The sequence below is a fragment of the Haliotis cracherodii genome, unplaced genomic scaffold (genome assembly GCF_022045235.1).
Source record: "Haliotis cracherodii isolate W230 unplaced genomic scaffold, xgHalCrac1.p SCAF_15, whole genome shotgun sequence".
NCBI classification, from domain to species: Eukaryota; Metazoa; Mollusca; class Gastropoda; order Lepetellida; family Haliotidae; genus Haliotis; species Haliotis cracherodii.
Window position 1 is genome coordinate 26,726,757 of NW_027266270.1, and position 103,254 is coordinate 26,830,010.

The following is a 103,254-nucleotide window of genomic DNA, read 5'->3' on the forward strand; positions in this document are numbered from 1 at the left end:
ACAGTCCATCCATACCATTACCAGTCCATCCATACCACTAACAGTCCATCCATACCACTTACAGTCCATCCATATCACTAACAGTCCATCCACACCACTAACAGTCCATCCATACCACTTACAGTCCATCCATACCACTAACAGTCCATCCATACCATTACCAGTCCATCCATACCACTAACAGTCCATCCATACTACTAACAGTCCATCCATACCACTAACAGTCCATCCATACCATTACCAGTCCATCCATACCACTTACAGTCCATCCATATCACTAACAGTTCATCCATACCACTAACACTCCATCCACACCACTAACAGTCCATCCATACTACTAACAGTCCATCCATACCATTAACAGTCCATCCATATCACTAACAGTCCATCCATACCACTAACAATCCATCCATACCACTAACAAGCCATCCATACCACTAACAGTCCATCCATACCACTTACAGTCCATCCATATCACTAACAGTCCATCCATACCACTAACAGTCCATCCATAGCACTTACAGTCCATCCATATCACTAACAGTCCATCCATATCACTTACAGTCCATCCATACCACTAACAGTCCATCCATATCACTAACAGTCCATTCATACCACTAACAGTCCATCCATACCACTAACAGTCCATCCATACCATTAACACTGCAACATATGGCTGCCCAGAACCATTGAGTCAGCTTTTGTGTCTGTGTATGTATCTGGATCTTGGCCTAAGTGCAGACTACCAGTCACCTCGACGTCAGTGCAGATATCACTGCTCGACCCACTGCCTTATCGGACAACATTGGCAACAGACAAGCCAGGTATCACTAAAAGTGGAACACGGAAGATAAAGAGCTAAAACGAAATATGCTCACACCAAAAAACACGTAGGTAAATAATGGAACGTTTTCTTTAATTTAGTTACTTTCCTTAATGATAAAGAGGACAAGGGGTTAAAGTTCGTTTACACTTACAGAGATCAGGGACAATCTGTACAATATATCTTGTCGTTTGGCTTGGTTCGTTTTAGTTTAAATCTTAATGATAATTTTTTGGAGAGTCATGAGGTTTGTAAGACATAATCTAATATATTATAGCGTCGTTTCAAGAAAAACTTTGAGACACATACGGTAGTTAGTGAAATCAAATTTATATATTTATCACAAATGAAGTAAGGGTCAGCAGCCAGTTGTTTTCATTTTGGTAAAGACGAATCTCATCCGGAGAAGTGATTCGGAGTAAAAGAGGTCCCCCTATTATGATACTAAGGGGAAAAAACAAGAACTGTTCGACTCGGAGTCACTATACTGTTTCTGAGTGTGGTATCCTCGTTAAACTAGCACTGCGGCATGGTATCCCAGTCCACTTGCACCGTAAACACGGAAAAGTATAATCACCTACATGTACACATGCAGGTGCATGCACGGAACGTACCGGAAGTACTGGAACATAACCAGTTTTGGGTCAGGTTTACAAAATATATTGCTGTGCTTCTTCTTCCCAGGATACAATTATATGGAACTATAGTCAGATTAAACCCCAAGCTATATCTAGAGTGGAATTGGTGCCGATACTGTGGAGTACAGACCATCTCGATGGTGACATTTCAATTGCTATGAGGACATTCCTGAAAATCTTGAAATGGAAATATGGTTCAGTAAATGTTTTGTTTGTTTGTTTGTTTGTTTGTTTGTTGTTAAACGCCGCAATATTCCAGCTATATGGCGGTGGTCTGTAAATAATCGAAGCTGGGCCAGACACTCCAGTGATTGACACCATGAGCATCGATCTATGCAATTGGCATACGATGACATGCATCAACCAAGTCAGCGAGACTGACCACCTTATCCCGTTAGTGGCCTCTTACGGCAAGCATGAGTTGCTGGAAAACCTACTCTTACCCGGATGTTCACGGGTATCAATATATGAAATGACACGTGTAAAATGTATATCCCCGGCAGCTTATGTAAACTGTTTAGTTCAAAACATGTCAATCATATCCGTCAATGAACACGCGGAATCTCACGCAGAAATGATAGTACATTTTGTAATCATCTGCGTATCAATTCCCCGATGCTTGTCGATAGCAATGACTCCGAGTACAAGCGAGCGCTGTCAAACAGAAATGTAGGCTAGATGCTGTGCATGTTTCCAATATGAATTCAATAATAATTTAAAACACCCGTGATATGTTTTCGCCGTCCCTAGTGTGTTCAGCTCAGAACTCTCTTCCATATTTCTATTACAATGGTAACATTTTATTTGTTTGCATGTTTAATGTAATTTGAAACAGAAAGCTCCTGTCTAACATATTTTACTAATGATAGGTGATGGCTGATAATAAACCTTTAAATTGATAGAGAAAACCTTTGTACTTTGTCACGAAATGGACAGTTTCGTCTGATCATGTCGGGTCTCCGCTCGGATCAAGGTTCTTATTCGTGAAACCAAAAACACTATTGTTAAGTTGTGAACGGAATAATTATCCCAGAGAATTGAATGTTTTAAGAACAAGTTAACAATTATGTTTTGTTTGAATGCGTTTTACTATGGGACAGCCCGCAGCTCTGTGTATCAAAGTCATTCAGCACAGAGATACGATTACTGCGGCTAGCCTTTTACGCACTGTTTGACTTTCCCCATTCTCATATGATTTAGGTGAATCTGACATCATATTGCATTAAGACTTTATATTCGGAGCAATTTAAATATAAAAATAAAGGCTTTGATCTTTTTCAACCCTGTTAATTATCCTAATCTTTATATCTTGTAAACATATCTGACCATGTTCGAACAAAAGTGTTTTACAAAGGGATATGTGTTTTGACATTATGTTTTCATGCAGATTTTTTTACTGAATGGGTTGTGTAAATGTTAATACAACTTGGAAAAATCTTTATCAGGACAGAAATGCTTCCAGTGAAAATAGAATACATATTAAAATACAAAAATCCTCATTCTAAACCTGTATTGTGTTAAAAAGTCAGAATGGTAAGATCAAATCAAGCGTAGAACGTTCAAACTGACATTTTAAATTTTTTTTAAATTTTTCTCATTATTATGAATTTCATATTAAATTCCACTTATTGGCATTCTAGAAGTTGGTAAGTAAGTAAGAAAAATTACATCTGGATAACAACTTCTGGTTTATTGCATTTATCAACGTTTCGAAGTAGATTCTTCTTCAACCTAGACATAATATACCAAAGGTATTATATACACTGGATATTGTACTTACTCCAGCTTGATACCGGTGTAAGAATCTACAGCGAAACATCGCTCGTTGCGCTATGCTCATGATATTAATCACTGGATTGTCTGGTCAAGACTCGATTATTTACAGACCGCCGTCATATAGCTGGAATATTGCTGAGTGCGGCGTTAAACATCAAACCAACCAACCAATCTAAGCCAGAAGTTTGTATCCATAAAGTAGTATGTTTTCTTGTTGAAATTGAAACCCACGCATTGTTCAACTTCAAGTAGAATATTACTTAAATGAGAATACATAATATAAGTTTAAGTTAAATTACATGACTTCACAACTTTTGGGCTTGAAATTAGTGAACAAGAAGATGTGATTTGGGATTCGAATTCCGGTTCACACTGACCAGGTTTCCAGGTTTGTCAGCGCCATATCCGGACCAGGTTTCGCCAGAATGATAACGCTAAAACTTGCATCACTGACTGACTGATTTATGATTGAGCTTTTCAACTGTTGCATTCAGAAGGATCCGATATAATTGTATCTGTTATAAATATGTGCTTGAGCACTTCTGATGTTTGATCTGAATGCGTTTACCTCCCTGCTAGGAAAATGAGTTTTATGATATAAGTAAACAGCCGGGCAAAAGAAAGTAAACACTTATGTTTGATTGTGGCTAAAAATGAACAAACAAGAAGTGGTTTTTCGATGGAGATGTATTTGATATGGGTATCATAGTTATGTCTTGGACCATCAGTTAGTGTTTCGGCGACTGTTTCCACAAAGTAACGTTTTGAGAACGTTTGTAATGTTTTTGGTCCGATCCAATTTCCATGTGTATACTTTTTTATCCGACAGTTTATATTCCAAGGGATGTGGGTGAGTGAACGTTGATTAACGCGCAGTCACAATACTTCTTTAAAAGTCCAGTTTCCACCCTTGCCAAACTAGGCCGGAAACTCTACACATGACGTACGAATCATGTTCACGGGCAGGTAATCTGGACGCATTTAGTTTCAAGGACGAAATTTTGCAGCAAGGCCCTCTACCATTGACGTCCAACGTGAGATCTGCAACATGATAACGCCAGGCCGCACACGGGTCACGTCATGGGAGCCTTTTTAGGCAATAACAAAGCGTGTTTCCTTGGCCATCCAGATCGCCAGATTTGAACCCAGATGAGAATCTTTGAGATGAACTTGGCCGACGTCTACGACGTCAATCATACCCTCCAAACTTCGTAAACCGGCCGACCACTGCATGATGAATTGTGAATGATTCCCCCGGCAAGAATTCAGAGACATATACAGTCAATGCCTAGACGTTGCCCTGCGGTTATGCAAGCACGTGGTGGTCATAATAGATATTGAACTTCACGTCACCACTGACCATCTGCACGACATGCCTGTGTTATAAAATCAGGAACATTATTTAGAAAAACTTTGTTGCTCCAATTGTGTGAAATTTCATGTTTTACAGAACAGTTGTTCATTCCCTATCAAGATTTGAATTAAACTCTTTAACGGTTTAAGTTTATTATGAAGCGCACATTTTATTGTGTCGTGCGCTTACGGTATTCCTATTATACCGTTACTAAATAGTGTATGCTTTGATTGCAACGTCAATGGACAAGCAACATCAGACCAGTACCGTGGCTGGAGCTTCTAGATGCTGCTGGCCCGTGAAGATCCGGGGTAGAATAGGTCTTCAGCAACTCATGCTTGCCGTAAAAGGCGACTATGCTTGTCGTAAGAGGCGACTGACGGGATCGGGTGGTCAGACTCGCTGACTTGGTTGATGCATGTCATCGATCCCAATTGCGTGGATCGATGCACATGTTGTCGATCACTGGATTGTCTGGCCAAGACGCGATTATTTACAGACCGCCGTCAAATAGCTTGAATACTGCTGAGTGCGGCGTTAAACAACAAACCAAAACAAACAAAGATGCTGCTATATTTCGTGTAATATCGCTGTAATACGAGCCCTGTAAAGAACACGAACAGGGATATTCTTATCATTAGAGAAAACTAGTATTATCAGTACAGCACACGATATTATATAGTGCGCTCACATTAAATCAATTTGAAATAAACCAAATCAGCGCACAAAAGAATACATTCTGTCCACAGGACAAAAATCATTTCGAGTGTCCCTTACGGGTCTCAGCTGAGAGTTTGTTGACGTTTTGTTGACCGATATTCTATGCGAACAAGATCAGAGGACGTTGATATATTGCCAGTGCTGCAATTGGCGTCGTGGTGTCATTACCACTCGCCTGTTTTCGTAACTTACAACAAGCCCCGCCCAAGAACTGATCGATGTAATTGCAAACACGACAAACTCAGTATGCGTATAGTTCTTCCATCAGAGCAAACCGGCGTTATGCCAAACTCACTCACTCACTCTATCAAAGAACCAATACTTCGTATATTAGATTTCATTTTTAGAGATACTTTGGTCTAAATTATACCATAGCAGCCGTTACAAGTCTTATACCTCACAGAATATTACCGGAAATACATACTTGTTGTAAAAAGAAAAAAAGTGCCACTTGACAAAGCATGTCCACGAATCAGTTCACTGTGTATTTCCGTACGCCCGCTTGCACTGATACGGAGCTAAAATTGCAGCATCGTCATTCGGCTAGTCTCGGAAAGCAACGAGTGGTCAGGAATGACACAATTGGGTTAAAACTGACTTAAAATATTACAAGTGATTCCGTGATATTTGATTGTCTAACAAAGCATTTTTTGCGTTTTTGTTTCCATAAACCGAAAAATGGTCAAACTCACTGACGCACTACTGTTTGTTGATTGGCTGATAATATAATGGAATGAATGGGGTCTGTGATGCCATATTGTGCTGAAGTATGTCAGCGAATTCGTACTGTTTTCTACGTTTCTTGTGTGTTTTTGATCATACAAGCACTCCGTGAAGTTATTATTGTGGACCTATTTATTTTTAAGAGTTGACTACAAAATGTTCTTGCGTCTATGGAGTCACAACGTAATAACCGATCAGACCACTTAAATCCGCGTAAATCCGCGTATGCACCGGTATTTACATTGTATGCACACCTTCATAATCGCAAAAAACATATTGCAGTCAATTCTTAACCAATATGGTGCACTACACCATATATGCTGAATTTCCACAAAATATAGGGGTTGTGTACAGCCACCTGACGAGGGGTCTTATAATTCGAATTCAAGACATTCACACATTCAAAGAAGACGCATTTGATATCCTTTATTATCTTGACTCGCCGTTTAACACAAAGTCACATCACGAGAAACGGTCCAAGCAGGGGTTGATTATAGCTGTATAACGTAAATTGGCTCGATGTCATTATCTCGACTAACACAGCAACTCATTCCCTTACCCGAAACAACCACTTGCAATATTTAGACCACTTCCTTTCCCAAACCGAGTAGCGGTTACCATGGCAACGACGGTACAGACTGATATTTAACTTCAAACTTTCTTGTATCATCGTTTGCATATAGAACCCCAACCTTCGTGCTTGTCGAGATAAAAACATAAAATTGGTTTGGGAGTTCGATACGGATATTTGTCCTCTGTTCGAGTAAAATAAAAACATTTGACAAGTTTGGTATTTTACTCGCACGAAGGCTGCAATTACGTACCCAACTGACCCACGCATGGTTACTTATATAATTAGCTACTCTTTTCCGACCTCTTTCACATTCCGAGGCAGACGTCGTTGTCATGAGTTACCTCCCTTAACTATCTGCACAAAGGGAGACAACTCTCACACACACCAAAATATTAGTCACTTGAATAGTTGTAGCCCAACACAAAGTCCATGCTTCCAGCAACAGTAGGGCCATCTCGGGGAATGTTGCGTCGTACACCACCAAGGGTCACGTGGAAATGATAAAGAAGCCGACGACTGCTCGGCGACGTCATGTGACGTCATGCACGTGCCGGCAGTCAACTGGACGGGAATGTGCACCAAGAAGACGTCACACGGAGTCATGTGACAAGAGCCATTATGCATGATAACATTTGAGTTAATCATAGTATCTAAGTACCAATCTTCACCAGCTGTATATTCCATTCGGGTACTCCCAAGTTTGTGAACATCTGATCTCGTGAATTCTCACGTCGCCTCGGCGTACGCGTGGAACACCGTAGTCGTCACTGCGCAAACTCCAACTGACCGGAAGTCCTTTCTGGTAGAGCACACATAGGGGCAGGATTGGGGCGACAGTAGTCTGCGGTCAGCCGGACCCCCATTGCGGCGGTTCGTACGTGTCGGGGATGACTCCCATCATGAGCAGGACATTCTTGAACTCCGCAAATTCTATCACATGGTTTTCTGAAATGAAGATATCGTAAATTGAGTCAGTGAATATGGATATGGACGGTGTTTTCAATGAAGAGTTAACTGTCCACGGTACTTAATATGCAGGCACACATAAACTGCAATCTCATTAAAATCAGATCTTAGTTCTCGCTACAGCTAAACAAAGCTCTAAGGACATCCCATGAGGGGTCACGTCAGAACGACCTTTCATCCAACCAATCTGTGCGTCGCTTACCAGATTATGAAAGTGACAGTCGGAATGTGATTTCTAATCATGCAATCTCGAAAACTTTAACATGGGGTTTTCCGAACGATGGTTACGGGTTTAACGACTGAATCCTTACAATCTAGACCATCTATTAGCCATTCCAGAATGTTTTTTTGTTCAGGTTTCAAATTTGTAATCGAAAATTTGTCAAAATATGTTTCGAAGCGTTGTCGCCAATTTGACATTTGTGCCGTAAAGCATGAGAGAGCTGCCTTCTGATGGGTCATTCCATTGGTCGGTCAAAGTTCGCGCAAGGTCGGTCTGACGTGACCCGCAATGAGATGTCCTCAGATCTTTGTTTAGCGGCAGCGAGAATTAAGATCTGATTTTAATATGATTGACATAAACTGCCGAGACCAAAAGAAAATATACATCCATGGTTAAAAATTTAATAAACAAGAAAAGGATCTTTGATGGTGATGTATTTGATACAAGTATCATATTTGTGTTTTGGACCTTTAGTTTGTTGTGTTTCGGCGATTTTTTTCAGCCTAGTGAGGTTTTCATAACGTTTGTAATTTATTGGTCAAATCCAACTGTCCAGTGTATACTTTCCTTTGCCTGGCTGCTTACTTTGAATAGTCGAGAAAAATCATTATTTTGTAACCGACACATGCTTGTAGCGTAAGTTGAAAGTTCTGACCAGGACTGAGAAAGAAGTGCACTATTTATATTTGCTCTTTGCTCTGTGTGCGAAAGCAAATCTGATGTTTTAATCAGAAACATGTTATTGGTATTTGAAACCTCTGATTGCCTTATCAGACAGGAACATTAGCCAAATTCACAGTGGAATGTTGCAACCTATCTTATTCATATTAATGAGTCTATGGTAAACATGGTGGAAACAATCACCAAATCATGTCGAAAGTTTGTCTCGCTCATTCAGGAAAAAAGCCATTATCGATTATCCTGTGTATTTATTTCAAGGAGGATCAACCCACGGAACTCATTCTCTACCAAAGCTTCGTTTGAGAAGTGAAGACTTTATCCAGTCTTGTTGCCATTGTGAAATGTTTACTTTTTTGAGATTTATTTTGAGCGGGTATAGCGGGAAACCGAAGTTGTAGTTTGATTCGTCGGTTATTTTTAGCCTCGTGTCAGTCGAATATGAATAGAAAAAAGAAGCCATGCTAGCCATTGTGTTCAGGTAACTGATAAAAATTGATAATTAATTCACCGGATAATCGAGGATTGCATAATGAAGTTAAATGGAAATGCACTTTTTCAGTCGACGAGATAAACACACAAGTAAACAACAAACACAGAAGCAGCCAATGGGTAAACAACAAGACCATAAATTCCACTTCTTGATCGGTAGTGCTGTCAGGTAGGATTATTTTTCAAAGCCAATAAACATTAAAACCTGTGTGATGTTTTATTTTCGTTACACGCGTGTAAAACATATTGAAAACAATAAACCTTAACAGCCACAAATCGACATGAGTATAAATAAGATCGGACATAATGAGTTTATATAGTTTAATGTTGATGTTATACAATAAATGAACTCAGAAGAACACTACAAACACAGTGTGAAATTATAAGGGATAAGCTTTAGTGCTCAGCACCGAATCCCTCCAGGAACGCAGATAATGTCCCACCTCACTGGCCTGTACAACATAGGCAATAAAGGAACATTACGTCATCTAGTTTTTCACATTAACACAAGTCCCTAAGGCATTGATTATTGCTTTAAATCATTATTTCTAGATTACATAAATAATAAGTTGTCCCAATGAAAGACTGGCGTTCTTAGACTGTCCTCTTATCTAGACTTTGCTATTACAAGGATGAACTTACTCAACACCCATGGACGTGTCATTCAGTACAGACTTGGAGCAAGGCTAACAAAGACACAAATCTGGCTATGGGTGAAACACATCCGTTCCACAAACGCCAGGCAATAATGTTCACAAAGAAGCCTGCAAGCAACGAGATCTTGTCTCGTGTGTGAGAGTTGTCTCCCTTTGTGCAGATAGGTAAGGGAGGTAACTCATGACAACGACGTCTGCCTCGGAATGTGAAAGAGGTCGGAAAAGAGTAGCTAATTATATAAGTAACGACGTATCCCTCATGGAAAATCGTTCACTCATGGCGTGCCCTTGAAGTGTACTTCTAGCAATATGTCGTGTATTGATAGGGCGAAGACAAGGGCTGACTTGTACCAGGATTATTATCATTACAACCGGGATCACTGCCACCATCACTGCATCCATCATTACCACCGTCACTACCAACCAGTGAAGATCCGGGTTAGGACCCATGCTCATCACAATGTGGCGGACCCGTCAAGAACCCATGGTTCCCGTAAAAGGCGACTATGCTTGTCGTAAGAGGCGACTGACGGGATCGGGTGGTCAGGCTCACTGACTTGGTTGATGCATGTTATCGTATCGATGCTCATGGTGTTAGTCACCGGATTGTCTGGTCCATATTCGATTATTTACAGACCGCCGTCATAAGCTGGAATACTGCTGAGTGCGGCGTAAAACAACAAATAAACACACTAAGCAGTACCAAACCGCACCGTAGACGTCTACGAGATGCATCACTTCCGGTATTCCTCCAACAAACTGACACAATTGAAATACGGCTCTAGTCTCACACACTCGGTAGGGTAGCCTGGTTGTCAAATATAAAACGTCAAAACCAGAGAAAAATCAGTCTCGATTATCTGCCGTAATCCCATTCATTGGGCGCGTTGGAGGGAAAATAGTGGTGAAATGTATATGAAAGGATCCCTGAAAATCAGTGATGACATCAGGAGTTCGCGAAAAGAAATCGCTTGTCACACCGAAGGCCCAGGTTCGAATCCTCACATGGGTACAGTGTGTGAATCATATTTATGGTGTCTCTCAGCCATGAAATTGCCATCTTCCCGAGGCAAAGGAGTTAACTGACTATGAAAGTCGAGTTTTCACCCTTGCCGAACTAGGCTGGTATTATGGAGTTATATACGTTTTGTCTGGACTAACGAGTCTATGCATAGTCCAATCAAAATCGCGCACCGAAATCAAAATCCGGTTCGTAAACTGTCGTGCAGATTTCGATCGATTGCAGGGTTTGCAAAGCACGCGCATCGCCAATTCGTTGTCAGCAGCTATTTTCCAAATCCTTTCATGTTTTTAATCAAGGTGCTCACGTGATTTGATGCATTTCGCGATGTAAGATCCGTTTTATCACAATATAGATCTTGATTATCGATCAGATCGTCCTGACTTGGGCGCCACCATTTTGTGTGAAGCAAACGCAAGTGATACGAGAGGTGGAATCTGATTGGTCCGTAGGAGAGGCTTAGAAGGGACATACTTGGTAATAGCCACTGGTGGCGCAACGATCGAGTCCAGTAATTCCAGCCTAGTTCGGCAAGGGTGGAAAATGGACTTTTAAAGTCAGTTAACTCCCTTGCATCGGGAAGATGTGAAATTGCTGGAATATGGGTAAAAGCGGCGTTTAACCATGGTCACTCACAGACACAGATCAGGGCCCCGTTCCTCAAAGCCATCCTGGAGTTACGACTGTCGTAAGTCTATGTTAAAGTATAGCAGTTACGATCATCTTAGCGCTAAGATCGCTTTGTTAAGCGGGGCCCAGACTACAGACGAGCAGATAAATCCTGTCACCTCGTTTACCCAACAGTCCCCCAAATTCAACAATGATATGACGACGAACTGACTAATTCGTCTCAAAACAACCATGGGTGAATCTTCACTGAATATTGTATTGATGCAAGCGGTGTTGAACAGTCTGTAAAATGGCATGTAAACATAACCTCACGTCCGAAGCGACATAGTGAGAGAGACTACGAGCGAGGACGTACCCTTAGCACAGTTATCAGACTATTTCAGGAAACTATAATCTAATCTCATATTACTTAACATACTTAGCCTCGCACATCGTCCACGTGTTGCGTTTTCTTACGACGGTAATTTTTTACAAGTCAATTCTTGCCGAGACAATGTTTTTTGAATGCTTGACTGACATAGCGTTTTGAATAGTGCGTAAAACTATATCCATACTTAAACACCCTGGAGGTGCAATAGAAACACGTTTCGACTATCGAATATGATATTGCACCCCTGAGCGACTTGATTTGTTATTTGTGTATTTTCAGCGCTATAAAAGTTCGACTGTTTTTGCTGTAGCGCGTTATACACGTTGTAGATTCGCACACGTGTCACTGACTATACATATGACCAATGACGACGCGATAGTGGTCACTTTCATATCAGTTTCCTATCCTGAACCAAGACATAGAAACACGACTGCGAAGAGAAGAAATGTGTTTACAAACTGTGTCCATGCGTAGAACTCTGGACGTCTGGACAACACAATACATTTAAGTTCGTTTGTTTAACGCCTCAATATTTCAGCTATATGGCTGGGGTGGACAATCCGGTGATTGATATTGTTAACAACGATCCATGTTGATAGGGTACGATGACATGCAAACAACCATGTAACCGAGCATGACCACACGGTCCCTTTGATGACCTCTTACGAGTAGAGTAGGTAATTGGCATCATCCCGATTCAAGGGCATTAACTTACCCACTGGGAACTGGACTTTTCAGTATAGTCAGTCAACGTCCTTGCCTTGAGGAGATGGCTATTGGGAACCTATGTTTTTCCCTACGTGTATGCATTTAAGTGAGTGAGTTGGGTTTAACGCCGCTTTTAACAGTATTCCAGTTATATCGCGGAGTGTCAGCTTAATGTGGAAGGAAGAGATGCAGGTCTCAGACGTTTACCACTTTGGTGAAACCCACGAGCACGGGTATGGTGCTGACAAACCTAGAAACATAATCGGGGCGAACCAGGATTCGAACCCACAATCATAGGTTTCTGGCGTGCCCAAGGTACGCAACTCTGCACAGCTAATCGCGGCGCCTTAGACGACTCGGGCACCCGTGCACTCATGTGCATTTAAGAGTTCAGGAGGTTGGATGTGGTGGGTGTAGGAGAGGATAGAGTCTCTGCTTGCGTAGTGAGTGAGTAAGTGAGTGAGTGAGTAAAACACTTACAACCATTCATAACATATGTTAACATCGCATAACAGATATATCCACTGTCCAACAGATTAGATCACCCCAATAAAGATATAAACACCTTCGTAACAGCTACACACACCCTCGTAACAGACATAAACACCTTCGTAACAGGCATAAACACCTTCGTAACAGATATAAACACCTTCGTAACGGATAAAAACACCTTCGTAAGAGACATGAACACCCTTATCAACAGATCTAAACACCCTTCTCCACCGATAAAAAACTTCCTTCGTAACAGATATAAACACCTTCGTAACAGATATAAACACCTTTCGTAACAAACATCCTATATCAGACACCAAACAAAAACCATCAGCTGTGACCCTCCTATAACAGAATTTGACACCCTCCACAACAGATATAACAATCCTTCAAAACGAATATTTTGTTTAAAAACAAGATAAAACACCTTCGATAACAGATATAAACGCACGCACGCACGCACGCACGCACGCACGCACGCACGCACGCACGCACACTAACGAGTTCAATAGTTGGGCTTTTGTATTATCCGTATTTTTTAACCAAGAAGAGGTAATTTTAGCCTGCTTTCTCAAAAATGAAGTGCAAACTGCACGCCGCACGATCCTTTGTGAAGCGTGCGTGCGTGCGTGCGAGCGTGCGTGCGAGCGTGCGTGCGTGCGTATGTGTTTGTGTGTGTGGAGAAAATAAAACATATACTTTTTTTGTTTGATGTGTTTGTTAATGAATTGTAAAGAAATAAATTGCACAACCTGGTCTATAAAGGAACTTAGTCTTTAAAGGAATGAATTCTTCGAAATAAATGTAGTGCGGCAAGCGAGTGATTTACTAGAGCTTTAAAGTAAATCAACATGTCTATAGGCTATGTGCGGCTGTTAAGACCAAAAACATATTTGGGCAGGCGTGACAGTTGTTTAAGAGAAGGAACGAGAAACTGTAAAATCGACGAGCAAATCACAAGTCCGCAAATGATACGTTGCAGAATCGAGCCCTAGTGGCGACATATGTTTCCCGACAAAGTTTGAAATCATTCTCTTGAGTGTTAAAATAAATAAAAATAATGCCAATACTACAAAAATTGAAATGAGGGTTCAAGATCGTATAGGCATGACGAAATGACAACCAAACTGTTCACTTGTGTAAAATAAAGGATCGTTTAAACAGTAGTGCAACGTCACAGACGTGACTTAATCCTAAATAACATAGTATTATTTGACAGAATAGAATTATCAGTTCAAATAAGTCCAGGTTTTCTGGTAGCAACAAGATTTATACGTGTGCAGATATGTTGCAGATTATCGATTTTCCATTTTTTTCATGTTTAGTGTCAGCGTGTATCGACGTACTGAACAACCCCGCTGAAATCACGCCACGAGCGTTTAATCGCAACGCCACCGTACCAGGCCTACCAAACAGAAACAATAACGTGTATTCAAAAACAGAAATGTGTACAATATTTGTCTATTTTGCACAATAAAATATCGGCTGGCAGAAATAGGAGTAGAGTTTGCACACTGAAACTATTGGATGGGTTGAGTCGGATTGATGATGTATTGAGAAAACGAATTTTATTTTTCTTTGGTAGGCCTGCGTTGCGCTACGACTGTCGTAAACCGTTACTACGTCTTTGCGAACCGATGGCATTTACTCTGTGACGTCATGTCACCTCAATTTGTATGTGGTCTGGTGGTACAGCATCTGCCAGGAGAGCGGAAGGTCAAGGATTCCTGGCCGCGTCATACCAAAAGACGTTAAAAGATGGTACTTTTTGTTACCCTGTCTGGCGCTTGGCATTGAAGGGACTAAAACAAGGACTGGTCGGCTCGGAGTTAGTATACTGTGTCTGAGTGGGGTATTCATGTTAAACTGCGGTATGGTCTAGCACACACACACACACACACACGCACGCACGCACGCACGCACGCATGCACGCACGCACGCACGCACGCACGCACGCGCACACACACACGTGCATACACGTAGCTATATAAATGCAAAGCGACGTAAATTGAAATTTATCTGAGTTTCCTTAGTTGCTGTGCAACAACTACATCATGAACTGCGCACGATTGAGTAATGAATTAAAAAATGCTCTTGAAATTCTGTAGGTGGTTAGTGGTGTTCATGAAGTGTACCTTTAATTTAATTGGTTTTTAATTTTTGTAAATACCTACCTCAAATTTATGACACATAAGCGAGAGACAGGCCATTATTTACCTAATATCCTCATCAGATGGCAACAACACCTTATGCAATCTCTGTTGTGGAAACAAACGGGTGAAAGTGCACTCTCATCAAATAAAATCAGGAGTCCCTGGTGCACTAGTGTTATCGGTGCCTGTTGACGTGGGAGATACTCACGGGACTGGGCTCCGACTTTAAGTGTCGGCAACAGGTTAGTCATATCAGTTGCGGGGGTTAATTAATGAATGCGATGAAAGGTTTTAACAGGCACGACTCAGCTAGGTTCGTGAACCTGCGTGTATGACTGTATGCTGCAACCAACGTCATCATTCTCGAACTACACTTCTTCTACGACAATACATCGCTCCCCACTGCTTAGCCCCGCTACAATTCAGGTCGCCATCGAGCCTCGATTTCATAAACTTCGTTGATGCCACTACCACCCGTGCTACGTCTGCTGCTGCCACTATCCCTGCTACTACTACTGCTGATGCTACTACTCTCCCTTCTACTACTGCTACTACCATCCCTGCTATTACTACTACTGATGCTACTACTAGTGTTGATGACCTACTACCCCTGGTAACAGTGCTACTACTACCAACATTTCTCCTTCTATAACAACTTTTACTCCTACCACAACGATAACAACTACGGCAGCGGTTACGACTAATGCTGCCACTGCAGTTGCTGCTACTACTAGTCCTACTGTTCTAACCTCTACCTCCACGAGTTCTCTCCCTGAATGAAACATGACACATTATTATTATTATTATTATTATTATTATTATTATTAATATTATCATACGTACCATTGACGTCAAGGCTTTGAAACATTCCTTTCACAAACGCCTGTCCGTCGTGGTGGGAATTCTTCTGTCGACACATCAGCAGTGTCAGTACGCAGTACTCAGCTTCATGGCGTTTGCATTTAAGGAAGGAGCGATCCCCTGAAACAGAGGATACAGATATAGTCAGTCAGTGAGTGAGTGAGTGTGGTTTTACGCCACTTTTAGCAATATTCCAGCAATATCACGGCGGGGGACACCAGAAATGGGCTTTGCAGTTTGTACCCATGTCGGGAATCGAACCTGGGTCTTCGGCGTGACGAGCGAACGCTTTAACCACTAGGCTACCCGACCGACCCGATACAAATAGAAGAAGAAGCATACAAAAAGCACTGATCGAGCAAACCGAACGTTGATTCAAGGCGCCGCTATCTCATAAAAGGGTTATACAATCGTGCTATTTGTGTTTGTTTGTTTTCTAAGTAGAAAGGTAATTTTATTGTATTTATGTCACGTGTTAGTTTAGGTCTTCCAGCCTTTGTGTATCCCTCGTTGGCTTCCTGAAAATTGTTTTTCAACTACGGACATATCGAAGTCGGATATGACAAACAGTCGGTTAAAACCCATGGGAGGAATTAGTTTTAATGTTTACGGGGAGAACGAATATCTGATATAACAAATATTATTTGAGAGCCCTTACACCTGGTGTTGTTTCTTATTTCAGTGAGTGAGTGAGTGAGTGAGTGAGTGAGTGGGTGGGTGGGTGGGTGAGTGAGTGAGTGAGTGAGTGAGTGAGTGAGTGGGGTTTATCGATGCTTTGAACAGTAGTTTAGCTTGATTGTCAGCTCGATTTGTTTTGTATGCATTCCGCAGATTCCAGATGTATGACAGCGGACTGTAAATAATCGAATCTGGATCATGCAATCCATTGATCGATACTCAATAGGATATAGGTGAATGGAACAAGCAGCTATGCTGATCGTAAGAGGTGACTAAGAAGCCAGGCGTAATACAACAACAAAAACTTAAACGTTTCAGGATGGTTGGCGTTCCGCTCCTTCGGCGTTGTTGCACGTGGAATTTATACTTAGCTTACCGGAACCACGGGCGACCCTGCCTCCCTACCGTTGTTATCGATTAAACAGATTGGTGGCTTCAAATGTCATGTCGTGATTTTTTTGTTGTTGCAGGAGAAGTTTCTTTTTAGGAAAATGGCCCTGTTGACTGGAAGAAGTCTCCCCTCACTGCACTGACGGTGTCAGGAAAAACACTGCCTGCTACCTATGTGTTCCGCAGAAGTGTCTGTACACTACAAGGCAACGCTGTCTGTTTCACTGGCTATATTTACAAAAGTCAGTTAAGGACGTTGACGATAATAACAACGTTATCGAGCTATGCATGAATCCATCAGTCTTATCTGGAGCGTAGCGCCAACCAGCAGACTGACGGGCAGTTTAGTACTAGCGAAAGTCTTGGAACCTTTCACAACCTACCTGCCAAGACTTGGGTGAAAGCGTATTCACAGATGGTGAGCCCTATTTCCTTGACCTGCTTAGTAGATTTGTTTAATAAACTGTAGGCTCGGTGGTTGAAATGAAATTAGATTTCCATAAAATATTGAAATTCATCTTTTTTCAAATCTGTCAGATGAAAATTAAATAAAAGAAATGTGCTGTCTACTATTCATGCCTACTATCACGCTTACTGATTGCGAAGTCATAGTAACACCTTTGTATTTTTCTTAAATATTCTATATATGTACGAGAATAATAATAACAAGAGTTTGCCACTAACGTGGCTATATCCCCCGCCCCTGTTGCAGAATTTATGACATAATTAAATCTAAACAAACTTTAACCTTTTTTAACCGAGGTGGAACTTGTCATGGAAATTGTAAATAGAGAAGAGTTTGGAACCTAAGTCCATCTTGTTGCCATGGAAACGTAAAATAAACTTTTTTTTCTAAAATTTCTAAATAGCAAAAGGCACCAGTTTAGCATGTACCTGACAAACCTGCAAAGTTTGATGAAAAATATTGAACGGTTTATGAGTTATGCTCCGGAAACGAACCCTACCCTCGCAGAACCTAAGTCCATCTTGTTGCCATGGAAACGTAAAAAATACAAAAAATAAAAATTTCTAAATAGCAAAAGGCACCAGTTCAGCATGTACCTGACAGACCTGCAAAGTTTGATGAAAAAATATTGAAAGGTTTATGAGTTATACTCCGGAAACGAACCCTACCCTCACAGAACCTAAGCCCATCTTGTTGCCATTGAAACGCAAAATATAAAAATTTCAAAACTTTCTAAATAGCTAAAGACACCAGTTCAGCATGTACGTGACAGACCTGCAAAGTTTGATGAAAAAATATTGAACAGTTTATGAGTTATGCTCCGGAAACGAAACGTGGCGGACGGACGGACGGACGGACGGACGGATGGAGCCAGTTACTATATCCCCCGCCAACTTTGTTGGGCGGGGGATAAAAATGATAATAATAATAATAATAAGAAGAAGATTGTAAGAAGGGCTGTATTCAACCACCGACGCCGAAGACCCGAGTTCGATTCCCCACAAGGGTACAATGTGTGAAGCCCATTACTGGTGCCCCCACCGAGATATTGCTGGAATAAGCTAAAACGCGCTGTAAAACCACACCCTTTCACTCACTGTGTCAAAGTATTGAAATTACGATCGCCATGGCGCCCAGATCATCAGGAAGAGAGAGGCCATATTTCACGGTGTATCATCGTACCATGACGAGGTGGGTCATGGCTGATGCCGTCCACTAACACGGGGCTGAACATGACATCCCTCCAAGCTATAACCACCCTTCATCCCTGGACAGGTCCCCCCTCCCCATCTTCCCCCTGGCGTTGATTGGGATTAATTGGTTTGTTGACCCAGGTTATATCCGGCAAGTAGCCAGTAGGCCTTCCTCCCACCGCGTCCCAGTCGACTCCCTTCTCTATAGAAGGGGCTGGCCGTGAACTTTGCCGTGTAGCTGTAGGACTTTGCAGACCTTGGCGGTCGGTAACTCTTCAATTTTGGCCGTGTGATGATGATTTGCAATCCTTTGAAGCGAACTGACAGAATATATGACAACCACCAATAACAAAATGTTTCATTCCTCCGAGCTAGTCTGGATTGTCACGTTTGCTGATGATGTGTGTGTGGTACCTACGTTACGTGTTACGGGGGAGTTAGATTGGGGATTTCGGGCTCTATGACATTTGTTTGTTTGTGTCACTTAACCGAATTCTGGGATTACGCTGCGACCTTGCACGAAATACATAATACAAATGAACCTTGTGAAATTTATCCATATGTGGAACTGAACACGGATTTCGTCCGCAAAGCAACGAACTCTCCATACATTGTGTTACTCCATGTCTGGTCACTAAATTAACGGATATTCACCCCATGATTTATCGCCATGACAGTTATAGAGAGTATACAGCAGCTGTCCGTGACAGTTTTTTTATTTGAACGCTGGTATGACCATATTTGTCACAGGCGATTCAGGCCGCCTCCTGCGAAAGATGACCTTCTTCCATCTGACATCAATGGTATAAATTGCTGCTACAGCTGTTTGAAGTCGCCTGTTTCCGGGAATTCATAAGTTAGATGAACTTGAGATGAGAGACTTGTGTAATGTTGGAAATGTATGATATATATTAGTGATATGGATTAGGTCACAACTACTTTATTATTTGTGTAATGTTTGAAATAAACGGTTGTACTTGCGATGTGCATTATGTATGTGTGTTTACTTTCATTATTTGAATTGTCTTTGTCTTGTGTGTGTGTGTGTGTGTGTGTGTGTGTGTGTGTGTGTGTGTGTGTGTGTGTGTGTGTGTGTGTGTGTGTGTGTGTGTGGCTTCTTGTAAAAGTCCGGACTATTTTATGCTAGCCCACTGAGTTACCATGCCGCAGTTTAAAATGAATATCCCACTCAAACACAGTATACTGAATCCAAGCTGACGAGTCCTTGTTTTAGCCCCTTATGCCGAGCACCAGACAGGGTAACAAAAAGTACCATATTTTAACGTCTTTTGGTATGACGCGATCGGGGATAGAATCGACAACCTTGCGCGCTCCGGGAAGACGCTCTATCCACTAAGCCACGGAGGCGGTCGTGCATAAATATGGCTTAAGGTAGTGAAAAGGATTAGGACCCGTGAAGATCCGGGTTAGAACTGGTCTCCATCAACCCATGCTTGTCGTAAGAGGCGACTAACGGGATCGGGTGGTCAGGCTCGCCGACTTGTTTGATGCATGTCATCGTTTCCTATTTGCGTGGATCGATGCACATGCCAATCACTGGGTTGTCAGGTCCAGACTCCAGACTTTTTACAGACCACCGGCATATTGCTGGAATATTGCGAAAACGAAACGGCTAGATGTTTTCGGATTGTAGATAGAGATAGAGAAATCCTAGGAACAAGTCCGTGACCATGAAGTTTTTAACATACTCGTGTACTGTCTTCATCTACATCTGCTAAGGAATTCAACTTCATCAAGGACATGCTCATTATGGAACAGTGAAAAAAGCTTCCCGAAAACCTCAAATCAGCCGTACTGACTATACACATGTTAGCCTTACCCCTTACCTCTGTGATAGGTTTAAAACATTCAAGTGTGAAAAGGGTCAAATTCTCACACACACGAGATAACTTTGATAAGGCGCTCTCAAACGGTTGCACAGTTCTTAAATAATGCAGATCCCTTCGGGATAAAAGGGTCCTCTTGGACATGTGAAGAGTCTTTTGAAGACATTGAGGCTGCTGACAGATTATACGGGAGTGTCTGGATTAATGAGGTTGCACTGTTGAAATATTTTCTGACCAATTCTTCGTAAAGATAGAAATCGGGGTAGAAAATACAAATACTTCCCGAAACCTCCCAACTCGTAGTGCTAGACACATGTTCACCTTATCACATCATCTGATTTTGTTGTGAACCCAAAACATGCATATGGTAAGAAGAAAAATGGATAATTATCATTCATTTGAACATGGTCATAACTTCGACAACGATTTCTAAAAGTGGACACATTTCTTAAAAAATGCAGATGAACGGTAAAAAAATGCCTCATCCCACGCCGTTGTTTATGACAAAAGGGGAAGCGGTTCCAGTGGACTATTACTCACTTTGTTGTGGCCTCAGTAAGAGAAGAATGTATCCCGTCTGATCACCGAGACAAAAGACGGGGAAATCTCGGAGAGGGAGAGATAGAGAGACTGATAAAAGGAGGAAGTTATGAACGAGAGAGGGAGGTGCTGTGGAAAGTGTTGAACTAAACAGCTTGTCGCTAAAGCCGGAAGTGCTGAGGGAGAATGCAACTGTGAAATGTAGTTCCCAAAAGTTCTAATTTCCGAGAATACTTGACGTGAATGCAGGTGTGTAATTTGTAATAAAAACCTCAGCATGAATATATATCTCAAGTAGCCTTGGTGAGTCTGGTTTTTACAAGGACTAAGAATAGAATTAAAACATTATACGTCTTTCATATCATTATTTTCCTGACTGACAGACATGAGGTTGGTAATTATATTTAAATGGCGTGTATAAAATCGATTATAATTAATGTATTTCGAAATCAAAAAGGTAGACCCACGATGTGTTCTTTTCGAACACATACCTAGGGCTCATCGCCGATACAACTAAACCGGACGTATGCCATGCGCATGCGCCCGAACATTTTCAACTTTCAAGATGTATGTCAACCGAGCGCAGGTCATATCTGTCACGTGACAATGCTATGCCACGAGAAGGAACGCCCCTTTAAATCTCAGTCTGTTGGAAGCACACGGTTCTTCTTCAACATTATCTGATGTCTGGCGAGACGCGGGAGAAGTGTGAAGATGTTTGTTCCCCATCTATTAATTTGCTGCAAATAAACAACCAAGTCTCTGACATGAAATATATTTTTTTGCAGCGAATGCACTAATCTTTTTTTCTCAAATGTATGCAGAGAGATGGAGGCTCCCGCTTACGTCCTGCCAATGCAACATGTACACAAAACGAAACCTCCTCGACTGCTTCTATAGTTAAGCTGTCGCTGAAGAGAGCAAGGAAATGACGTTTAGTATAAAAAACTTGGTAGCCGAGAATAATTGTTGATGTTTAAACAGCCACGGATTTCTTTTTAAGTTCCGGCTCATTATGAACAGGTGTGCATGTAGCTGTGTGTATTGCTTTTCCCCCAAGCGAAGAACCCCCTACCTTATGTATCCCATCCTCTATGCAGTATGTACCCCTACATACCCCTACGTACCCCACACACCCCACACCCCACACCCCACACCCGACACCCCACACCCCAAGTCTATTGGAAGAGGGGAGATGAGAGGTGACGTGAGGTGAAATGGGGTTTAACGTCGCGTCCAAGATTATTGCACTTATATAGCGACGTGCATGCACGTGTGTGTGTGTGGCTGCTTGTAGTAGTCCGGACTGATGCCGATTTATAGTGCTAGCACACTGAGATACCATGCCGCAGTTTAACATGAATACCCCACTCAGACAGTGTATTGACTCCGAGCCGACCAGTCCTTGTTTTAGCCCCTTAATGCCGAGTGCCAGACAGGGTAACACTTTTTAACGTCTTTTGGTATGACGCGGCTGGGCATCGAACCCCGGACCTTCCGCTCTCTGGGCGGACGCTCTACCACTAGACCACGGAGGCGGTCAGGGGAGATGAGACATTGTAGTGGCATCCTCTAGTCCCTGTGTATAGTACTTCAACCACCAAACCATCTGATCCCATCGCTACCCCACACCAACCCAACCACCAACACCCGCACGGGCCATTCCCTTTCCGTGAATGATACCCTGGTCATTGTTTGGATGTAGTTATTAAAAGTCATTCAGTGAGTGAGTATGTGAGTATTCTCTTTTAGCATTAGTCCAACAATATCATGACGGGGGACGCCAGGAACGGGATTTTTACATTGTACTCATGTGGGGAATCGAACCCGGGTATTCGGCATGACGAGCTAACGCTTAAACCACCGCCCTCATTAGGTTACATAAAAGCATGTCGGATTGGCTGGCACAGATACATATAAAAGTGTCTGAATCAGTGTGAACTGTGCAACCCCACCCCGAAAACAACCCCCACCCCCATCCCAGACCTATTCGTTCTCAAGATTCTTACATGCATGAACATTTTATAACTTTCACGTCTACCCACAATTCCACTTGGCCTCAATTATTTTACAAATGTCAAAAACTGCAAACAACCCCCTTCCCCATTCCCCCCTCACTGCGGGGGTGTGATTATATTAGCAGTCTGTCAGTAGGGAGTAGCTCACAACCTCCTCCGTGCTATCAGCAGAACTGTACGATCAGTCTGATGACTGAGTAGGTTACGAGGCTGTTGTGCGCATATCCATGCAATTTCGGCTCTTTTGGACAACCAACGCGCAGGTCCGGGACGAGTCCGGCAGGGGGCGTTTTAGTTCAAAAGTGGTGTTGACGGATAACGACGTGCTGAGACAGGTGGGCCTACTTCGGAGAACGTCGACGCCTCTCAATCAAATGTCTCAAGCTGCAGGCAAATTATCTCATTTTTTTCACAGTATGGTCGTAGGTTGATTATTGTTTACTTTTTTGTATTTATGTAAAAACATGAAAAATGTTTTTTTGCTTGATGCAAAAAAGCATCTGAACAAAGAGTCAAATGACTCCGAGAACAGACGTCGACATTATTGGTTCAAGGTAACTATCAACGGTTCACCTTTGTCATTGGCATCACCGGTAAAGATATTCCTTTGGAGATATGGATTATTTTATTTTTTAGATATAAAAAACAAAACTTGTAGATTTTTTTAACAGCAGCAACTGCAGAGGAGAATGAGTTATTGTTAAGGTAGTGTATGCTGTGAAAGGTGGATGACGAAAATTACACAATGAGCTTTTTTCGATGTGTATATGCACATGATCTCTGGTATATGATATGATCTCTGTGAAGTGTTTGTTTGTTTGTTGTTTAACACCGCACTCAGCAATATTACAGCTATATGACGGTGAATCTGGACAATTCAATCCAGTGATTGACATCATGTGCGTCGATCCAAGCATTTTGGATACCATGACATGCATCAACCGAGTCAGCGAGTGGGACCACCCGATCCCGTTAGTCGCCTCTTACGACCTGCATAGTCCCCTTTTATGACAAGCATAGGTTGCTGAAGACCTATTCTACCCCGGGTCTTCAGGGGACACTCTGTAAATTGGTGGTGACGTAGCTCTAACCGCCACAATTCGCTGTGCTAAGTTACCAAACGGTGGGTCGTGGGTCGAATCCCAGATTCTTCCAAATTATTATCCTTGGTTTGTCCGCGTCATCCCCGTGAATACCCGTGTTAGAATTGGCGTACGAAGCGACTGACGGGATCGGGGTGAGGGATGGGGGGTGGGGTGTCAGACTCGGTGACTTGGTTGATGCATGTCATCGTATCCCAATTGCGTAGATAGATGCTCATGATGTCAATCACTGGATTATCTGTTTTGGGTTCGATTATGTACAGGTCGCCACCATATACATAAATAAACAAACATAACCGTTTTCGTATCTAATCTCGGATGTGCAATACTTCAGACTTTCCGCCCACAATTAGCTTACATGAACTGTAACTATAGAAAGGATCAGAAAGTGGCGTTTTATCCAAGAAGAGAGTGTAAGCAATTTGCAACGAGCGACACAATGTATACGACGCTACACAATCTGCAAACTCCCCATGATCAATAAATACGTTCATCAGGTTGCTTATTCATAAAAAAACATACTTCCACACGTATCCATGTTGAAGCAAATTCATACTGTTATTACAAATATTACTATTCAAATGAAAAATAAAGATGGTTAATTTAACTGGAGTTTTGGTGTAGCGGCAAACTGTTCTCTCGTTAAAGACCAGGATTCGAATCCCAACGCGGGTACGATGTGTAAAGCGCATCCTTGCTGTGATATGGTTGGAATATTGCCCCCAAAACGGCTAAACATTCTTTTCCCTAACACCGCCTCCATGGTCTAGTGGATAGAGCGTCTGCCCGGAGAGCGGAAAGTCGAGGGTTCGATCCCCGGTCGCGTCATAACAAAAGAGGTTAAATATGGTACTTGTTACCCTGCTTGATGCTCGGCATTAAGGACATAAATCATGGACTGGTCGGTTTGGAGTCAGTATACTATGTCTAAGTGGGGTATTCACATTCATGTAACGGCGGCATGGTATCTCAGTGGGCTAGCACTATAAAATCGGCATTAGTCTGGACTAGTACAAGCAGCCTCATAAACACACACGCACGCACGCACGCACACACACACACACAAACACACGTCGCTATGTAAGTGCAATAATCTTGAACGCGACGTTTCACCTCACCACCTAATCTTTAACTATTCAAACTTCACCATGTTCACTCATGTGATCCCAGTACATTCAGGGGTGACAGTAGGCATTTCGTTGACTGAAAAAAGGGTTTAAAATCGGCCTTTTGATTCTCTACGTATCTGCATGATAATATGTATCGGCCGAATGGCCCAAATTATCAAGAAGTGTATGTCTCAGGAAATAAAACTGTTGGCAGTACAAAGTTCAGACGTCTTGGTGCGCTTGCACGTGGAGCACGTGCACTCAGAGACTTTTCACGCTGGCCCTTTCTCAAGAGCTCTCGTCAACAAACTTTTGTTTATCCACCGCTATATTTTAACGCCGTTACATTATTATTACCAAAATATCTCGGGTTATGAACTTTGATAACTTTCAGGTTATTATTATCAGTTTCGCGACAAGGATAGAAGTTTCAGCCCGTTGTGAAGTGATATACGCATGGATACGCTACCTTTATATTCAAAGGGTATACTTGGATTTCAACTATAAGAGGTGTTTAGGAGAGGGGCTCTGTAGCGATAGCGCTTTTGGGCAATTGAAAGAGAACGCATAAGGAGACAATGCGCGCTCGTAAGTTTTGGATGTGACCCCTCGCTGGTTTGTGTGTGAATTATTACGGTAATTTGATTAGTATGTTGTACAAGAAAGTTCCTTGCTACTTTGAAATATCTGCCACCTCTGCGGTACGTCTTGGAGGTCACGTGATGTAATTATTAATGCTAAGAAGACTCGTGGGGATTCCGGGTAAGAATATAGGTCCCCTGCAACCTCTGCCTGTTTAAGAGGTGACTGGATGATTTGGTTTATCGCATGGCATCGTTTCCCAATTGTGTGGATCGATGTTCGCTTATTTACAGACCGACCTCATGCAGCGGGAATACTGTGCGGCGTTAAAGATTTTCTTTGTTTTGTTTGTTTGTTGTTTAACGCCGCACTCAGTAATATTCCAGCTATATGACGGCGTTCTGTAAATAATCGAGTCTGAACCAGACAATCCAGTGATTGACATCATGAGCATCGATCCACGCAATTGGGAAACGATGACATGCATCAACCAAGTCAGCGAGCCTGACAGCAAGATACCGCTGGTCGCCTTTCACAAGAATGAGACCTATTCTAACCCGGATCTTCAATGGTAGCGTGGTTAAACAACAAACACACAAACATAAATATACAAACGTGGATGCCCTTGTGTGGACTTTTGGTTACGGTGGGTTGTTTTAATATTTAAAACAAATAAAATCAAACACATGTGGAAAGGTGCTGCATACAGTTTTTGTGGGTTAAGTCTGATATAGGGCGCGGGGGGTGGGGTGGGGTAGGGTGGGGGTGGGGTTATAAATGTGTCTGTGACTATGGGAATGCGTTGTTGGTATAGATGTGGCTGCGACTATAGGAATGCGTTGTTGGTATAAATGTGGCTGTGACTATAGGAATGCGTTGTTGGTATAGATAAGGCTGCGACTATAGGAATGCGTTGTTGGTATAGATGTGGCTGCGACTATAGGAATGCGTTGTTGGTATAGATGTGGCTGCGACTATAGGAATGCGTTGTTGGTATAGATGTGGCTGCGACTATAGGTATGCGTTGTTGGTATAGATGTGGCTGCGACTATAGGAATGCGTTGTTGGTATAGATGTGGCTGCGACTATAGGAATGCGTTGTTGGTATAGATGTGGCTGCGACTATAGGAATGCGTTGTTGGTATAGATGTGGCTGCGACTATAGGAATGCGTTGTTGGTATAGATGTGGCTGCGACTATAGGAATGCGTTGTTGGTATAGATGTGGCTGCGACTATAGGAATGCGTTGTTGGTATAGATGTGGCTGCGACTATAGGAATGCGTTGTTGGTATAGATGTGGCTGCGACTATAGGAATGCGTTGTTGGTATAGATGTGGCTGCGACTATAGGAATGCGTTGTTGGTATAGATGTGGCTGCGACTATAGGAATACGTTGTTGGTATAGATGTGGCTGCGACTATAGGAATACGTTGTTGGTATAGATGTGGCTGCGACTTTAGGAATACGTTGTTGGTATAGATGTGGCTGCGACTATAGGAATGCGTTGTTGGTATAGATGTGGCTGTGTCTGTGGCATTTGGGAATGCGTTGTGGTTATAAATGTGGCTGTGGTTGTGGCAACGGAAATGAGTTGAGGATATAAATGTGGCTGTGGCTGAGGTATTTGGAATGAGTTGAGTATATAAATGTGGCTGTGGCTGAGGCATTTGGAATGAGTTGTGGATATAAATGTGGCTGTGGCAATGGAAATGAGTTGAGGATATAAATGTGGCTGTGGCTGAGGCATTTGGAATGAGTTGAGTATATAAATGTGGCTGTGGCTGAGGCATTTGGAATGAGTTGTGGATATAAATGTGGCTGTGGCAATGGGAATGAGTTGTGGATATAAATGTGGCTGTGGTATTGGGAATGAGTTGTCGTTATAAATGTGTCTGTGGCAATGGAATTGAGTTGTGGATATAAATGTGTCTGTGGCAATGGGAATGAGTTGTGGATATAAATGTGTCTGTGTCTGTGGCCATGTCAAGCATGTGGCATGTGGCATGTGGCTATGACTGGGTGTCCACTGAGGATGTAGACTTTTGGTTCCACCTGTGTGTACAGTCGTCATTCGGGGGCACTATTACAGCCTTAATATCATTTCATGAAATGACACAATAAAGACAATTTAGACAACATATATATGAGGTTTTGAGTCGTTTTACGTATGATAAATTGTGTTTGAAAGGGCAAATAAGATGCACTGCGATGTCGTCTTAATATTCCTCTCGTTAATGCCAAGGGGCCGCACGTTTGAAATAAGACACAAATGTTGAATTAGTCTGTTTGACAAATAGTATCGATCTGCCCCGGACAAGGGAGAGCACTCGATGACATGCGCTGAAGTCAGACATCAGAATCAGATACTTTACGCTGTATATCATCCTTTCTCAGTCAGTTGAGACTGCTGTACCTCAAATACTCCATTCATACGATGCGATAAACAAGAAGCTTTAAATGTACGTGGACTCTGTTAATATGTATTGAAGGATAGTGTTATAGATGAGTTATGAAACTTGAAATTGAAAATGATAAACCTTAGAACATCCTAAGTCAAAAGGTGATAACACAAGTGTCATACACGACTAATAAAATACAAACTTATGTGAAAGGAAAAAATCAATGTCATAAAAAAGAATGAGTAGACACACACAGTAAACTTAATAAATAAAACGTTTAACAGAAATAATCCTAGATGATGTAACAGATGTGTCTACGACTGAATCGTTTTTTAGGTAAAAAGAAAAATGCAGTCAGTCATCATTAGGAATACCATCACTTTGGGCCATATATAACGATCTATTGCGTCATATTTTTTGCAAATAAGTAGTCCTCAGCGTTGTGACGTCAGACCGTCTGTCTGACGTCACTTTTACACCTTGTTCATTTAGAATGATCTTAGGTATCTTTTAAAAGGCGTAAACGTAAAAAGAGAAAATTTTCGAATCCTATTAGTTATTTTAAGATGCGATGTGGAGTTGTGTCATCAATGCGAAGGGTGAACAAAGCCTCCATTCACGTCATGTGTACGTTGACAAGACTGAGATGGTGGTGAGCGCACATAGGGGCATGTTATGTTTTCCCTATACTTGAGAATCAATCGAAGTGAAAGTCGAGAGCCGATGACGTGATCCGATGCTCAAGTACTTCCGGGAAAAAGCTACTGCGGCGACAGCGACTGTACTCACGACACCAAACTGATGGAGCCAGAGAATTCGAGGATGTTTACACAGGCATGATCGTGTGTCCGCGTCTTGAAAACATTACAGCATTGTTTTCTTATTGCCTTGGGTTTTACGCTACTTGGAGCCGTATTTTAGTAATAACACGGCACGTGTGTTAATATGAGAGAAATCTGAATCCTTGTTGGGCTAAGGGACGCAACTATACACAGCAAATGTCGGCTCCTCAGAGACTGATCATTTGATATTCTATAAGGGGCCTGGATTTTATCGGTAAAATTAAATTGTCCATGAAAATGCTCGAAAAAAAATTTATGCTTCAACTGTTTTCTCGTGTTAATTCAAAAGAATATCTATTTTTACAGCTGCAACTGAAAAAAATATTTAGTCTCCATAAAACCTCCCAGCCCCTTAAACGACTGGGTCACCGGTGTCTCAGGCCTACACCCGCTTCCCATCACACGCAACACAACTGCCTTTGAGTGAGTGAGTGAGTGAGTGAGTGAGTGAGTGAGTGAGTTGGGTTTAACGCCTCTTTTAACAGTATTACAGTCATATCACAGCGTGTCAGCTTAATGTGGGAGGAAAGCCCGAAGTGATGCAGGTCTCAGACGTTTACCACTTCGGTGAAACCCACGAGCACGGGTATGGTCCTGACAAACCTAGAAACATAATCGAGGCGAACCGGGATTCGAACCCACAAACAAAGGTTTCTGGCGTGTCCAGGGACGCAACTCTGCACAGCGAATGGCGGCGCCTTAGACGACTGAACCCCTGTGGCCCCTCAACTGCCTCGCAAGTGGTATGCATGACCGTATGTCAGCTACCTTAATGAAAACAAATAGATACTATTGTTGAACTACATCAAACCAAGACTATGAAACAATAGTATCTGGCAACAGTCAGAATTATCATAAGACCGTCGTCTTTTTCAACAGGGAGGTGTCATTGGAGGCAGACACATATAAACACCTATGTATAAGTATTATACAAATAGTTCTCTTGACGAGGTCAATAACAATCTCATTTAAATCAGATCTTAATGACCCTTGAAGATCCGGGGTAGTATAGGTCTTCAGCAACCCATGCTTGCCGTAAGAGGCGACTTTGCTTGTCGTAAGAGGCGACATACGGGATCGGGTGGTCAGGCTCGCTGACTTGGTTGATGCATGTCATCGTATCCCACTTGCTTGGATCGATGTTCGTGGATTGTCTGGTTCAGACTCGATTATTTACAGACCGCCGTCATATAGCTGGAATATTGCTGAGTGCGGCGTTAAACAACAAAGAAACAAACAAATCAGATCTTAGTTCTCGCTGCGACCAAACAAAGATCTGAGGACAACTTACCACGGGTCATGTCAGAACGACCTTTTGTAATTTTGGGGTCTAATACAATTTTCAAGTGTATACTTTCTTTTGCCCGGCAGTTTATATTGTCAGGGATGTTCGGTAGTGTGTGACAAGTTTATAATGTCAGGGATGTTCAGTAGTGTGTGACAAGTTTATATTGTCAGGGATGTTCGGTAGTGTGTGACAAGTTTATATTGTCAGGGATGTTCAGTAGTGTGTGACAAGTTTATATTGTCAGGGATGTTCAGCAGTGTGTGACAAGTTTATATTGTCAGGGATGTTCGGTAGTGTGTGACAAGTTTATATTGTCAGGGATGTTCAGCAGTGTGTGACAAGTTTATATTGTCAGGGATGTTCAGCAGTGTGTGACAAGTTTATATTGTCAGGGATGTTCGGTAGTGTGTGACAGTGAACGTTGTTTTACCTGCAGTCGACACTGCTACAAGAATGCCTTTGAACAATCCAATATGGAACAGAAATAGCCTAACATTGAGTCCCAGAAATAAAGTCATATCATTTAAAAATATATCCTCAAAATATATAGTAAAATTCAAATGGAGCCCTGAACAAATGCTTAATTTAGAGCTGAGGCATTAGAGACTTGTCAAATCATTGTACCCTACCCCCCAGGAGGGGAGCCAATGTAAGTCGAAGTAACACGCTGTTAATTCTTCTGCAGTTTTGTTTTACAAAGATACAATGTCTTTAAAAGCAGATCTTTACGATACGATACCTCTTTATGTGAAAATCAAACATCCCTTCCATAGAACATCAGTTGTATCTTGAGCCAACATTGAAGGATGCGTGTGTTTTGAGCCAATCAGATGTCCGCTTTCAAATATGATACGTCTTCATTCCTTCACTACCTCGGTTAGGAAATTTCGATTTTAACACCAAAAAAAACCCACAGCTAATTTAAATATTCCTGGTGGTACTCTCTTTTGGGTGTAGATACATTCGGAACTGGCCGTGAAAATCGTTTTCGAGAAAAAGAAATCAAATATGCTTGACTGAATGCCTTCATCACTGTACCGAGAATTTAGGAGCTTCGACGAAGGCTGATTAGAGGTCATCTGACATTGCCTTCTAAGTAGCGGTTGTCACATCTTCACTCAGATGGGTAGGTTCTGATTTGAAGGGGATTGGCAAAGATATTCTGTAAGTAGCAGCTAATGGAAGCTATCTTGACCGAGACATGGATTAAAATTCACAGTCATTGAAGAAAAATGTATGATTCAAAATTCCTGCTTGAAGTGACCCAAGCATGCGGTGGAAATCAGACGAGTTATACTTAATGTTATTGTGTCGAAGCAACGTTGAGAGAAGATGTATGGGCGACCGTGTTCGCCAGCTTGAGTTCTGAGAGGTCCTAGACTAGAGGTGAGGTGAGGTGAAACGGGGTTTAACGTCGCGTCCAAGATTATTGCACGGTCCTAGCGAGGTGCATGTAGGTGTGTGTGTTTGTGTGGCTGCTTGTACTAGTCCGGACTGATGCCGATTTAAAGTGCTAGCTCACTCAGATACCATGCCACAGTTTAACATGAATACCCCACTCAGACACAGTATACTGACTCCGAGCCGACCAGTCCTTGTTTTAGCCCCTTCATGCCGAGCGCCAGACAGGGTAACAACAAGTACCATCTTTTAACGTCTTTTGGTATGACGCGGTCGGGGATCGAACCCCGGACCTTCCGCTCTCCGAGCGGACGCTCTACCATTAGACCACGGAGGCGGTCCCTAGACTAGGGGTTCTACTTAATGTTATTGAGGCGAAGCAACGTTGGGAGAAGATGTATGCGTGACCGTGTTCGCCAGTTTGAGTCCTGAGAGGTTCTAGACTAGAGGTTAGAGTCCTGAGAGATTCACCCTGGGTCTCGTGTTTGCATGTGGTGTCTCCTGAGGCAAGACACTCGACACGTTCGTAATATACCTCTGTTCACCCAGTAGTGAATGGCTACCCGACAGGATAGGATGGTAAATTTGTGATCGGGGTGGTGGGGAACACCACGTGGTTAAAGTGTGTGAAGCCAATCTCTGGTTCCCCTACCCTGACATTGCTGTAATGTTGGAATAATTTGACCCAGAGTTAAAACCGATCCCCAGTAACCAATGTTTGTGTTCTATCCTACCCCGACCTCATCGTGCGTTATGTGAGCCGTTATATACCTGGCATAATGCTGAGTATAGTGTTAAACAACATATATTTCACATAAAGGTTTGGAAGGAGAGGCTTAATGTATATATAGATCGGCACAATTTCTACAAACCATGTCGCTCAGTACAGGACAATGTGTATCGCCTTTCTGAAATAGTATTCATAAGCAGCTAACTATAGCCGATGGGTGCCCCATGGTAAGCATATTTTTCAGTTAATGACGTTGTTCCCGGAGAAACGACCAGAGGCACTCTATCTGTACTATATATACAGGGAATCCAATTCATTTGTTTATGGGCACTACGCGAAAGTCGTATTGACAGTTCACGGTGTAGATGGGTCAGTGAGAGGGCGGTGGCCTACTATATCGGAGGGTTATGGTAATTCCGACCGTACGTTCGGCTTACACAAGTAGTGGATGTGGCTAAAAATGGACCAAATGACAGTAAACAGGTTTCCGATCTCGAACCATCAATGAACGTAGAGACGAAAGTAGTAGCGGTGGATGGATATAGCATCCGAGTCAGCGCCGAGCCTGAGCGTGTGGCTTCTCGTACCTTGCCGCCGTGTCGCCTTCACTAAAACCCCCTACTGTGCTTCGTGGTGCCGTTATACGATTAACCGTTATCTGCCGTCGCCGTCATAAAGTCACATCATTTACGCTACATCAACGAGCCTCTTCAAATATTTACAAATCCTGTTCACTAACCACATTCGTTGGTCATGTTCGGCAGTGATGAAACTGGCGTTGCTGGAAAATCAATTTAGGATTGTCGAAAACGTCAGCAATCAACACCACAGTGAAACTTCGTTTGTACAGACGGTATCGTTGTCAGTGTTCGTAACACATGTCCGGATTAACGACAAGGGGCACGGAGCAACACCAAGGTGTTCTTGCATAGATTTCCAAACAGTGACCAAGACGGCGTTGAACGGCGCTCAATCACTGGTCCAGAATATATCAATATTATTATTACGTACAGATTAAAAATTTAAAAAATGCAAAGAGGGTTTTGTTGATCCTGGCACAGTCAGGCTGGTTAGGCTCATCAGCTCAGGGCCCTTGCCCCCTTTACACTCAGCCCAGACAGTGAATGGGACTTCTCCCAGGAACCGCTGCCTTGTCAAACCCACCCAGAACTCTTCGGAGAAGGTGAAGACTCCCCAACACTGAAGCCTTTATTATTTTTATTATTATTATTATCGTCATATAGGTAGAATATAGATTACTGCGGCCTGAAACGACATTCACTTACCCACTACGGGGCCTTCGCAATGCGGTATGGTATTACATACATCCCACGTGGCACCGTCACCATCCCTTACCCAACCCCGATTACACACCCCACCGTCGTCCCCACATTACTGTACATCATCTTCCTCCCAGGGGCTTGCGCATCTGGTTTTGGTGAGAAGTATTAGAAATGATAGAGGATTAGATTACTTGAAGGTTGTGTGGCTTTGCTGAGTAATCCAGATTAGGACGTCGCCGACGGTGATGTGTGGTCGTCACACACACCGACCGTACACGTGGGTGCTGAATGCGTTGCATGCCTTCTTTATACACAATGCCGTTAAGGGATGGACCATTAAGATAATATTTCACCAGGCTAACTGTCGCATCCGTCTTCGTTGCAAAGGGTTGGGCACTTTGTTTATTCATCGTGTATTGATTCATGAATATATATATATTCACGCAAAGAAAAAAGTTAAGCACACCCTAATATATTTCATTATTGTTTGGTCCCAATATTTGTAACAGTCATGAAAAATATAATTACGGGAAGAATCATGTTTTCTCGAGGTGATTTAACCAGTCATGCGTGACGAAAGCTCACGTCACTTCACGTCATGCATGGTATACCCGTGCAGCATGCTACCATCGAGTATCTCCGAAAGCAGTATATCCAAGCGTTAAATTGCTTTCTTAAGCTCGGTTTTAAACAGTAATTCCATAACATTGTGTGACCATGGCACGAAGGCGATTATCAAACGTCACAAGATGGCAAATAATCGGCATGCATTACGCAGGAATGTCTTGCAATGCCATTGGTCGGAATTTGGGGTATCATCACACTGTCGTAAGCCGTTTAGTCGAGAAACATGCCCAGACCGGTGATGTACAGGACCGTCCCAGATCCGGAAGACCTGATGTGACGACATATCGCGAAGACAGGGACCTTCTTAGTCTCAAAAGCCGAGAACCCTTTTTGACAAGTACTTGTCTGAAACAGCAATCGTCGTTTCAGCACCAAAACAGCCAGGAACCGACTGAAAGCATGCAGCAGGACTGGGGGCTAGACGAGTCATAAAGCGTCTGTTCGTTTCGCATTGCGACATTTGTGTTATTTGACCAGCGTGTATTCTTTCGCTCCGAACAGCGGTCTCATAGTTTTCAAGAATATTTTTTACCCTAAATATTATTTGATACTTTTGTTAATATTTTTTAAGATTTTCCAAACTCGAAACTACATTTTAGGTCGCAAATACAAGGGGTGGTGAACAGTCTTAAATTAATTAGGATGTTCCATGTGTCGAGTGAAATATCATGTTTCTCTCATCTCGTGAAGGGGGAAAAGGATATGCAAAAATAAAGTCCACGTTAGTCCAACATCTTCTTTATATCAGTTTCAGACATAGTACTTTCACTGTCTCATTACAGCTCTTCAACAGACAATGATATATGAATGACGTCATATTTATGATGATGTCATAAATAACAACTGTGACGTCATATTGTATTTACACACTCCAGCGACGACACGCGGCTCAAAAATGATTCCACACATGAAACCCCAAACGATTCCACACATGAATCCCCCACATGAATCCCAACATGATTCCCACATGACTCACAAATGATTCTACACCTGGAATCTCCAAATGAATCCCAACTTGATTCCACACATGAATCCAAAAATGAATCCCCAAATGTGTCCACACATGCAACCCAACATGATTCCACACATGAATTCCCAATGATTCCCACTTGAATCCCCAAATGGTCCTACACGTGAATCCTACAGGCCTCCCCCGCCATGTTATGGCTGAAATAGTGCCGTGACGTCAACCAATTCTCACACCGGAGACAACATTTCAAACCACACCATGGCGTTATCATTAACCTCGTTAATGATGGAATATTTTGTGTCACAAACAAATATATTTCTTCATTCGAATTTGCCTGGTGAAAGAACAATGAAATTGGCTTCTGGGATGTGGGTATTGATGCATAGTATAAACGAAGAAAACTGACCTCGACTTCTTTTGTCGAACTGCGTAGCAATGTTCCCCTTTACACATTCTTAGGGAGCATCCATATGCTTTCGGGGTGTGTGTGGTGGTGGGGTGATGGTGTGTTTAAAATGATAAGTTTGTTCAGAAAGATGCCCAAAATGAATTTAAATTTGTTGGCAGTGGTGTAAAATTAAATAGTTTGTTTGTGGAAAATACCCAAAAGTAATTTTGCGTGTGTCGATAGTGAATATGAAGAGATTGTTGGATAGTGCTCAGGGAATATATACGTTGCTGGATACAGCAGGGGAAAAGTAGGTTGTCCAACCCTTTCAAATAAAATGGATGCTCCCTTATTGCTTTCGAACCTCTTTCGGTGTCAGTATGTTTCTATTGTAGACAACTCCATTAAGTATGGCTAATTGTTTTCGGATGGGATGATCTAGAGATCAATGATAAGAGTGCATAATTGTTAAACTAAAAGCCTCCTATGACGAGTGAGAAAACGTGAATAATTTCATTTGTGTAATGGGTTTATGTCGATAACCTGGTTTACATATCGCTGTTGTCCGTTATTCACCAAACGTCTCGTATACGCTACTGCTCATGACGGCGGGGTGTCTCTTTGTGCACTTTTACCATGTCCGTAGATGCCTTTTAGGATGTCTTTCTGTGTCTATTTATGTGTCCATCTATGAATGTTTACGATGTCTTTCTCTGTCTATTTACTGGGTCCTGTATGCCTATTCTCTTGACGACGTCCACCGATGCCTGTTTACGATGTTTGCCGACGCATGTTTACGATGTTTGTGTACTACTTTCTTAGTATTTTTCGATATTGCCTGCGTCTGTTTACTATGCCTGTTTACGGTGCCCAAGATTGTTAACAATGTCGCTCTCTGCCCGTTTAACATGTCTGTCTTTTCCTGTTGATAATGTGCCTCTATGTCTGTTTACAATGTCTGTCTTTTCCTGTTGACAATGTCCCTCTATGCCTGTTTACGATGTCTGTCTTTTCCTGTTTACAATGTCCGTCTATGCCTGTTTACAATGTCTGTCTTTTCATGTTTACAATGTCCGTCTATGTCTGTTTACAATGTCCGTCTATGTCTGTTTACAATGTCCGTCTATGCCTGTTTACAATGTCCGTCTATGTATGTTTAACGATGTCCGTCTATGCCTATTTACAATGTCCGTCTATGCCTGTTTACAATGTCCGTCTATGTATGTTTAACGATGTCCGTCTATGCCTATTTACAATGTCCGTCTATGTCTGTTTACAATGTCCGTCTATGTCTGTTTACAATGTCCGTCTATGCCTGTTTACAATGTCCGTCTATGTATGTTTAACGATGTCCGTCTATGCCTATTTACAATGTCCGTCTATGTCTGTTTACAATGTCCCTCTATGACTGTTTACAATGTCTGTCTTTTCCTGCTGACAATGTCCGTCTATGCCTGTTTACGATGTCCGTCTATGTCTGTTTACAATGTCCGTCTATGCCTGTTGACAATGTCCGTCTATGCCTGTTTACGATGTCCGTCTATGCCTGTTTACAATGTCCGACTATGATTGTTTACGATGTCCGTCTATGCCTGTTGACAATGTCCTTCTATGTCTGTTTAACGATGTCCGTCTATGCCTATTTACAATGTCCGTCTATGCCTGTTTACAATGTCCGTTTATGCATGTTTACGATGTCCGTCTATGCCTGTTACAATGTCCGTCTATGCATGTTCACAATGTCCTTCTACGTCTCTTTACAATGTTCGTCTATGTATGTTTACGATGTCCGTTTACAATGTCCGTCTATGCCTGTTTACAATGTACGTCTATGTCTGTTTACTATGTCTGTCTTTTCCTGCTGACAATGTGCCTCCATGCCTGTTTACGATGTCTGTACTTTCCTGTTTACAATATCTGTCATTGCCTGTTTACGATGTCTGTCTGTTCATGTTGATAATGTCCGTCTATGTCTGTTTACAATGTCCGTCTATGCCTGTTTACGATGTCCGTCTATGCCCGTTGACAGTGTCCTTCTATGTCTGTTTACGATGTCCGTCTATGCCTGTTTACAATGTCCGTCTATGTCTGTTTACAATGTCCCTCTATGCCTGTTGACAATGTCCGTCTATGCCTGTTTACGATGTCCGTCTATGCCTGTTTACAATGTCCGACTATGATTGTTTACGATGTCCGTCTATGCCTGTTGACAATGTCCTTCTATGTCTGTTTAACGATGTCCGTCTATGCCTATTTACAATGTCCGTCTATGCCTGTTTACAATGTCCGTTTATGCATGTTTACGATGTCCGTCTATGCCTGTTACAATGTCCGTCTATGCATGTTCACAATGTCCTTCTACGTCTCTTTACAATGTTCGTCTATGTATGTTTACGATGTCCGTTTACAATGTCCGTCTATGCCTGTTTACAATGTACGTCTATGTCTGTTTACTATGTCTGTCTTTTCCTGCTGACAATGTGCCTCCATGCCTGTTTACGATGTCTGTACTTTCCTGTTTACAATATCTGTCATTGCCTGTTTACGATGTCTGTCTGTTCATGTTGATAATGTCCGTCTATGCCTGTTTACGATGTCCGTCTATGTCTGTTTACAATGTCCGTCTATGCCTGTTGACAATGTCCCTCTATGACTGTTTACAATGTCTGTCTTTTCCTGCTGACAATGTCCGTCTATGCCTGTTTACGATGTCCGTCTATGTCTGTTTACAATGTCCGTCTATGCCTGTTGACAATGTCCGTCTATGCCTGTTTACGATGTCCGTCTATGCCTGTTTACAATGTCCGACTATGATTGTTTACGATGTCCGTCTATGCCTGTTGACAATGTCCTTCTATGTCTGTTTAACGATGTCCGTCTATGCCTATTTACAATGTCCGTCTATGCCTGTTTACAATGTCCGTTTATGCATGTTTACGATGTCCGTCTATGCCTGTTACAATGTCCGTCTATGCATGTTCACAATGTCCTTCTACGTCTCTTTACAATGTTCGTCTATGTATGTTTACGATGTCCGTTTACAATGTCCGTCTATGCCTGTTTACAATGTACGTCTATGTCTGTTTACTATGTCTGTCTTTTCCTGCTGACAATGTGCCTCCATGCCTGTTTACGATGTCTGTACTTTCCTGTTTACAATATCTGTCATTGCCTGTTTACGATGTCTGTCTGTTCATGTTGATAATGTCCGTCTATGTCTGTTTACAATGTCCGTCTATGCCTGTTTACGATGTCCGTCTATGCCCGTTGACAGTGTCCTTCTATGTCTGTTTACGATGTCCGTCTATGCCTGTTTACAATGTCCGTCTATGTCTGTTTACAATGTCCCTCTATGCCTGTTGACAATGTCCGTCTATGCCTGTTTACGATGTCCGTCTATGCCTGTTTACAATGTCCGACTATGATTGTTTACGATGTCCGTCTATGCCTGTTGACAATGTCCTTCTATGTCTGTTTAACGATGTCCGTCTATGCCTATTTACAATGTCCGTCTATGCCTGTTTACAATGTCCGTTTATGCATGTTTACGATGTCCGTCTATGCCTGTTACAATGTCCGTCTATGCATGTTCACAATGTCCTTCTACGTCTCTTTACAATGTTCGTCTATGTATGTTTACGATGTCCGTTTACAATGTCCGTCTATGCCTGTTTACAATGTACGTCTATGTCTGTTTACTATGTCTGTCTTTTCCTGCTGACAATGTGCCTCCATGCCTGTTTACGATGTCTGTACTTTCCTGTTTACAATATCTGTCATTGCCTGTTTACGATGTCTGTCTGTTCATGTTGATAATGTCCGTCTATGTCTGTTTACAATGTCCGTCTATGCCTGTTTACGATGTCCGTCTATGCCCGTTGACAGTGTCCGTCTATGTCTGTTTACGATGTCCGTCTATGCCTGTTTACAATGTCCGTTTATGTATGTTTACGATGTCCTTCTATGCCTGTTACAATATCCGTCCATGTCTATTGACAATGTCTGTCTATGCCTGTTTACGATATCTGTCTTTTCATGTTTACAATGTCCGACTATGATTGTTTACGATGTCCGTCTATGCCTGTTGACAATGTCCTTCTATGTCTTTTTACGATGTCTGTCTCTGCCTGTTTACAATGTCCTTCTATGTCTGTTTACGATGTCCGTCTATGTCTGTTTACAATGTCCCTCTATGTCTGTTTACGATGTCCCTCTATGCCTGTTGACAATGTCCCTCTATGCCTGTTTACAATGTCTGTCTATGCCTGTTTACAATGTCCGTCTATGTCTGTTTACAATGTCCCTCTATGCCTGTTGACAATGTCCTTCTATGTCTGTTTACGATGTCCGTCTATGCCTGTTTACAATGTCCGACCATGATTGTTTACGATGTCCCTCTATGCCTGTTGACAATGTCCTTCTATGTCTGTTTACGATGTCCGTCTATGCCTATTTATAATGTCCGTCTATGCCTGTTTACAATGTCCGTCTATGCATGTTCACAATGTCCTTCTACGTCTCTTTACAATGTTCGTCTATGTATGTTTACGATGTCCGTTTACAATGTCCGTCTATGCCTGTTTACAATGTCCGTCTATGTCTGTTTACTATGTCTGTCTTTTCCTGCTGACAATGTGCCTCCATGCCTGTTTCCGATGTCTGTCTTTTCCTGTTTACAATATCCGTCTATGCCTGTTTACAATGTCCGTTTATGTATGTTTACGATGTACGTCTATGCCTGTTTACAATGTCCGTCTATGCCTGTTCACAAAGTCCTTCTACATCTGTTTACAATGTTCGTCTATGTATGTTTACGATGTCCGTTTACAATGTCCGTCTATGCCTGTTTACAATGTCCGTCTATGTCTGTTTACAATGTCCGTCTATACCTGTCTGTTCCTGTTGATAATGTCCGTCTATGCCTGTTTACAATGTCCGTCTGTGTCTGTTTTCAATGTCCGTCTATGCCTGTTTACGATGTCCGTCTATGTCTGTTGACAATGTCCGTCTATGCCTGTTTACGATGTCCGTCTATACCTGTTGACAATGTCCGTCTATGCCTGTTAACGATGTCTTTCCATGTCTGTTTACGAGGCCTGTCGGTGAATGTTTATGTCCACTATAGCTCGATGTCTTTTCGTTTTATAACAGTGCAGCTTGATGTCTGTCTCTGGCTCTTCAGACGCCATAAAATAAGGTTGTTCCTCCACGGCACTTCAACCTGCCCCCTCTCGGCAGTCAAGGGGGTCTCAGTACTGTAGCTTTGGATTGAAATCTACTCTCTGGCTGCTAATTCCGGTGCAATTAATGGCAGTACGAGAGGAATCATCTGATTTGGTCTTATCGCCGCTTAATTGGAATGTTTAATGAAAACGTTTTAAAATAGCACCAATGTGCTTTTCATGACATTCCATCTTGTGCAAGATGGGTTTTTTTCCACACACCTCACCTCGTATCCAATAGAAGAGAAGGCTCGTTTAACACGGAGGCCTCAAGTGATTTTGTCAGACCCTTATATAACCAGAAGGGCATATCTTGACTCCTACGTCGCAAACAAAGCCCTTGTCAGCCTCATAAACAATTTATTTTCACAGTCACCATTTGTTCCGACAGTGCCAAATTGACATAAGCAAAGCTGTTGATTATAGACGAAGGGTTCAATAAATGAGGTTGTTGTGCTATGGACACTGATGGGGGTGGGGGTGGAGGTGGGGGTGGAGGTGGGGGTGGGGGTGGGGGTGGTTGGACCCGGGGGTGGCTCAGGGTGGGGGGAGCTGCGGATTGGTTGGTCTTATAAAAACACAACAAGACCGGAAACTAATATCTGATATCCTTTCAGCACCATGATGAATTACGTATGTGCGCTGCGGATTGTGATATGAAGGAAATTGTATATACAGGTGTTCTCAAGAATGTTCAGTGTTGTCAAGAAATACGTACCAAAATACTTTTAATTATGATGTGTCAAGGAAAAACAACTTAGTGACGGTACTTGCAGTATTTTGTTTAAATAAGTTGCTGAGGTACTCGGAAAATAACCTTGAATGCATGGAAAATCGCAATTTTGGCGTGATGACGCACGCATATATTGATAATGCACAATAAGCACATAACAGAAGAGCCTTGAGATCGGTCAAATATAGCTTCATTGTTGTCTATGGCAAATTGTTCCTTGAGATATGGCATATTTCAGATGACATTACGTGTCTACAGCGCGTACATTTGAGAAGGTTTTCAATACGATCGTCTTGGGCCATAATGTCTTGTTATAGCCACAAGTTAATGCCACAGTTGAAAACGTTATTATACAGACAGCAATGACATTAATGTTTATTTAACCGAAATATAAAAATGGAATCGGATTATCTTCAGCTGTCAACAATGAATAAAAATATCAAAGAAACGCAAATCTCCCCAGGTGACCTGGAGGGGCGGTGGGTTCCCTAGTGGTTAAAGCGATCGCTCGTCACGTCGAAGACCCGGGTTCGATTCCCAGCATGGGTACAAAGTATTAAGCCCATTCCTGGTGTCCCATGCCGTAATATTGTGGAAATATTGTTAAAAACGGCGTAAAACAATACTCCCTTACTCAAGTGACCTGGATATAACCCCCCAAACAACAAAATACACTGCCGTGCAAAAACAGTATACACCCATGTTTGATAGTTATGAAATAGGAGCTCGATGGTGATGTATGTGATGCGAGAATCATAGGCGATGCTATATGCATCGCACCAATGACTATCTCGCAACAAGTGACGTGCAAATGACGTCTCAAGGAACATAGGGATCGCAATTTCACAGTTCGCAGTAATGAGCAGAGTGAAGCAGGTATTTTCAAGTGTATATTCTTTTGTCCGGCAGTGTATGAGACCCGTATTTATGATTACCATCAAATCGCATATTGAACAACTAAACCAAGCTACACCGTGATGCCGCTTCAACCTTTGTACACGGTAACAATAACTGCAGACAGTCGTATGAAAGTAGTACCAGGTCTAAGCTGTAGTTGTACCATTATTCAAAGCAAGCGACATTTAAAACGTATTCCTGGAATTGAAGAAACTTGCACGAAGGCCCTCGGGGCTGTGGACAATTTAATCTCTACAGTCAGTAAACAATGACTATAAAGTATCTATTAATGTCTGGCTACCTCGATAAATATCACAACAGATGAGCTGAGTGAGTACGCGCAAGGGTTTTGTACGTAAAATATTGTAACCTTTTCCAGTCAACTTATCAAGTGTAAAGGGGGCGTCAGACGAAATGAACACCTGGTTAGGCTACATGTATTTCTGAAGGACTTCTAGGTGGCATGAATGGTGAACAAATATACTCACACATTATCAGCGATTTTCAAAACCTCTTATGAAAGTTAATCCTTAAAGTGAATATTGAAAGCAGAACGGTCTATCATGAGTGAGTGCGTGTTTGGTTTAAGGGCGCCGTGAACAGTACAGTAAACTACGGTTATAACGAACTCAAAGGGACCACTAATTTTAGTAGGTAAAAACCGTAGTTCGTTATAAGCATATATACAACATAACTACCATAAATAGTCGGGACAATAAAGTAAGTTATATCCGTCAGTTCGTTATAAGCGTGTTCGTTATAAACGTAGTTTACTGTACTTCAGTTAATGCGTGTTAGGATGATATTGGAGGTAATCCAGAAGTGTTGCATGTCTCAAACGTTTACCGCTGAGATACTATAGTACGAAATGAGAGTACGTGCTAACAAACTTGCATCTGGGATTCGAACCCTCGCTCATGGGTGTCTAGCACGAATGGTGAACATAACTCTACAAGGCGAATTGCGGTGCTTTAATCGAATTCCTTACCCGTGCCCCTTCATAGCTTTCAGTACAATTCGAAATGTGTAACAAATGTTATATTTGGGATAACACATTCTTAGTAAAGTACAGATTCTCGTAATTTTCTTGGTTGAGTCCCGTCCGGGATTCGAACCCACTCTCTCAGAGTTAGGCACCTAAATGTCAATACACAAAGCCAGCGATCTAAGCCCCATTCAGCCATGGAGGCTTCCACAAAATGGCCATGGTAGCCGTGCCAATTTACACTTGTCAGAGGGTTACACAAAGAACGTGATCTGGACGACTAGTTCAGGAAGATCTGGAAGTCTCGTTGCCTGAGTGGGTTAGATCGCTGACTTTATGTGGTGGCGATTAGGTGCCTCACTCTGGCAGTGGGGGTTCGAACCCCAGACGGAACTTAACCAAAAAAAGTACGAGAATCTGTATTTTACTAAGAATGTGTTATCACATTTGTTCCATTTGAACTTTTTTCTAAATGGCATTGTGTGTTCAATTCGAATATACCAAGCTACAATCAGCCGTCCAATCACTTTTACGAGCAAATAAATATTGTGATGACAGATATGGAGTTATGATGGCAGGTTCAGAGCATGTGTAGAAATATAATGTGTGTTTGTTTGTTTGTTGTTTATCGCAAAACTCAGCTTTGTACCATCTATATGACGACGGTCTGTAAATAATCGAGTCTGGACAAGGCAATCCAGTGACTGACATCGATCAACGCAATTGGAATACGATGACATGCATCAACCAAGTCAGCAAGCCTGACCAGCCGATCCCGTTAGTCGCCTCTTATGACAAGCATGGGTTGCTAAAGACCAATTCTACCCCGGATCTTCACGGTCCTAGTAATAGAATGGCGATATGATACACTGGATAATCGATGATGAACTAGGATTTAATTACTTGACGGAGTATTACTGCTGAGGAGAAATCGAAAAAAACCCATTTCTTTAATGTTAAAACAGCAAAACTATAAGCAGTTTATGCATTTCATAATTGTATGGGTTTATTTAATAGTTCGGATTATCCGGTGAATTGTTGAGATGAAGTATTTATTTAAACACATTTTGGTTTATGTAGAAAGGATTCTGGTTCCGTCGCCCTATACTGTCCAGCGCCACCACAATAACTAGACGATGGCACAAGACGGTAAAGTCACTGCCAGGTCATCAGTCACTCCACCGCTCTCTGACGGAAGCCCTCCGAGTGAAATGACTGGTAATAGCGGAAGCTTCATACCGGCCTGTTGACTTTAACCCGCAGCCTCGACGCCCGCCATTCTCTTCTGGGTCATGGTTCGTTCCGTGTGACCGCGTCACCACTACCACCCCCTCCAGTGACATGGTGACGATGCACGTGATTAAAAAACCATGTTGGTGGTGTACCTGACGATGCTGCCGCAAATACCATCAGCTGTGTGACGTGCGACCTCGCAGACAGAGCATGCTCTGTATCTTATCACTTTTTATCGAGGTCTATCAAGTACTTGCATAATCACAATTTATAATCTCTTTCAAACTGCATTAATTTTGCCTTCAACCGGAAGTGTATCCCGGTCATCACGTCACTCCGCGTTATTGACGAGAAAACGCGATATTTCGGGACGCTGACGTTGAATGAAATTGTAAAATAACTTTTAGCACTAAAGAAGTGTCCTCGTTACTATAATACAGGGCAATCCGAGCTTTGTGGTACCTACTTGTGTAACAATATAACAATATTTCTCGGCATGTCGAACCGTGGGGGGTAGCTCTATAAACGGGCGAATTTGTACAAATCGGCGGGGGGTTGTCGGACTATACATAGAGCAAGGCGTAGGAGGAAGCTGGAGTGGGTGAAAAAGAACGTTTGTTGTAAGTCGCAGAGAGCGCAGTCCGGAAGACGGCTAATGGTTGCTGGTGTGGAGATCGTATTGATGGTGAGTGAGAGGAGGATGGCGGCGGCGGCGGGGAGGGGACAATGTGGAACGGGAGGGATTAAGCAGTGAATAGATGGGGTGGGGATAAAAGTGTCGTCAGGGTAGGGTCGTATGCATTGGTACGACAGGGTATGATGGCGTGACATGGCTTTGGTCAGTTTCTTGTTAAACGCTGTGTTACGCAATATTCCAGCAGTACGACGACTGCGGCCTGTAAACAATCGACTCTGGACCAGACAACCCAGTGATTGATGTCATGAGCAACTTCTATCAGCCATCACCAAAAGTAAATTTTAGAGGTGCACTCCATATTAATTTACCCTCGAAATTAAGGTTACTACGCATGCGCACATACAACCGGATATGGTACAGACTTGTACGGCCCGTGAAGATCCGGGGTAGAACAGGTCTTCAGCAACTCATGCTTGCCGTAAAAAGCGACTATGCTTGTCGTAAGAGGCGACTAACGGGATCGGGTAGTCAGGCTAGCTGACTTGGTTGATGCCTGTTATCGATCCCAAATGCGTGGATCGATGCTCATCATGTTGTCAATCACTGGATTGTCTGGACGAGAGTCGATCTGTACCTCATTTACCTTTTCTTACTTTTTGGCGTGTGGGTGTGTGTGTGTGTGTGTGTGGGGGGGGGGGGGGGTGCTAAGCCTTCTGCTCGGGCCAACAGTGGGTGCAGTTTATGACAAGCATGAAGTACTGGGAAGTTGTTCTGACCCGTATTCCCCTCTGGGTAACAAGTACAAACAGGGTGTTGAGTATGGGACTATGGTGAAGGAACAGTTGGATAAGGAGCATCCGCGTTTGTTTGTTCCTCGCGATCAGATAGCAAAAAGTCGATTTCTACACAGCAATTTGCCTTCAGATCATCATCTCCAGCAGGCAATAACGTGGCACTACATCATTTAACCGCCGACTGTCAAGTTACATTGTCGAGAGATGCTGAACATATACTCGGCCATTTTCGGCTTGCCCATTTTATAATTTTGGGGGTTGACTTTGCTAATTCTTTTGTCCCTGCTTTAATTCCTCTCTTTAAAAGGGGGGCAAACAGGTAAAGCCTGAGTTTGAAAATATCAGTCCAGTATTTCGGGAACAAATTATTGTTTCAGAAAAATACAGGCAACCCAAGAATACTTAATATCTAATCCCTTCTTTTCGTCCAAAAGGTATGTCTATCCTAACAAGGTCGTGGTGTAGCGTAACGTAATACTATAGTATGTCACATACACAGTTTGAAATAGAGCTATGTTTCTGTATGTAAAATGATCACAAATACTAACTCAATAACCAGATATCGATTAACCCTTTAGTGTTTTTTATCTTGTTACGTTAGAAGGTTCCTTCACACGAACAGCTGTATTGTAACCAAAGGGCTGTGAAAAGAGCCCCAGTGTATCTCCAGTATCTATACCCTATCGATACATTGAGTGACTATTTCAGGATGTTTATTAATGATGCGCTGACATTTCCTTTCATCGATTGAAAAAATACTCGTTAGGAGAGCTCTGTGGCCAAACGTGTCGCAGAGACGATATTAAATAAGCGATGACAATGCCGCCATCAGCCATTTTCACACCGTCGGCTTTCACAAGTGAGCTGGGTTTAACGCCGCTTTTAACAGTATTCCAGTTATATCGCATCGTGTCAGCTTAATGTGGGAGGAAAGCCCGAAGTGATGCAGGTCTCAGACATTTACCACTTCGGTGAAACCCACGAGCACGGGTATTGTGCTGACAAACCTAGAAACATAATCAGGGGGAACCGGGATTCGAACCCACAATCATAGGTTTCTAGCGTGCCCAAGGGACGCAACTCTGCACAGCGAATCGCGGCGCCTCCGACGACTGGGCCACCCGTGCCCCCCTTTCACAAGGGAGATTCTGTTGAGGAACATGTCAAGCTGCCCGCGATGGGACCAGCAACCAATGTGGTGATCGGGGGAATACAATGGCTTCTGGAAATGGATATATGTGCTCATGCTACTGACCACTAGGCTGGCCCCCACACGATAACACCTTGCATCAATATATTTCTAAAACAAATTGTTCATTAAACAAAAATAAGCGAAGTTTTCCTTAAAATCGTTTTGTTTAGTGGGAATTACGGACATATATAGTTACAACTGTGTCACGGCGTTAGGTTCTTTATATAATGTATCCTCATCAGGATTCGAACCCGGATCTTACCTTAATGATGAGCGAACACACTGTCTATTTGGCCACTAGGGGATGCATTACTTAGGGTTTACCTCAGACAGCGGTCGGGTAGCCTCGTGGTTAAAGCGTTCGCTCGTCACGCCGAAGACCCGGGTTCGATACCCGATATGGGTAAAATGTGTGAAGCCCATTTCTGGTGTTCCCCGCCGTGATATTGCTGGAATATTGCTAAAAGCGGCGTAAAACCTCACTCACTCACTCACACATCGAGCTAACATGCCGTGATACAACTTGAATACTGTACAAAGCGGCGCTAAACCCAACAGACTGACTGACTGACTGACTGATTCACTGACTCACTCACTCGCTCACTCACTCACTCACTCACTCACTCAGGGATGTAGGTGAAAAAAGCATAAGAGAACGTGAATTTGTGATGGATTTGGCATTCTGGATTGGTGTCTTGTTTCAGGGGGAAGTGGGCGGGAAAATTTGTATTACCTGCGATATTCACTTCCGGTGTTTAAGGGTGAATGCCAAAGTGTGGCCGCATTGAATCATTGCTCTAGTTTTATGTTGAGGCGGATGTCTTAAAGAGCTTCGTCAGGAAATTATGACCGAGAACATTTTTTTAGGCCGTTGTTAAACTGGTGTTTTAATGGGACACCTAATGAAATCTTCTTCAATCTATGGTTACTTGGCGATTAAGTCTAGTGCGCGTGGTGGGTGTTCGCTCAAGTAACGCGGCATGGTAACACTATGGTAACTAGCGAGGCATTGTCCACCAATATGGTTACATGTTAAAGGTAGCCTTCGAGCAGCAGTTTCAAAAAACGTCTAGGCCTGTGAAAAAATGCACGGGGCACTTCAATGTTTACTCAGTCCGTTGTTTGTTTTGTGAGATAGGTTCAATCAAGATGTTGCGTTGCTGACTTCTTTAAAATAGCATAAGTTGACATGGATTCCGCGCTCCGTCGCTGTGGAGAGTTTCCACAGTAAAAACAAACATTTTACATATTTTACTTATATTTGATCCAAATTGAAGCGACAAAGCCGAGTTGTACGATTCCGACAATATCAGAAGCATGTGTGTTTTGATCACTATCGATTAGTGATGATACAAGTTGTTCGCGAGAAGGTGAACGTAACCTGCCCTGCCGGTGGCACGCGTGATAAATACAAGCAAAGGCAAGTCAATTGTTAAAAAAAAGAAAATACATCGGACGTAATTTTTGTCAGGGATGCTGCAAATTTGAAATGTCCTTCACTTTTTGAAAGCCTCACCAAAGCACATACTGATGTAACCCTTTTGACCTTGAGTCGCAAAACGCTCTTTAAAATATCGATTGTATCTCAAAAGTTGTGAAATGTAGAGATAGCAAAGGCTGAGCTGCTGGAAACAAGACAGCAAGGGGAGTACAATTGTGACCATGGTGGGATGCCTCTATTACTTGCCTAAATGTCTTATCCCCGAATTTCACATTTATATATATTTATACCCTATTTATATATAATCAAGCATTTTAAACGTTAAGTTCCTTGTACACTTACTGATGACATTTGCTTTCGTTTTGGCCAAATTGTCCTGAACCTCAGAAGATTTTGACAACATTGAAGTTCGTGGTTTTCTGACATTGTAAAACTTCTAGCAAACCCTTTGATTTTTTTTTTTAGAATCATCATGGTAATACTCCCACTTGTCTCCAAAAACATTCTCTTTATACGTCGATTACATATCTGTGGAATCCGATACAAAACTGGAATGGAGATGTCTTCAGGTTTTAGAGTCAAGCCAAATGTTGATAGTACTGATGCCTGGTTTTGACATATTTCTTTCTCATTTTGGATACTGACCTTATATTTAGCATTAATTTGCATTATTTGATATTTCACTTATTCCAAGTTCTTTGATCAAAATGCATTCTGTTTCAAGGGGGTGCTTTAAGTTTATTGCCGACACAAATCAGAGTTGTTTCTCCAAATCCCTCACAGAATTCCTCACATCTACTGTAATTGAGCCGGAGGTTTTATGTCTTGAAGTAATAACATGTCCATTTACAATGCGCCAGATCCAATTCACGAAGTGGATGCTGAAGACGCTACGTTATTATCATTCCAGTTGTTGGATCAGGGTGCACTAACATATCATTCTCATCTCCCTGGGGAGTATACATTCCAAGCTGCCGTTTGAGGTGCTAGAATAAATCCGGGAAACACCATAGTTGGTCTTGGTATCCACCATATCGTCATGAACTCATTCTATTGTAAATGCGTCATGAACTCATTCTATTGTAAATGCGTCAAACATCAAAACTATAGCTCCAGCATCAAGCCCGCGTTATCCGTGAAGATCCGGATTCAGCAACCCATGCATGCCGAAAGAGGCGACTAACGGGATCGCGTGGTCAGCGAATCCCGATTGCGTGGATCGATGTTCATGTTATCAATCACTGGATTGTCTGGTTTAGACTCGATTATTTACAGAACGTCGTCATATAGATGGATTATTGCTGAGTGTGGCGTTAAACAACAAACAAAATAAAGATATATATTTGGAATATCAAAAGTATTCGTTCGTCATGCCGAAGCCCGATTCGATTCCAAACATTGGTCCATTGAACCTCATTTATGGTGACCCCTATCGTGATATTGATGGAATACTGGTTATTGCGGCGTAAAACAATTCTCACTCACCCACTGAATCTAGGCTGTGCTAGATATGTGAACGGTACGAACTTCGAATGTGATTGAATACGTATGCCAAGAGGAAACCCCAAGTAAGCTTCATCAAGGCGGTACGCAGTAGATTAAACTATGTCCGAAAACGAGGTGTCAGTATTTGTATTATTCGACAAATTCCTCATAAAGATAATACAAAAGTCGACCCAAACAGTATTCTTCCGAAAAGCGGTTCCCGACACACTTGACTTGCCTTTGCATGTGTTTGTGAGGTGCCGAGGTGCCGAGGTGGCACGCAAACCTTTTTGCGAACACCAGTTTCCATCACTATTTGATGGTGATTAATAAACACATCTTCATGATATAGTCGGAATCGTAAATGTAAAAGTCGGTTTTCGTATTGTAACGGATTTCTGTTTTGTCGATTTTATAAACAGAACTACAGAGAACAGTCAGCCATCGTTGCCTTCCATGTATGGAACTCGCCGATAGCTGGGTATCAACTCGTTCCGACTTCGCGAACACTACGGTTAAGAGTCAGCAAAAGAAACGAAAGCAAAATTACAGATGTATCATTCGAAACCGGCGGCTGACATAGTCTTTGACAGTGCTCCCAGTTGGTTCCTATATAATTTCAGATAATGTCTCGAGGCTCTCTGGTCAATCACATAAAGATTAGTTGGACAAACATGTGAGCTGGATGCGGGGTTAATGTGAGGGTAATGCTGTCACCAAACATTCGCTTACCGTAAACAGGCCGCCTGGAGTAGCGGGGAAAGGGAACGTAAAACCCGTAGACAGTGGTCAGAACAGCAAACAGGACACACAGCCAACGCTGTATGCTCACCAGCATATCTGAAACACAGCAGCGAGAATAGTGGTAATGACTGCATAGGCTCACCTGCATATCTGAAACTCTGAATCAAAGCGATAGGTGAGAATAGTGGCGCAGATGCTTATCTGACCCCCCCCCCCCCCCCCCCTCCCCCCCCCGCAAAAAAAAAAACCAACACACACACACACACACACACACAAACAAAATTAAAAAAGGGTATGAGTGAGAATAGCGGATATGACGCTCGACTGAAAGACAAAACATATAAACGGCTAGGCAAATGAATGAATACACTTGGAAATTGGATTTGACAAAAAAAATTACAAACGTTTTAAAAAAATTACTAAGCTGAAAACACTCGCCGACTCGCTGCAAACTTAAGGTTTTGTGGCTCCCGCGTCATATACATCACCATCGAATAGCCATATTTGTTTGTTTTATTTTTAGCCACCATCACACATGTGCCTATACTTTCTTTTGCCAGACACTTCATATGAGGGCAGTGAATAGATCGTGATGTTGTAGTGCTTATCTAAAACCCATGGTATATGGTTAGAACATGGATATAAATGAATATGGTGCACTGCGTGTAAGCATTTTTTAAAACAATGGATATAATGTTCACAAACATAGAACATCGAATCTAAAACTGGATGTAAAGATCTTCAAAATATCCTGAACAATGATCTCGGAGCAAGATATAATACATGTGTTTCGAAATGGTCGTCTAGTGGTGTTACAAGAAGAGATGATGACCTTCATAATTGACCTTGGAAACATAGAGGAGTTCACAAGCATGAGTAACTTGGGTTCCGTGATGTGTAGCGGCCAAATCACGACCACATCACCACCACATCGTAACACCACGACACCATGGCCTGCAAGGCGACGAGAACACTGTTTTTAGTGTGAACTTTAACAACTCCATTGACACATTCGGGCACAGATCAACAATACTATCGCTGTGACCACACACTACACAATCAGAACCATGGTCGAATCGGATATTCTTATGGACAAAGATCACCTAAGATCTATCCTTATTGAACAGCCATTGTAGCCACACGATACACAATCAGAAGCATGCCCAGGGGCGTAATGTAATTATATACTATCGTGCGACATGTACATCCAGCCTAGTTTATTTTCAGACATTTTCTGACCGCCTCCGTGGTCTAGTGGTACAGCGTCCGATCCCCGGCCGCGTCATACAAAAAGATGGTACTTGTTGTTACCCTGTCTGGCGCTCGGCATGAAGGGGCTAAAAAAGGACTGGTCGGCTCGGAGTCAGTATACTGTGTCTGAGTAAGGGTTTTCATGTTAAACTGCGGCATGGTATCTCAGTGTGCTAGAACTATAAATCGGCATCATTCCGGACTAGTACAAGCAGCCACACACACACACGTGCATGCCCGTCGCTATATAAGTGCAATATCTTGGACGCGACGATAAACCCAATTTCACAACACCTCACCTCTTCTTAATAACGGTGTCCTCATACCCTCTATGAATCAGTATCGTCATTATACTTCCATGTCTCCCCACTCCATCCCAAAATCTGTCGTACCCTGTTTCCACCCAGAATCTCCCTCCATTCAGCTCTTGCTCGTGGTATTACATACCCGTTATTGGACGTTTCTCAATACGCTATTGCCTCGGGCTGACGAAGCCATAAGAGTGTCGATTTTTCACATAATTGACACATCAAACTTGCTATTTTTTCCACTTCAAACAGAATTGAGTTTTGTTTTGAGTCCTAATTGAATAGAGGAAATTGTTTTATTGGTGAAACGACCCGCAATAGACGCTCGGAACTGGCCGGGAAGCTATTTTCAGAACGTCGATGAAAAGTATACAATCGGTCCGTCCGTTGTAGCTATATATAGATATAAACGCTGATGAGACTAAAATTTTCTTCATTCAGATAATATTTACTATCACTTGACCCATCTTTACGGTTTATGTTGGCAATCGATGATTTCTTGTGCTCCTCTGACGTGAAAGTGCTCCGGGCAAGGAGTACTGCCTTGACGTGTCGCTAGGTGTCGCTTCGGGACTGTGACGTCAGAGCGCGAGGACGGACGGCGTCAGCACGCGCTCGTTCCGCCAGCAGTTGACAGCAAGCAGACGACAGGAAATGATCAGTAATAGGCAATAAATGTATGGATTTCAAACATATACAAATTGAGCTCAATAGAGTTTACCAACAGATAAGAATAGTTTGGGTCGATGGCGAGCTGAGAGATAGCCAATATTGACTAAGAGAACGGAAATGTAAGAAAGAGTGTACGAGTAAAACGGCTCTCTATTCTGAGAAGTCGATCGCTGAATAGCTGAACTTAACAACGATTGTGATTGTTCGTAAGGACTTCCAAGTCTAAATCTTAACGTCAATTAACCTTGTCCTTGCAGTGTTTTCTTAAAGAAACTTAGTGTTCTTTGTATCTGCACTTTATTGGCATAAAAATGACACTATTGAGTAATTTCAAGCATATTGTTTGAGTTGTACTCATGTGTGTCACTTTCAGCTCAAGATATTTGACATTCACTTATGAAATTAACTTTTACACTAAGCGGTTTTATTGATGGCGATAATAATAATGGTATTTAAATGGTGATATTTTGCACTTACGTCTCAAAGTTTACATCGCCATTAAACCAAAGGCGCCGTATCAGAAGAACGGAAAAAAACGTCACCATAGCACTAGCGTGGGCTTATTTCAGTACGTGCATGTTTAAAGCCCACGTGTATTAAATGGCATAACGTGTACTTTGACTTCCTTAAAGGACAAAACGTGATTAATCTATAATAAAACATTGATTAGATATGCCGTTTTAATGGTTTATCACAAGTGTAAAGTAATAACCCCCAAAAGAATAAAATAATCCCTTTCCATACAATAAAGATGGATTCTTTATATGAAGAGGTGTATCAACTTCAAACTGGTTCATTAAACGTCAATATTTTAACAGATATATGATCTGATGTGGTGATGCCCTGATATGTCCTTCAACACGATCACGCTGACAATCTGTTGGCGCGTCCTTGGGCGAGGTCAAGGTCATCTGCCTGTATCTCTCGTAAACGAGCTATAAGGTCGTGTCATATTTCTGTATTAAATATTGAATAAGGGTGTTTTTTTCATTCCAGTCACTTGGAAGTTTCAGACAGACCTTGACCTCTTTCTGTGAAGGCACATGCGCGACTATGCTTGTCGTAAGAGGCGACTAACGGGATCGGGTGGTTAGGCTCGCTGACTTGGTTGATGCATGTCATCGATCCGAATAGGGCGGATTGATGCTCATGATATCAATCACTGGATTGTCTGGTCCAGACTCAAATATTTACAGACCGCCGTCATACAGCTGGAATATTGCTGAGTGTGGCGTTAAACAACAAACAAGCAAGCAAAGTAAAGAGCACATGCACGGATCTGGCAATGTTACATTCATTGAATCTTACGAGAACTTGGCAAAGATGACCTACTTCAGAAGAGATAAAAGTGCTTTGCTATTGACGGTGATCGTACATGTGCACTGATCTAGCAATGATTAATTCATTGAATCTAACGAGAGCCTTGCAAAGTTGACCTACTTTAGAAGAGATAAAAGTGTTTTGCTATTGACGGTTATCGTCCACGTGCACTAATCTAGAAATGTTTAATTCATTGAATCTCACGAGAGCCTTGCAAAGTTGACCTACTTTAGAAGAGATAAGAGTGCTGTTCAGAGTATGTAAAAGATGAGTGAGTGAGTGAGTTGAGTTTAACGGCGCTTTGAACAGTATTCCAGTTATGTCACGGCGTGTCAGCTTGACGTGGGAGGAAAGTTCGGAGTGATGCAGGTCTCAAACGTTTATCCTTTTTAAGTATCAATATAATGAGTGAGTGAGTGAGTGAGTGAATGAGTGAATGAGTGTGTGAGTGAGTGTGTGAGTGAGTGAGAGTGTGAGTGAGTGAGTGAGTGTGTGAGTGAGTGAGTGAGTGTGTGAGTGAGTGAGAGTGTGAGTGGGTGAGTGTGTGAGTGAGTGAGTGTGTGTGTGTGAGTGAGTGAGTGTGTGAGTGAGTGAGTGAGTGAGTGAGAGTATGAGTGAGTGTGTGAGTGAGTGAGTGAGTGAGAGTATGAGTGAGTGAGTGAGTGAGTGAGTTAAATGTTTAACGCCACATCGGCATTATGTCAGCTATATAGTGACATCGAATTTGTGAATAGGACTTCGGGCTGTCCTGCAACATTAAGCAGACACGCTGTGACATAACTGGAATATGTTCAAAGCACAACCCCTAGTAAGTTAAGATTTACAACATCTTTTCAACACGAGCTTTGCCAAACTGTGATCTTGGGATATTAACGATTCATTGAAAAGTCATCGCGATATATTGTGCCACTATACCAGTATCGTATCGGCAGATCATATAAAATTTGATTTGACCCCAAAAAATACAAACGTTATGAAAACAGTCGCCGAAACACTGCAAACTCTTGGTCCAAAACATCTAAGATACCAGTATCAAATACATCACCAGCGACTAACCATTTCTTGTTTGTTTCAGTTTTAGTCACATGCGTGTTTTCTTTCTTTGTTTACTATTATCTGCTGACATGTACAAGGAGTCACCGGGCAAGTGAGTTGTCACGTGACGTGTATCGTATGGCGATCTTACTATCGAGATAAACATCGTGTCACAACGAAGGGTAGCGTTGCAACGCTAGTTATTTACACAAATAAGCCATGTAGGCAAAATAGAACAGAACACTTTGCAAGTTGAGAAACAGGCGAAACAAACACGATTTGCACGTGAAATAATAAATAATACTTAATGATGAATACAAATAAAACGATGTAATCTTGAAAATCAAGCCATCTAAATATAAATGAGTTTTGTACTTCCGGGCCGATCTGCAATATTTTGCGAAGTTGGACATTCTCGGTTTCTTCCGCCACACTTCCGTTCTTTATCGGCGCTCAACGGAAACAGTCGATCGGAACACCGAGGAAGCTTAATGGCAGAGCAAACGCACTGTTGAGTGTGCTGTTTGCCAACGGAAACCGGTAATACAAAGGGGAACTAACACTATTAATGAAGAACGACCATCTTTCTATACCTTACAATGTCAACAATGTTGTAAAATATGTATTTAATAATCCTACAAACACGTTCCCAACAAACAACTGAACAGAACGTACGGAACATTTTTATCATATCGATTGCGAGTACATTTTAACACATTTCTTTCAGTAAAAGTGCTTCAAAAAGAGTTTGTGTTGTTTTAAGAGAAAGTCAGCAATATTCCAGCTACAACTTTAAGAACAATGGCAACACTAATTTCCGATAAGGGTCTAGAACTCGTACTATAATTAGCAGGCACCTTCAGTGCTGGGCTAGCACGTCGTCCAAAAGTATGAAAGGCTGACATATACATTGTTATAATGCCAACACGGTTATAATGCCAACTTGGTTATAATGCCAACTTGGTTATATTGCCAACTTGGTTATAATGCCAATATGGTTATAATGCCAATATGGTTATAATGCCAACGTGGTTATAATGCAAACGTGGTTATAATGCAGCCGTGGTTATAATCCTATGTTTTTCTTGGAACGGATTTTCGCATTATAAAATTACCTTTTTTATTTTAAAAATAAAATGGTTGGTGGTGGGCTGGGATTTAGAGTAGGAGACTAATATGATGCAATATATGACATGTATCATTATTGTTAATTAACCAGACCCTCTCCTGAGCGTATTGATCTCAACTGTTTTCACAGTTAATCCTCTTTTGATCTTTCTTAGGGGAAAAAAACCCACTCACTTTCCTTAAATCAAAGACAAATTAGTTTGATCTTCATTACACTATCTTGCTCATTGTGTTTGGAGATGTGGAGTTGGTTCAGGTGGCCCTAGGCGCGCCAGAAACCTTTGATCGTGGGTTCGAATCCCGGATCGCACTGATAATGTTTCCAGAGTTGTCAACACCATAGGCATGGTCGTGGGTTTCACCAAAGAGACCTGTATCACTTCAGGCTTTCCTCCGTAGTAAGCTGACTCGCCGTTTGTCCTTATGTCATGGTGTCGCTCGTTGCTGTACGCATTCTGGCACCTCCAGCTTAGTTTCCATCCTCCTTTACATGCTCTATTAATTATATAATTCAAGCTGTTTATACTAAATACCCAGTAATCAAAGAGACTTTGTTCGTAATATGCCCGTGGTCACCAGCAGTGAATGGGGGCCTGGTCTCCAAACCGAGGTTCAAAATGAGTACAATTTATGACGCCCTTTGAGTTGGCCCCCTGCGTAGTAAGGTGATGATACAACTCACTCACTCGATATTTTTGGGGTCGAGTTCAATGCAGTGTCGTTATAGCTGCCTATTATTAATATTTGACAACGGACAAGTTATCACTCGATTCTACTACCCGGTGCTTGCTCACACCAAGGCCCAGGTTCAGTTCTCTACAAGGGTGAGTAGGTAAATGAGTTGGGTGTAACGCCGTTTTTAAAAATATTCCAGTTATACCGCCGTGTGTCAGCTTAATGTGGGAGGAAAGCCCGGAGTGGTGCAGGTCTCAGACGTTTACCACTTCGGTGAAACCCACGAGCACGGGTATGGTGCTGACAAACCTAGAAACATAATCGGGGCGAACCGGGATTCGAACCAACAATCATAGGTTTCTGGCGTGCCGAAGTGATGCAACTCTGCACAGCGAATCGCGGCGCCTTAGACGACTGGGCCCCCCTTCACATGGGAACAGTATGTGAAGACCATTTCTGGTAATACCAGATATTTTTTACGTTAAAACAATCCTCAGAGCGACTTAAATCCCAACACTCACTCACTCACTCACTCACTTATTGTGAAATTTTTATTTTCATTTTTGACATCGGACGCAACTCGTAAAAGATATGTATCTAATACAGTGTGAGAAACCCTGCTTTTAAATGCAATTTAAAATATTCACATGCATATTTTGTTTACATTTAAATTTTCAAAATGGCAAAATTACATGTGTACGCTTTTCTGTTAGTGGCTATCTTCGAGACCCCTCGGCTTTTAACGTACCCATAGAATACTCCCCGTGAACATCCGGATTAGAGTAGGTCTTCAACAACCAATGCTTGTCACAAGAGGCGACTATGCTTGTCATAAGAGGCGACTAACGGGATCAGGTGGTCAGGCTCGCTGACTTGATTGATGCATGTCATCGTATCCCAATTGCATGGATCGATGCTCATGATGTCAATCACTGGCTTGTCTGGTCCAGACTCGATTATTTACAAATAGCTGGAATATTGCTGAGTGCGGCGTTAAACAACAAACAAACAAACACTTCACAGAGATCATAATTATATCCCAGAGACCATGTGTATATACACCTCGAAAAAAGCTCATATTCTAATTTTCGTCATCCACCTTCTCAGAGTCAATTTGTTATATTTTCCCCCACAGCATATTGCTGAATGCGGCGTTTAACAACAAACCAACTAAGCAAACCGACTCTATTATTGCCACAGTGTGGAAGCATCCGTTTTGGAATTACAAGTGAAAGAAAATCGTAATATTTTTCATTAGCGAACCCATGAATGGAAGACATATCCAATACATTCTTCCCTGAAGCATCTTAACTTGATACAATCTGCCGCCACAATCTCTACCTTCAAGGTGTATTTAGGAAACTCGGCATCACTGGTAACAACAAATGCAGCCTACAAGAACAAAGGGTTTGCTCATAAAGAATAATTATATACAAGGGTCGACATAGAACGCTATCGGAGTTGTCCGCCCAAGATAACGCATGATTCAGGTATTCACCGTCAGGTGTTGTGCTGGGTTTTAACTCCGACCACCAACAGTCAACGAGTCACGAGGGAAATAGTATTTTGCTTCACGTTTGAAAAAAATAGTAAGGTTTTATTATTTATCACGACTGTGACTCCTTATCTTTCCGCAGGGTGATTTTAAGGGAGGGATTTGTGTGAAATAGCCGCTGTTCTAAGTCGGATGATATTTCAACGAGAAAACTGTGAAAAGAGCTTCTGGCAGCGATGTCATTACTGCTCTATATGCGGCACGTTGCGATCTAGTCTTGGAGATTCTGCTTCTGTACGAGGGGGAACATACCCCTCATAGTGAGTGAGTTGGGTTTTACGCCGCTTTTAACAATATCTCAGCAATATCGATGGACACAAGAAATGGACTTCACACATTGTATATATATGGAGAATCGAATCCGGGGTTTCAGCTTGACAAGCGAACGCTTTAACCACTAAACTATCTCCGATGTTGATCTGTTGTATCTCAACGCTAGATCGACTTGTGACTCGCATGTGTTTCCTCAAACCCATTCGCAAATACCCAATGCAGTGGTGATTTGGTGGTTACATTGTGTGACCTGGTTGACCTTGACCCGAAGGCGTGGATCGTTGCTCATGCCGTCAACCACTTATTTTCCTTTTCCTGACTTTCCTATTATGTGCATGCGGCCTTAATATAACTGCATTACTTCTGATTCACTCACTCACCAGGGCCCACTTGCACAAAGCGATCTTAGTGCTAAGATGATCGTAACTCCCTTACTTAATTATAGACTTACAATAGTTGTAGCGCTAAGATCGCTTTGTGCAAGTGGCCCCAGTCTCAAACGTCTCATTAAACCACATCTCCTTACCATGATATCTTAAAGTGACATCAAAATCTATTTACATGGTAAGATCTCAGTTCTCTCAAATAAGACTTACCTGATTCTTGTCTTCGTATCGACGCGATGGAGTTTGAATATTGCTTACTTTGACGTTAAACACGATTCGCCTGTTATTCCTTTCAAACATCTCAAGTTTCCGCATTTTATATTGGGCGCGTATATCAATTTACGAAAAAATGTTTCAATCCTGTTAAAGAGCCTATTAAGACACAAAAGATCTCTTAAGAAAAAACACCACGGTGTACATTACACGCAGACTACCGTTTAGATTGAATAATATAGTGAGCCTCACAGGACACTGACCCATCTGGGCCCACCTGCACAAAGCGCCCTTAGAGCTAAGATGATCGTAACTCCCATACTTTAACATAGGCTTACAATAGTTGTAGCGCTAAGATCGCTTTGTGCAAGTGGGCCCTGGAGCCTCATTTTGTAGAGCAATGATAGAAACAGGCCTTCATGTGTAAATCCGTGCCCCTCCCGTGTCTCTATCGTCGCAGAGAGTGCGCGAGGTGCCACACTTCACTCACGTCCGGTAAGACGAAGGCGCACGTGAATTACGTGTAGAATCATCCAACCTGCCTGATCTGTTTTCACAATCTGTCACAAACGGACTTATCAGCTGATTTACACGAGAGAAGGGCTTATCGTTTAGGTGCTGTTTCTTAATAGTTAATTCTGCTGATTATCCGATTCGTAGAAATGACATATTATATCTGTGAATTAAAGACAGGATAAGCCTATCAAAGACCCAACTCAGCATGGCTATTTATATTTTTGTAAATCAAAGAAGTGTATTTGATTTCTAAAATACTGAGAAACGAAACGAACACAACTGGCTACACTCGTACAGTTGCAGTAATGGATATCGCGTCAAGATACTGAGCGAAAGATAAGTTATTACGAACAAGCGAGTGATCGTGTCAACGGCTTCATAAAGATGTTATAATCAACGTCGGGCATCTGACTGCCATGATTCATGATCTTCGCTTCTTCTACCATATGCGTTGTCTAGGTGAGAAACTCAGGGGGAATGCTGTGGGCATTTGAACGTTTGCGGTAGCGGGCCTACCAAAGAAAAACAGCTAAGATGTATCAAAAAAGCTAGAAATGAGTATGTTCCTTGTCGACTTTGCACACCATACGAACAGGTAAACTGCCGGGCAAAAGAAAGGATACATCCATGTTTGTTTGATGTAAGCTAAAAATATAACAGACCAAAAAATGGTTCAAAATGCCACTAAAAGAAGTTACCAAATGGTTATTCGATGGAGATGAAGATACCACAGGCGATACAACATGCATCATCGATGCATATCTCTCAATAAGCGACTGTTTACAGACTAGTAACGCTTGAAGTCTTTTGGTCACATCCGGTTTCAAGTGTATTGTTTCTTCTGCCCGACGGTTTAGAGCCACTGTTGCTATAGTTGAGCAACTACAGCAAAGGTTGAGATAAAACTGCAATAATTGAGTCACTACTGCAATAATTGAATCACTACTGCAACAGTTGAGTCACTATTGCAATAGTTGAGTCTATACAGCAATAGTTGAATCACTACTGCAATAGTTGAGTCACTACTGCAATATGTAAGTCGCTACTGCAATAGTTGAGTCACAACTTTAATAGTTGAGTCTCTACTGCAATATGTAAGTCACTACTACAAAATGTAAGTCACTATTGCAATAGTTGAGTCACTAATGCAATATGTAAGTCACTACTGCAATAGTTGAGTTACAACTTTAATAGTTGAGTCTCTACTGCAATATGTAAGTCGCTACTGCAAAATGTAAGTCACTACTGCAATATGTAAGTCACTACTGCAAAATGTGAGTCACTTCTGCAATAGCTGAGTCACTACTGCAATATGTGAGTCACTCCTACAATAGTTGATTCACTACTGCAATAGTTAAACGAGTCACTACTGCAATATGTAAGTCACTTCTACAAAAGTTGATTCACTACTGCAATACTTAAACGAGTCACTACTGCAATATGTAAGTCACTACTACAATAGTTGATTCGCTACTGCAATACTTAAACGAGTCACTACTGCAATAGTTGAATCCCTACTACATTAGTTGAATCACTACTGCAATAGTTGAGTCACTACTGCAATATGTAAGTCACTACTACAATAGTTGATTCACTACTGCAATACTTAAACGAGTCACTACTGCAATAGTTGAGTCACTACTGCCATAGTTGAGTCACTACTGCAATAGTTGAATCCCTACTACATTAGTTGAATCACTACTGCAATAGTTGAGTCACTACAGCAATATGTAAGTCACTACTACAATAGTTGATTCACTACTGCAATAGTTAAACGAGTCACTACTACAATAGTTGAGTCACTACTGCCATAGTTAAGTCACTAGGGCAATTATAGTTGAGTCACTATTGCGATATTTGAGCCAAACTACTTGACGCCAAAGTGCCGGAGTACACTTACTCGTCAGTGGGTTTAGTAGGATGAGCAAGAATTACAGTGAGTAGGTGGGTTCGGTTTACGATGATGTGGACAGACAATATTTCAGTTATTTCAGGAAATATAACAAAAGTCGAACATTTTATTCCTATTTCATCAGACGTTTAGAAACTTTAATCGAAATACAAAACCTATAAACAATCCGCGCATTCTTTCAGGATGTTGTCTGGTGTCAGAAATAAAACGGTTCATCGGGAACTTGGACATGTTCAGTACTTTTTATTACGAGTTCTTGCGCTGAATTAAACGCAGCGTTTAAAAATATAGTCAGTTATGTCACGAGTGTCTCCTGGGAGTTGGGGGAAAGGGCGAAGTGATTCAGTCACTGACACGGGTATGGTGCTTACAAAACAAGGATCATAATCGGGCAAATCTTGGATTCGAATCCAGGATCGGAGCATCGCGAATATTTCGGTATGATGTTGCATCGTTACGTAGACAAGACACTTCAATCGTGAACACGTCTCACGTGTGGCCACAGCTTGAAGACATCATAAAGTTACTGATATCACCTTTGAAATATACCTCAACAAACTACCATGGTGCAGTGAAAGGGACTTACAAGAGGAAATGAGGATTGTACGCCGTGTTAACAATAGAGGGCCAAATACGTTGTGGAGAACGACAAATAAGGAGAAAACATATATATGAAGTAATACTAACCATACATGCGGATTGACAAGAGACAAACTTCGGGTTAACAATGGAAAATAAATCCTTTAAAATGCAGTAGAAAATGGAGGGAAATGACTAATTGTGTGTACAAAACCGAACAACTAAAAACTTCGAAAACTGATATTCTAAAAAGGATCGAAACCATATCTCCTGATTGACAACTGACAAACTTTCGGCGAACAGGGGAAAAATAAATCCTTCAAAAAGCCATGAACAGTGAAAACACACAACAAAGAACAAGAACAAGACGAAAACTTCGGAAACTTTTATTCTAAAATGTTGCAATGACTCTTTGACACTTCACGTTTGTCGATGTCTGCAAATCCTCCTGAACGGGTCACCTCACGAATCTCTTGAGCACCTAACAACATATGAGGCCTTATTAATTGCCGTTTTGCAATCAATACAGGGGAAGTTGGACAAACCCCCGCAGGCAAGAAAGGGTATACGAGAGATTACAAACATTAATTTGCCAACTATTAACACTGATCGGGGCGCACGTTGGCCGGAGTCATGTAAAGCCGAACGATGGAAGGCAAGTGCTGCTGTGTGAGCATTTGCCCTGACATATCTAAGATGTTACGTCATTGCGGGCGTTGTGCGGTCACCGGGCGGATGGCAACGCCCACAGCCAGCTAAGGGCTAGGGGACGAAAACGGTTTTAGCGACAGCGAATATATTGGGGGCGCGGGGGGAGATACTTCCCTTGATCTTTTAAAAGAAATGTCTTATTTCATCATGGTATAATCCCTTATAACGCATTTTTAGTAGACATCGTGAGAATAGAATGAGATTTGATTTACACACGTTGTCAGATGAAAATAGACGGACTGTCTTATATCTTGCATACATTGATACAGACAGAAAGTCCAAAATACATTGTTATTATGGTCAGAAACCTAACCAAACATATCCTGAAAGACAAAAATAAGGGAACACTTGTCAATCTTGCAACAACAAAATGTGTTTAATAAATATAAGGTACACACCCATTTCCATTAGCATATGAAAGAATGCGGCATATAAATAAAATAAGTTATTTTGAAAAATGCCAGTAGCGGGTTTGTTTTCAGCACTTTGTCAAATGTTAATATCTTGTTATCGACCCTCTAGTTCCGTTCCCTTATTATCTCCATCAGTATATATGTAAACAGATGTGCTCATAAAAAAAATTCAGGATTATAATGTTAAACCTCTTTGCGTCGGTAATCGAGACAGTAAGGTAGTGGTTTTAGCGGGCCCGCTTCCCCCCTCCAAAACTTGGGTGAAATGTTACACCCATGCACGCATGGACACACCACCTACTTCATTTTGTGTAGGACACACATATCAACACAGTTTAATTCTATTCCAAATTAACGGTAAAAGTGGTGTAAAGCCACACTCTCTCACTCATTCAAATTGTTGGTATTTTACTCCTTAAATCCACTAGCCCATATTCGTACCAAAATGTTTGTTTGTTTTCCTGTTTGTTTATTGTGTAACGCCTGCTCTGCTTAGTCTAGTATTAAATGAGAAGTCATTGACTGGAGGTATTAAATCGTCATCCAACTGAATGACATTGTCATAAATCCGGATTCATATCAGATATATACCAAGAATAATCAACAATATAATCCCATATTTCCTGTTCTATTACGAGCGGAATATTCGTTACCATTACATGGGAATTAATGGAAATTACCCGCTGTACGTATTACCTGCAAACATACCGGCGCTTTTTCAACACACGCATAATCACTGTTAAAGCTTAGTGCAAATCAATTACCTAATATCTTCACAACTTGAGTTAATGAGTCGTTGCAAGTGATAATTGGTGGCATCGCTGTCCGATGGCCAAGTTACGGCCGGTTATCAAATCACAGCGGGATTCCCCGACTCCCATGACGGCAGCTGTTCTATGACGTGCCTGTTCTACTTAGTACGGGAGCGGCGGCAGCTAAAGCAGTATTGAATAATAGGGGATATCAACGCGCTTGTGTTAGCCACAGCAAACACGAATGTGATCTGTACCAATCAGATACACTATTGAAAACATACTTTAAAAGTACCTTACACGATTGTCATACAAAAATCAAACGCCCACCCGCGCCTTCATGGTACATAGGTGAAGTGATGTTTCAAAGTGCTGGTATAGATCAGTAAATGTCCTAGAAATGTTCCATCTGGTTGCTGAATAGATTGATTTGATTATTTTTTCTGCTAACAGATCGGGAGTAATTGAGGCAAGCTTATCGGTATCAGGAATTGAAACGCAGACAGTGTTTGATAAGATTACCAACCTGGTCAAGATTACTCAAACACTGCATCCTGCGAGATCGCCTTATCAATGGTCATTAATATATTCCGATCACATTGCTGAGTCACGAGAGGAGCTACGATGGACACATCTGGTGCTTAAACCTACAATATCATTAGCCGATCACACATAGCCAAAATAAAAATACAAACAGTCCGTCAAATGATTGGCATCATAATGCTGTCGCATAGCAACGCCCGTCTTTGCGTCATTGGGTAGCGATAGCAACACAATATGCCCAACGCTGAGCACAAACGCTATTCATTAACTTCTGCTTAGGTATACGACAAAAGTTATCGATATGCGTCCATGCATAATTGTTGCAACTTAAAGAGCTATGTCCAACTGTAAAGCAAATCGTTGTGTGACAATTGTGAAACACATGATCATGATTAATTGAAAATACCAACGGTTGCCACCAAACGCATTACAGAAATAGTGACAAATACCGCTATGAAAATAGTCACACAACCAATTGAAGCCAACCTTTTGCCACCCAGATCGTTACGGCGTTAAGTAGTAACCACAGACATTGTATGATTCCACAGAAATAGTAACACAGTCTTTATAACGATACAATCACGGACAACCCAAGCCGATGTGTATTCCTAACAACAGTAAACATATTCGTAAACGCTGCAAAATTAGATAAAAATGTGAGCAGTTCTGCTGTGTTACGACTTAACAATAGAACCACCACATCCCATGGAGAATGATCCCTTTTCCACCTGGGGGCGAAGACAAAGACTGGCGTACTGTCAGTAGAGATAACGTTTAAACCCTATACATATGTTTATAACATTTGTAACAAAGCCTTCTTCATCAAAGGGGCCAAGAGCCTCCTTCATCAAAGGAGGATGACAGACACTTAGGATTCTGTTCGGCTTCTACAGGTAGTTGAAATCATCCCCATAACTCAGAAACGATAAAACAAAGACGTCGACATTGAGGAGTGAGTGAGTGATGGACGTCACATGGAGCTATAGAAAAGCCTTGACGGCAGGCACTATCGATTGACATCACAGATTCTGGTCACGAAGGGAGATGAATACAACCACCACGGGGAGTATGCTGCACTAAAGTACGCTTGACATTCTCTCATTATTACGAGTAAATACAAACGACAAAACCCTAGTTTCCATTTTCACAAGAAATCTGGGGCGGTCGGGTAGCCTGGTGGTTAAAGCGTTCGCTCGTCACGCCGAAGACCCGGGTTCGATTCCATTTCCCATTTCTGTCCCCCGCCGTGATATTGCTGGAATATTGCTAAAAGCGGCGTAAAACCATACTCACTCACTCAAAGAAATATCTGCTGAAATGCAGACCATATTGGACGATTACGACTATATCGTGAGCACGTGTTTATGATTCACAATTAAATAGTGATGTCACAGGGTGTTCACGAGTGAGTGAGTGAATTCATGCTTGGACAAATTAACCTTGGACAGTCTTAGTGAGGGAGTCGGGTTGTATCCTGCCATTTAGCAATATCCACCAATATCATGGCTTGTGGCACCAGATATGGTCCCCACACTCGCATATAGCATAGAACCCTATGCTAGGCGTGAAGAGCGAACCACGAAGCTACTCTACCGTATCCTTCTACAGAATGTCCCCTATATGATTGATGATGATGATGATGATGGTGGTGGTGGTGTTGAAGTGGTAGACGTTTATCACTTTGGTGAAATCCACAAACAAGGGCTTGGTGCCGACATATAAAGGATCGTATGCGGTTTGAATCTGGGATTCGAACTAGAAACAAGGGCACATTACTCTGCACAGCGAGACGCAAAGCCTCAAACCACAAAGACATTCGTGACCTCTTTAACAACTACAAAGCAGCATAATGACCTCGATGCGTTTGTTTGTTTGTTTGTTGTTTGACGTCGCACTCAGCTATATTCCAGTAAATAAACGAGTCTGGAACAGACAATCCAGTGATTGACATTTCGAGCATCAAGCTACACAATTGGGACACGATGACATGCATCAACCAAGTCAGCGAGACTGACCACACGATTCATCTTGTCGCGTATTTCGACACGACTGGGTTGCTGGAGACATATATTTATACCTGCAATCCCAACGGGTGGTCTCGATGCGGGCTGTATACAGTAAAATACGTTTATAACGAACACGCTTATAACGAACTGACGGATAATACGAACTTTATTTTTGGTCCCGGCCATTTGCTGTATAGATGTTGTATATATGCTTATAACGAACTACGGCTATAACGAACTAAAATTAGTGGTCCATTTGAGTTCGTTATAACCGTAGTTATATGTATGTCGTACCCAGGTCACATACTGAAATTCACAGTAGTGTACTAGCAACAGCCTCAGATGGACGAGTGATGCTTTACTAATGACAGAAGAATCACTATTTATATGAAAATCAGAACTGTAATATTATAGAATTACTATTATGAGAAGAGCTCAAACAGTAATAGAAGGTTCACTCTTGATCTGATTGGAACGGCTTAACTATCTTTCGAAGAGTACGTATCTGCATGATTAAACTGTCTTCGCTGGTAATTGAAGAACAACTGTTGGTATAAATTAACATGCTTTAACCGCCGCCACATATCTCGAGTATTGCTGAGTGCGGCGTTGACAAACAAGAAGACTAAACTTTACGCATAACTCATTTGGTGTTTTTTACAGTGCTTTACTGACAATATATGATTACTCCTTATGTTTGTTTTAAATATATATATTTTTATGAACAATGCTGTTTTAACGAGGGTAATCAAATCGACAAAACCAAAGGTACGATTCCAACAATAACATAGTGTTTACAACATAACATGTGTTTTTGAATCACTATAAAATAGTGATGATACTTGATACTAGATGTTAGCAAAAACGTGAGCTTATCTTGACCCACCGATTGCACCCGTCATAAACACATGCAAAGGCAAGTCAATTGTTAACCGGGAAACAAGGGGACATATGGTACTTTCCAAAATAGTTATCAAGATCAAGATATCAGTTTTGTAAACACATTGTTCTCATTATGAAACGATACTTTACTAACAACAACACGACCCGCGAAGATTCCGGGGTAGAATAGGTCTTCAGCAACCCATGCTTGTCCTAAAAAGCGACTATGCTTGTCGTAAGAGGCGACTAACGGGATCGGGTGGTCAGGCTCACTGACTTGGTTGATGCATTCATCGAATCCCATTTGCGTGGATCGATGCTCATGATATCAACAATAAAGAAAATGTTCTATATCACGAACAATACTTTGCCGACGATATGGGATGTTACTATTGTAAACAATATTTTAATAACTGCAATAAAGAATGTATTACTATCATGAACAATAGTGTGCTGACAATAAAAGCAGTGTTACTATGATGATACCTACTATACTAGCAACAATGAGGAATGTGTCACTTTTATGAACTTAAAAATTGTGTTACTTTAATGAACCATACTTTACTGACAACTTAAAGGATGTGTCACTTTTATGAACGATACTTTTCTAACAACTTAAAAGATGTGTCGCTTTTATGAACGATACTTTACTGACAACTTAAAGGGTGTGTCACTTTTATGGACGACACTTTAATAACAACTTAAATGATGTGTCACTTTTATGAACGATCGTTTTCTAACAACTTAAAGGATGTGTCACTTTTATGAACGATCCTTTTCTAACAACTCAAAGGATGTGTCACTTTTATGAACGATCCTTTTCTAACAACTCAAAGGATGTGTCACTTTTATGAACGATACTTTTCTAACAACTCAAAGGATGTGTCACTTTTATGAACATACTTTACTGGCAACTTAAAGGATGTGTCACTTTTATGAAAGATGCTTTCTTACAATTTAAAGGATGTGCTACAATTATGAACGATACTTTACTAACAAGAATTATAGGATATGAACAGTGGGGAGACGGACAACTTGGTACTTGGGATGCCAGCGTGACATTTCGAAAGCGAGGTCCGCATATTTGCCATGTTTTTCCTGAATCTTGTCAATCACATTAGTGTCAAAAGGGACAGAAAATTCAACATCATAAATGATTTCATTGGACAAGATCAGGTTAGTTGGCCTGGATGCGTCTGAGGCTGTATACGGCCCTATGCCAAAAACATTTGTATTTATCATTTTCCATGACGCCCTCTACATATTCCAGTTGGTACCATGGGTGGACCTACGTGTCAAAACCACAAGCATGGCGAAGACGGTAATAATCATGTCGTTTAAGATGTGTTTGTGCCAACGCTGGGCATCCACTGACAATGTGTTGGACAGTCTCATTAAATTCATTACATAATCTACATTTCATATTTACATTTTGATGCAAAATCACAAATTGGCGGTTTCGAGTGGGAAGTGACTGGTCCTGAGCAGAAAGCCTTCTGTTTCACTTTTCAGGCCAGATGGCTTCATCCAAGCGAAGGACTCTGCAGGATTGCTTATCTTCTCAACACACTGCGCACAAACTCGATGCAGTGGTCGTTCAGATAGCCTCTCCTTTAAAAACTGAGTCTGGGCCGACTTGATATGGCACTTTGCTTGGTTGACACTCATTTCTGTACCGTCCAGCAGTACAGAACCATCAACAAAATCAACACCGCCATTGAGATTTTGTCCCACATCCTTGGCTCGTTTTATTATTATTATTAGTAGTAGTAGTAGTAGTAGTAGTAGTAGTAGTAGTAGTAGTAGTAGTAGTAGTAGTAGTAGTAGTACAAAATCTGCACCATCAGTGCATGTATTATTATCATCACGAATAAAGGCTGTATTTACAAGAAAACTGAATGTTGTCAGCATGAACGATACAGTACCAACAAAAGTAATGTGGTAATATCATGAACAATTCTTTACTGGCCATGGTCTCATGCTATTGTTACCATCACGAACAATCCTGTACTCACAGAAGTCAAGATACTGCCGCTACCGCACCACTCCGGCATGCCGCCAATATTGATCGCGAATAACAATACGTCGCGGCAACTGTTTGATAAACAGTTGTTGTATTATAACATTTACTTATAAACGTCTAATGTACTGTGTGTTCGCGTTCAGAGATAATATGATGGAAGCAAAGAAGATGGTTTAATATACAATCTACTTTCCCGGTATGTGAAACCGCCAACAATATCACCCTGTTGCGTGACTGACTAATCACATACGACCGCCATCATTATGACCAAAAAAAACGACTAAAGTAACTAACCAACTTCGTCACTACAACGGTGTTACTTACATTATTTTAGGGTAACGAAGCTCTTTTGGCGTATAATGTTTAACGTGCCCGGGAGGACATTAGGTTCAAGACATAGGCAATACTTCAGTGCTAATTCTCACACCCAGATGACTATAGAACGTCCACGTCAGACAAAAGCGGTCTCAACCATCTGTCGGATTTTGGACGCATAGGGGAAAACAGGGGTGAAACTTATACGAATTGGTCACTGAACATCATTTAGGATACCACGCGCTTGGGAAACGGAACCTTGTGATACGCCGCAGTCATAAATCGAACCTGGGCCAGGCAACCCAGTACCTGAATGTGCATGCGCAACGGTCAACGCCGTCCGGCAACGTTGACCTTCACCAAGGTCACACGTTGTTCTATCTGATCCACATCACAAGCCGGCCGTTATGCGGTGATACACTGTAGGTGTGGTACCTTTTAGTACCAGGTGACATCGAATACATCAGAATTGTGTTGTCAGTATTATTTGGTAACTTCCGTTTTCAAATGGGGTTCCTGTGGAAACATGGTGTATTTGCGAAAAAAGGTTCTATTTGGATCTTCACTATACTCCTTATTTCAGAATGCCGATGCTAATCTTATTTAGACACATTATGTACAACTGCTTTAAGTTAAACAGAACAGGTACATGGCTGTGCAGTCTCTTTAAAACTTTCACGGGTCCTGTTTATGTGGCATCCGTACCGAGCTTAACCACACAGGATATTATACAGATAGTGTCGTAACGCTCATCGCATTATTGAAACACCATGCACTGTCACGGGCAATGCTAGGTTCCCGACATATCTAACAATTAATGAAGAAAGACCAAATTACATTTTCCGTAATAAACTCTACTGTTAAAAATCGTCCCTGATTTAAACAGCGTATTTTCACGAAAACGGTCCAATCAAGGACGGGTTGAGATAGTGAAGGGGATCCAACGTTTACAACGCGTAAAGTTAGAAGCAAAATTCATTGACAGCCCTATAAAAAAATCTTTGGGGCTCGCCTTTACCACCCACCGGCACTAAGATAGTGAGACTATGGTTTTACGCCGCCTTTAGCAATATTCCAGCAATATCACGGCGGGGGACACCAGAAATGGGCTTCACACATTGTACCCATGTCGGGAATCGAACCAAGGTCTTCAACGTAACGAGCGAACGCTTTAACCAATAGGCTACCCGACCGCCCCTCGGTACCAAGGAAAAGGGTCAGGGATAGAATACCGACCGATGATTCTCTTCACGTGGAATATTCCCTCTTGGGTATTCCAGGTTAGAATTGGTCCCCGGGGATATACGTTGGATCGGGTGGTCGTGACTTGGTTGATGGCGTGTGCCCAGAAAACGTGGGTCCTTGGTCACAATATCAATCTAAAGACTATTTACAGGTCGTGCAGCTCGAAGATTGCTACGTGCGGCGTTAAACAACAAAACAATAACAAACATGTGATATTCAAACTGTACCTCTTTACAGCGCCCGCTCTACCACATCTACCAGTGCATAGCTTTGAATTACCGTACCTGTACAAGACAATCATAACTGGATTGTATTTTAATTCAAATATGTACGGTGAGGTAACGCAAAGTATCTCGTGTCGGCATAACTTCACTAAACGCTTACAGTCTACTTATCTTTCTTTTACATTTCCCCTTCTCACTGCAACGCGATCATGTAAGGTTATTTTTACATTTTTTTATCATATTTTTTTTTCTTTTTAATAAAGATATCTTATATCTATGAACAATCTTCATTGAATTAACGATTCTGTTTTCGTTTCGGTAAATGTTTGGTCTTAAGTGCTTAGGAACGTTTAGACATAAAAAAGAAAATGCTCGTCTCTTAACCGCTTCCGGTTGTTTCGCTAGAGTACGTAAATTCCTAGCTCGTGACGTCACGCCCACCTCATGCCAAAGATGGAGAATGGAAGCAAAGGTATGTTCATTCAGCGCGTGTTTCGTGGCACCGAACCAACGGAAAACACGTTTGTTACTAATTATTCAGCCAAATACAAAAACATAATTTCATAATAATTATACCTTTTTTTAACAGGAGCAACTTTAATTAGTTGAACAGTTTTGACTACATTTACAAAACTAAACAGCTGGGTAAAAGAAAGTCTACATCCATGTTTGATGGTGGCTACAAATGACATAAACAGGACAAGGTTATTTGATGCTGGTGTATTTGATACTGGCGTCACAATTGAGTTTTGGACCTTAAGTTAACAGTTTCTTGGCGACTGCTTTCGAGCAAGTAACGTTTGTTATTTTTGTGTACGTTTTGAATTTCAAATGTATAATTTCTTTCTCCAGGCAGTTTATGACACTTTAAACCAATAGTTGCGACTGTTAAAGCTATCTGTCAGAACATGGGGACCTGCGCTTCACAATGTACAGCTTATTATAACCCGATGCAAACAAACTAGAAAATAGCATCGGATGAAAGAAAGCATCATATATTCATTGGCTTCGTAAATAGGATAACTCTCTCGGTGAAAACAGTTCAGTACGTATAGGGTACATTTCATAACCATTCATCATACAATGCATCGATGCCTCATTGGAGGCCGTGATTTGAGGTCAGTGTCGAGGGTGGGGGATTATTGGCAATCACTGGTCCAGCAGATGAGCTCAGGTAAGGCGCCTAATGACAGATCACTGTAATGACTTGCACTGATGAAATAGGTTAACGATTATATTGTGCAACGGTGTGGGAAACAACATCTCTCTCTCTCTCTGTCATTTGCAGATCTAAGATTCGATGTCTACGAAGTCAAAATTGTAAATAATAGAAATGGGAATACATGAATAATTTTCATTTTGGAATATGTAAAACTCTCAGCGAGAAAACCCGCCATGCTAATCATAATTGCTGCAATTACTACTCCAAATACTACAACATGCGGTAGTGTAAAGACACTGTTCTAAACTTCGAACACCTGCATCACTTCAGTTAATCCCCCTACATCACGCTGAGACGCCGTGATGGACCTGTTCAACTCACTCACTCACCACACAGAACCAGGTCTCTTCAGCAAATTACAGATTATTCATTGATAAGCGTTTTACCCGAATTTCCATGACGAATAGTGTCATATTTCGTCTCGCGTCTTTCCTATCAATGTTTATATCGACTAGTCAAAAATTTCTTAAAATCGTGACTCGATTTCATGATTTAACAGCACAGGTGATTCTCTAGGTTATATAGTAATCAATGTTACCGTAATCACAATTAAATGTGTGCAAGGGGCACTAATAAAAGCATTGTTTAGTCTCAACATAGCATATCGATTCCAGATGTGGCTAGATAGCACAGAGCTTCTGGGAATAATAGAGGCTCTGCGCTCGCTCAATGAGTCGCGTAACAGTGAGTGAGTGAGTATGCTTTTACGGCTCTCGTATCAATATTCCAGTGTTATCACGTCAACATTCAAAAGAAACGAGCTCCATACGTATACCACATGTGGATTCGAACCCCACGTAACCAGCGAACGCTATAACCAATACGTCTCATAACATGAAAGAGCTGACAAAACATGGGATGGTCATAATGTGTGACGCAATGTTTGTCATCGTATCCTGTTAGCGTGTGCCTTTACTTATTCTATTAACCACCGGTTTGCCTTGACCTGCCTCGGTAACTTACAGGCCTTAAACAGCTTTCGCTCACCCAAACAGTGGGGGCTGGGTATAAGTGCATGATTCTACCCTGACACCGAGAGGATGCGCTAAATACTCACACAAACTGAGGCTCTACTCCAGATGCTATATCCAACATCGTAGAACATGAAACACAAGCGCCAGATTTCACCATCACCTAACTGTACTTATCTAAATATACATTGTATATTTATATACAATTCAACATTCATATTCTATAACCACACATATATATTTCCAAAACATAAAACTTAAAATTGCGATATATCATTCAGCTCTTTTCACATTCATAATTATCTATCTCGATGCGTAGTTATTAAGTATGATTCATGGTTTTTATTCCTCCTCATTTGACTTTGTATCATATTTCTTAAACGTATGTTAAATGATTGCATCAAAACAATACTACAAATCATAATTGTTTGTATTCTTTAAACGATACATATGCTAGTTTGGCATTCTAATATCAATTTTCCACGTATATATTACACACAGGTTGATTAAAGGAGCACAGTTTAAACGAACCCAGATCTTCTTTCAGTCAGCGCGCTATCAACTAGATCTTTTATCAACACGAGCTGTTATAACGGTAATTTGAAGGCATATCTCAGTTGAACCCAAGGAACGCACCGTGTGGGCCCTGGTCGCTCCGTTCGCCAAACCTCTGACAAGTTAATAATGTTATAAAGATCATACATAAAAATCAACATGGTAATGCGCTACGACGCTCGATGCACACAAAACGATAGCTGATGTCACGATATGATCACGTTTCGAAAGGCAGTACTTTTATCAGACGTTTATTAATTGTCCTAATACAATAAACTATCGACTCGGGGTTTGCTTAACGATGTCTGTATGAATCCTGTGGCTTCAAGCTATGTATGAATATAGTGCGGACAGATAGATGCTGGAACAAATGAAGGCGTATACTAGTTATGGAGACAGCTTGTACCCACCTTAACTGCATATATAGTATATACTGCGTATGTACTATTAAAGTTTTACCAATATCTCCGTTTTATTACAATTTTGTTAAACCATAACTTCGAAAAATAGATCAGGTTAACGTAAAAGTATATTTTATCAAGTTTTAATTGGCTAGGAGTTTGGATGTGAAGAAATCGATTTCTGTCAGAACTGTTTAATTGAAGTGTTATATTTATTGGCTCGGCTAAACACAGCCCCACTTACCTCGGTTGCGGGAGATCTAGAACACGGGCGATCGGTAACCAATGTGCAGGAAATAAAAACCTCGATTTTCACTGTCTCGTAAATACATTTCTCTCAAAGCGTCGTTGTATTGTCCGTAGTTAGTAAGTTTACAACATGTCCCGACTTTAGCACTCTTTGAGTCCTCACGTTGAATGCCAGTCTAGTTCCAGAGACAAGCCTGAAATACAACGATCCCGCCCCATCACGCGCGTGGCTGATAGCAGCACGCTTTGCACGGAGGTGGGAGAACCGTCGTACATTGGTTGTGAAGAGAACGGTGTGGGGGTGGAGGGGGACGTCGGCTGCTGCCGAGGGGGAGGGAGGCATCAGCTGGTCAGAGGTGACGGACAGTAGCTATAAGTATAGGGGAAGGAAGTGAAGCGATAGTCAGGGACTCGCCAGGTAGGGAGAGAGTTATACCGTGGTCAGGGGCGAGGACCTGTCGCCAGGTAGGGGGTAGTTGTACTGTCGCCAGGTAGTGGGTAGTTATACTGTCGCCAGGTAGTGGGTAGTTATACTGTCGCCAGATAGGGGGTAGTTATACTGTCGCCAGGTAGGGGGTAGTTATACTGTCGCCAGGTAGGGGGTAGTTGTACTGTCGCCAGGTAGTGGGTAGTTATACTGTCGCCAGGTAGTGGGTAGTTATACTGTCGCCAGATAGGGGGTAGTTATACTGTCGCCAGGTAGGGGGTAGTTATACTGTCGCCAGGTAGGGGGTAGTTGTACTGTCGCCATGTAGGGGGTAGTTATACTGTCGCCAGGTAGGGGGTAGTTGTACTGTCGTCAGATAGGGGGTAGTTATACTGTCGCCAGGTAGGGGGTAGTCATACTGTCGCCAGGTAGGGGGTAGTTATACTGTCGCCAGATAGGAGGTAGTTATAATGTCGCCAGATAGGGGGTAGTTGTGCTGTAGCCAGGTAGGGGGTAGTAATACTGTCACCAGATAGGGGGTAGTTGTACTGTAGCCATGTAGGGGGTAGTAATACTGTCGCCAGGTAGGGGGTAGTAATACTGTCGCCAGGTAGGGGGTAGTAATACTGTTGCCAGATAGGGGGTAGTTATACTGTCACCAGATAGGGGGTAGTTGTACTGTAGCCATGTAGGGGGTAGTAATACTGTCGCCAGGTAGGGGGTAGTTATACTGTCGCCAGGTAGGGGGTAGTTATACTGTCGCCGGGTATTTGGGTTTTAATGTCGCCATGTAGTGTTTTAATAAATTGATTAATGGTGTGAGTGACACCAAACCATCAGGGGATGGCATGGTTTAGAATCGCAATTCTGAACAACGAATTGCACTCCCTTGGCCAATCACACAAACCAATCGAGATAAACTTTCCTTGGGACAATCGATATACAGTATAATATAAACACTCGGTTCATGTGGATTTAGCCAAATCCCTGAAGTGGTAAATAAACCCACAAACTGTAAAGCACCTCTGAAAATTAACATACATATAATTTGGGAATATTGAACTCTTCCTTTGTGTTCTGTTGCTTGTACATTTGTTGATTTTTTAAGCAAAGTGCATAGTACTGTTGTTTGTTTGTTTGTTTGTTTGTTTGTTTGTTGTATCGCCCAGCTATATGTCCGACAGCTTGTACAAAAGTAAGGGCTGGGCAAACCAGTGATTGATATAATGAGCAACGTCCCCCGCCGTCGGGATATGACAACACGTAATCAATCAAGTCACCGAGTTTGACTATCCGATCCATGTACTTACGGTCAGCATAGGTTACTTGGAACCAATCCCCAGGGGTACTTATTGTCCGTGGGGGCACGGGTGGCCCATTCGTCTAAGGCGCCGCGATTCGCTGTGCAGAGTTGCGTCCCTAGGGCACGCCAGTAACCTATGAAATGTGGGTTCGAATCCCGGTTCGCCCCGATTATGTTTTAGGTTTGTCAGGACCATACCCGTGCACGTGGGTTTCACCGAAGTGGTAAACGTCTGAGACCTGCATCACTTCGGGCTTTCCTCCCACATTAAGCTGACACGCCGTGATATAACTGGAATACTGTTAAAAACGGCGTAAAACCCAACTCACTCACTCACTCACTCACTCAGAATAGAGTCAGTATCAATTAGCAGTTAATGTTTATTTGTTGTTTAACGCCGCACTCAGCGATATTCCAGCTATGTGACGGCGGTCAGTAAATAATCGAGTCTGGACCCTACAATCCAGTTATTGACGTCATGAGCATCGATCTACGCAATTGGGATACGATGAAATGCATCAACCAAGTCAGCGAGCCTGACCACCCGATCCCGTTAGTCGCCTGTGACGATAAACATGGGTTGCTGAAGATCAGTTGTAGCCCCGATAGCAGTTAATGACATTCAAAGGACTGATATCACCATTCTATGTATAGGGGTCACAAATGTGGGTATCTGAAAATATAGAAATAACAGAAAAAGCGATGAAAACTTGACACAATACTTCGACCATCAAGCAAAGTTATATGGAATATTGTGACAGGTTCTGTCTTCGTAGTGATTTTGGCATAAGCTTGAATCACAGTGTGCCATATTAAATCTATTCAATTATTGATATATGCAAATAGTTTTTAAAAGTATCATTGTGATTTTAAGTCCAAAGTAACAAATTTCTCATTTTGCTGGGGTTTTATTTTAAATACTGGAACAAAATATTTGTCCACACGTTTTCCCCGCCAATATTCACTGGACATAATGGGTGTCTGAACAAGTTGTTGTGAACATTTTAAAAAATTATTTTCTCCTTTCACTGAAAAAAAGTGAATGTGCCCGAAAAACATATCCACCCTCTAAAAAAGGTCCCTCAAGACCTACAGGATCTGCATAATTAATTAGTGAGTGCGTGAGTTATTTTAACGCCGCTTGAAACAGTATTCCAGTTAAACTGAGATGTAAAAGAAACCATATCGTAGTTGATTCTATCAAGTGTTTGGCATTCAATTGAAAATGTTAGTAAAAAATGAACTGCACTTAGTCAGTACTTAAAGAATATTTTTACATGGTTTCAATTTTTAAAAGAAAATTTGATTTAAAAGGTTTTATAACTAAAATCATAGTTTCTCTCAAGACACAACTGCCGATAAAAATCAAAGAATTTGCTTTTTCCGGGACATTTATTTTACGTTTCAAACACGGTTGGGGTCATATGGTTGCAAATGCATTTCTTACCCCATTCTTCATTGAACCAATTTATTTTTTCTCGAAATTAAGCCACAGATTACTTAAAAAACATACTCAAAATTAACAACAGTTCTTTCAATTCTCAACTACATAAAAATAAGTTCGGTACACTTAGAAGATAAACATACTGTGTTTTCAATGTAGAGCAAGGTTACCTGTGGATTTAACCCCGCTAAATTGAATTTGGAACCGAACGCGCAGCATGAGGTTTCAGATGTTAAATTTAGCGCGGTTAAATCTACAGGTAACCAATCAGAATCGAGTAATTTCAAAATTCATGGAACACTTTCTTTTGCCCCTCAGTTTACAACAAGTCGCGCCCCCTGCTGTGGGAGGAAAGCCCGGATTGATGCGGGTCTGTGTTGTTAACCACGTTGTTAAAACCCACAAGCACGGGCATGTTGCTGAAATCTGAAAACATAATAAGGGCTTATGTGGATTCGAACCCACGACCACAGGTTTCGGCAAGGTCTGAGGTACTGATCAATGGGAAAACCTTTAAAAATCGTAAACTTCATTGGAAGAGAAATGAGAATCATATTGTCTTCAGTTCAACACTAGCATACATGTTTTTATACTTCTAACATCACTTAATGTACAAGAAACGGTAAAATGAGTTAAATATGGGCGAGTTTAGAGGTGTACAGGGAATTCGTTCAACGCTTGCAAGTGTCAGAAAGAAATTACTTGTTGCCAGTTGTAGGAACGTGTTCGATAATGTTCGTAACAATAAATCAAAGTTTTCATGAACTTTAAAATGATATTTCCAGTGGTTCCCAAGAGGCCCTTATCCTACGTTGACGTCTGCTCTGTAAATATATGACGCATGAACGTGCCGATGTCACGTTGCACACTGGACCCTTATGGAGAAAATAAGTGTTGTACTGTCATGTCGATCATGTCACATATTGTATAATTCCTGTAAAATCTTGTACCATCCCAACGCGTATTTCGTGAGAATTTTGAATCTTGAACGCTCGTCAATTTCTCGGGGCGGTCGGGTAGCCTAGTGGTTAAAGCGTTCGCTCGTCACGCCGAAGACCTGGGTTCGATTCCCGACATGGGTACAATGTGTGAAGCCCATTTCTGGTGTCCCCCGCCGTGATGTTGCTGGAATATTGCTAAAAGCGGCGTAAAGCCATACTCACACACTCACTCGTCAATTTCACCGGCCTGGCGATAAGGATTGGTGACGGGTCTTCATAAAGTGTTTTGATTGAAACATCAGTTTATCGTATCTTTTTTAATATTGAAGCATAATTATTTACAAAAATTAACAAATACCCCTTTTCACCTTGAAGATCTGCGTCGATGCGATTTAATATATGAGTGATTATTATTATTATTAACGATGTATAATTAGATGATTTTAATGATTCAGGGTCAGTGAGTTGAGTTTAACGCCGCCCTGAACAGTATTTCAGTATTTCGCGGTGTGTCACCTTTATGTTTGTGGAAAACCCGAAGTGATCAGGTCTTACACAAACGAGAAATATAATCGGAACGAACCGGCATTCGAACCAACCATCATAGGTTCTACCGTGACCAAGGGACTTAACTCTGCACAGCGAATTGCGGCGCCTTAGACGTTCGGGCTATCCGTGGCCCCTAATGCTCAGGCCCAGACTCAGGTCCGTGTCTCAGACTCAGGCTCAGGCCCAGGCTAAGGCCCGTGTCTCAGGCTCAGGCTCAGGCCCAGGCTAAGTCCCGTGTCTCAGGCTCAGGCTCAGGCTAAGGCCCGTGTCTCAGGCTCAGGCCCAGGCTAAGGCCCGAGTCTCAGGCTCAGGCTCAGGCCCAGGCTAAGGCCTGTGTCTCAGGCTCAGGCTCAGGCCCAAGCTAAGGCCCGTGTCTCAGGTTCAGGCCCAGGCCCAGGCCCAGGCTCGTTGCTCAGGCCCAGGCCCCGGCTCAGGCCCGTGGCTCAGGCCCAGGCTCAGGCTCAGGCTCAGGCCCATGGCTCAGGCCCAGGCTCAGGCTCAGGCCCGTGGCTCGGGTTCAGGCTCAGGCCCAGGCTCAGGCCCATGGCTTAGCATCTGTATAGCCGTCTTACTGAGGAAATAATCACACTATTCACTAAATGTGTCGAAACATTCCGAGGTTTTGCATAACTGTTGTGTCAATAATTACCTCAGAGCGATGACAAAAGCAATAAGATTATTGGGTGGTACAGACATAATCTGGGTTAAACCAAAGTAGCCCCTAAAGGTTCAAACCTGTGGGTATCTAGCATGGTGGTTGGATTGATCGTTGATGACCAAACATAGGTGAGATGACTTATGAACGAATAAGTTGTCCAATCACCTCCGCAAGGAACTGAGCCTTTGTATAAACAGTAGTCTATCATATATATCCCGCCAGAAAAATATCCGAACACTCACAAGAAAGTCTAAAAACTTTGGCAAGCTTAGAATTCTTCAGTTTCGGGAAATGGAAAGATTCTCTTGGCTCCTATCCCGGGAACACGGGTGGCCCAGTCGTCTTAGGCCCCGTAATTCGTTATGCAGAGTTGCGTCCCTTGGGCACGCCAGTAACCTTTGATTGGTTCGAATCCCGGTTCGCCATTTTTTTATGTCTAGATTTGTCAGGACCATACCCGTGCTTGTGGGTTTCACCAAAGTGATAAACATCTGAGACTTGCATCACTTCTGGCTTTCTTCCTTCATTCAGTTGAAACGCAGTGATAACTGGAATACTGTTCAAAGCGGCGTTAAACCCAAACTCACTCACTCACTCTTGGCTCCTATCTGTCGACTCTAACAAGAATATACGGATATCTGTCTTTTCAAATATGATTTATTTCTTATCTGAAAAGAATAGAGTCGTTGAGGCATATTGAAAGTAGTTCCGGCACAGTGGGTTATTTCACTCGAGTGAGATATTGACTTTAATATAGTTTATACTATCATAAGTAAATTAATAAATTAAAATAAGTATATTTTAGAGACTAAATGTTGGTCTATATAAATAAATATTAGACCACAGATTTTGACATGTTGGTGTGTGTTACAAGCTCTCACCATACTTCAAACCTATTTGTATGCCCTGTTGAAATTCAGTCTTTATCCTTCAAAGAAAAAAACGTCCACTTGTGTGCCGTGACTGAGGCGATGATGAGAACATCACGTACTAGTATATACATTATCACTGTACTCGACAATCACACACCCAGATAAATGTAGGGTTTCTTAAGAAGCCACAGCGTTTTATGTAATACGCCAATGCAACACCGCAACATCACATTGTAACATTGAATATTTCCACCGTCGCCTCATACTTCATGAAACTGCCCATAGCTTGGTAATATCGTTAATGACAGTGTCCATAGCACCGTAGCATCCTTCAGACACTCTCCCTAGCATCGTTACATCGTTCAGACACTCCCCAAAGCATCGTAACATTGTTAGGACACTCACCATAGCATCGTAACTTTGTTAGGACGCTCTCCCTAGCATCGTAACATCGTTCAGACACTCTCCAAAGCATCGTAACATTGTTAGGACTTTCACCATAGCATCGTAACTTTGTTAGGACGCTCTGCCTAGCATCGTAACGTCGTTCAGACACTCTACATAAGCATCGTAACATTGTTAGGACACTCACCATAGCATCGTAACTTTATTAGAACGCTCTCCCGAGCATCGTAACATCGTCCAAACACTCTACATAAGCATCGTAAGATCGTTCACACTCTCCCCATAGTATCGTAACATCGTTCTGACACTCTCCACAGCATCGTAACATTTTTAGGACACTCTACCTAGCATCGTAATATCGTTCAGACACTATCCATCGCACAGTAACATTGTTCAGACACTCTCCAAAACCCATACTTCAGCAACCCATACTTGCTGTAAAAGGCGTCTAACGGGATCGGGTGGTCAGGCTCGCTGACTTGGTTGATGCATATCATCGTATCCCAATTGCGTTTATCGATACGCATGATGTCAATCACTGGATTGTCTGGTCCAGACTCGATTATTTACAGACCGCCGTCACATAGCTGGAATATCGCTGAGTGCGGCGTTAAACAAACAAACAAACAAACAAACAAATAACACCGTTGTAGACACTACCCTACCCGTCGCAACACCTTTCTAGACACCACCCTACCCGTCGCAACACCGTTGTAGACACCACCCTACTCGTCGCAACACCTTTCTAGACACGCGCTTCCCGTCGCAACACCTTTCTAGACACGCGCTACCCGTCGCAACATCGTTCTTGACACTGCCTGTCGTTTATCAACATCGTTCTTGACACTGCCTTTAGAGTCGTAACATCGTTCATGACACTGCGCGTCGTGTCGCTACCTCCTTCATGACTCCACCCGACTCTTCGCAAAATCGTCCATGACACCATCCATCGCGTCGCTGCATCATGTACCACATCACCATCAAAACATTGGGTAGTCGTTGCCCTCGTCCATCCTGATGTAACCCAATCTGTGCGCAGGCCCGACACTAATCGGATCTGAACAGTCAAACAGAGTAAACGTTTTCTCGGCAATATATGTCCGCTGTGATTATATAGGATGGACAACATAGAAATATGAGCACACGGTACATGCTTGAGGGACATGTTCTGATGTTGAGAAAATAACCTAATCATTTACAGGAAACATAAATATCCTTGTTATAGAAGAAATAAAATATCTTTATTATCTATCAACATCCTTGGCCTAATATATATCTATCAAAATAGCTCCATCCCGGGGCGTCTCGAGATGCATTTCCTACTACACTCAGTCACTTGAGAGAAGATTGATCGAAACATGTTTATAGCTGCAGAGCTAACACCACCGACTGTTACAACGCTGCAGACACTAACCCGCTATGCTTGTGTTCCCCTGGCTATTTATCGGTTCCCTGTGCAGCCACTTGTCTCTCTTTGTTGCCGTTACCAAACACTCGTGGTTTTCAACAGCAGTTTACAAATGTTTTCGTCTTCAATTACAGCCGCTTCTACTAGGACTATGATTTGAATGAGGATGAGGATGAGGATGCCATCCAACTACGCTCTTCCAGGGCACTTTCTTAGGTAGGACTTCGTGGGGCGTCTTTGCTGATGTAGGTATATCGTTTATGGCTGTGTAAGCTGGATTCTGTTTAAGTAGTGGAGCGGATAGGTATGTTGAGTCTGTAAGCTATGTACTAATAACTGGATAACGTGTATTGCAAGACCACAAAGGTGTTTGACCATAAAGTTATCTCAGCCTGCCTATTTTTTTATTTTGGTGAATTTTACTGTCCTAGTTTTATGTAAAGGAAGGATGAACCCGTAGATGGTTTTACGACACATGCATCAGTATAACCACTTCGTGGAGAATGTTTGTGGAGAATCTGAGTCTACTGGAAACGCTTGAGCTACTGTGCGCGTATGGATGTACTTGAGAGATATAAAGGACTGGACACGCATCTCGCACTTCACACACATAATGTACTGGACACACAAACGGCACTGGACACACATAAGGTACTGGACACACACGAGGTACTGGACACACATAAGGTACTGGACAGACATAAGGTACTGGACAGACATAAGGTACAGGACACACACGAGGTACTGGACACACATAAGGTACTGGACACACATAAGGTACTGGACACACATAAGGTACTGGACAGACATAAGGTACTGGACAGACATAAGGTACTGGACACACATGAGGTACTGGACACACATAAGGTACTGGACAGACATAAGGTACTGGACACACATAAGGTACTGGACACACACGAGGTACTGGACACACATAAGGTACTGGACACACATGAGGTACTGGACACACAAACGGTACTGGAAACTCATTTGGTACTGGACACACAAACGGTACTGGACAGACATAAGGTACAGGACACACAAACGGTACTGGACACACAAACGTACTGGACACACAAACGGTACTGGACAGACATAATGTACTGGACACGCATGAGGCACTTCACACACGAGGTACTGGACACACATGAGACACTTCACACACATAAGGTACTGGACACACATGAGACACTTCACACACATAAGTTACTAGACACGCAAGAGGCACTTCACACACATAAGGTACTGGACACACGTGAGGCACTTCACACACATAAGGTACTAGACACACATGAGGCACTTCACACACATAAGGTACTGGACACACGTGAGGCTCTTCACACACATAAGGTACTGGACACATGTGAGGCATTTCACACACATAAGGTACTGGACACACGTGAGGCACTTCACACACATAAGGTACTAAACACGAGAGGCACTTCACACACATAAGGTACTGGACACACGTGAGGCACTTCACACACATAAGGTACTAGACACACGTGAGGCACTTCACACACATAAGGTACTAGACACACATGAGGCACTTCACACACATAAGGTACTGGACACACGTGAGGCTCTTCACACACATAAGGTACTGGACACACGTGAGGCACTTCACACACATAAGGTACTAGACACACATGAGGCACTTCACACACATAAGGTACTGGACACACGTGAGGCTCTTCACACACATAAGGTACTGGACACATGTGAGGCATTTCACACACATAAGGTACTGGACACACGTGAGGCACTTCACACACATAAGGTACTAAACACGAGAGGCACTTCACACACATAAGGTACTGGACACACATGAGGCACTTCACACACGAGGTACTGGACACACATGAGACACTTCACACACATAAGGTACTGGACACACATGAGACACTTCACACACATAAGTTACTAGACACGCAAGAGGCACTTCACACACATAAGGTACTGGACACACGTGAGGCACTTCACACACATAAGGTACTAGACACACATGAGGCACTTCACACACATAAGGTACTGGACACACGTGAGGCTCTTCACACACATAAGGTACTGGACACATGTGAGGCATTTCACACACATAAGGTACTGGACACACACGAGGCACTTCACACACATAAGGTACAGGACACACATGAGGCACTTCAAACACATAAGGTACTGGACACACATGTGACACGGTAAACGCAGGAGGTAACTCACACACGTGGTGTTCTTGACGAGCATGTGAGACCGAACAAACATGTCGTACTTGACACGTGTGAAATAGTTGACACGTTTGGTTACGGGGCTCACAATGGTATTTGCCACACACAGGGTACAGGACACACACACGGGGTACAGGACACACACTGGTATTTGCAACCCACGGGGTACAGGACACACACGGGTATTTGCCACCCACGGGGTACAGGACGCACACACGGGGTACAGGACACACACACGGGGTACAGGACGCACACACGGGGTACAGGACACACACACGGGGTACAGGACGCACACACGGGGTACAGGACACACACACGGGGTACAGGACGCACACACGGGGTACAGGACACACACACGGGGTACAGGACGCACACACGGGGTACAGGACACACACACGGGGTACAGGACGCACACACGGGGTACAGGACACACACACGGGGTACAGGACGCACACACGGGGTACAGGACACACACACGGGGTACAGGACGCACACACGGGGTACAGGACACACACACGGGGTACAGGACGCACACACGGGGTACAGGACACACACACGGGGTACAGGACGCACACACGGGGTACAGGACACACACACGGGGTACAGGACACACACTGGTATTTGCCACACACAGGGTACAGGACGCACACACGGGGTACAGGACACACACACGGAGTACAGGACGCACACACGGGGTACAGGACACACACTGGTATTTGCCACACACAGGGTACAGGACGCACACACGGGGTACAGGACACACACACACACGTGGTACAGGACACACACTGGTATTTGCCACCCACGGGGTACAGGACACACACTGGTATTTGCCACCCACAGGGTACAGGACACACACTGGTATTTGCCACCACGGGGTACAGGACACACACTGGTATTTGGACCACGGGGTACATGACATACACACTGGTATTTGACACACACATGGTACAGGACACACACTGGTATTTGGACCACAGGGTACAGGACCCCCACTGGTATTTGCCACCCACGGGGTACAGGACACACGCTGGTATTTGACACACATAGGGTACAGGCAACACACTGGTATTTGCCACCCACGGGGTACAGGACACACACTGGTATTTGCCACCCACGGGGTACAGGACATACACACTAGTATTTGCCACCCACGGGGTACAGGACACACACTGGTATTTGCCACCCACGGGGTACAGGACACACACTGGTATTTGACACACACAGGGTACAGGCAACACACTGGTATTTGCCACCCACGGGGTACAGGACACACAATGGTATTTGGACCACAGGGTACATGAAACACACTGGTAATTGACACACAGACAGGGTACAGGACACACAATGGTATTTGGACCACATGGTACATGAAACACACTGGTAATTGACACACAGACAAGGTACAGGACACACAATGGTATTTGGACCACAGGGTACAGGAAACACAATGGTATTTGAACCACAGGGTACAGGACACACACTGGTATTTGGACCACAGGGTACAGGACATACACACACGGGGTACAGGACACACACTGGTATTTGACACACACACAGGGTACAGGACATACAATGGTATTTGGACCACAGGATATAGGACACACACTGGTATTTGGACCAACAGGGTACAAGACACACACTGGTATTTGACACACACAGAGTACAGGACACACAATGGTATTTGGACCACAAGGTACAGGATACACCCTGGTATTTCACACACACAGGGGCCAGGATATACAATGGTATTTGGACCACAGGGTATAGGACACACACTGGTATTTGGACCAACAGGGTACAAAACGCACACTGGTATTTGTCACTCACAGGGTACAGGGACACGCACTGATATTTGACACACGCATCGGTACAGGACACACCCTTGTATTTGCCGCACACAGGGTACAGGGAACACAATGGTATTTGGACCACAGGGTACAGGACACACACTGGTATTTGACACACACACATCGGTACAGGACACACACATCGGTACAGGACACACACATCGGTACAGGACACACACTGGTATTTGACAAACAGGATACAGGAAAAATAATGGTATTTGGACCACAGGGTACAGGAAACACACTGGTATTTGGACCACAGGGTACAGGACATACAAACACGGGGTACAGGACACACACTGGTATTTGACACACACACAGGGTACAGGACATACAATGGTATTTGGACCACAGGATATAGGACACACACTGGTATTTGGAGCAACAGGGTACAAGACACACACTGGTATTTGACACACACAGAGTACAGGACACACAATGGTATCTGGACAACAGGGTACATGACACACAATGGTATTTGGACCACAGAGTACAGGACACACAATGGTATTTGACACACAGGATACAGGACACACACTGGTATTTGACACACACAGCGGTACAATACCAGCAGTTGTATGTGTCGGGGAGGGGGTAGAAGACACACGATGGTACAGTGCCGGAGAGGGGGTAGAAGACACACGATGGTACAGTGCCGGGGAGGGGGTAGAAGACACACGATGGTACAGTGCCGGGGAGGGGGTAGAAGACACACGATGGTACAGTGTCGGGCAGGGGGTAGAAGACACACGATGGTACAGTGCCGGGGAGGGGGTAGAAGACACACGATGGTACATTCCCGGGGAGGGGGTAGAAGACACACGATGGTACAGTGCCAGGGAGGGGGAAGAAGACACAGATGGTACAGTGCCGCGAAGGGCGTAGAAGACACACAATGGTACAGTGCCAGGGAGGGGGTAGAAGACACACAATGACATTTAGTTTTCTGATGACCCTGAAACTACCACTAAATATTATCTAACGCTGCAGTCAGTAGTTTTCCAGCTGTATCAGGGCGACCTGTAGATGCGTCTGAGCCAAGCAAATCAGTGGTTGACAGCATGACACATCAACCACATGTTACATTATAACCATCCGATCCTCATTAATCAGCATTTACGACAAACTTCGACACTTGGACCATGTTTGTGACAGAACCCCAACGGGATGCCCGTCCATCCGCATCCATTACATATCAGAAAGACTTAAAACCCGCGTGATGTTTGTGATCCAATCTATGCGATACCATCCTTTAAGTGGTATTTATAAGAAACCCCTATTGTCAGAATTCGATAACAGAGCCATCGCATTCCGTACAACATCCCACTCTGCGATCGTCCCTGCAGACATGAGCAAATCACACCTAATGAACGAGAGCTGTGGTTCTTCCGCTGCGAGCACGTTTGAAGTCACGTGACGGCGCGGACCCCGAGAACACAGTGTTATGCCACTTTGCTGTTTTTGTTATTGTCATTAGGTGACATATATTTTTAGCTCGCGGTATGTGTTCCGTGTTGGATCGAACATGCACATGGTTATGTTACGTATGGTTATAGACCCGTGTAGATCATGGGTAGAATAGGTCTTCAGCAACCCATGCTTGCCGTAAAAGACGACTGTGCTTGTCGTAAGAGGTGACTTATGGGATCGGGTGGTCAGACTCGCTGACTTGGTTGATGCATGTCATCGTATCCATATTTCGTGGATACATGCTCAGGATGTCAATCACTGGATTGTTTGGTCCAGACTCGATTATTAACAGATCGCCGTCATATGGCTGGACTATTGCTGAGTGCGGCTTTTAACTAAAAACAAACAAACAAAACGTATGGTTATGAGTTTGTATTACAGATACCAGGTCTCTTATTCGGGCACGGGTGATATAAAAATACATTTCTTGTGAGTGACTGAGTGGGTTTGGTCTAACGTGGATTTGAACAGTATTTCAGTTATTGATCTCATCACGGCGTGTCAGCTTCATGTGTGTGTGTGTGTGTGTGGGGGGGGGGGGGGGGGGGGGGGAGATATGATGCAGGTCGTGAGCGCTTATCATTTTGGTAAAACCCAAAAGCAGGAGTAGAGTGCTGACAAACCTAGAAACAATCAGGGTGGATCGGGATTCGAACCGACGGTCAACTCTTCATCCTCTGTACATGTACCCTTCTTTAATTAATAAGTTAATATGAATAATAATACCCTGGATAATCGAGGATCGACGATCCATGCTATCAGGTTAAAAAAAGAGTTGTTTGTTTGATATTTTACGCCGCACTTTCAGCTATATGATGGTGGTCTGTAAATAATCGAGTCTGGACCAGACAACCCAGCCACTGAGTGAGTGAGTGAGTATGGCTTTACGCCGCTTTTAGCAATATTCCAGCAATATCACGGCGGGGGACACCAGAAATGGGCTTCACACATTGTGCCCATGTCGGGAATCGAACCCGGGTCTTCGGCGTGACGAGCGAACGCTTTAACCACTAGGCTACCCGACCGCCCCCCAGACATTGACATCATGGGCATCGATCCACGAAATTGGGATCGATGACATGCATCAACCAAGTCAGCGAGCCTGACCACCCGTTCCCGTTAGTCGCCTCAAAAGACAAGCATAGTCGCCTTTTACGGCATAAAAAAGGAGTATTGTAAGGGAAGAAAATTGGCGTTGTTTTCCTATGGAAATAAATTGGTCTACCCAGCTTGATCAGTAATAGTTCGTGATCACAGCAGTTCGATTACTTTAATTGCTTACAAATTGAACTCCCTCGACGATTGTTATAATCGTCCTTTTCGATGTCTTTGAGCATAACAGTTTTACGTTTTTGCGGTCAGGGTACTGATGTGTATTGGTACTTCAACGCTATATTTAAATCATTTAGTTATATGTTTTAAAAAGAATAACACTAAGGGTAAAAAGCAAATTGCTTCAATGTTTATTCGCATAAATCTCGCACTTGTAGTTTACTTTGTGATGACAAAAAGAACTACATCCATAACGCTGCTTCTGTCACGTGAATAAATGTCAAAGGTGGAGACATCTTTTTGGGTTGTACAATTATGTACTGTCACGTTTGATTACACTGTTGGTCGAAAAGAAGCCAGAATAACTGGCAAAAACTCAGACATGTGGAGTTACCGTAATACTCCTCTTTGGAAACATAATAGTCTTTGGTTATATAGTCTTCAGAAAAGAAACGCAGAGCCAGATTTGTGTTAGGTAGGAAAATACTTTTAAACGGGGAACCGTACAAGGCATTGAGCCAAAATGTTGTGGAGAGAACACTTGGTGATTGTAGTCCTCTTAGTCCAAGGTGAAGGTCAGCTACCATCAATAACGCGTATTTCCCCCGTTGGAGTCGATAGCGGCCTGATATCGCCTGCCCATGGAAGAGACGAGTATGCTAATCACATCCTGGGGAATGGTAGCCCACTCGGTCGGCAACGCTAAAGCCAACTGCTGCAACGTCTGGGGTTGTGGTTGACGTCGGCGTAGAAGTCTATCCAATTGATCCCACAGGTGCTCTATCGGGTTCAAATCCGGGGATCTTGAGCACCAGGGGAGAACATCAACGTTGTTGTTTTGTAGACAGGGCTCTTGTGATCCTTGCTGTATGCGGTCGAGTGTTGTCCTGCTGGAATACACCGTTGGCTTTGGCTGCAATTGGGAGGACGTGTGATAGGAGAATTTCGTTGATCTATCGTTGAGTCGTAAGATTGCCGTGGATATGGACCAAACCTGTCCTGCCATGATGAGAGATAGCCGCCTACATCATAACGATACCTCCACCAAATCTGTCCATTCCTGTACGCAGTTTCCGGCGTAACGTCGTCCCCGACGTCTGTAGACCCATGCTCTTCCACCTCCACGACGGAGGAGAAATCTTGATTCGTCGCAGAACCAGACATCTCTCCATCGACGTTGAAGCCATACCCTGTGTTGACGACACTAATGCAGTCGTTGTTGACGATGGTGTCGACTAAATATGATGCGTCGAACAGGACGTCTTGCTCTTAAACGGTTTCATACGGTCTGGTCGGAGATTCTGCGCAGTCCGGGTATTTGGGATGTGGTTGAGGTGGCTGTGGTCGTCTTTTACGTAGGTGGCGCAGTCGGATGTAGTGATCTTAGGCGGGGGTGGTTACCCCAACCTTGGTCGCCCAAACCTTGGCAGATCACGTGTTGACCCATGCTGTTGAAACCGGTCCCATAGCCATGTGGTCGTGCTGGGCGCTACATTGAAAACCCTGGCTGCAGCTGATGGGGTTTCCCCTTGTTTCGTTGCACGTCTGTTAATCTTGGCATGTTGTTGAACTTTCACTATTCGATTGACGCAGTTGCCAGGCAATGAAAAACCCTGCAACTTAAATACCGTTCATAGTGCTGCTGCACGTGCAGTGCGTGCAGTTCCATGGTATTGTTAATGCACTGGGTGCGTTTTTCCGAATCGTACGTGTTTCCCGACTAATGGTTTGCATGTCCTTGATGTGATCATTTTGATCCGGGAAATTTGTCACTGACGCTATAACACATAAAACCTCTTCATGTTGCACCGCTTGGTCTGCCAATGCTGCTTTTATGGCCAAAATTATCCGTTTTGCGTTTCTTTTTTTGAAGAGTATATATGGGGCTTTGTACTCAAAACATTATATATTATACACATCATGCTACCACTTGGCTAAGTTACATAGCTGGAATATGTGCTAACTGCGACGTAAAACAACATTGCATACTCACAGTAAACCAAGAGCTCCATGTCGTCTAAAACACCGCACGTCGTTGGGGAGAGTTGCGTCCCTTAGGCGTGTCAGAATCCTGTAGAGATGATCATGGGTCCGATCTCTGATTATGTTTGTGGGTTGTCAGCACGTGTGTTGCTCCAAAGTGGTAAATGTATAAAACCTGCATCACTTCAGGTTACCTCCATTAGCAAACAGACACGCCCGACACTGTTTAAAGCGGTGTTAAAACAACCTCTCACTCACTCAATAAACTGTAAATACTTCCTTTGCGCATGAATCACACATGACCTCGAGACATTGTGATCCCGTGTACAGATCCGAGTAGAACTACGTAATAGTTATGAATCCTGTACCTGTTTACTTGTGTGAAAGTAGTTCATGCCTGTCACATCACGTGTTTGATACACAAGAACTATATATTTATTATACTAACCTTGAACATTCCTTATTGTGCTACGCCAGAAACTCTTCTTTAACCTGTTTACACTTAAATCAAGGACGGAAACAGTATGTGACCTAATTAATCCAAAAAACATCAAGTGTTTGATACACAAGAACTATTTTTTTATACTAAACGTGAACGTTTCTGATTGTGCTACGCCGGAAGCTCTTCTTCTTCTGACGCATGGTCAGGTCACATGACATAGCTGAACCAAATCGTACATACCTTGCATTTGCCTCGCCAGGATTTCGGGTTAAAATTGGTCGAAGCTATTTGACGGAGTGCCATGACTGACAGCGGAACAGCTCGGCGAGTCATAGTCATGATACACCCGTGAAGATCCGGGTTAGAATAGGTCTTCAGTAACAAATGCTTGCCGTAACAGGCGACTCTGCCTTCTCGTAAGTGGCGATTAACGGAATCGGGTGGTCAAGCTCGCTCTCTTGTTTGATGCATGTCATCGTATAACACTTGCGTAAGACGATGCTCATGATATCAATCACTGGATTGTCTGGTCCAGACTATACAATTTACAGACCGCCGTCATATAGTTGGAATATTGCTGAATGCTGCGTTAAATAACAAACAAACAAACAAACATAGGCATTACATGGTAGGAGCAACCACACCCGTGAGCAAGAATCTTGTTCCGTTGCCACAAATCTGATGCAACAGCACATACAGTCGGGTCAGACATCAGACAGGCCATGAAGATCCTGACATCTCCAGGATGGTCAAGATTTACATATTCCACACAAACCAAACCTTGGATGAACAGGGAATAGCTCAGAACGTGGGGTCAAGTATGAAAAACTGTGGACTCCAATGGACATTTGTTCGCCCTGGGGTCAAGTATTGATAACTGTGGACTCCAATGGTCATTTGTTCGCCGTGGGGTCAAGTATGGAGAATTGTGGGTTCCAATGGTCATGTGGTTGATCTGAAAGGGGAAGAACAGGAAGTACTTATATAGCAATTAGTACTGGAAGTTCTAGTGGTGTTCTTACTTTTAACACTAAAATTGTACCTTTTCAACAAACCATGCATATTGTTTTCGTATCGACGTATATTGTTAAGACAGGTATAACGTTATTTGGTTTAACGTGCATACATATGCCTCGAATAAATTCCAAGGGGTTTGAAAAATAAAAAGATGAATGATGTGGTCTTAGTCAGAGACAGAGATGTAGTAAAATGGCAACATGAATTCACTCTGTATCTGACACGCCATCAGTCATCGCCCCGCAAGCTCTGAATGGTGTTGGCACTATAAAAGGTTTCATCTTCAACTCTGTGTTGTCTAAGGGAGACCGATTGAGTTTCTTTAACCTGTTTACACTTAAACCAGCGACGAAAATAGTTTGTGGAATACTCGCCTACTTAATCAAAGAACCATCAAGTGTTTGATACACAAGAACTATTTTTTTACTAAACTTGAAAGTTCCTGATTGTGCTACGCCGGAAGCTCTTCTTCTTCATGCGCGTGGTCAGGTCACGTAACATAGCTCAACCAAATCTTGTTGGTGATATGCAGCACTCTGACACGAGACTATCTCGTTATGCTTTGAGGATATATGTAATTGAAACTTGTTCTGTTTACATGTTGTGAGTACGCATTCGGAAATACCCGTCTTAGTTGAAATGAATAACCGAATAGCCATCTGTGCATTTAGAAGGATAAAACATACGTTTGAAATTTGTGTAGAACTTTTAGTACGGGACCAAATTGCTTTGTGACTGGTACTAAACGACTAACAAGGAACTTGGTCCATAAAAATAAAATCAATAAAAAATAAACAAATGAACATTTATTATTCATAGGTTAAACAGAGCAACTGGGTTAACGTCACTTTGATTTTTAATATTGTTAGCTTATTATTTGTTTGAGTGTATGTGTATGTGTGTGGGTGGGTGTGGGTGTTAGTGGATGGGGTGCGGAAAACAGCTACTTTGATGAACGCACAAACACGTATTGTCAGCGCGAATGTAGCTGCCAAACTAAGAATCGTACCCAGGGCGATTAGAACCATGATTATCGGATCCTCGCACGACTAAGGGACACTACTATATCCAGAGCATTTCGGTCCGTGAGACGACTAGGCTCCGGTACCCCCGTGCGTATTTGAGAGTGTCAAGACCTTGCGAATTCTGATATAGAATGGACCCCCATGTCCTACTGTTGTATTTTAGCGACAAATGAGGTTCAGGGGCAGAGTATGACCAGACGAGTAGTGTCACCATACCTCGCAGCTTCGATCTTTGTGGGTAGTCATTTAATTTACTTGGAAAACGATCGCGAGTTCGAATCCCAGATTCGCTCTGATTGTTTCTAGTTTGTCAACATCACATACGTGCGAGTGGGTTTCACCAAAGTCGTAAATGTCTAACTCTTACCTCACTTGCTGACAAGCCGTGTTGAGGTAGACTAGGTCTTCAGCAACCCATGCTTGCCGTGAAAGGTGGTTATGCTTGTCGTAAAAGGCGACTAACGGGATCGGGTGGTCAGGCTCGCTGACTTGGTTGATACATGCCATCGGTCCCAATTGTGTGGATCGATGCTCATGATATTAATCACTGGATTGTCTCGATTATTTACAGACCGCCGTCATATAGCTGGAATATTGCTGAGTGCGGCGTTAAACAACCAACCAACCAACCAACAAGCCGTGTTAAAAGAACTCGCTCTCTCACTACTTTGAAACTGTTGAATGTAGGGAAATATAATCGTGTCTAACATATAGACCTGGGCATCAATTAAACGGTCACGTTGTGTCGCCAAGTAGACGAGGAATAGTGCTGCTGGGCAGATTTCAGTAACATCCAACACATGGAGTCGAGCTAGCCTCAAGCTTCATCAAGTGGATCCACCATTGGACAAAAAGGGAAGAGTTTAAAGGAGTGAGTGATCTTCGGTGTAAGCCGCTCACCCCCCCCCCCCCCCCCCCCCCCTCCCCCCACCAACACCACACACACACACACACACTCAATCACCCACTCACTCACTCCATAGCTCCTTCAACACAGGCGAACCAATGCAATGCATTCTGGATGTTAGATCAAAAACAACGCATGCAAAGACAATATACAAGTAACCTTTTGTAAATTCCAACCAGGTTCCGTAAAAATACATGTACTGTCAAACGAGTAACTAGCCATAATAACTCTCCAGCTGAGATGGCGACAGACAGTTGACATTGAAAGCATGAGACTACAGCTTAACACTCTTGACTTTCACTGGGGTAAGTCCTGGGAGAATTACAGATACCCTCCGGGTATAACCAAGGCGAAGATCACATGCATACTGTTTGTGGCTATTACACAACAGAAAACAAAAATACAAAATGTGACGCCACAGACAAGCTTTGTCGGTATACATCGTGTGTCATCGTGGACACCACCACCACCACCACCGACCACCCAGCGCCCCCACACCCCTGTTTGATGGAGTCAAAATAAAATCGTATAAATCCCCCCTTGTTGAATTTAACATGGACCCCATTGAATCAAAATAAAATCGAAATTAAAATAACATGAACCAACCTCATCCCCGCCTGTACGTATATACACACGTCATACCATTTCCTTTTCTTATCCAATTTGAATTTTTCTATTTTCCCCGGGATGAGGCTTAGAGTGCGAGATTGTAGGTACGCTTCAAATAATAATGCTGACAGTTCAAATACATGTTTTGTACATGCAGGCGCGTTCAGCACTCCCCTCCACTCTCCCCGTGTTCAAATGCTGAATGGCGTGTCTGCACCGGTGATAGACTAACATCTAGTCTCTGAAATGAACATATCGTACAGAAAAAAAACAGTTGTTAAATTATCTTTATAAAACTTTAATTAAAAGGAGCTCAGAGACTCTCTTCATTTTCAGATACTGCAGTAATCTAGACTTGCCAAACATTATAGACCTTCATGGGCTTTTTTGATATATTTGTATCAGGGTCCGTAAGACAGACTACATCGGTGAGTGAGAGGCTTGTTTTTCGCCACGGTTAGAATGCAATATACCGGACACCTTCCGCCATTTTGGGTGTGCACGAACTTATTCCTTTGTAAGTTTATCAGACGCCATTTTTAGTCGCCGCTACCAAGTCGCTACATAAGTGCAATAATCTTGAAAGCAACGTTAAACTCCATGTCATCTCACTGCACATCTTACTAGCGTCGCTAAGAGATCCCATCCAAGGTCAGTAATGAAAGTATAGACACTGAATCTCATCAGCTTTTACAAACTATTCAACAGTTTAACAGCCAATATAACATATGTAGCACCATAGGCGGATGACGGGGGAGGGGAGTCCGGACACCTTCCACCCCCCTCCCCCCACCACAAACACACACCACCACCACGACCACACACACACACACCACCCCACCACACACACACACAACACCACAACCACACACACACAACACACACACACACACAACCACCACCACCACACACGCACACACACCGCCACGACCACACACACACCATCACCACCACAGACCCACCCACACACAACAATACCACAACTACACACACACACCACCACCCCACACACCACCACCACCACCACACACGCACACACACACACACCGCCACCACACACACACACACCACCACCACACATACACACACACCACACACACACACACGCCCTAACCACATATACACACACACGCCACCACACACACACGCACACACACCACCACCACGTACACACACACACACACCACCACCACATACACACACACACCACACACACACACCACCACCACACACACACACACACACGCCACCACACTCCACCACACACACACCACCACCACACTCCACCACACACACACACACCACCACCACACTCCACCACACACACACACACACCACCACCACACTCCACCACACACACACACACCACCACCACACTCCACCACACACACACACACCACCACCACACTCCACCACACACACACACACACCACCACCACACTCCACCACACACACACACACACCACCACCACCACATACACACACGCACACGCACCACTACCACCACACACACACACACGCCACCACACACGCCACCACACACACACACACACACACACACACACACACACACACACACACCACCACACACACACACACGCACACACTGCACCACACACACACACACCACCACCACATACACACACGCACACGCACACACACCACTACCACCACACACACACACACGCCACCACACTCGCCACCACACACGCCACCACACACACACACACACACACACACACACACACACACACACACACACACACACACACACACACACACACACACACACACACACACGCGCGCGCCACCACCACCACACACACACACACCGCCATCCGCCTTTGCGCACTCGTGCTGCTAGTGACTTCACCAGGGAATGTCTTGACAGTGGATTTTTTAACACTCTTTGTTTGTTGTTTAACGTCGCACTCAGCAATATTCCAGGTATATGACGGCGGCTCGTTGTGACCGAATTAAAACAAATACAGAATACTGTGTTGATGCAGTAAACATGTGATAATGTCATCAGCTTGTTTGATGGCCACGTGATATAGCCATTGGTTCCCTTCAAGAGATTTAACTTAACTCGTTATGGGTAATGGGTATCGCTGGCGGGATTGGTGATCGTCGTTGTGCTGGGGTTGCTTTTTGAAAGTGGCCTTGAAATGAGTTAAGCCTTCGTTATAATGAGAAAAACAGCTAAGTCCGTTAATGCCAATGTGTATCTCTGCCGTCAGCTGGAAATGTCTGGACGTAATGGCAGATTAACGCTAAATTAGGCAATATCATCACACGGAACGTAGACAAAAAATATTAAGATGAGATTTGGCAGACACTGAAACAAATCAATATCTCGTTTTCACTTCACGACACGTTTGGATTAGATCATGGTTATTTTGATTCCGTACATGCAAGCACTGGGGTACAGAGTCGATATACCTTCAAGAACGTATTAACGTTATTTAATTCATATTGACTATCTTGGGAGTTTGTTGTCGTGAATATAAACCTGACGACTCGCCCTTATGAAGCATGTCTCGTGTCTGTTGTTCATTATGTTGATAATTATGTTATTTACGAACTAAACAAATATATGTGGTTATATTGAGAATCTCACGCAAGCATCGTGTGATATCAACACGAGACGGTTAAAACTTAAAACTTTAGACTTGCCGATGATTTTCAACTGTTTTCGACGAGTGTTCATTTATTTGATATCAGTGAGTGAGTGAGTGAGTGAGGTTTTACGCCGCTTTTAGCAATATTCCAGCAATATCACGGCGGGGGACACCAGAAATGGGCTTCACACATTGTACCCATGTCGGGAATCGAACCTGGGTCTTCGGCGTGACGAGCGAACACTTTAACCACTAGGCTTCCCGACCGCCCCTTATTTGATATCAAAGGACTCAACGGTAATATTCTATTTATTTTGCAAATTCATTCTTGCTACTTACCTGGTTTGTAATCAGTAAAAAAGAAGTGTCTTGTTTGTAAAAAATACAGCTAACCAGCTATAGAGGTTAGTGGTTTGATTGTGACGTTATGGTAGCCGATGACATCACAATATTTAATTTGTCAAATGGGTAGAATCCTAGATTCAGTCCTATAATGACCCCTGGTCTGTCGGCGGTCCTTCATCAAAGTAATAAACGTCTCAACCCGTGTCTCTCACCCTTGAGTATTTCTCCCACATTACAAATATAACAGAGTTCAAAGCGGCGTTAGGGGGCGGGGCGTGGGGCTGGGATTTTGTATTGTAATTAGATATTTCTACAGCTACAGCAACAACACCAGCCAGGCAATTTCATTTTTTGTCGGAGGCAATTTAGCCCAAACTTTCACATTTGACAAACGTACACATCCTTTGTTTCTATATATTCTAACCGAAGTAAGTAGTAAATGTGCTTCATGTAAAGTGGGGTAAATCTTTGGTCATTTGTCATAACATTTGGTCATTCGTCTGATCAATGTTTCACAATAACAAATTCAGTGACAAGACCCACACCTGGTAAGGGACCAGTTCAAAAGTTCGACTTCGGATAAAAATCTTATACTCAACAACAAAAGTTCCTGTGACACCCATATTTTAGTGTATTTTTCAAACAAAGTTTGGTTTTCAATATTGTAGTAAATGTATGTAATCAAGTCACAAAAACGCAACTGCTACTGAAAAGCATGCATTCCATGCAAAACTTGACTTTTATGCAAGCCCCATGCATTTCACTACCCAAGAATGGGTATAAAAACATGTGAGGTGAGGTGAGGTGAAATGGGGTTTAACGTCGCGTCCAAGATTATTGCACTTATATAGCGACGTGCATGTACGTGTGTGTGTGTGTTTTGTGTGGCTGCTTGTACTAGTCCGGACTGATACCGATTTATAGTGCTAGCACACTGAGATACCATGCCGCAGTTTAACATGAATACCCCACTCAGACACAGTATACTGACTCCGTGCCGACCAGTCCTTGTTTTAGCCCCTTAATGCCGAGGGCCAGACAGGGTAACAACAAGTACCATCTTTTAACGTCTTTTGGTATGACGCGGTCGGGGATCGAACCCCGGACCTTCCGCTCTCCGGGCGGACGCTCTACCACAAGACCACGGAGGCGGTCTATATAAAAACATGTGCGTTAACGGGATTCCATATGCATTGTTTAGCATCGTGCTGACAACCACTCAGAAAAACAACACAATTACGCAATTATTCAACATTACGAAATGCCACGCCTGTCCGAGCCATTGGTATGCTTGAAGCAGGATCGAGTCAACGTGATGTTACAAGACAATTCAACGTCCACAGAAACAGCATTTGGTGTTTTTGGCAACGTTGGCAACAGACGAATGCAGTCAGAGACCATCCTCGGAGTGGCAGGCCACGCGTAACCAATAATAGACAGGACAACTGGATTCGAACAACACACCTACGAAATCGATTCCAGCCAGAAACAGTGACTGCAAGAAGCATCTCTGGCCTTGGATGAATATCTGCACAAACCGTACGTCGTCGCCTCAGATGTGCAGGGATTGTCACCAGAAGACCCGCCAGACGTCCCATTTTGACAGGAAACCACCGTCACGCACGTCTACAGTGGTGCAGACAACGTCTACGCTGGACAGCAATGCAGTGGGGACAAGTTCTATTCACTGATGAATCTCGTTTTCACCTCTGCCACAGCGATGAACGGATTCGAGTGTACCGACTTCGAGGTGAACGTTACGTCAATCATTGTGTCATGGAAGATAGGTTCGGGGGCGACAGCGTTATGGTATGGGGTGGGATTACAGCAAGACAGCGGACCCGTTTGATAGTGGTAGAGGGAAATCTCAATGGACAACGCTACCGCGACGGGATCATCGGCCCTGATGTTCTACCGTTTTTGCGTCGTCATGGCCCAGGCATTACCTTTCCACATCACAACGCCCGGCCTCATATTGCTCCACTTGTTCAGGATTCTGTTCAACAAAACAACGTGAATGTCATCCCCTGGCCGGCTCGCTCCCCTAATCTCTCACCAATCGAGCACATGCGGGATGAGATGGATCGGCGCCTTCGACGTCAACCACTTGTTCCACAGACACTCCAGGAACTTCGAAACATGCTCCAGCAGATATGGACAGATATCCCACAGGACTTTGTGCGACGCCTGGTCCATTCCATGAGACGAAGATGTGTTGCTTGCATCGCAACCAGAGCTGGACACATGCTACTGATTTGTAAATTGACATTTTGGCATGTTCATGGTTTTTTTTTTATGAAATCACGCATTTTCTGGAGTCAGTATGGCAAATCCAACCATTTGAACACTTACAGGAGTCTTTTATCTGTTGCAAACCGAAATTGTTTCAGATTTGGTAAAAAAAACATAACTTTGCATTAAATCTTATTCAATGTCACAGGGACTTTTGTTGTTCAGTATATTTTCTTAAGTTAAGGGGTGGGGTGTGTGGGGAGGCGGTTTGAGGGCCCTGCTAGTTTCCACGACAAAATCAACCTACCTAAGTGGAAGTACATCTAGTGCAGTGCGTAATATAGAATGGCAGGATTTATAATAACCCCACAAATGCTTTTCAACAAGTAAACAAACTTCAGTCGATAAACGTTCTGAAAAAAGTAGTGCAAAACACAAGGATACGTGGCATAAGAGGCCACTAAACTCAGGAATTCAACATTTTCAAAATTAAGTTTTTGTGTGTTTGTTGTTGCTTTTTGGAGGGGGGGTGGGGGGATTAGAGAGAATGCCTAAAGGAATTAGGTTTTTATCCGATATCGACATTTTGACCTGATGCCGAACAGGAGACAGAGCGACACGTCCTAAAAGAGGGACAGTTCTGGTGGTCGTGCAAGGGTCTAAAGGCTTCCAGAAAGTTTTACTCATCGTCGTCAGATTAGGAGTGGAAGTGTTTTGGTATGAGTTGGTATCACAACTAATGGGAGAACACAACTCATCATTGTAAATGGCAATTTGAATGTATAGACACTGAATCTCATCAGCTTTTACAAACTATTCAACAGTTTAACAGCCAATAGTACATATGTAGGCGGATGACGGGGGAGGGGAGTCCGGAGCCAATCACACCCCTGGCTGTTTTCAATGATCTGTTGTCTTCAGTGCGCCGCTGCTTCACCTATATCAACCCAAATGGTGGCGACACCCGATACCGACTTTAATTGAATTGTTACACCACCCTTCGTTTAGGGCATGTGGCTCTGACTCCTGTTACCAGGTATGGGTTTTGTTAATGGATTTATGATCAAACATTGATCCGACGAATGACCAAATGTTAGGTTATTTTCAATTACATGACATTTACACCACCTTATATGAAGCACATTTCCTTTTTTTCCGTTAGTATAGATCTGCAACGAGGCATTTAGATTGTTTGTAGATTTCAAGCCGAGGAGCAAAAAAATTCTGTGGCAGTTTATTGATATGAGATGAAGCTGCATGGTGATGTCAATTCCGAAACAAACAATGGCAGTAAATAGGTCCAGGATATTTATCACAATAAAATGGATATAGAATACAATGGAGGATAGATAATGCATACACAGCATATTTCCTTGACCTTAAATAGACTGCCTCCGTGGGCTAGTGGTAGAGCGTCCGCCCGAAGAGCGGAAGGTCCGGGATTCAATCCCCGCCGCGTTATAAGATGGTACTTGTTGTTATCCTGACTGGCGCTCGGCATTAAGCAGCTAAAACAAGGACTGGTCGGCTCGGAGTCAGTATACTGTGTCTGAGTGGGGTATTCATGTTAAATTGCGGCATGGTATCTCAGTGTACTAGCACTATAAATCGGCATCAGTCCGGACTAGTACAAGCAGACACACACACACACACACACACACACACACACACACACACACACACACACACACACACACACACACACACACACACGCATGCCCGTCGCAATGTAAGTGCAATAATCTTGGACACGATGTTAAACTCAATTTGAGTCAAACCTCACCTTGACCTTAAATTTGACTATAGTTTGTTTCCACAAATGTGTTTAAATTGTTGCCTCT

The 103,254-nt window shown here is 42.7% G+C and overlaps 1 protein-coding gene across 1 annotated transcript; it reads right to left on the reverse strand.

Moving 5' to 3' along the window:
• Window positions 1-6,464: 6,464 nt before the first annotated feature.
• On the reverse strand, window positions 6,465-75,629 carry LOC139462004 (uncharacterized). Its single transcript, XM_071243499.1, has 4 exons — window positions 75,407-75,629; window positions 51,065-51,172; window positions 15,841-15,978; window positions 6,465-7,553 (listed from the first exon to the last, which is right to left on the reverse strand). The coding sequence occupies exons 2-4, from the start codon at window positions 51,168-51,170 to the stop codon at window positions 7,456-7,458; spliced, it is 342 nt and encodes a 113-aa protein (XP_071099600.1). The 5' UTR covers window positions 51,171-51,172; window positions 75,407-75,629; the 3' UTR covers window positions 6,465-7,455.
• Window positions 75,630-103,254: the final 27,625 nt, after the last annotated feature.

Coding starts and splice junctions, on each gene's coding strand:
- LOC139462004 (XM_071243499.1), bottom strand. CDS start 51,170: ATGCTGGTGAGCATACAGCGTTGGCTGTGTGTCCTGTTTGCTGTTCTG. Junction 15,979..51,064: donor CTCCAGGCGGCCTGTTTACG/GTAAGCGAATGT, acceptor CCTCTGTTTCAG/GGGATCGCTCCTTCCTTAAA. Junction 7,554..15,840: donor TCAAAGCCTTGACGTCAATG/GTACGTATGATA, acceptor TCTTCATTTCAG/AAAACCATGTGATAGAATTT.